This window comes from Pogoniulus pusillus, chromosome 25 (assembly GCF_015220805.1).
Source record: "Pogoniulus pusillus isolate bPogPus1 chromosome 25, bPogPus1.pri, whole genome shotgun sequence".
NCBI lineage: Eukaryota > Metazoa > Chordata > Aves > Piciformes > Lybiidae > Pogoniulus > Pogoniulus pusillus.
In genome coordinates this window covers 2131492-2272244 of record NC_087288.1, presented here as the reverse complement: position 1 = coordinate 2272244, position 140753 = coordinate 2131492, and the positions used below count along the sequence as shown (strand labels likewise).

The 140753-nt window shown below is 51.3% G+C and overlaps 2 protein-coding genes and 1 long non-coding RNA gene across 5 annotated transcripts; 1 reads left to right on the top strand and 2 right to left on the bottom strand.

Moving 5' to 3' along the window:
• The first annotated feature begins 51793 nt into the window (after nucleotides 1-51793).
• On the top strand, nucleotides 51794-71840 carry B3GAT2 (beta-1,3-glucuronyltransferase 2). Its single transcript, XM_064164167.1, has 4 exons — nucleotides 51794-53157; nucleotides 67605-67749; nucleotides 71292-71440; nucleotides 71521-71840. Exons 1-4 carry the CDS (start codon nucleotides 52606-52608, stop codon nucleotides 71605-71607), a joined length of 933 nt encoding a protein of 310 aa, XP_064020237.1. The 5' UTR covers nucleotides 51794-52605; the 3' UTR covers nucleotides 71608-71840.
• Nucleotides 56162-71296, bottom strand: LOC135186489 (uncharacterized). 2 transcript variants are annotated; one of them, XR_010306979.1, is made up of 4 exons: nucleotides 71117-71296; nucleotides 68697-68769; nucleotides 61709-61763; nucleotides 56162-56305 (listed from the first exon to the last, which is right to left on the bottom strand). It is a non-coding gene; the product is annotated as an uncharacterized LOC135186489 (long non-coding RNA). The 2 variants fall into 2 exon arrangements; XR_010306978.1 differs by lacking the exon at nucleotides 56162-56305 and having other exon boundaries at nucleotides 61637-61763.
• Nucleotides 71841-72734: 894 nt separating the features above from the next.
• SMAP1 (small ArfGAP 1) lies at nucleotides 72735-139523 on the bottom strand. 2 transcript variants are annotated; one of them, XM_064164159.1, is made up of 11 exons: nucleotides 139246-139523; nucleotides 110349-110482; nucleotides 109523-109608; nucleotides 107325-107400; nucleotides 97321-97398; nucleotides 95643-95723; nucleotides 87813-87897; nucleotides 82312-82439; nucleotides 79752-79929; nucleotides 77655-77983; nucleotides 72735-73806 (listed from the first exon to the last, which is right to left on the bottom strand). In XM_064164159.1, exons 1-11 carry the CDS (start codon nucleotides 139361-139363, stop codon nucleotides 73669-73671), a joined length of 1431 nt encoding a protein of 476 aa, XP_064020229.1. In that variant the 5' UTR covers nucleotides 139364-139523; the 3' UTR covers nucleotides 72735-73668. The 2 variants fall into 2 exon arrangements, with proteins under 2 accessions (XP_064020229.1, XP_064020230.1); XM_064164160.1 differs by lacking the exon at nucleotides 97321-97398 and having other exon boundaries at nucleotides 139246-139522.
• Nucleotides 139524-140753: the final 1230 nt, after the last annotated feature.

Here is a 140753-nt window from a genome sequence, read left to right as displayed (position 1 = left end):
AACACCCAGTATTTAGCAATAACAGATCTGCATCAGCAAGCAAGTGCAGCCAGGATGTATCTGTGCCTCTTTTTCTTTTACTTCTGAAAAGAAAAAAAAAGAAAAAACAACATTAAAAAATAATTATTAGTGGTGCAGGGGAAAAAAAAAGCCAAAATCTTGTTCATGAATATAGAAAAGGCAAAGCTACTACAGTGCTGTCTACAGAGTCACAGAAGATTGTGATGCTCCAACAACTGCATTTGCCCTGCTAAGGATCATTTGAAATCAATGTCCTCAGGAGGCCACAGAATGGAAGGGGTTGGAAGGGACCTCTGGAAATCCTCCAGCCCAGCCCCTCCCCGGCTAAGGCAGCTATGCAGAGATCAGGTTGCATGGGAATGCCACTCAAAAGGTCCCAGCTGCCTCCTTAGCTCAGCCTGGGAAACGTTGCCTGCCTGCTGCCTCCAAGTCACTCTTGTCACTCCCATCAAGACAAGCTGTGAGTGCCTTGTCCTCTCCAGATCACCAGACAGACATCCTGCATGCTCTCAGTCAGAGGGTAAAGCCACCTCTAGGTTGGTGGCTTCCTCCTCACCATCTCTTCCAGCTGAGGTGCAGCACTGCTCAGTCTCAACACAATCACAGAATTAATCAGGCTGTAAAAGACCTCGAGGACCACTGAGTCCAGCCTAGCACCCAGCCCTGCCCAACCAACCAGACCATGGCACTAAGTGCCCCAGCCAGGCTTGGCTGCAACACCTCCAGCCACACAGACTCCACCACCTCCCTGGGCAGCCCATTCCAGTGCCAATCACTCTCTCTGCCAACAACTTCATAACAACATCCAGCCTAGACCTGCCCTGGCACAACTTGAGGCTGTGTCCCCTTCTTCTGGTGCTGGCTGCCTGGCAGCAGAGCCCAACCCCACCTGGCTACAGCCTCCCTGCAGGCAGCTGCAGGCAGCAATGAGCTCTGCCCTGAGCCTCCTCTGCTGCAGGCTGCACCTCCCCAGCTCCCTCAGCCTCTCCTCACAGGGCTGTGCTCCAGGCCCCTCCCCAGCCTTGCTGCCCTTCTCCAAACACCTTCCAGCACCTCAACATCTCTCTGCAATGGAGGAGCCCAGAGCTGGACACAGCACTGCAGGGGTGGCCTGAGCAGTGCTGAGCACAGGGGCACAAGAACCTCCCTTGTCCTGCTGCCCACACTGCTCCTGAGCCAGCCCAGGATGCCATTGGCTCTGCTGCCCACCTGGGCACAGCTGCCTCATCTTCCACCTGCTCTCTGCCAGCACCCCCAGGTCCCTCTCTGCCTGGCTGCTCTCAGCCACTCTGCCCCCAGCCTGCAGTGCTGCTTGGGGCTGTTGTGGCCAAAGTGCAGAACCCTGCCCTTGGCCTTGTTAAAAACTCCTGGCGTTGGGTAAGGTCTATTAGAAGTCCTCCTTCATGCTAAGTAGACTTGAAAACTCCAGCCTCAGCAAGGAGGCTTCCTGGCAGGATTATTTCACGTGATGCACGCTTGGTTTGCCCCTAAGCTGACATGTAATTTGTTAAGATGTGGTACACAAAGAACTGAAAGTGGAAACTGGGAAGCATCCATCCACTTCCATTTGCTTTCTTTAAAAGAAAAGCTAAATCAGGAAGGTTAACTCAGAAGGTAATAGAATGGAGAAGGAGGGGACTCGTGCTACAAGGAGTCCCTTCAAATATTCCTTTTCATTTTTGGTGAGATGAAGTTTGAAATTAGATTCAGATTGCAAATTATAGCTTTGGATGGGGTCTCTGTTGGCAGCATAGAAATACTTAAGATTCCTGAGGATGAAGCAATTTTGCTTCCTATAATTGACTGGGAAAAGCCCTTCTTTCCCACTGGTAGATTAATAAGTCTGCAACTTGAACTATGCCTTTGCTCCTTGACTTGGTCACCAGCAGGGAGTTATTAAACTAAAGCACATCACTGAGGAGATGGTGGCATAAGAATCATGGAATCAGGCAGGGTTGGAAGGGGCCACAAGGAGCAGCCAGCTCCAACCCCCCTGCCATGCCCAGGGACACCCTACCCTAGAGCAGGCTGCACACAGCCTCAGCCAGCCTGGCCTCAAACACCTCCAGCCATGGGGCCTCAACCACCTCCCTGGGCAACCCATTCCAGCCTCTCACCACTCTCCTGCTCAACAACTTCCTCCTCACCTCCAGCCTCACTCTCCCCACCTCCACCTTTGCTCCATTCCCCCCACTCCTGCCACTCCCTGACAGCCTCAAAAGTCCCTCCCCAGCTTTTTTGTAGCCCCCTTCAGATCCTGGCAGGCCACAAGAAGGTCACCTGGGAGCCTCCTCTGCTCCAGCCTGCACAGCCCCAACTCCTTCAGTCTGTGCTCTTAATAGATTCATGATTCTCCTATCTTTCTCTTCCAGCTATCAAGTAAGGGGGAATCCACTGCTGCCCTGGGGAGATGATTCTAGGCTCTAACTGTTCCCATGGGAAAACATTTTCTTCCTGTTGTTATTGTATTTCTTGGAGGGGCAAGGGGGGAAGGCTGCCTGGTCCTACAGGCAGATGCTAGCAAGCACCATTTGGGGCCAGAGCTTCCACTGAGTTGGAGTTAGGGGGGTGATGGAGTCAGCATCTCTGGAGGTGTTTGTCTGAGGTGGGGACAGAAACAAATGAGTTAAGAAATTCTCCCAATAGAATAATGGGAAAAGATTTTAAATAATAATCATAATAATTGGGGAATCTTCCCAAAAATGTGAGAAATGACTGGAGAAGCTTGGAGCCTGGTTCAGCAAAACCAAAAGAAGGACAAGTATTAGGCTGTGGTCCTGACTTCTGCTGATGCCAAAGCATTTTCTGGGTTTAATAATTCACAATTAGCTCTGGCTGATAATGGGATTGTGTCACTGCAGAGAAGAATGAGGAATAATTGTGCAAGGAAGCAAGGGCCAGATGTGCTTGCAGCATACAAACAGACCTTGCAAGTGATCACATCTTACCATCTTAACAATGCCTATTGCTGAGCAGAGCCCAGACTGGGGCTGGGAACTGGGACAAAAGGCTCAGAAGGAAGTTCCAGTGAGACCCAGGACTGATCCTCAACAAAACAAGCTTAGATTGGTCTAAAAAGTACTGAAATCTTCTCTGATATGAAGCCCCAGAATGAGATTAGGTCTTTGACAGTCAAGACTCATTGAATGGTTGAGTTGGAAGGGACCTTAAAATCATCCAGTTCCAACCTCTCTGCCGTGTCCTGTTCAATATGTTTATTGATGATCTGGAGCAGGCTGATCATCCAGCCTCTCCAGATCCCTCTGGATGGATCCCTGCCCTCTAACAAGTCAAGACAGCTTGGTGTCATCTGCAAACCTGCTGAGGGTGCACTCAATTCCTCTGTCCACATCACTGACAAAGATGTTCCACAGCACTGGTGAAAATCCATCCCTTAATCCAAATGAGCCTGTGCAGAACTGCTGCAGGAATTAGGGATCCCAGGCAGCAGCAGCCAGCAGCAGCCTCACCATCACCTATGGAGTTTGCTGCCCAAAGAGATGCTTATTGTGGAAAAAAATCTGATAGCTTCTTCAGGCCCCCAAGGGAAAGAAATGAGAGGTATGAGATGAGAGGCATTTTGCTGCAAGCAGCTCAGGAAAGCCTCTTCAAGGCTGGTACAGACAACAACACTTATATATATATATATATAACTCAGTCCACTGCTGCTGGCTACCCTGCTGCCAAGCAGAAGCAAAGGAGAATTTGGAAGCAGGACTTTAGGAGAGATAACAACATCATTTTACAGAGCCTCTAAAAGCATGGCAGAAAGCACAACACTGTGTGTTAAAAGTTGGAGAAGACTGAGCTCTGATGAGTCACAGATTGGTTTGGATTGGGTTGGAAAAGAGCTCTAAGATCACAGAATCAGGCAGAGCTGGAAGGGACCACAAGGATCAGCCAGTTCCAACCCCCCTGCCATGGGCAGGGACACCTCACACCAGATCAGGCTGGTCACAGCTTCATCCAGCCTGGCCTTAAACACCTCCAGGCATGAGGCTTCCACCTCCTCTCTGGGCAACTCCTTCCAGGCTCTCACCACCCTCATGCTGAACAACTTCTTAACATCCAGCCTGAATCTACCCATTTCTGGCTTGGTTCCATTCCCCCCAGCCCTATCACAACCTGACAGCCTAAAAAGTCCCTAGTCCAGCCACTACCTAACTCTACCAAGACTCAACCATGTCCCTCAGCACCACATCTCTGCCTCTTTGAAGCACCTCCAGGGATGGGGATTCAGCCACCTCCCCTGGGAAACTATTCCAGTGCTTGAGAACCCTTTCAGTGAAGAAGTTTCTTCTAATACCCAAACTGAACTTCCCCTGGTGCAACCTGGGGCCAGTTCATAGAATCACAGAATCAAGCAGGTTGGCAGAGAGCTCCAAGCTCAGCCAGCCCAACCTAGCAGCCAGCCCTGCCCAACCAACCAGACCATGGCACTAAGTGCCCCAGCCAGGCTTGGCTTCAACACCTCCAGCCACAGAGACTCCACCACCTCCCTGGGCAGCCCATTCCAGTGCCAATCACTCTCTCTGACAACAACTTCCCTCTTGTCCTGCCAGTTGTGACTTGTGTGAAGAGATTGACTCCCACCTGGCTCCAATCTCCTTTCAGGGAGCTGAAAAGAGCAATGAGGTCTCCCCTCAGCCTCCTTTTCTCCAGACTGAACATCCCCAGCCCCCTCAGCTGCCCCTCACCAGCCCTGCTCTCCATTGCAATGGCAATACACCAACTTTCCCTTTTTAATAAGGCAGTGAAAGGCACTCAGCCAGCACAGGATGAAAGCACTTCTCCAGGCTTAATGCTCTAGCAGAGGATAAGCCTTATGGTGGCTGACAAAAGAACAACCTCAGGAGCAGCATCCCCTCCAGCCCACCCCTCCTTTGGACTCCCAGCCCTTCAGCTGACAGCAGGAAAGATGCTCTTGAGGTGCTGCTGGATGTTCTTCCTCCTATGGAAGTGGAACTGTGAATATTCAAGGCCTCTTTGCTTATTAAAATCTGCTTCTCATGGCTTTTTTCCCCCTTCTTTTCCTTTTTTTTTGTTTTTGATTGCTTATAAATTACTTCTCTCTGTGCTAATCAGTTTGTCCTACTCTATTTACATCTACTTTGCCTCCTCTCCTTTGGATATGCCACTGCTCCTCAGCCTGCCAGGAGGAAGGCATGAAAGAGAGCTGAAACTGAGCACGCTGAAACCAAGCCTGTCACAGCAGCTCCATGCAGTGCTACAGGAATGGGCCAGAGTGGCTGGAAAGCTGCCCAGGAGAGAAAGACTTTGGGGTGTTCCTCAGCAGCTGAACAGACAGAAACCACTCTGTGTCCAGGTGCTCATGAAGGTCACAGAACCACAGAATTGAGCAGGTTGGAAAAGACCTCTGGGACCATCGAGTGCAACCTAGCACCTAACCCCTCTAGTGAGCTACCTAACCCCTCTAGTGAGCTACCTAACCCTTCTAGTGAGCTACCTAACCCCTCTAGTGAGCTACCTAACCCCTCTAGTGAGCTACCTAACCCTTCTAGTGAGCTACCTAACCCCTCTAGTGAGCTACCTAACCCTTCTAGTGAGCTACCTAACCCTTCTAGTGAGCTACCTGACCCTTCTAGTGAGCTGCCTAACCCTCCTAGTGAGCTACCTAACCCTTCTAGTGAGCTACCTAACCCTTCTAGTGAGCTACCTAACCCTTCTAGTGAGCTACCTAACCCTCCTAGTGAGCTACCTAACCCTTCTAGTGAGCTACCTGACCCTTCTAGTGAGCTGCCTAACCCTCCTAGTGAGCTACCTAACCCTTCTAGTGAGCTACCTAACCCTTCTAGTGAGCTACCTAACCCTTCTAGTGAGCTACCTAACCCTCCTAGTGAGCTACCTAACCCCTCTAGTGAGCTACCTAACCCTTCTAGTGAGCTACCTAACCCTTCTAGTGAGCTACCTGACCCTTCTAGTGAGCTGCCTAACCCTCCTAGTGAGCTACCTAACCCTTCTAGTGAGCTACCTAACCCTTCTAGTGAGCTACCTAACCCTTCTAGTGAGCTACCTAACCCTCCTAGTGAGCTACCTCACCCTTCTAGTGAGCTACCTAACCCCTCTAGTGAGCTACCTAACCCCTCTAGTGAGCTACCTAACCCTTCTAGTGAGCTACCTAACCCCTCTAGTGAGCTACCTAACCCTTCTAGTGAGCTACCTCACCCCTCTAGTGAGCTACCTCACCCCTCTAGTGAGCTGCCTCACCCCTCTAGTGAGCTACCTAACCCTTCTAGTGAGCTACCTAACCCCTCTAGTGAGCTACCTAACCCTCCTAGTGAGCTACCTAACCCTCCTAGTGAGCTACCTAACCCCTCTAGTGAGCTACCTAACCCTCCTAGTGAGCTACCTAACCCCTCTAGTGAGCTACCTAACCCCTCTAGTGAGCTACCTCACCCCTCTAGTGAGCTACCTCACCCTTCTAGTGAGCTACCTAACCCTTCTAGTGAGCTACCTAACCCCTCTAGTGAGCTACCTCACCCTTCTAGTGAGCTACCTCACCCTTCTAGTGAGCTACCTAACCCCTCTAGTGAGCTACCTCACCCTTCTAGTGAGCTACCTCACCCTTCTAGTGAGCTACCTCACCCTTCTAGTGAGCTACCTCACCCCTCTAGTGAGCTACCTAACCCCTCTAGTGAGCTGCCTCACCCTTCTAGTGAGCTGCCTCACCCTTCTAGTGAGCTGCCTAACCCCTCTAGTGAGCTACCTAACCCTTCTAGTGAGCTACCTAACCCCTCTAGTGAGCTACCTAACCCCTCTAGTGAGCTACCTAACCCCTCTAGTGAGCTACCTAACCCTCCTAGTGAGCTACCTAACCCCTCTAGTGAGCTACCTAACCCTCCTAGTGAGCTACCTAACCCTCCTAGTGAGCTACCTAACCCCTCTAGTGAGCTACCTAACCCTCCTAGTGAGCTACCTAACCCCTCTAGTGAGCTACCTAACCCCTCTAGTGAGCTACCTAACCCCTCTAGTGAGCTACCTCACCCCTCTAGTGAGCTACCTCACCCTTCTAGTGAGCTACCTCACCCTTCTAGTGAGCTACCTAACCCCTCTAGTGAGCTACCTAACCCTCCTAGTGAGCTACCTAACCCCTCTAGTGAGCTACCTAACCCCTCTAGTGAGCTACCTAACCCTTCTAGTGAGCTACCTAACCCCTCTAGTGAGCTACCTAACCCCTCTAGTGAGCTACCTAACCCTTCTAGTGAGCTACCTCACCCCTCTAGTGAGCTGCCTCACCCCTCTAGTGAGCTACCTCACCCTTCTAGTGAGCTACCTAACCCCTCTAGTGAGCTGCCTCACCCCTCTAGTGAGCTACCTCACCCTTCTAGTGAGCTGCCTCACCCTTCTAGTGAGCTGCCTAACCCTTCTAGTGAGCTGCCTAACCCCTCTAGTGAGCTACCTAACCCTTCTAGTGAGCTACCTAACCCCTCTAGTGAGCTACCTAACCCCTCTAGTGAGCTACCTAACCCCTCTAGTGAGCTACCTAACCCTTCTAGTGAGCTAAACCCTGGCACTGCGTGCCCCAGCCAGGCTTGGCTTCAACACCTCCAGCCACACAGACTCCACCACCTCCCTGGGCAGCCCATTCCAATGCCAATCACTCTCTCTGACAGGAACTTCCTAACAACATCCAGCCTAGACCTGCCCTGGCACAACTTGAGACTCTGTCCCCTTGTTCTGTTGCTGGGTGCCTGGCAGCAGAGCCCAACCCCACCTGGCTACAGCCTCCCTGCAGGCAGCTGCAGGCAGCAATGAGCTCTGCCCTGAGCCTCCTCTGCTGCAGGCTGCACACCCCCAGCTCCCTCAGCCTCTCCCCACAGGGCTCTGCTCCAGGCCCCTCCCCAGCCTTGCTGCCCTTCTCCAAACACCTTCCAGCACCTCAACATCTCTCTTCAATTCAGGAGCCCAGAACTGGACACAGCACTGCAGGGGTGGCCTGAGCAGTGCTGAGCACAGGGGCAAAAGAACCTCCCTTGTCCTCAGGCTCAACAGGGCTGTGGGCAGCCTGATCTGGTCGAGGATGTCCCTTCTGACTGCAGAGAGGGTTGGACTGGATGCCCTCTGGAAGTGCCTTCTCACCTAGACCATTCTGTCATTCTATGATCCGATGACTCCCAGTATGAGCACCAAGATGCTACCTCAAGTCACAGAAGGCATTGGGTTGGAAGACACCTTTGGAGGTCATCTAGTCCAAACCCCCTGCAGTAAGCAGGGACATCCCCAACTGGATCAGCTTGCTCAACCCTGCATCAAACCTGACCTTAAATGTCTCCAGGAGTGGACTCATCCCTTTTTGCTGCAGCCTCATCTGTGTTTCACCTTCAGGCCAGCTCTTTTGGGTACCCAGAGCAGACCTCTGCAGATCCCAACCCCAGACTGAGCTGCAGCAGGCAGCTCTCAGGAGCTGAGCTGGGTTTCCTGAAGGCTTACTGAGGCAGAGTGCACTGCAGATACAGTTTAGCTCTATTTACTCACAGCCCTGATCTTCAGAAGAAAACAAGCCAGAAGGCATTTGAGGCAATTCTCCTTGAAGCAAATCCCCACTTCCCAGGGGTCAGCTTTGCTTTAGGGACCCATGCAAATCAGCCCCTCTGGCAGAGAGCAAACTCTTTTGCTGCTCCTGCAGTTCCCCCTTGCCTCTGAGCTGATTCTGCATAAAACCATCAAGCAGCTTGGAACCTGTGGGCTTAAGAACAATAACTTGGAGGCTGTGTTTAACATAGGGAGTGTGTGATGCCTAACATCAGCATGTATTTATTCATGAGCCCTCTAATAACTGAGGAAGGATGGTTTAGCATAATGCTCAGAGAGAGAAAAATAAACACTCTTTGTACTTCTGCCCTGTTTTGCTTGCTTGGGTATCTCGATGGAGCTAATGACTGCAGTTTGGGCCCCCCCCTTTTATTTTCCCTGTGGCTAATCACAGAAAATCCTTTCTTTGATAGTATTGTGCTGTGACAGAAGGATGGGAATTAGGGCTGTGCACTAGAGTGGTTTTAAAGTGCCCCTGCCAGAGCAGGAGGGAAATGTGGTGGCACTGACGCCAGGGAGTGGCAGTTGGGCTTGGCAAGGGGAGTTAGAGAACCTTAGAATGATTGGGTTGGAAGTGACTTCCAAAGATCCTCCAGGCCAGGCCCCTCTGCAGTCAGCAGGAGCATCCTCAACTAGATCAGGTTGCCCAGAGCCCTGTCAAGTCTCACTTTGAATACGTCCAGGGATGAGACCTCAACCACCTGCCTGCAGCAGAGGAGGCTCAGGGCAGAGCTCATTGCTGTCTGCAGCTGCCTGCAGGGAGGCTGTAGCCAGGTGGGGTTGGGCTCTGCTGCCAGGCAGCCAGCACCAGAAGAAGGGGACACAGCCTCAAGCTGTGCCAGGGGAGGTCTAGGCTGGATGTTGTTATGAAGTTCCTGGCAGAGAGAGTGATTGGCATTGGAATGGGCTGCCCAGGGAGGTGGTGGAGTCTCTGTGGCTGGAGGTGTTGCAGCCAAGCCTGGCTGGGGCACTTAGTGCCATGGTCTGGTTGCTTGGCCAGGGCTGGGTGCTAGGTTGGGCTGGATGAGCTTGGAGGTCTCTGCCAACCTGGTTGACTCTATGATTCTATGGCTGTCCTGGGAAGACAAATGGTTGATCCTTCAGCTCTTGTTCTGTAGACACAGAGAAGATGCCCTTTGGAAGAAATGTCCATCCAAGTCACTGGCTTGATGTCACCAGCTTCCTGCAGGGCCAACTCACTCACAGTAAACTGTATGCAGAGGACATCTGCCCACATCACATTTCACAGTGGAAAAAAAACACCCATGATGGTAAAGGAAACTTCAGCTCTTGAAGCACCACCTAAGTGAGGAGAGCAAGGGAAACATCCTTCAATTACTGCTGCATTATGCAGGAATTATTATGCAGCAAATAACTGAAGAATTACCTGTGGCAGTGCCTTGCTAAAAGCCTGGGGAAGTGCAGTAATTTCATGTAAAGTTCTATTAAAAGTCAATCCAAATTCAATTTAGTGTGGCTCTCCTTCTCAGCACAACTCCAGTGGGGTTCTTCCCTGGCAGATAAAGCCCTAATCTCTTGTTATCAAGTTATTCTTTGGGGTTAATTCCATCCTATCTGCCACATCACCTGGACTCTGCTTCCTGCAAGTTCTGCTCCCTCAGTGCTCATTTTGTTGGCTGTGCTGTGGCAATACCAATGACACAGTAAGCCTCCTGCAACAGATATGCCTCCTGTTCACCTGTGCCTCCCTCTCCATGGCTGTGTTTCATATCTCTTTTCTTTCTCTTACTGTTCAGCACAGACAGAGACCTGCTGGGAAAAGGCCAGTGGAGAGCCACGAGGATGACTGGGGGGAATTGAGCATCTCCCCTGAGAGGAGAGACTGAGAGCCCTGGAGCTGTTTAGGCTGGAGAAGAGAGGGCTGAGAGGGAATCTGAGCAATGACTGTAAATATCTGAGGGGTGGGTGTCAAGCATCTGGGGCCAAGCTCTTCTGGGTGGTCAGCAGCAATAAGCCAAGGAGCAATGGATACAAACTGGAACAGAGAAGGTTTCACCTCAATGCAAGGGGAAACTTCTTTACAGTGAGGGTGACTTTATCCTGCTCTCCTCAGACCCCACCTGCAGTTCTGTCTCCTCAGACCTGTCTGCAGTTCTGGAGCCCCCAACACAAGCAGGACATGGAACTGTTGAGCCAGTCCAGAGGAGGCCACCAAGATGCTGAGAGGGCTGCAGCAGCTCTGCTGTGAGGACAGGCTGAGAGAGTTGGGGCTCTGCAGCCTGGAGAAGAGAAGGCTTTGAGGAGACCTTGGAGTGGCCTTCCAGGATCTGAAGGGGGCTACAGGATGGCTGGGGAGGGACTACTGACAAGGTCTTGTGATGCCAGGATGAGGAGGAATGGGTTTGAAGTGGCAGAGGGGAGACTGAAACTGGATGCTAGGAAGAAGTTGTTTGCAGTGAGGGTGGTGAGACACTGGCACAGGTTGCCCAGGGAGGCTGTGGAGCACAGAAGCACAGAATGTGACCAGAGATCTTTGTCATGGCTAACACTTGAAATTCCCATGGTGGGGGTGTGTGGTGTGGGATTCAGCAGGTACCTTCAGCTCTGATGCCACATTCCATCCAGCCCTGCCAGGGTAGGAGGGGTGGGATTCAGCAGGTACCTTCAGCTCTGATGCCACATTCCATCCAGCCCTGCCAGGGTAGGAGGGGTGGGATTCAGCAGGTACTTTCAGCTCTGATGCCACATTCCATCCAGCCCTGCCAGGGTAGGAGGGGTGGGATTCAGCAGGTACCTTCAGCTCTGATGCCACATTCCATCCAGCCCCCAGCCCTGCCACATTAAAAATGAGGGGAAATAAAAAGACCCCAAACAATTCCTTATCTTTCTGTGATAATACAAGAAGGGAAAAGGAGGAGGTTGGGATGCCTGGAGAGCATTGAAAGAGGTGTTTGTCTTCCCAAGTGATAGCAAGGACTTAGTCACCATGGCTGTTGCCTCCAAGCAGATAAAGCAGGTCCCCTGCCTCAGGCAGCCTGCAAACTAAATAAGGCAAGACAAATAGTGTGTGTGATAAAAACAGGGGACAAAAGTTCAGGGGAGGGGATTGATGTGTGGAGACAGCTGATAAGGAGAAGAGTGGAAAGGAAAATGATTAAAGATTGCTGGTTGGGATCCTTTCAAAGACAGGGAGAGGCTCAGCATTGCACAGTCTATGGTAATAGCTGCAGGACTTGGTTGCATTCATACTTTGAATCACAGAACCAAGCAGGTTGGCAGAGAGCTCCAAGCTCATCCAGTCCAACCTAGCACCCAGCCCTGGCCAACCAACCAGACCATGGCACTAAGTGCCCCAGCCAGGCTTGGCTGCAACACCTCCAGCCACACAGACTCCACCACCTCCCTGGGCAGCCCATTCCAATGCCAATCACTCTCTCTGCCAGGAACTTCCTAACAACATCCAGCCTAGACCTTGAGGCTGTGTCCCCTTGTTCTGGTGCTGGCTGCCTGGCAGCAGAGCCCAACCCCACCTGGCTACAGCCTCCCTTCAGGCAGCTGCAGACAGCAATGAGCTCTGCCCTGAGCCTCCTCTGCTGCAGTTACCAAGGAGCAGAGCCCAACCCCCACCTCACTGCACCCTCTCTTCAGGCAGCTGTAGAGAGCAATGAGGTCTCCCCTCAGCCTCCAGACTAAGCAACCCCAGCTCCCTCAGCTGCTGCTCACCAGCCCTGTTCTCCAGACCCTTCCCCAGCTTTGTTGCCCTTCTCTGGACCCCTTACACTTGCAGGAAGCTGGTGTAGGGTCCATCAGGGACAGTGTGCACCTGAACCCCTTTCTGCCTGCTCCTGAGGTGACCTGAGCCAGAAAGGATGCCACTCATTCACCTTATGTTCTTCCTCTGGAAAGGGATGCTGTGCTGCCTGTAACAACCCCCCTAGGGGGCAGAGGCAGCTGGGGGAGGTCCAGCACTCATAGCTGGTGGCAAAGCACAGCAGCTTGCAGAAGGTGCCAGTCAGATTGCCTCAGCTCTCTGCTGCCAAGCAGCCAAGCAGCAGCCCACCCTTCACCAGCTTCAAAGCCAAACTTGGCCTGCCATTGCAGAGGAGTCTGCTCCCATGAGTTTCATCAGAGGGCTCCACTGCACCAGCAGAACCTGATGCTGTGATTTCAGGCTTTGCTTTATTATTCATATTAAGCTTCTTTCTGTGACTTGCTGCAGGCAGCACAAGCAAAAGCACAGCTACTTGGATATGCATCCTCAGGACATCAGCTCCAAGTCAGAAGGGTTCTCCAGTGACTCAGAGCTCCTTAAATGTCTCAGATGAAGCAAAATTATAGAATCATAGAATCAGGCAGGGTTGGAAGGGACCACAAGGAGCAGCCAGTTCCAACCCTCTGCCACACCCAGGGACACCTCACACTACATCAGGCTGCACACAGCCTCATCCAGCCTGGCCTCAAACACCTCCAGCCATGGGGCTTCCACCACCTCCCTGGGCAACCCATTCCAGCCTCTCACCACTCTCCTGCTCAACAACTTCCTCCTCACCTCCAGCCTCACTCTCCCCACCTCCACCTTTGCTCCATTCCCCCACTCCTGCCACTCCCTCACAGCCTCAAAAGTCCCTCCCCAGGTTTTTTTGTAGCCCCCTTCAGATCCTGACAGGCCACAAGAAGGTCACCTGGGAGCCTCCTCTGCTCCAGCCTGCACAGCCCCAACTCTTTCAGTCTGTGCTCACAGCAGAGCTGCTGCAGCCTCTGAGCATCCTCCTGGCCCTGCTCTGGACACTCTCCAGCATCTCCACATCCCTCTTGTCCCAGGGGCTCCAGAGCTGGATGCAGGACTCCAGGTGGGGTCTCAGCAGAGCAGGGCAGAGCAGGGCAGAGCAGGACAGAGCAGAGCAGGGCAAGGCAGGGCAAGGCAGAACAGGGCAGAGCACAGCAGAGCAGGGCAGGGCAGAGAAGAGCAGGGCAGGGCAGAGCAGAGGGGGAGAATCAGGTCCCTGACCCTGCTGGCCACACTTCTGCTGCTGCAGCCCAGGCTCTGCTTGGCTTTCTGGGCTGCAAGTGCCAGGTGTGGCCTCAGCAGAGAGGAGTAGAGGGAGATAATTTGAATATATTTATAGATATAATATACATATATAAAAAATAAATATAATAGATATAATATTTATATATGCAGAATGTAGATAAAACTATACATATTTTATAGTAAAATCATATATCAAATATATATATAAATGTTTTTGATATCTATAAACAGAGAAGCAAAATGAAACCTGCCATTAAAATAACATCCCAAGCACAGGAGAAACAAAAAAATGAAACTTGCCTTTAAGTTGGCTATTCAGAAACAAAGAGGAAAGGAGGATGTAAACCCCACCAAGCCATGCATAATTCAAGAAACATTGTCTGAAAGTGCACATTTCAATTTTAAAAGGAGGTCTAATTATGAAAGCCACAGGGAGGAGGGGAGGAAAGAGATGATGTCAAAGGCTGGTGTTTGATTAGGGCTGCTTAAGAGAGGTAGAGGCTAATATTGATGTTGAGATTCTCTCCATGCATAGCTGGATTAGGAATCTGTTTTGCAGCAGTTTTATTATGTGGGCAGCAGGACAAGGGAGGTTCTTCTGCCCCTGTGCTCAGCACTGCTCAGGCCACACCTGCAGTGCTGTGTCCAGTTCTGGGCTCCTCAGTTCAAGAGAGATGTTGAGGTGCTGGAAGGTGTTTGGAGCAGGGCAGCAAGACTGGGAAGGGGCCTGGAGCACAGCCCTGTGAGGAGAGGCTGAGGGAGCTGGGGGTGTGCAGCCTGCAGCAGAGGAGGCTCAGGGCAGAGCTCATTGCTGTCTGCAGCTGCCTGCAGGGAGGCTGTAGCCAGGTGGGGTTGGGCTCTGCTGCCAGGCAGCCAGGGACAGAAGAAGGGGACACAGCCTCAAGCTGTGGCAGGGCAGGTCTAGGCTGGATGTTGTTAGGAAGTTGTTTGCAGTGAGGGTGGTGAGACACTGGCACAGGTTGCCCAGGGAAGTTGTGGAGCACAGAAGCACAGAGTGTGACCAAAGATCCCATTCTGTGCTTCTGTGCTCCACAACCACCCTGGAGGTGCTCAGGACCAGGTTAGATGAGGCCCTGAGTGACCTGTTCTAGTGGGAGGTGTCTCTGCCTATGGCAGGGGCTTGGAATTAGCTGAGCTTTGAGATCCCTTCCACCCTAAACCATTCCTATGATTTTAAGCTGTCCAACCAAAACCAGACCTTACAATCCCCTTTGCAATCTCCATTTTTGGCTCTACCATTTCAGTGCTGAAGCATCCACCTCTTCTTTTGGTGAGGTGATTAGATGATAAACTCAAATCTCATTGAGAAGTGATAGAGTGATGAAGATTTTCAATAGCTCATTTGCAGTCTGGGGTGAGGGGAACCTTTCCATGAATCTGAGATAAGAAATTATTGGGTTAAGGATTCTGTCTGAAGGGAGAGCATTCATAGAATTCACAGCTATGTAGCTCCTCTTTCTCCCCTGGCTTTTTATCCCCAGATGCAGAGAAAACACAGTTTTGATTCCAGAGCATGCTCTGCATTCAGATAATAATGGAGTGTAAGATAATAACAGGGCACAAGCTGTGGGTGAAGCATAATCCCAGCTCTTCTCCACTTCTGGCACTTTCCATGCATCCCCAAATTAATGACTGCAGGAGACAGCAAAGAAACTCTTCCTGGCAGTTAGCTGTGGCACTGCTACCACATGGACATGAGGCTCTTGAACCTCAATCCATTTCTCAGCCACATCCAATTGAGGACCTTGCCTTGCACCCTGTTCAAGACAAGCCTGGCTGAGGCACTCAGTGCCATGGTCTAGTTGGCTGGACAGGGCTGGGTGATAGGTTGGGACTGGATGAGCCTGGAGGTCTCTTCTGACCTGGTTGGTTCTGTGAGTCTATGTTTCTATGGCTCTATGATCCTTCCCCTCTGCTTGGCAGATGTGGTGAGGCCACATCTCAAGCGTTGTGTCCAGTTCTGGGCTGCCCAGTGGAGGAGACATGGACATACCAAAGAGAATCCAGCAAATTAACAGACTGGAGCTTCTCTGGTACGAGGAAGGGCTGAGGAAGCTGAGGCTACTCAGCCTGGAGAAGAGAAGGCTCAGGAGAGACCTTATCAATGCAGGCAGGATGCAAAGAGGGCAGGGGCAGGCTCTGCTCGGTGTGTCCAGTGAGACAACAGGCACAAACACAGGAGATGCCACATGAACCTTAGCTGTGAGGGTGACCAATCCCTGGCACAGCTTGCCCAGGTTGGTTGTAGAGTCTCCATCCTTGTGCAATACTCAAAAGCCATTTGGACATCCTCCTGGGCCACCAGCTTTAAAGCTGGAGTAGAAGGCTGGATCAGATGAGCTCCAGAGGTTCCTTCCCACTGTGTTTCTGTGAGCCTTCAGCCCCCCCATGAACTGAACTATTCTGCAGGCTGTGTCTGGTGTGAGTCAGGTACATATTGGACAGCAGGAAGAAGTTCTTTACTATGGGGGTGGTGGAACACAAACACATTGTCCAGGGAAGTGGTCAAGTCCCCATTGCTGGAGGTATTCAAAGTCAGGCTTGAAGAGGCTCTGAACAACCTGATCTAGCTCAAAAAAAGACTGGATGAGGCACTTAGTGCCAGGGACAGAGTGCTAGGTTGGACTGGATGAGCTTGGAGGTCTCCCCCAGCCTGGTTGATTCTGTGATCCTATCAGTCTATGATAATTGGGGATATCTCTGCTTGCTGCAGGGGAGTTGGACTGGATGAGCTTGGAGGTCTCTCCCAGCCTGGTTGATTCTGTGATTCTATCAGTCTATGATAATTGGGGATATCTCTGCTTGCTGCAGGGGGGTTGGACTGGATGAGCTTGGAGGTCTCTCCCAGCCTGGTTGATTCTGTGATCCTATCAGTCTATGATAATTGGGGATATCTCTGCTTGCTGCAGGGGAGTTGGACTGGATGAGCTTGGAGGTCTCTCCCAGCCTGGTTGATTCTGTGATTCTATCAGTCTATGATAATTGGGGATATCTCTGCTTGCTGCAGGGGGGTTGGACTGGATGAGCTTGGAGGTCTCTCCCAGCCTGGTTGATTCTGTGATTCTATCAGTCTATGACAGTTGGGGGTATCTCTGCTTACTGCAGGGGGGTTGGACTGGATGAGCTTGGAGGTCTCTCCCAGCCTGGTTGATTCTGTGATCCTATCAGTCGATGACAGTTGGGGATATCTCTGCTTGCTGCAGAGGGGTTGGACTAAATGATCTCTAAAGGACACTTCTATGACTCTATGACCCCATCATCTGATTGCCATTACTTGGTTACTTTGCATTCTTTTCACACTTCCATCTTTAAAGCTTTTACCACTTTCCCAAGCAACCTGTTGAGCAGACTTCAGGCTGCTGGCAAATTCATCTAAGAGAAAATATCACCAGTGCCAGATGGCTTTAAAGCAGCTTTGTTTCCTCACCAAGGCTAAGCTAAATCCTGTCCCTCTGGGCTCTAAAGCAGTGCAGGGAATGCCCTGTCAACAATGATCACCCTCTGATATTTTCCCTCTTATTTTCCAGGGATTTTTCTTTTGTGTTAGAGCTTCCCTTGCCAGGTCAATATTGCTGCCTTCTCTCTGGCTGCCCACAGCTTCTCTTAGAGACACAGAAACCCTCACAAAAGGTACCCAGGTAGCCACTTCCAGCAGCATTTGCTCTGCACGCTCCTTTGATTCGGATCAGGCAGCAGAGACCTAGCAGCAGAGATTGCTGTTAGCTGAGCTGCCTTCTCCTCATCACCATGTCAGAGTCCTCTGAAGTGTGGCAGAGTGGTTACATGCCTGCAGCTTGATGCAGAGATGCCTGAGACATCTAACCCAGCGTGCAGCAGAGGCTGGCAAAGTGCACAAACCACAGCAGTTTGTGTTCTGCAGGGCTGCCTTTTTCTATTAGGCTGAAAACCTTTGGCTGAATTAAAAGTGTTTCCTCATCTCCTCTTCTCTGCTGTGCTTGATTTATGGATTAGGGGGAAGGAAGGGGGAAAAAAGCAGCACAGCTGTGTTCTGACACATACCCCTCCTCATAGACTGGATAACTCAGAGGGGTTTCATGTTGGGCCCAGTCCTGTTCAATATCTTTGTTGATGATCTGGATAAGGGGACTGAGTCCTCCATCAGTAAGTTTGCAGATGACACCAAGATAGGAGCAGTTGTGGAGCTGTGGGAGGATAGGAGAGCCCTGCAGAGGGACCTGGCCAGGCTGCATGGGTGGGCAGAGGCCAAGGGGATGAGACTGAACAAGGCCAAGGGCAGGTTCTGCACTTTGGCCACAACAACCCCAAGCAGCACTACAGGCTGGGCACAAGTGGCTGAGAGCAGCGAGGCAGAAAAGAACCTGGGAGTGCTGGCAGAGAGGACCTGAAGCTGAGGCAGCAGTGCCCAGGTGGGCAGCAGAGCCAATGGCATCCTGGGCTGGCTCAGGAGCAGTGTGGGCAGCAGGACAAGGGAGGTTCTTCTGCCCACCCCTGTGCTCAGCACTGCTCAGGCCACCCCTGCAGTGCTGTGTCCAGTTCTGGGCTCCTCAATTGCAGAGAGATGTTGAGAGGTGTTTGGAGCAGGGCAGCAAGGCTGGGGAGGGGCCTGGAGCAGAGCCCTGTGAGGAGAGGCTGAGGGAGCTGGGGGTGATCTGCAGTGCTTCTGCAGTTGCTAACTCCAAAGGTAGCCTTCTGCAGTGCTTCTGAGCAAACCTTTCCTGGTGCTTTCTTACACAGGCCATTTAGCTTGTTTCCTCTTGCAAATTATTCATGAACAAGCCTTGCTCTTAAAAATATGGTGGCTTTGTTGTTCCAGAAGAGGTTTACAAACAGATTTCAGTCTCTGGGGTTCTCAATTTAGGATATTCTCTGTTCAGTTTTCATCCAGAGCTCTCCATAATTTCAATTCCCTGACCAGAGCAGAAAATCAGCCTGTCAGCCAGCTTCCTATAAAACAAACATATGTGCTACTTAGATTCTTTTCCCCCACCTTCTTCTGCTTCCCTTTCACATTTCCCTATCTCATTTCACTTGCAGCAGCTTTTCCCCCTACCTCTCTTTTTACATACTCTTTTCTATCCTTTTGCTCCTTTCTTGTTCCATCCTCCCTCAGCCTCACATCCAGCACTTTCTTGACTCTCAACACAAGTTTAGGAAAGGAAAAACAAACAAGCAAAGAAAAAAAAATGTTTTCTACAAGGTTTCAGATGAATTTTCCAAGCTTCTTCGAGCCTCTTTTCAGAGGAGAGAAGATTTCCCAAGTCAAGCACCTTTTCTCTGGAGGCTGCCATGAGAGCAGAGCCACTAAGAACATCCAGCAAGCAGCAGAGAGCAGTTTCAGCTCCAGCAGGGCTGCACAGAGATGTGGCTTCGTTTAAAGACTGAGATAAACCTCTGCCAGCTGCTGAAATCAGCATACATAGAGTCATAGGATAGCTTGAGTTGGAAGGGACTTTAAAGATCATTGGAGGGGACCTTAGACACCATCCAGTTCATGCCACCTGCCATGGGCAGGGACAACTTCCACTAGATCAGGTTGTTCAAAGCCTCATCCAGCCTGGTCTTAAATGTTCCTAGGGATGAGGAGTCCACAACTTCTATGTGGGCAATCCCTTCCAGGGTATCACCATCCTCATAGTAAAGAATTTCTTCCTAAAGGCCAATCTAAATCTACCCTGCTCTGGTTTTAAAACCATTGCCCCTTGTCCTATCACAGAATCACTACAACATCCAGGCTGGCAAAGCCCCTCAGGATCACCAAGTCCAACCTACAACCCTACTCTACAAGATTCACCTTCAACCACAGCCCTAAGCACCACAGCCAAACCATCCTTAAACACTCCACCACCTTCCCTGGGCAGCTCAGTCCAGTCCCTGACCACTCTCTCCAGGAAAAGCTTTTTCCTAACATCCAGTCAAAATAAATCACCACAGAGCCTTCTAGGAGGTCCCTCCCCAGCTTTCCTGCAGGCTCTCTTCAGGTAATGGAAGTCTGCTCTAAGGTCTCCCTGGAGCCTTCTCCAGGCTGAGCAGCCCCAACTCTCTCAGCCTGTCTTCACAGGAGAGGTTCTGCAGCCTTTTGATCAGTTTCCTGGCCCTCCTTTTATGCCCTCTCCAACAGATCCATGTCCTTCTTGTGTTAGAGGCTCCAGAGCTGGACAGAGCACTCTGTGTGGGGTCTCACCGACTCACAGATTTAGATTGCATCAGGTTGGAAGGGTCCTTCAGAGGAAGAGAGAAAGTTCTTCCCAGAGAGAGTGATTGGCATTGGAATGGGCTGCCCAGGAAGGTGGTGGAGTCACTGTGGCTGGAGGTGCTGCAGCCAAGCCTGGCTGGGGCACTTAGTGCCATGGTCTGGTTGCTTGGGCAGGGCTGGGTGCTAGGTTGGGCTGGCTGAGCTTGGAGCTCTCTGCCAACCTGCTTGATTCTATGATTCTATGATCTTGTCCAACCACCCTGCAGGCAGCAGGGACACCTCCAGCTAGATCAGGCTGTTCAGGGCCACCTCACCAGAGCAGAGCAGTCCAACAGCTGCCTTGACCTTCTGGCCATGCATCTTTAGTGGCTAGACCATGAAAAGCAGTCAGTACTTGTGGTCAGCACATGACAATTCTCCTGCCAAGAGCTCAAACACACTAAGGAAAATACTCAGGCAGTTTCCTGATGCCACCAGCTTGTTGATGGGAGTTTGTCAGACTGAAAGGGGTCCTGCTGAGCACCTCAACCCCCCCCCCTCCCCACCACCACAGTGTGACAGTAATGATTCTGGTGAACAATCCTTTCCATCTGTCCAGCTAATGCAGCTGAAGTCAATAAGCAGCACCGCCTGAGTGGCAGGCAATAATTTCTTAAGGCATCTATGCCCTGGGAAAAGCAGGCTGTGATCAGCTTTGCTTTTGGATCAATTAACAGCACTCAGACAAGCAGAACTCAAATTATTTTGAGCCCCCCAGTGAACTTGTCTAGTCATTAGGCAGTCTGTGGTGCTGCTCCACGCCAGCAGCTGGTCCTTTTATCATATTTACTTTTACAAATGACTGTTAGCATCCTGCAACTTTAGCTTTATGGCTCTTTGGGAAGCTGCCCAAGGTTTGATTTTTAAGGACTCTGTGTGCAGCTTAATCTACTTCAAGGGAGAGGATTGAAGGCTCTGAATGAGTTGGGAGTTGCAGCAGGAGATGTTTTAACAGCTATTTGCAAGTGATAAAAGTAGGATGTAAACTCCCCCCACGCAGGCTCCATTCCCAGCCACTGACTTTCAGGAATCAGGGAATGCCTGACAGCTGCTCCCATTTAAACAGCCTGAGATCCTCCAAATGGCCTGCAGAAACCAGTCCCCGAGGCCAAACAACCTTTTCATTGTGCACACTTCCATTGCCTCCATGCTGTTACTGTCAGCTGCTTAAGCTGCAGCGTTTCTGCTCCCCTCACAGAGCCACACAGGTTGGAAGAGACCTCTAGGATCATCGAGTCCAACCTATCACCTAACTGACCCATGGCAGGCACCAAGTGCCTCATGCAGCCTCCTCTTAAACACCTCCAGGGATGGGGACTCCACCACCTCCCCGGGCAGCCCATTCCAATGCCAATCACTCTTTCCATGAAGAGTTTCTTCCTAACATCCAGCCTGAACCTGTCCTGGTGAGGTTTGAGGCTGTGTCCTCCTGCTCTGTGTCCTCCTTGCTTCCCCAGGTGCCCCTGCAGCTTTCACACCCCAGCAGAAGACAATCATCGTGGTTGACAGCAGACAACAAAGCATCATAGAACCATAGAATGGTTTAGGTTGGAAGGGATCTGAAAGATCATCCAGTTGCAATCCCCTGCCATAGGCAAGGAAAGAAACTGCACTGCCCTGCGTGTGCTCTATCATCCCTCAGTGATGTCTCTGAATCTACGATTCTATGGTTCTATGACTCTATGACTCCACAATTCTGTGGTTCTGTGACTCTAGGGTTCTATGAGTCTATGACTCTATGCTCCTATGAATTCTATCACGCTATGCCATGGCACTCTGGGATGTGATCCTCCCCCTCTGCTCTGCACTGGTGAGAAACCCCCTGGAGTACTGCATCCAGTTCTGGAGCCTCTGTGACAAGAAGGCTATGGATGTACTGGAAGGTGTCCAGAGGAGGGCCATGAGGATCAGCAGAGGGCTGCAGCAACTCTGCTGTGAGGAGAGACTGAGGGAGTTGGGGCTGTTCGGTCTGGAGAGGAGAAGACTCTGAGGTGACATTCTTGTGGCCTTTCAGTATCTGAAGTGGGCTACAAGAGAGCTGTAGAGGGACTTTTTAGGCTGTCAGGGGGTGATAGGAGTGGGGGGAATGAACCAAGCTAGAAATGGATAGCTTCAGACTGGGGGTTAGGAAGAAGTTGTTCAGCATGAGGGTGGTGAGAGCCTGAAAGGGGTTGCCAAGGAAGGTGCTGGAAGCCTTCTCCCTGGAGGTGTTTAAGGGCAGGCTCTAGACAGCCTGATCTGGTGTGAAGTGTCTCTGCCCATGTCAGGGGGATTAGAATTGGATGCTCCTTGTGGTCCCTTCCAACCCTGTCTGATTCTATCACTCTATAACGCTATGACTCCAATGGCCATGGTGGTGTCAGGTTGATGGTTGGACTGGATGATCTTGGAGGTCTCTTCCAACCTGGTTGATTCTATTCTATTCTTTTGTATCCTGTTCTCTTCTGTTCTGTTCTATTCTATTAAGTCTCTTGCTGCTCTTTGTGGCTCTGCCACCAATTCAAAAGGGGTTTTCAAGGCTCTGGCTCACATCTTTTAGTGCTGCTTCTTGTAATGGCCAGCACTATGGGAATCAAAGCCTGCATTACATCAATAGATGGTACCTGTCACTTTGTTAAGATGCTTTTTTATGGCAGGATGTTTAGCTTGTCAAAGATGTATTCCTCCTGCTGTAACCCCTCCACGTTCCTCCTTTCCGCTTAGGATGCGGCAGGCTTTAAAGCGAAGGGCAAAGCAGCTGAAAACAAGAGGAACTCTTTCCACCTCCACCCAGCCAGCCCCATTCCTTTGCAGGCAGTGAGGAATTAAAACCCAGGGCTCTGTGGATGAATTGCTGTCAGAATCATTTGATAAGCAGGATCCCAGCAGAAGCTTTTCTAACAGCATTAATAAAGATGTGCCAGCAGTGAGCTCCCTGCCTGCCGCATACCAATAACACCAGTTAGAGTTAGTGTCTTCAGGTAATAAATCACAGCTTTGGGAGGAGACCAAAATGTTACTACAGCTGCTTGCTCTCCACACCTCCCCTGGGTTCAGTAACAGAAGGGTTTGCTTTGGAAATGAAGGTGCTCAGAAGAATAAGGCTGAGATGGAATCTTCCCAGCAATGATCAGTAACTAAAGGGTCATGAGCATAAGGTTAGGCTCTTATCAGCGGTGCCCGGCAACAGGACAGGCAGCAATGGGGACAAAATGGAACACAGGAGGCTTCACTTGAACTTGCATCTGGAAAAGTGTGGCCAGCAGGGCTAGGGAGGTTCTTCTCCCTCTCTACTCTGCCCTAGTCAGACCACAGCTGCAATACTGTGTCCAGTTTTGAGCTCCCCGGTTCAAGAGAGACAGGGACCTGCTGGAGAGAGTCCAGCAGAGAGCTATGAGGATGACTGGGGGACCTGAGCATCTCCCCTTCAAAGGGAGACTGAGAGCCCTGGGGTTGTTTATTCTGGAGAAGAGAAGGCTCAGAGGGGGCCTGATCAGTGGGTGTCAAGTGCCTGGGGCCAAGCTCATTTTGGTGGTCAGCAGCAATAAGCCAAGGAGCAATGGATACAAACTGGAACAGAGAAGGTTTCAGCTCAACAGGAGGAGAAACTTCTTTACAGTGAGGGTGACAAAGCCCTGGAGCAGGCTGCCCAGAGAGGCAGTGGAGTCTCCTTCTCTGGAGACTTTCAAACCACACCTGGATGCATCCCTGTGTGACCTGCCCCAGGGGATCCTGCCTTGGCAGGAGGGTTGGACTTGATCTCTGGAGGTCCCTTCCAACCTCTAAGGTTCAGTGATTTTGCGATGTGAGGAAAAGCTTCTTTACTGTGAGGGTAGCAGAACACTGGAAGAGGCTGCCCAGAGAGGCTGTGGAGTCTACTTCTTTAGTGACATTCAAAACCCACCTGGACACTTCCCTGTGCAACCTGCTCTAGCAGGGCTGTTGGACTGGCTGATCTCCAGAGCTCCCTTCCAACCCCTTCCGTCTCTGCCTGTGGTGACTACACCTCCTGTGGTGTTGGTAGTCACTTGGAAGTGATGAAACCTCATCCCTCTGTACTTGGGTGCCTCTTTCTGATGTCTTCACTAAACACCAGGACAGGTTCTGTTAGCCACCATCAGCACTGCAGTCTAGGGCTGGAGGGATCCTAGAATCATTAAGGTTGGAAAAGACCTCTAAGATCATCAAGTCCAACTAGCAGCTGAACACCACCATGTCCTGAAGTGCCATGTGTACATGAGTTCTTTAGGTCCTCCAGGGATGGTGACTCCACCACCTTCCTGGGCAGCCTGTTCCAAAGCCTGACTGCTCTTGCAGGAAAGAATTTTCCTAGTCCTTCAATGAAATCTCCTCTGATGAAACTTGGGACCATTTCCTCTCATTCTATCCCTAAGCTACATGGGAGAAGAGACCAACACCCTTCTTGCCTCAACCTCTTTTCAGGGAGCTGTGGACAGTGAGAAGGTCTCCCCTCAGCCTCCTCTTCTCCAGACTAAACAACCCCAGGTCCCTCAGCCACTCTTCATAAGATTTGTTCTCCAGACCTTTCACTGAGGTGCTCTGGGGGTCCAAAGCAGAGAAGATGCTCTGCAGTACCTTTACTTAAGGACAGGCAGAAGAAAGGGTGTCTGGTGCACAGCACGACCTGTCCATCACTGCACCTCTCAAAACACAGGAATCATGGCAGGCTAAAGTGACTCTGCAACATGTGAGGTCTTTGATCATCCCCTCCCTCTGCAGCAGCAGCTCCAAGCCACACAGCTCAGTGCTAATCAACTTCAGACTGGACACAAGGAGGAAGTTCTTCAGCATGAGAGTGGTGAGAGGCTGGAATGGGTTGCCCAGGGAGGTGGTTGAGGCCCCATCCCTGGAGGTGTTTAAGGCCAGGCTGGATGTGTCTCTGAGAAGCCTGCTCTAGTGTGAGGTGTCCCTGCCCATGTCGGGGGGGTTGGAACTGGCTGCTCCTTGTGGTCCTTTCCAACCCTGACTGATTTAGGATTCTAAGGCTGCCAAAGGAGCCTTCTCTAGGCTGGGGAGCTCCAGCAGTGAGGAAGAGGAGGAGTTTCCCGAGCTGAATCTCTTGCCCAGCTCCAGGATAATTTCCCTGGGCTTGTTCTGAGGCGTTTGAAACTCCAGGATGCTTGGCACAGCTCCACAAACACCTCACTTGCTACCTGCAGCAGGGGAGAGAGGTGCCAGACTAATGCAGCGCAGGAGGAGGGCTGCTTGTCTCAGAGGGATAAACAGCAGCTAGGCTGTGAACAAACCAGAGGAAAGCAATTTTGTTTCCCCTCCAATTCCCACAGCAAGCACAGCTCTAATGAAAGGAGACCAGGATGGCTGAGGTTTAAGCAATTATAGCAGCCTGGACCTGGTGTTACAGACAGCAGTATTGGCTCCCCTGGGACATGAGAGTTTCTGGCTCTTCCTAGCTTTAAGAAGCACCAGTTGGAGGAAGAGAGGACTGGAAAGGAGCTCCTGAGACTTTGGTACCAGTCATCTGCCCCATGCACTGATCACACCCTTGCTTTTGCTGACCCAACTTTAACAGGTTCAGCACCTGGAGAGGAACAACACCATGCACCAGTGCAGGTTAGGGGTTGACCTGCAGAAAAGCAGCTCCATGGAGAAAAGACCTTGGAGTCTGGTGGGCAATAGCTATCCATGGGACAGCAATGTCTCCTTGTGGCCAAGAGGGCCAATGGGATCCTGGGGGGGGGCATTAAGAAGAGTGTGACCAGCAGGGCTAGGGAGGATCTCCTGCCACTCTACTCTGCCCTGGTGAGACCACATCTGGAGTATTGTGTCCAGTTCTGGGCTCTCTGGTTCAAGTGGGACAGGGATAGAACTCGAGAGAGCCCAGTGGAGGGCCCCAAGGATGATGAAGGGACTGGAACATCTGATGAGAAACATCAGACCACATTCTGTGGTTCTGGGCTCCACAACCTCCCTGGAGGTGTTCAAGGCCAGCAAACTGCTCTAGTGGGAGGTGTCCCTGCCTATGTCAGGGGGTTGGAACTGGCTGAGCTTTGAGGTCCCTTCCAACCTAAACCATTCTATAAGCCCCTCAGGCTGCGGTGCAGACGCAAGGGCTGCTTGTGTGGAGGGTCCAACCACAGCTACTCTGCAGCTGCCCCAGCTGCATTTGTGGCCCTTAATACCTTCAAAGTGATGCTCCTGCTACTTGTAGCCAGGTTATTGACTTTGATAGAGGCATTTTTTTGCTCCACCTGAGCCCACTGCTTTTAACCCAATTACTCACACGTCGCTAACTTGACTGCAGCAGTGGTTTTGCTGTGAATATTCAAGTGCTTCACTTCAGGGGTTTGTCAACAACTACCATCTGAAGGCAATTTCAAAGCCTCAAGCAACTGCTTAATAGAGTTGTTGGATGCTCACCAGTTCATAAGACCCTGCCTCAGTTGTCTCCTATCTCTTATGCAGAACAAAATCTCCTAATTAAGGAGATGAAAGAAAAGAATTAACATACCACCTAAGGGACTGAACATAGATATTATTAAACATTAAAACCCACCCCCACCAAAAAAAAAATAATGAAAAAGCCCTGCCCAGCTCAAAAAAAAAAGGGATTAAAAATGAGCTAAGGAGGGGAGCAGACCTTCATTACACTGCAACAGGGAAATGAGAGTTGGAGCAGACCTATTGCTGCGATTAATGCTACAGAGATGAGCTGAAAGTAAGGTAGAAGGTTGCTGAAGCAGCTGGGTGTGCTCCTGAAGTGCCTCACTCCACGTGAGAAAGGGCTTCTTGTGACAGAGAGTGAACTCTGCCCTCAAGCTCCAATTCAAGTGGAGATTAGAAAGGTCACTCCTCACAGTGAGGGTGATGAGACACTGGAATAGGTTGCTCAGGAAGGCTGTGGGTGTCCTCTCGCTGGAGGCGTTCGAGGCCAAGTTGGACAAAGTCTTGAGTGCCTTGGGCTAGTGGAAGGTGTGCCTAAGCCCATGGCTGTGGGGTTGGAACTAAATGTTCTTTAAGGTCCTTTCCAATCCAAGACATTCTGTGATGCAGTGATTCTATGGTTCTGTGATGCAGTGATTCTATGGTTCTGTGATGCAGTGATTCTATGGTTCTGTGATGCAGTGATTCTATGGTTCTGTGATGCAGTGATTCTATGGTTCTGTGATGCAGTGATTCTATGGTTCTGTGATGCAGTGATTCTATGGTTCTGTGATGCAGTGATTCTATGGGCTGCCCAGGGAGGTGGTGGAGTCACCATCCCTGGAGGTGTCGAAGCCAAGCCTGGATGAGGCACTTAATGCCATGGTCTGGTTGTCTGGATAGGGCTGGGTGCAAGGTTGGGCTGGATGAGCTTGGAGGTCTCTTCCAACCTGCTTGATTCTATGATTCTATATGATTCTGTGATTTCTAACTTCTTCTCAATCAAGAAGGAGGCTTTTGACCATGCCAAGAGAGTTGTTCTTTGGTGGCCAACAGTCACATTAGGAACATGCTCTTGCAAACAGTAAATCAAACTCAAACACAGCAAGGGAGGTAGCTTTCACCTCACTGTTAACAGCAGAGTCAGAACCAGAGAGTTAGTCCATGCTAGACAGGACTCACATGGTCACAAGTGTGAGAGTGGAGATCTTAAGCTTGAGCAAAAGAGAAGACTGGAGCATGAAATTGAGAGCATGTGGGACTGACTTGACTCCTCTGTGCAGCCTTGGAGTGAATTGTGAAGGAAAACTAATTAAGCATGTGATGATGGATGGAAGATTAATGCAACATACCTGTCAGATGAGCCTAGCAGCTTCCTTGGGAGCTACAATTGATATTTCTAATTATTCTTATTACACATGACTGAGACCAGAACCTCATTTCTCTAGACACCTGTGGAACAACTGCTGCACAGCCACACAGGACGTGGTTTTGTTTGGAGAAGAGGGAATAGAAGCCCTGTAGCATGAGCCACAAAGGCAGTCTCAGACAGGATTTGTGACCCAGTGTGTTGTAGGGCTACAAGATGCAAGAAGCCTTTCTGGACCTGTACATGATGAGGGAACTGAGGTTGTTTAGTCTTCAGAGGAGGAGGCTGAGGGGAGACCTCAACACTCTGCAACCAACAACAGAGCAAGGGGACAGTCTCAAACTCTGCCAGGGGAGGTCTAGGCTGGATGTTGTTAGGAAGTTGTTGGCAGAGAGAGTGATTGGCATTGGAATGGGCTGCCCAGGGAGGTGCTGGAGTCTGTGTGGCTGGAGGTGTTGAAGCCAAGCCTGGCTGGGGCACTTAGTGCCATGGTCTGGTTGGTTGGGCAGGGCTGGGTGCTAGGTTGGGCTGGATGAGCTTGGAGCTCTCTGCCAACCTGCTTGATTCTACGATTTAGTGATAAGACAGGTCCAGCTTGTGATGTTTGGGTGACCACACAAAACCCAACTTCAGATGAACACAAGCCACAGAATCACAGAGTGTCAGGGGCTGGAAGGGACCTCCAAAGCTCATCCAGCCCAACCCCCCTGCCAAAGCAGGACCACCCAGAGCAGATCACACAGCAACACACCTAGGTGGGCTCTGAATATCTCCAGAGAAGGATACTCCACAACCTACCCTGGGCAGCCCATTCTAGCCCACTGCAAACATCAAGTGGACCCCAAGTCCACTGCAAACATCCACAAATCAGTTAACTAATTAAAATACATCCCAGGAAGAAATCCTTTGCCAAGGGCTTTTTTTATGAGGCTTTTAAATCTGCTCTCTTTAAGTTTCATTCCTTCCTGCTTGAATATATATAAATAAATGATCAGCACATCAATTATTCCTGCCTGTTTTGCAGCCAAAACGTGAACTATCTCTGGCAAAGCACCCTTGGTTTATTAATTCCTGCCTGCTGTCTGAAAGAGAATTATATAAATAATAGCAGCTGTGCTGGTTATTTAACAAGCATTTCGAAGAAAAACCTGCAGGTCATCACGCAGCAGAATGCTGGAGAGGTAAAAGAAGCCTTAAACCACACTCTGCTGCAAGGAGAACCAGAGCCTTCCTCACAGTAAATGGTGAGAAATAATTAGAATCATAGAATCAAGCAGGTTGGAAGAGACCTCCAAGCTCAGCCAGTCCAACCTAGCACCCAGCCCTGGCCAAGCAACCAGACCATGGCACTAAGTGCCTCATCCAGTCCAACCTAGCACCCAGCCCTGGCCAAACAACCAGACCATGGCACTAAGTGCCTCATCCAGTCCAACCTAGCACCCAGCCCTGGCCAAGCAACCAGACCATGGCACTAAGTGCCTCATCCAGTCCAACCTAGCACCCAGCCCTGGCCAAACAACCAGACCATGGCATTAAGTGCCTCATCCAGCCCAACCTAGCACCCAGCCCTGGCCAAGCAACCAGACCATGGCATTAAGTGCCTCATCCAGTCCAACCTAGCACCCAGCCCTGGCCAAACAACCAGACCATGGCATTAAGTGCCCCATCCAGCCCAACCTAGCACCCAGCCCTGGCCAAGCAACCAGACCATGGCACTAAGTGCCCCAGCCAGGCTTGGCTTCAACACCTCCAGCCACACAGACTCCACCACCTCCCTGGGCAGCCCATTCCAATGCCAATCACTCTCTCTGACAACAATTTCCAGCCTAGACACTGATCAGATCCTCTCTCAGCCTTCTCCAGAATAAACAGCCCAAGGGCTCTCAGTCTCTCTCCATAGGGGAGATGCTCTGGTCCCAAAATCATCCTTGTGGCTCTCTGCTGCACTCTCTCCAGCAGGTCCCTGTCTCTCTTAAACTGGGGAGCCCAAAACTGGGCACAGTATTGCAGCTGTGGTCTCAGCAGGGCAGAGGAGAGGGGGAGAAGAACCTCCCTAGCCCTGCTGGCCACACTTTTCCTGCTACACCTCAGGATACCATTGCCCTTCTTGGCAACAAGGGCACATTGGTGTGCCCTGGAGAAGAGAAAGGCTTCAATTCATTCATACTGAAAGCATTCTTTGTGCCTTGGAATTGTGAACACAGGATGTTAAAAAGCTAAATAAACCCCCCCAAACCCTTAAGTCCTCAGAAGTGCTGTGATGCTGCAATGGTAATCCTCCAGGAATAAATCCCAAATGTCAGCTTTAAAAAGCTGAACACAGCCCATAAGCAGAAGAGCAGGAGGGCTTCAGGAAGAGAGGTGAAGAAGTTGCATTGCAGCTTTGCAAATACCCTCTCAGCTTTTGCTGGTTTGTTTGGACTTTGCATTTTGCATCTTTCCAAGGACAGAAGAAGCTGGTGAGAAGTTGCTCAGTTCCACTTGGTCCAGGCTATGAAATCAGGGATGTGGTATTTAAGAGGGCACTCAAATGAGGTTGTTTTCTATTCTTCAACTGTTCCTTTTTCCCCTTGAAGAACTACAGAGCACTACAGCCATATAAAGATCTTCTCACATCTGAAACCATCCTGCTGCTTATTCTTCATAGAATGACTGAGGTTATCCCTGCCTATGACAGGGGGTTGGAAGTAGATGATCTTTGAGATCCATTCTATGATTCTATTCTATGGAATGCATCTTAGAGAGCAGGGACACCTCACCACTCAACCAGACTGTCCAAGGCCACATCCAACCTGGCCTTGAACATCCTCAGGGAGGAGGCATCCACAATCACCCTGGGCAGACTAGGAATGATGAAGAGAGACTAAGGAGGTAAAGGGAGGTGAAATGCCTTAGAGCAGGTGAAAAAGCAGTGCCCCTGCTGGGACTTGTAATGACAGGACAAGGGGTAATGGGTTTAAACTGGCAGAGGGGAGGCTTAGACTAGATGTTAGGAGGAAGTTCTTTACAGTGAGGGTGGGGAGACACTGGCACAGGTTGCCCAGGGAGGTTGTGGAGCACAGAAGCACCCAATGTGATCACATTCTGTGCTTCTGTGCTCCACAAGCTCCCTGGAGGTGTTCAAGGCCAGGTTGGATGAGGCCTTGAGCAACCTGTTCTAGTGGGAGGTGTCCCTGCCTATGATTCTATGACTTAACCACTCCTCAGAGTATACTTAGGGTCACGTTGGGCACTTTACCAGAGTGCCAGCAGCAGTATGGGTGGTGTGCAGCATGAGAGCATCCATGGTGAGCTATGATGACTGGGGGAGTTGAACATCTCTCTCCTGAGCAAAGCCTGAGAGCCCTGGGGCTGTTTAGTCTGGGGAAGAGAAAGCTGAGAGGGGATCTGATCAGTGTCACAGAATGTCAGAATCACAGAATTAACCAGGTTGGAGAAGACCTCTAAGATCACTGAGTCCAACCTAACTCTTCTAACTAACTAAACTATGGCACTGAGTGCCTCATTCAGCCTCCAAATATCTGAGGGGTGGGTGTCAAGAGCAAGGTGCCAGACTCTCTTCAGTGGTGCTCAGTCATGAGACAAGGAACAGCAGGTACAAGCTGGAACACAGGAGGCTCCACCTCAACAGGAGGAGAAACTTCTTTACTGTGAGGGCGGTGGAGCACTGTCCAGAGAGGTTGTGAAGTCTCCTTCTCTGGAGACACTCAGTCTCTACCTGCACCTGTTCCTGTGTGACCAGGATAATTCTAGCCTCAAGGAGACATTTACCCCCACCCTGTTGCTTATGATGGTTATGTGGTGTTGGGATGGAACTCTGATGGTCCTTTCCAACCTGCTGCAATCTATGAGCCTGTGATTGTCTCAGCAGTAAGTAAATGAATTTGTGATTCCTCAGGACAGCTGAGAGAGCTTTGCTGCTGTCAGTCTGCTGCTGGACCATGACTGAAGAACAACCACGAGCTGAGCAGTCAGAGAAATGCACTGAAATGCAGAGCAACAGTGACAATGTGCATATTGAAAAGGCATCTAAAAAGGACCCAATGCAACCTTCATCTTCTGCTGGACAGCTAAAAACTCATTGTGTAGTCAGGGCATCTTCTGCATCATGAAACCACTCTTTTTCAAACTAAAAATGTTGAAGGAATCAAAGAATCATAGAATCAAACAGGTTGGAAACCCCTCCCCAGCCTTGCTGCCCTTCTCCAAACACCTTCCAGCACCTCAACAGCTCTCTGCAATTCAGGAGCCCAGAACTGGACACAGCACTCAAGGGGTAGCCTGAGCAGTGCTGAGCACAGGGGCAGAAGAACCTCCCTTGTCCTGCTGGCCACACTGCTCCTGAGCCAGCCCACATGTTCCAGAGATTAGGAGCTGCTCTATTTGATCAGCGACCGCAAAAGACCTCCTATCTCCCACCACGGATCGACCCTCTCCTTTGGGCCAGAGGTGCTCCTGGTGGCACTGCACAGTTCACTGCCTGCCAGCTGCAACAGCTGACTTATTGCTCTATGGAAATAGCTGCTGGAAAATCGATGGTTCCCTGCTGATTCATAACTGATTTTCCACTGCCCAACATCATGCTGCCTTAGCCCTGCTGTGGCAGGTGGCATAGGTCACACAGAACCACACAATGTTAGAGGTTGGAAGGGACCTCCAGAGATCCCAGTATCACCAAGGTTGGAAGAGACCTCATAGATCACCAAGTCCAACCCTTTACCACAGAGCTCAAGGCCAGACCATGGCACCAAGTGCCACGTCCAGTCCTGCCTTGAACAGCTCCAGGGACGGCGACTCCACCACCTCCCCGGGCAGCCCATTCCAGTGTCCAATGACTCTCTCAGGGAAGAACTTTCTCCTCACCTCCAGCCTAAATCTCCCCTGGCACAGCCTGAGGCTGTGTCCTCTCGTTCTGGTGCTGGCCACCTGAGAGAAGAGAGCAACCTCCTCCTGGCCACAACCACCCCTCAGGTAGTTGCAGACAGCAATAAGGTCTGCCCTGAGCCTCCTCTTCTCCAGGCTAACCAATCCCAGCTCCCTCAGCCTCTCCTCGTAGGGCTGTGCTCAAGGCCTCTCCCCAGCCTCGTCGCCCTTCTCTGGACACGCTCAAGCATCTCAATGTCCCTCCTAAACTGGGGGGCCCAGAACTGAACACAGCACTCAAGGTGTGGTCTAACCAGTACAGGGGCAGAATGACCTCCCTGCTCCTGCTGGCCACACCATTCCTGATGCAGGCCAGGATGCCACTGGCTCTTTTGGCCACCTGGGCACACCAACCTCCCTGCTAAGCAGGATCTCCTAAGGTAGTTCACACAGCAATGCATCCAGGTGGGGTTTGAAAGTCTCCTCTCCTGGTGAGACAACTCCACAACCTCTCTGGGCAGCCTGCTCCAGGGCTCTGTCACCCTCACTGTAAAGAAGTTTCTCCTCCTGTTGAGGTGAAACCTTCTCTGTTCCAGTTTGTATCCATTGCTCCTTGGCTTATTGCTGCTGACCACCAAAAGCAGCTTGGCCCCAGCCACTTGGCACCCAAACCTCCCCACACACAGCTGTAGTTCCACTTTTGATGTGGAGGATCTCAGGCCAGATCTCAAAACTTCTCCTTTTCATCTGGGTTTTGGGGTTTTTGGTTGGTTGTTGTTGTTGTGTGTGTTTGTTTGGGGTTTATTTCCCTTCATTCCACCAAATCCTTCCAGTGGCAATGCAATGGCATGAAACAGAGGAAGTGTACATCTTGCAAGTGCTCACCATGGTAGCTCAGGAAGTTCTCACCTCCTCTGGAGTGCTGGCCAAGGTAGACCTAAGGAGGTCATTCTAAGGAGGACCATTGATCATCACAGACTCGATGGTGCAAAGCTGCCTTGGTGAGGCCTCCACTGGAATATTGTGTCTGGATGTGGGCTCCCCAGTTCAAAGGGGAGAGGGAACTGCTGGAGAGGACTACAAAGATGCTGAGGGGATTGGAGCATCTCTCTTACAAGAAGCAGCTGAGAGCCCTGAGGCTGTTTAGACTGGAGAGAGGAGATCTGATCAATACCAATCAGTATCTAAAGGCTGAGTGTTGAGAGGATGGTACCGGCCTCTTTTCAGCGGTGTCAAATGATAGGACAAGAGGCAGTGGACACAAACTAGAAGACAGAAGGCTTCACTTGAACTTAAGGACCAACTTCTTCCCTGTGAGGTTTGGCAGAGCACTGGACCAGGATGCTCAAGGAAGCTGTGGAGTCTCCTTCTCTGCAGACTTTCAACCCCCCACCTGGCCGCGTCCCTGTGCAACCTGCGTTAGGTGACCCTGCTCTAACAGGGGTGCGGGACTCGGCGAGGTCCCTTCCAATCGCTGCCATTTGTGACTCTGCGACCCCTCCGCGGCAGCGCAGGCGGCGGGCAGCTGCCGAGCGCTCCGGCCCGCGGCTGTCCGCCAGGTGGCGCTGCAGGCTGCCCGCGGTGCTGCCCGCGGCCGGAGCGCGGGGAGGCAGCTGCGAGGTGCGCAGGGAGCCCTGGGCTGGGTCCTGGGCAAGCACCAACGGCAACCTCCCTGCTGCGCAGCACGGGCAGCTCTGCGCCAGCCGCGCACAGTGGTGGGCGCTGGAAGGGACCTCTGGAGGTGGTCGATGCTGCCCTGCTAGAGCAGGATCACCCAGAGTGAATCACGACGGAAGCCGTCCAGGCGGGTTTGGGACGCTTCCAGAGATGGAGACTGCACAACGAGCTGTCTGGGCAGCCTGCTCCAGTACCCTCACAGGGAGGAAGGGCTTACCTTTATGTGGAACTGCCTGTGTTTGGGTTTGTGTCCATTGCCCCCTGTCCTATCACTCACAAGATCTCAGCCCCCTCTCCTTGTCTCCCACATAGAATCAGTCAGGGATGGAAGGGACCACAAGGAGCAGCCAGTTCCAAACCTCCTGCCATGCCCAGGGACACCCTACCCTAGAGCAGGCTGCACACAGCCTCAGCCAGCCTGGCCTCAACCACCTCCAGCCATGAGGCCTCAACCACCACTTAGACCCATAGAATCAAGCAGGCTGCAAAAGACCTCCAAGCTCAGCCAGCCCAACCTAGCACCCAGCCATGGCCAAACAACCAGACCATGGCACTAAGTGTCCCAGCCAGGCTTGGCTGCAACATCTCCAGCCACACAGACTCCACCACCTCCCTGGGCAGCTCATTCCAATGCCAATCACTCTCTCTGCCAACAACTTCCTCCTAACATCCAGCCTAGACCTGCCCTGGCACAGCTTGAGATTGTGTCCCCTTCTTCTGTTGCTGCTTGCCTGGCAGAAGAGCCCAACCCCACCTGGCTACAGCCTCCCTTTCAGGTACCTGTAGAGAGCAGTGATGCTTGATTCTATGATTCTATGATCCAGGCCAGGATGCTCTTGGCCTACTTGGCCAGCTGAGCAGGTTGGTGGCCCATGCTCAGACAGCTGTCACCCACTGGAGCACCTAAATTCATTTGCCTCTTCTTTCATTCAGTGAGAGCAGAGGTGCAGCTCCCGAGGGAGGCTGCTGCTCCACGTTGGATGCCAGGTAGGAGACCTGATCGACTCCACCCCAGCTCTACCTGGGCATAACTTCATCCTCCACCGCCCTTTGGTGGATACACACATCTGATTTATGTCAGCGTTAACAAAACATATCCCGGGCCACCCCGCTCAGACATTCCTGCTTCTGCAGGCAGAAATTCCCTTTGTTCCCTTTCAATACGCCCTTATTAACAGCTAAAAAGGGGAGCTGAAAGGCAATAAACGCATCTGCATTTCCAAGCATGGCTGAGGCTTGCTCGCCTTAAAATTACTTACATGTGGCAACTACTTGCCTGAGTCATTAGCTCCCCTTTTACAGAGACTGCCCCCATTATTTCTATGCTTTGTCCTTGCTGCTTGCTTTAAATGGTCCCTGGTTTTTTTACCATGTCAGAGAGCACGAGGTGCTGTACCCCGTTAAGGATTACTAATACATGGACACAGTGGGAAAGAGCCAAAAATAAGAGGAGGAGATTAAACCAGAAAGAAATGCGTACTAAAAACATTGCAGAGTACTTAACAGGGAGAGAGGAGCGGGGGAAGAAAAGAAAACAAACCCTGCTGCTCAGAAGAAAGTAATCTGGGAAAGGAGACTATTAGACAGCACAAGAAAGTAATCTGGGAAAGGAGACTAGCAGGAAGCAAATGCACAGGAGCGAGGGGGAAGCACAATTAAACCAGCGGAGGGAAACAACAGCGAGCAGTAGCAGTGAGGTTAATCATAAACCCCACTCATGAAAGCGTGAAGCGTGGAAGGGGAAGTCACACTGCCAGTCACCACCCCTGTCTTCGGGAGCTCATCGGAGGCAGAGCGCTGCCGCTTCTCCCCCCGTTCAAACGCGGGTGGGCAGGAGCAGGACCCGAGGGGCAAGGGGCAGCTGGAGCCAGGCTGGCCCCGGGTGGGCGCAGGGCAGGGCTGCTGCTGCCGCCGCAGACGCGGGTGCGATGCGCTCCTTAGCTGCTTTACGCTCTCGCTGGGCGTGCGCATCACAAGCGCGGCTGATGCTTCACCGCCGCTCCCTTCCAGCTCCTTCTGCCTCGCCTCCCCTGCAGTTTTAAGCCCCACGTTTCAATTTCATAACAGGGCAATCTGTAGCAAAGTCTCTCCTCTGCTTGGCTCATCCTGGCTTCGCCGGCGCTCGCCTCTTTTTGCACTGCCTGTCCCTCCGAACCCTCTCGCAGAACCACAGAACGTTAGGAGTTGGGAAGGGACCTCCAGGGATCATTGAGTCCAACCCCCCCTGTGCCAAGCAGGATCACACAAGGCAGGTCAGACAGGAATGCACCCAGGTGGGTTTCGAAAGTCTCCAGAGAAGGAGATTTAACAGCCCCCTTGGGAAGCCTGTTCCAGGGCTCCAGCAGCCTCACAGTAACAAAGAGTCTTTTCATGCTGAGTTGGAGCCTCCTGTGTTCCAGCTTAGAATCATGGAGTCTAGCAGGCTGGAAGAGAGCTCCAAGCTCACCCAGCCCAACGTAGCACCCAGCCCTGCCCAACCAACCAGATCATGGCACTAAGTGCCCCAGCCAGGCTTGGCTGCAACACCTCCAGGCACACAGACTCCACCACCTCCCTGGGCAGCCCATTCCAGTGCCAACCACTCTTTCTGCCAACAACAGCTCTGCTGTGAGCACAGACTGAAAGAGTTGGGGCTGTGCAGGCTGGAGCAGAGGAGGCTCCCAGGTGACCTTCTTGTGGCCTGCCAGGATCTGAAGGGGACTACAAAAAAGCTGGGGAGGGACTTTTTAGGCTGTCAGGGAGTGCCAGGACTGGGAGAATGGAGCAAAGGTGGAGGTGGGGAGAGTCAGCCTGGATGTGAGGAGGAAGTTGTTGAGCAGGAGAGTGGTGAGAGGCTGGAATGGGTTGCCCAGGGAGGTGGTTGAGGCCCCATGGCTGGAGGTGTTTGAGGCCAGGCTGGATGAGGCTGTGTGCAGCCTGCTCTAGGGTAGGGTGTCCCTGGGCATGGCAGGGGGTTGGGACTGGCTGCTCCTTGTGGCCCCTTCCATCCCTGACTGATTCTATGAACCCACTGCCATTGGTTCTGCGTGCTGCCAGGTTGTGATGTGCCAGGAGATGGGGATGTAAAAAGCTTGGAGAAAGCAGGAGCTTAGTGGTGGGGAAGAAATGGACTAGGAATGGGGGCTGTGCACTGTCTGCACAGCTGTTTGCTTTTTTCCCCAGTAAAAAAAGGCTACGACAGCAAAAACAATAAAACCCAAACAGCAGCCACACACAAGAAAAAAAAACCCCAACACATTTACCAAAACACTGCAGGTTAGCTTTTGATTAAACCTGAAAGCTTTGTCAATACAATTTGCTGAGACTGGGGAGACCTTTAAATAATTAGAACAACTTTTCTGCATCTCATTTGCAAAGTGCAAGGGTTGCCAAAATAGATGTTGCCTCCTCGCCTTCCTCCCTGGGTATATAATAAGCACACGCTCCAATATGCATGCAGAGCGTACAAGCCTTAGCTGTAATTCTCCAACTAGTAAATCTCAAGATAAGGAGCCTGCTGCAAGATTACACCCTTGTATTTTGGGGTTTTTTTTGTTTGGTTTATTCCTGTCAGGAAAAAATTGTTGTGATGGTGCCAAATTAAAAGTCGCCTCAAAACCGGTTTAAGTGTGAGCGTTCAGCACTCAGGCAGGCTTGCAAAGACACAGCTGGGGCTGGATGCACCATCCCCAGTGGCCTGCAGAGCTCTGTTAAAACCTTGCTCGATGCTGGGAAAACTGCCTCTGTCTTAAGTGGGAGATTCTGCCTTCCTGGGAGCTTTCTAGATGCAGGAACCTACTGCCTCAGTGTTTGTTTACCTGACATTACTGCCTCTCTGTTTCTTTACCATTCTCTTCTCTACTTTCACATGGCAAATACTCTGGAAGAGGGTTCCTATCTATCTATCCATCATCCTTCTATCCATCCAATCATCCACCCTTCTATGCATCCATCTAGGCATGCATCCATCCATCTATCCATCCATTCTTCTGTCCATGCTTCCATCCCACTTTCTATCATTCCAGCCAGACAGCCTACATCTATCCATCCATCCCTCCATCCCTCTACCCATGCAACCATCCATCCTTCTATGCATACATCTATCTATCCATCCATTCTTCTGTCCATCTTTCCATCCCTCTTTCTGTCATTCCATCCATCCAGCCTTCATCTATCTATCCAAACATCCCTCCATCCCTCTATCCATCCAACCATCCATCCTTCTATGCATCCATCTATCCATCCATCCATTCTTCTGTCCATCTTTCCATCCCTCTTTCTATCATTCCAGCCAGCCAGCCTTCATCTATCTATCCATCCAACAATCCATCCATCTATCTATCCATCCATATATCTATCATCCCTCTATCCATCCAACCATCCATCCTTCTATGCATCCATCTATCCATCCATTCTTCTGTCCATCCTTCCATCGCTCTATCATTCCAGCCAGCCTTCATCCATCTATCTATCCCTCTATCCATCCAACCATCCATCCTTCTATCCATACATCTATGCAGACATCCATCTATCTATCTATTCATCTCTCCATCCATCCTTCTATCCATCCATCTATGTAGGCATCCATCTATCCACCTATCTATCCATCTGTCCATCCATCCTTCTATCCATCCATCTACATCTATATATGTACACCACTGAATACAAAATGATGTATGGTATATTGTATCTCATATATGTATGTATGGTATATTATATCAGAACTGTTGGAGCAGGTCCAGAGGAGGCCACGAGGATTATCAAAGGGCTGCAGCACCTCCCCTGTGGGCACAGCCTGAGAGAGTTGCTTTCTGGTTTTCATCCATCCCAGCTGGGTTTGGGATGAAGGTAACCACAGAATAGTTTGGGCTAGAAGGGACCTCTGAGGATCATTGAGACCAAGCCCCCGTGCCAAAGCAGGGTCCCCTAGGGAAGATCACACAAAAATGCATCCAGACAGGTCTAGAAAGCCTCCAGAGGAGGAGACTCCACAGCCTCTCTGGGCAGCCTGGCACAGGCTGCAACTGGTGCATCTCCAAGGCAGTGAAGGTGGCATCTTTGTCACAGAGATGACAGGCAGTGCAAAAAGGGCCACACTAGAGCAACACCAACCACAAACTCTCCTGCTGGGAGTGTTACTTGAAACTGTCCCTTTTTCTTCTTCCTTTGTCTTGAGCAGCCTAGAGCAGAGAGTGGGACAGCTGGGCTGGGTCAGCACCCTGCTGGCCTGCACCCCTCGCCAATATGTCTTCAGACTACTGCTGCCTTCCCATCTGCTCCTGGTGCTTCCTGCCACTCTGAACTCCTCCCTAGACCCTAGCAGTGGTCACGACACCGTGAGGACACCCCTCACACATTACCCTGGTGCTCAGCTTGCAGATTCAGCTCCTGATTAGCAGGGCTCAATGATGCTGAGCAGCTGCCTGCCTGCTGCTGACCTAATACACTGCTCCTTCCCTCTTCACACAATCACAGACTTAGCCAGGCTGGCAGAGCCTCTCAGCATCACCAGAGCTAGCCAGGCTGGCAGAGCCCCTCAGCATCACCAGAGCTAGCCAGGCTGGCAGAGCCCCTCAGCATCACCAGAGCTAGCCAGGCTGGCAGAGCCTCTCAGCATCACCAGAGCTAGCCAGGCTGGCAGAGCCTCTCAGCATCACCAGAGCTAGCCAGGCTGGCAGAGCCCCTCAGCATCTCCAGACTTAACCAGGCTGGCAGAGCCCCTCTGCATCACCAGACTTAACCAGGCTGGCAGAGCCCCTCAGCTTCACCAGACTTAACCAGGCTGGCAGAGCCCCTCAGCATCTCCAGACCTAACCAGGCTGGCAGAGCCCCTCTGCATCTCCAGACCTAACCAGGCTGGCAGAGCCCCTCAGCATCACCAGACCTAGCCAGGCTGGCAGAGCCCCTCAGCATCTCCAGACCTAGCCAGGCTGGCAGAGCCCCTCAGCATCACCAGACCTAACCAGGCTGGCAGAGCCCCTCAGCTTCACCAGACTTAACCAGGCTGGCAGAGCCCCTCAGCTTCACCAGACCTAACCAGGCTGGCAGAGCCCCTCAGCTTCACCAAGCCCAACCTAGACCCCTACTCAATGAGATTCACCTTAGCCCTAAGCATCACATCCAAACCACCCTTAAACACAGCCAGGCTGGGTGATTCCACCACCTCCCTGGGCAGCTCATTCCATTCCCTGACCACTCTCTCTGGGAAAAAACTTCTTCCAAATGCCCAGTCTAAACCTCCCCAGGCTCAGCTTGAGGCCATTCCCCCTTGTTCTGGCTCCAGTTACCTGTGAGCAGAGCCCAGCAGCAGCCGCTCCACAATGTCCCTTCAGGTAGCTGTAGACAGCAATGAGGTCTGCCCTCAGCCTCCTCTTCCTCACACTAACCATCCCCAGCTCCCTCGGTTGCTATCAAGCAGGTTGGCGAAGACCTTTGGGGCTGAGCCCAACCTATCACCTAACACCTTCTAATTAACTAACCCATGGTACTAAGTGCCTCATGCAGCCTCCTCTTAAACACCTCCAGGGATGGGGACTCCACCACCTCCCTGGGCAGCCCATTCCAATGCCAATCACTCCTGCTGTGAAGAACTTCTTCCTAACATCCAGCCTGCCCTGGCTCAGTTTGAGACTGACCTTTCCAGAGTTCCTTTCTCTGTGTTGTTCCAGCACAATGCCCCTGGAGCCTTGCAGCTGCTCAAAGCTGCTCGGTGCTGAAGAGCCAACGAAAGAAAGAGTTTGCAGCTGCAGTCTGAACATGGCCCAGGCTGGGAACAACTGAGGTGTGCTGCTAGGAACAGACTCCCCACCTGGAGTACTGCCTCCAGTTCTGCAGCCCCCGTTACAAGGGGGATATGGAGGTGCTGGAAGGTGTCCAGAGAAGGCCCACGAGGATGAGCAGAGGGCTGGAGCTGCTCTGCTGTGAGGAGAGACTGAGGGAGTTGGGGCTGGTCAGAAGGCTCTGAGGTGACCTTCTTGTGGCTTTTCAGTATCTAAAGTGGGCTGCAAGAAAGCTGGGGGGGGACTTTTTAGGCTGTCAGGGAGTGTCAGGACTGGGGGGAACAGAACAAAGCTGGAGATGGAGAGATTCAGCCTGGATGTTAGGAGGAAGTTGTTGAGCATGAGGGTGGGGAGAGCCTGGAAATGTGTGGCTATGGCCCCTGGGGGCATGGTTTAGTGGCCACGGAGGGGTTAGGTCAGCAGTTGGCCTCGATGACCTTGAGGAGCTTTTCCAACTGAAACAATTCTGTGATTCTATGAGCTGTGTAGGAAAGATTAAGCCACAAGGAAAGACACTGCACCTTCCAGTCTGTCTTGGCCCTGCCCTTTGATGTTCACCTCATCCTATTGAAAGCAGAGAAGCTTTCTGAAACCCCTTCTTCATTCCCTGCAAGCAATGGGCCACAAGTCACCATCTTTCTCCTCCTTGCTAGCTTCTGAGTTTGAAACCCTGTGGTAAGCTGTCACCCTGAAAGATGAGCAGCAAGATCCCCCACAGGCTCCTTGCTGAAGGTGTGATAAACAAGCAGCACATTTCCCACCGGCAGCTGGGGTGAAATACAGCAGCAGAGACACCTCCCTCACGCTGCTGGGAGGCTCCTACACTCCATTCTCTGCTGATTTGCCTTTGTGCTTGCAGGTGATGCATGAGTGCAGGAGAAGGTGGGAGTAAGGCAGTGGTCAGAATGCTGGCAGGGCAGGGATGGGAGAGGTGTTGCAGTACCCTGTGAGGTAGGAGGAAATTGCTGCATAGATCAAACCCAGAAGAGCTGGTGAGGGCCCAGAGGAGCTGGACAGCAGAGCCTGGCTTTCCCAAGGTGAGCAGACATAGCTAAGCAGCTGTGGCTCAGGCAGAGGTTAGGGGCTCAGAATGGCATCATACCTTAGCAGGGAGAGGGATGGGAGGAAAGGGCCCTTCTTCATCTCAAGAGATATCAGAAGGAGAAAAGTCATTTTGGTTGGAAAAGACCTCCAAGATGATGGAGTCCAACCACTGCCTGACTCTACCAAATCTGCTGCCAAACCGTGTCCCTCAGCACAACATCTCTGCCTCTTTGGAACACCACCAGGGCTGAGGATTCAGCCAGCTGCCCAAGAGGAGAGGCTGCTCCACTCTTTGAGAGCTCTCTCAGTGAAAAGGTTTTTTCTCATACCCAATCTAAAGCTCCCCTGCTGCAACTCGAGGCCAGACACTCTCATCCTATCATTTGTCACTAGGGAGCAGAGCCCACCCCCCACCTGGCTCCAACCTCCTTTCCAGGAGCTGTAGAGAGCACTGAGCTCTGCTCTCAGCCTCCTCTTCCCCACACTGCACACCCCCAGCTCCCTCAGCTGCTCCTCTCCAGCCCTGTTCTCCAGCTTTGCTGCCCTTCTCTGGACTTGCTCCAGCATCTCAATGCCTTTTCTTGTAAGAAGGGCCCCAAAGTGGAATGACTGAAGGCTGAAGACTCAGTTTGATTCCCAAGAGTTCTTTCCCAAGGACAATTTGCTCCTTTGGTAATCAGGATGTGGCCAAGCTAAGTGATTTTCTCTAAGTCATTGTGGGCATTTCTTTCTCAGACCATGCCCATGGCAAATTAGGTGCAATTGGGCTGCAAGGCTCCCTTGTGTCCTGCTTCATCTGCTGGGCGTTGGTATGCTCCTCATCAACGCTGGCAAGCTGCACTCCTGATGGCTTTGTTAGCCCGAGCTGAACACAAGGAGTGGTGATGCAAACAGCTCAGGCTCCAACTCACCACCCTCAAGCACTCTGCTTTCTCAGCTTCTTTAAGGTAAAGGCTGGGCACAGGAACACAGAATCATAGAATCAGCCAGGTTGGAAGAGACCTCCAAGCTCATCCAGTCCAACCTAGCACTCAGCCCTATCCAGTCAACCAGACCATGGCACCAAGTGCCTCATCCAGTTTAACAATGAGGGCTGGGTTGAAGCACCATCCTGCGTTAGGGGTGGGCCACCCACGCTGTGCTGGGGCTTGCATATAGCACTCTAAGCCCCCTTCTACTACCTGAAAGCTGGGGAGGGACTTTTTACAAGGGCTTGTAGGGACAGGAAGAGAGGGAATGGATTGAAGCTGGAGGAGGGCAGATTTAGGCTGGAGAACAGGAAGAAATTCTTTCTAGTGAGGGTGGTGAGATACTGGAATAGGTAGAGCCCAGGGAGGTGGTGGATGCCTCCTGCCTGGAGGTGTTGAAGGTCAGGTTGGGTGAGACCTTGATCTACCTGGGACACCTCCAGGGTTGGAACTGGATGATCTTTAAGGTCCTTTTCCACCCAAACCATTCTATGATGACTGTGACTTTAGATAGCAGCTGATCAGTGTCTAGGCTGGATGTTAGGAGGAAGTTGTTGGCAGAGAGAGTGATTGGCATTGGAATGGGCTGCCCAGGGAGGTGGTGGAGTCTGTGTGGCTGGAGGTGTTGAAGCCAAGCCTGGCTGGGGCACTTAGTGCCATGGTCTGGTTGATTGGCCAGGGCTGGGTGCTAGGCTGGGCTGGCTGAGCTTGGAGCTCTCTGCCAACCTGGATGATTCTGATTGATTCTGTGAGCAGTGTAAAAGCATGGGAGGTTCCTTTATGATTTCAAGAGGAAACTAAACAGATCCTTTTGCTCCAAGGACAAAAAAAACCCCAAAAAATCAACTCAAATCTCTTCCAAAATATCCCAACATGGGGAAAGAAAACATTTTCTTTGTGAGGAGTAACTGCAGGGAGTAGCCTTGAGCTGTTCCTCTGCTGAGGGCATTTCAGCTAGGTGCAGTTGGAGACCCAAAGCAAAGCTTGGATGCCTGAGCACAGCTCTGCCTGGGCTTTATTTACTGTACCATGCTATTAGAAGATGTCACCTTAGAAGCTTGCCTGCCCTATGCTGAGTCATTGGTGCTGCAACAACATTACCTCATTAATATAACATCACATTACAAGCAAAAACATGGAACACAAACCACCCAGCTCTCTTTGTATCAGGACCAAGGGTGGAGCAGCCCTTTGCAGCCTTTCCAACGTGCTTTTAGTTTTTAATACCCTGGGACTGCTCAAAAGATAAGCAAACTGCCTCTGGGGCTTCTGATGGATGAGCTGTAGGAATACAAGGGAGGGGTGGACAGATGGAGCAAGGGGGAGCCTCTGAAGAGGTGGGTTTGAAAGAAGAGTGAAGGTGAACAGGTTGAACTGCAAATCAAGTGCATGAAGAGACCTAGCAGGAAAAAGGTCTTTGTTGCAAGACCTGGCACAGGCTGCCCAGGGAGGTGGTGGAGTCACCATCCCTGCAGGTATTCAAGAAACCTGTGGCCATGGCACTTTGGGATGTAATTTAATGGCCATGGTGGTGTTGACAGCTTGGACTTGATGATCTCAGAGGTCTTTTCCTACAGGCAAAAAACAACCTCTACGATTCTATGATTCAAGGTTCAACAGGACAGGCTTAAGCTTAGCAGTTCTTCAATGCATGAGTTTGCATTTCCAATGATACTCCTACCATAGAATTGGTTTGGGTGGATGAGAACTCTTAGACCACTCAGTCCAACCACTGACCCAACCCCACCATGGCCACTAAACTGTGTCCTGGCCACATGATTCTTGCACACCTCCAGGGATGGGGACTCCACCACCTCCCTGGGCAGCCTGTGCCAATCCCTGACCACTCTTGCCCTAAAGAATTCTTTCCTGATCCCCAACCTAACCCTCCCCTGGCACAGTTTCAGGCTATTTCCTCTTGCCTTATCACTTGTTCTTAGGCAGAAGAGTCCAGCCCCCACCTCACTCCAACCTCCCTTCAGGGAGCTACAGAGAGCAATGAGGTCTCCCCTCAGCCTCCTCTTCTCCATGATAACCAACCCCAGTTCTCTCAGCTGCTCCTCCCCAGCCCTGTTCTCCAGACCCTTCCCCAGCTTTGTTGCCCTTCTCTGGACCCACTCCAGCCTGTCAAAGTCCTTCTTGTAATGAGGGGCTCATGTCACACCTGCTCCCCCCCCACTCAGTGGCATTATCACAGCTCTGGGAAGCAGGTATTGACACTTTGCTGATACCAAGTGCCTGTGACCACAAAGTCCAAATGGGCATTTTCCAGTCCTTTCCAGGATTCTGTGGCTGGTTGCTATAGTGATAAACAAGTTGGCTTATTAGGAAAAGGAACAAAGCAGCAGAGAGAATGATTTGGGACTGGCCAGCATGCAGAGGGAGCCAGGCAGCCTCGTTCTTCATTGTCAGCTCAGGCAGCTGGCTTCTTGGGTTTGGAACAGCACAGACCCCCCCTGCCCATTATTTTAGCAAGCCCAGCCCAGTCTGCACTGCCTCTCTCCACATGCAGCATCCTGCAAGCAAGTGCCAGGCCCTCATTTCTGAGCTGGGTGGTTAAATTTCTTGGGGGCTTCCACAACTGGGGAGCACAGGAAAATGTGGTCTCTTAGCAGCACTGCCAGGTGGCCTGATGAGGCTGAAATAGATCTAAAGGGGCAGAAGAGGACAGCAGAAATGATGGGCTGTGCTGCACCCTGTGCTGTCACTTCTTCCTCCCCCTCCTTCTTCACCCTTTGCTGATGCCAAGACACCTCTCTGCAGACACTGAGGGTGCTGACCCGTGCCTGTCAGCTGGCAGAAGGCCTCCTTCTCTGCAGGATGCCTTTAAGCACTGCTCCCTTGAGCCCTCACTAACATAACAAACCTGCTCTCACTTGAATCCCTGGGTACACAGCAACTGCACCAAGCTCAGACTTGTGCCCTGCCGTTTGCAGCAGGCAGAGGATATTCTTTGACACCCCGTGTGAAATGCAGCCCCAATGCACCTTTTTTTGGGGGGAGGGGACCAATCACACATTTTGTTTGACCCAGCAATGCCCAGAGGTATAAATTCAAACACCAGAAGCTCCACTGCAGGTCTTTCATGTAGGCAGGCCACCAGCCTTTTGTCTGCTATCACCTGAGTCACCCACTGCCTGCTTTTAGCCCACCAGAGAAACCAGGCTGCTGAGACACTCTCTCATGCCAGGGCTGCTTCAGTCATTACTGCTGCTGAAAGCAACCCATGAAACAGCCCAAAGAAAGGACCCATCCTTGGGGCTGCCCAGGGAGGTGGTGGAGTCCCCATGCCTGGAGGTGTTGAAGCAAACCCTGGCTGGGGCACTCGGTGCCATGGTCTGGTCGATTGGACAGGGCTGGGTGCTAGGTTGGGTTGGATGAGCTTGGAGGTGTCTTCTAACCTGGTTGATCCCATGATCCCTTCAATTATGGCCCTGGGAAATAGGAACTATTTCTCTGCAGTGTTTTACCCACTAGTTAAAAGAGCCAATAGCACATTTTTATGTGTTTACCCAACTGGGTTTTGCTTCTGCTTCCCACAGGGCTGCAATAGTTCCATCAGCTGCAGGGCAATAGATTTTAACAGCTTTGTTTCAAATGCTGTCTGTGGCTCTGACCAGCTTTCTAGCAGCTGAACTGTAACGTTTGTACCCAGCTAAAGCAAACCCTAGCCTGCAGAAACTGAAGGGAGATTCAAATCAGGCCCTCCTAGCATCATCAAGGCTAGAATACACCTCTGAGACCAGCAGGTTCAGCCTTCTGCCAAACACCTCCACAATCTCTAAACCACATCCTCAAGTGCCATGTCCACACATTTCTGGAACACCTCCAGGGCTGGGGACTCCACCACCTCCCTGAGCAGCCTCTTCCAATCCCTGACCACTCTGGCAGCAAAGAAATGGTTCCTATTATCCAATCTAAAGCTCCCCTGGTGCAGCTTGAGGCTGCTAATTCTTGTCTCATCTACCTGGGAGAAGAGGCCAACACCAGCCTCACTCCAGCCTCCTTTCAGGTAGCTGTAGAGAGCAATGAGGTCTCCTCTCAGCCCCCTCTTCTTCAGGCTATGCAATCCCAGCTCCTTCAGCCTCTCTTCGTGAAACCTGCTCTCCAAACCCCTCACCAGCTCCATTCCTTTCTCTGTACCCACACAAATGGAGCAAGCAAAACGTTTGGCTAGCTTATTTGTCCCCCCTGTCCCTAGGCATGTCCAGCTGAGAGGTTGGTGGGGTGGGCAGGCAGCAGAAGCCTCTAGACCTGATGTGACCTCAAGTGGTGAGAGAGAGAAAAAGAAGTGAATTGTTTCAGAGAAAGTGGAGCAGCACATCCAGGACCAAGCTGCAGCACCTCCCCTGCCATGCCCATCCCTTTCTACAGGCACTGGAAGGGCTGAAGGCAACAAAGCAAGCAGGGCACAGATCTGCTGCTAGAGTCACAACCAAGAGTGTGCTCCAACTGAAAAGAAACAAAGCCTCTGCGGGCCTGGGAAGCTCCCAGGGATGAGATTTCTTTGGTATGCATACACTGGCACATGCACACACTGCTCTCTAGAACCAGTCAGGGTTGGAAGGCACCACAAGGAGCAGCCAGTTCCAACCCCCCTGCCATGCCCAGGGACACCCTACCCTAGAGCAGGCTGCACACAGCCTCAGCCAGCCTGGCCTCAAACACCTCCAGCCATGGGGCCTCAACCACCTCCCTGGGCAACCCATTCCAGCCTCTCACCACTCTCCTGCTCAACAACTTCCTCCTCACACCCAGTCAAGCATGCTCCTGCCAGAGCCAAGCATCCTCTGCTGGGAAGAGCCCTGAGCAGCTGCATGAGAGGTAGGTCTGAGGTTTGCTGTTGGGTTTTATTTTCCCTTCCAAAAAACAAATGAAAAATTGGGTGTCAAGTCCTGACACATCTCTGACAAAAGCCTTTGGAGAAGGGGGGCAGCAATCAGCAATACCATAATAGATGAGCCAAGCCATAAACTACTGCAAACAAACCATTTTTGGAGCAGATCCTGGAAGAGAAATGCCTGCCCACACACTCTGATAGGGCCCAGAGTATGCACTCTGCTGCATAGTGTGTGTGAAACCATAGGAACAGCCTGAGTCACACAGCGATTGGTACCATCCATCACAAGCTAGAAACTCCTCCTTTGTTTCAGAGTTGCACCTGGGGCCTCAAATCAAATGTGACAATTCTTAGAGCAAGCAGTGCCAAGGTGTTGGGCAGAAAAAAGCTCTCTCTGCAGACAGCTTGGCCCTACAAGCAGAGTGGTTCTTGGACTTGGGGCCCTCCAGTTTTGAGAAGGAAGAAGATTTTGCTTTGCTCATCAGCAAACAAGAGTTGAATGAAGAACACTCAGCTTTCTGGATTGCCTTCATCACTTTCTAGCTTTGCTTCCCAGGTAATCTAGAGCTACAGCTAACAGAAAATGCTGCTGCGTGATGTGATGCCACACCTGATGTAGCTGACTCAGGACCTTCCAAGTCAATTCTGGGGCCTGTGAAAACAAGTCAGAACACTTCTGAGCTCAAAATGCAGCTGTTGCCACTTCACTGAATCACAGTTTCACAACATGGCAGGGGCTGGAAGGGACCTCTGGAGGTCATCTAGTCCAACCTCCCTGCTAAGACAGAGTAAAGCACAGAGGGACACATCCAAGTGGGTTTTGAACGCCTCCAGAGGAGGAGACTCCACAGCCTCTCTGGGCAGCCTGCTCCAGGGCTCTGCCACCCTCAGAATGAAGAAGTTTTTCCTTATATATACACAGAACCTCCTGTCTTTGAGTTTGTGTCTGTTGCCCCTTGTCCTGTCCCTGGGTGCCACTGAGAAGATTCTGGCTCCATCCTATTGAAACTTGCCTTCAGCTATTGATGAGATCTCCTCTCCCTTTGGTCTCCTCCAGGATAACAGCCCCAGCTCTCTCAGCCTTTCCTCACAAGGTAGATGATCCAATCATCTCAGCATCTCAGTGGCTCTCTGATGGATTCTCTCACAGATGTCAGGGGTTGGAAGGGACCCAAAGAGATCATCCAGTCCAACCCCCCTGCCACAGCAGGACCATACAATCTAGCTCAGGGCACACAGGAACACATCCAGACAGGCCTGGAAAGGCTCCACACAAGGAGACAGCACAACTTCTCTGGGCAGCCTGTGCCAGGGCTCTGGGACCCTTCCAGTCAACAAGCTGCCCCTAGTGTTGAGCTGGAACCTGCTGTGCTGCAGCTTCCATCCATTGCTGCTTGTCCTGTCCCAGGGAGCAGTGAGCAGAGCCTGTCCCCGCACCCCTGACCCCCAGCCCTCAGATGTTTACAAACACTGATTGAATCCCCTCTCAGCCTTCTCTTCTCCAGACTAAGCAGCCCCAGGGCCCTCAGCCTCTCCTCATCAGGCAGTGCTCCAGCCCCCTCATCACCTTTGTAGCCCTCCACTGGACTCTCTCCAGCAGATCCCTGTCCCTCTTCAGCTGGGGGAGCCCAAAACTGAACTCCAGAACTCTCCAGTACCTAATTGTCTTTTTTCCAACTGGGGAGCCCAGAACTGGACCCAGGACTCCAGAAGAAGACTCACTAGGGCAGAGTAGAGGAGAAGGAGAACCTCCTTCAACCTGCTGGCCACACTCTTTTTAATGCAGCCCAGGAGACCTTTTGCCTGGCTGGCCACAAGGGCAGATTGCTGTCCCATGGATAACTTATTGCCCATCAGGGACTCCAAGGTCTTGTATCACTAAGCTGCAGACCTTGTGCACAGCAGAAGCAGTAAATGCTCTGTTGGCAGGAGTGTAGGAGCATGTAGCTACCAGGAACTCCATTAAGGAGACAGAAGAACACCAAATAGTTCTTTAGGATACCTCCCTGGTGCTCACAGGATATTAGGGGTTGCAAGGGACCCAAGGAGACCATTGAGTCCAACCTCCCTACCAGAGCAGGACCATAAAATCTAGCACAGATCACACAGCAACACATCCAGACAGGCCTTGAAAGGCTCCAGGGAAGGAGACTCCACAACCTCTCTGGGCAGCCTGTGCCAGGGCTCTGGGACCCTTTCAGTTAAGAAGTTGCCCCTTGTGTTGAGCTGGAACCTGCTGTGCTGCAGGTCACATTGCAGCTTGGTGCTCTTAGCTTATGTGCTCCTTCCTAAAGCACAGCAGCTACACTTAGCTGTTCTTATTGTTACCTTCCTTAAGGTCATAAAGCCATAAATGCTGAAGCATTCTCCTCAGCCCAAGCTCTGAATATGACACCCAAGCACACTAAAGATGGTATTTTTGAATGAAAAAATAATGCAATGATAAAATTAATCATTTTTTATGTGGTAATGGTCTTTAGCTGTAAAGATTATCAATTCAACACATCCATGATGACCTGTGGCCTTCCAGTATCTGAAGGGGGCCTACAAAAAAGCTGGGGAGGGACTTTTTAGGCTCTCACAGAGTGACAGGACTGGGGGGAATGGAGCAAAGCTGGAGATGGGTAAGATCAGACTGGATGTGAGGAGGAAGTTGTTGAGCATGAGAGTGGTGAGAGGCTGGAATGGGTTGCCCAGGGAGGTGGTTGAGGCCCCATGGCTGGAAGTGTTTAAAGCCAGTCTGGATGAGGCTGTGTGCAGCCTGATAAAGGGTAGGGTGTCCCTGGCCACGGCAAGTGGGTTGGAACTGGCTGCTCCTTGTGGTCCCTTCCAACCCTGACTGATTCTGTGATTCTACCCTCAGAGGTCCCTTTCAGCCCCTACCATCCTGCGATTTGCCCCCCTCAGCTTCCAGATTCTGCCTCAGCAGCTTTTCAAGGTCCTGAAACGGTTGTCACCCAACCTCTAGAAGTGACTGCCTTTAAATTAACTTTTCCAAACGGCCACTGACACTTCCAAAAGAAGAACAAGCAACAGCCTTCCGAGCGTGCGGCTTTGATGCATTTGTCTGCACTATTTGAACCAATTACCTCCGTAAATAGGAGCGTACTGCAAACGAGAAAGCAATGATACCCTCAGTCACCAGGCAGAGACAGCGTTTAGATGATTGTCCTCCAGATAAACCGCCTCAGCACAAAACAGGCAACTGTAATTTCATGTCCGAGGTGCTCTTGATGTATTGAGCCGTTTATGCTCGCTGCGTTCCCCCGCGTTATTGCATTAATCATCACACCCCAACCCTTCCGCTCCTCCGCTAAGGACGCTGCCTGGAATGAGCTCCCCGCTACACAAAGGTTGCCTCGGTTAGAGGTTCAGCGCCTGGGCATGTGTCACCCGCACTTCCACACGGATTTCGGCTTACGTTACATCACCCGAACGTCCTTTCTGGTTGTGGGAGCCCTCTGGGAGGATACGTCCTTTGGAATAACAGATTGATTGCGGATAGAGATATGAATGATAGATAGGCGCAGTGCCCGCGCTGAGCTGCGGCGCTTCTGCACATGCAAACGGGAAGGGCGCACGGTAAGAAGGAAGGAAAGGAGAAAGGAAACCACCAGAGAGGCTGCCGCGAAAACCTGACTGATTCCTTTAACCACTTCCTACCAAAAGAGTCCATGTACCAGCGACCGAATCGCCCAGCGCTTGGCTCTGACAGCCGCTGGCGTAGTGAGCCACACAAGGGGAAACGTTTTCAGATCAGAGGATCGGGAGGAATCCAGGAATTTGCGAACCCTAATGCTGTGCCTCCGCGGGTTTTTAACGCAACTGACTCTTGAGTTTCAAAAGCAGAATTCAAGCTCTAAGTGTTTTAAGTTTTGACAGCAGGCCGTGTTGAAAACCGCATCGGGAACTTCCCCGGTAGCAAAGGGCTCGCAGCAGGTCTCCCGATGGCGCATTTCGGGTGTGTGTGTGGGCACCTGAGGGCTGCCTCTTTCTCCAGATAAAGGCAGGTGCATCGCTGCGAAATGCTCGCACACAAACGCTAGCTAAAGAGGAGCCTCTCTGCAGGGAAGCGGCAGGAGAACGCGAGGAAGGCAGTGCAGAGAGACGGGATCCGCACCGCGGGCCCCCTGCCTTCGTCCTGGGGCGGGGACGGGGGGCGGGAGGGCGACAGCGACTGGCGGACACCGAGGGAAAGCGAGGGAAGCGCACAGAACGGCCTCCTTGTCTACAACTTCTGCAGCGCTCCAAAGAGAAACACATTTCTCCGCTTAAAAACCCGAAAACAACGAAAGCTGAAGCGAGCAACTGCCCGCCGCTACGACGGGTGAGGACTCGGCTGCGAGCACCTCCCTACCCCCGGAGCCCAACTCGGCCCGTCGGGCGGCCAGTGCTGCCCGGGGGAAAGCATCCTGAGCGCCACCCGGCCCCGACACGGGCACCCCGGGGGCACCGAGCGCCGGAGCCCGCTCCCGCGACTCCCGGGGGCGGCAGCAGGAGCGGGGCGGGGCGGCAGCATTCCTCCCCCCAAGGGGGACCCTCCCTCCCGCCTCCTCGCCCGCCTTCCCCTCCCCGCCTCCGTACACCGCCAGAGCCGCCCGGGGAAGCGGAGGAGAAGCAGCGTCTCCCCAGAGCCCCCCGCCGAGCCTCAGCCGCGACGGCGCGGCGGTCCCCAGCCCGGCGATGAGGGTGAAGGAGGAGGAAGCGCGGCCGCTCACGGAGTAGAGACGCGGCGGCAGCGGGGCCAGATACCTGCCCCGCCGGGCTGCCGCAGGGCACCGCAGGGCACGGCGGGGCGCCCCGACCCGCCCGGCCCGCCAACGCCGGGGGCAGCCCCGCCGCCCTTCGCGGCCATGCGCTGAGCACCGCGGCGCCCGTCCATGGGGCGGCGCTGAGGGGCACGATGAAGTCCCTGCTCTTCAGCCGCTTCTTGCTGCTGCTGCCCTGGGTGCTCATCGTCATCATTGTGCTGGACATCGACAGCAGCCGGGCGCCGCTACCCGCCCTGGCCCCCCGCGGCGGCGGCGGCAGCAGCGGCGGGTCCCGTCCGGCGGCGGGGCGGCCGCCCCCTGAGCGGCGGGGTCCCGAGGCGGCGCTGCCCACTATCTATGCCATCACGCCCACCTACAGCCGCCCGGTGCAGAAGGCCGAGCTCACCCGCCTGGCCAACACCTTCCGGCAGGTGGCGCGGCTCCACTGGATCCTGGTGGAGGACGCGGCGGCGCGCAGCGAGCTGGTGAGCCGCTTCGTGGCGGCCGCCGGCCTGCCCTGCACCCACCTGCACGTCCCCACGCCCCGCCGCTACAAGCGGCCGGGGCTGCCCCGAGCTACCGAGCAGCGCAACGCCGGCCTGGCGTGGCTGCGGCAAAGGCACCAGCACCTGCCGCCCCCACAGCCCGGGGTGCTCTTCTTCGCCGACGACGACAACACCTACAGTCTGGAGCTCTTCCAGGAGGTGCGTACGGGGCCGGGGCGAGGGGGACGCGCGGCCGCGACGCTGCACCGCCGGCCTCGCCTGTCCCGCAGGCGCTTGCCGCTCCTCACCTTTTCTCCCTTCGGGGGCCTGTCGTTTTCCACTTCTCTTCCTCTCGGGCTTCCGCCGCCTCCCGTCTCTCCTCGCCTTCCTTCAGGCGCTCGTCTGCGGCTTCCAACTTCTCTGCCCCGCAGGCGCCTGCCTTTAGACGCCTCTCCGCAGGCGCGCGCAGCACCTGCCCCTCGAGCCCCTGCCGCCCCCCGCGCCCCCGCCCCGGCACCTGCCGCCCCCTGCCGCCCCCCGCGCCCCGGCACCTGCCGCCCCCTGCCGCCCCCCCCGCCCCGGCACCTGCCGCCCCCCGCGCCCCGGCACCTGCCGCTTCCAGCTCCTCTGCCCCGCGGGCGCCTGCCTGTTGTTACCTCTCCGCAGGTGCGCGCATCATCTGCCCCTCGAGCACCTACCGTTACCCCCTCGCCTCCCCTCCTGCTCCTTAGGCGCCTGCCGTTCCCGCCCTCGCTTCCCCTGGGGCGCCCGTCCCGTCTGCTCCTTAGGCGCCGGCCGTTCCCCACCTCGCTTCCCTTGGGGCGCCCGTCCCGTCTGCTCCTTAGGCGCCTGCCGTTCCCGCCCTCGCTTCCCCTGGGGCGCCCGTCCCGTCTGCTCCTTAGGCGCCGGCCGTTCCCCACCTCGCTTCCCTTGGGGCGCCCGTCCCGTCTGCTCCTTAGGCGCCTGCCGTTCCCCCCCTCGCTTCCCTTGGGGCGCCTGTCCCGTCTGCTCCTTAGGCACCTGCCGTTCCCCCCCTCGCTTCCCTTGGGGCGCCCGTCCCGTCTGCTCCTTAGGCGCCTGCCGTTCCCAACTTCGCTTCCCTTGGGGCGCCCGTCTCATCCGCTCCTTAGGCACCTGCCGTTCTCCCCCTCGCTTCCCTTGGGGCGCCCGTCTCATCTGCTCCTTAGGCACCTGCCGTTCTCCCCCTCGCTTCCCTTGGGGCGCCCGTCTCATCTGCTCCTTAGGCGCCGGCCGTTCCCCACCTCGCCTCTCCTCGGGCGCCAGTCTCACCTCCTCTCCACCGGCGCCCTCCGTTCCTGCCTTGCATTTGCCGTTCCCCTCAGGCCCCGTCCGATTTGCAGCGTGCTCGGAGCCCCTCACCCCCAATCCGGACAGAGATGAGCCAGGGGTGTTGCCGGGCTCAGACACCTTGCAACGCCTCCACGCAGCTGCCTCTTTGTAACCGCTCCTCTCCTAATTAAGTTCTATCCCAGCCCTTCCGCATTACCCCTAACTTTTTACAGCTGTTTTCTCACTTCCCTGCCGAGCGAGGCAGGTTTGTTTAAGGGTTCCTGTGTTTTTGTTAAAGCTGGGATGAAAAACGCTCTTTGATGTTCATTTCTCCTCGGGCTGCATCCCTCTCTGCAGGGCACCAACCGTTTTTTCTCTTGGCACAAATGAATTCATCCACCGCCGGCTCCTTCGCGTGGAGCTGCCCAGGCTTTCTGAGGCCTTTCACTCAGCAGAATGGTTTGTGTAACCACTAAACGTCCTTCCAGGAGCCTCCTTTGTGAAGGGACCTGGGTTTGTCTTTATGGCAGCCCCTTGGTGAAGGGCTTTGCTCCCGTTCGGTGGGAACTGGCAAGCTCTTGGCGGGGACAGGATATCCAGCTTGCATGGCAGGAAGAAGGGATGTTTAAGTGGACATAAAACAGCAGAGGAGTGATCTTGTGCATCTTCCCTGACTGCTAGAAGAGTAACCTCGACAGGAAAACAAGGCAGGGAAATTGAAAAGTAGGTTGGCAGCAGATAGAGAACTTGCAGGGTGCCAGAGGACTTGCAGGATGCCAGGCAAACTGCAATCCCTGTCTTCTGCTGGTGGACAGTGTTGTCTCCAGCGGTGTGCAGCCCTGTTCTGCAGGTTGGAAGCACTCTGCTTCCTCTCCTGCTTTGCAGTCAGGAGGTTAAACATCAACACAATGCACAGAAGGCAAATGGCAGCCTGGGCTGCATCCAAAGCAGGGTGGCAGCAGATTGAGTGAGGGGATTCTGCCACTTTGCTCTGGGGAGACCTCACCTGGAGTGCTGCTTCCAGTTCTGGAGTCCCCAGCACAAGAGAGACATGGATCTGCTGGAGTGGGTCCAGAGGAGAGCCACAAAAAAGATCAGGGGGTTGGAGCACCTCTGCCAGGAGAACAGGCTGAGGGAGCTGGGGGTGTTCAGCCTCGAGAAGGCTCCAAAGGGGACCTAAAAGCAGCCTGCCAGTAGCTGAGGTGGGCTACAGAAAGGCTGCAGAGGGACTGTTTGCAGAGGCCTGCAGTGATAGGATGTGCAGCAATGGCTTCAAACCAGAGAAGGGTAGGTATAGATTGGATGTTAGGAACAAGTTCTGCACTGTGAGGGTAATGAACACTGGAACAGGTTGTCCTAGGAGGTGGTTGAGGTCCCAACCCTGGAGGTATTCAAGCTGAGGCTGGACAGGGCTCTGAGCGACATGATCTAGTTGAGGATGACCCTGCTGACTGCAGGGGGGGTTGATCTGGATGAGCTTTGTAAGGTCCTTTCCAACCCAGAGCATTCTGTGGTTCTGTGAACTGTAAAGCACACGAAATTCCCTGGAGCAAGTTACGTTAGCGACGCTTGGGCTCCTTTGTGTTTAGCTCTGTAATACATCCCTTCCCATTCCCAGCATGTGGGCAGGAGCTGGTTCCCAGTTCCACAGGGCTGCCCTACTTCCTTTTGCCCGTTTGGCATTCAGCAGAGAAGCTGCTAATTTGGAGACCTTTGCCTGGAGGCTAAACCTTTTGTTGTAATTGATTTTGTTAGAATCTCCTGGCTGTGCTCAGTGCATTCTAATGTGCAGTGATTCCACTTACTGTGAGCTTAGATGTGATGGGAGTGCCCACCTCTCTTCAGGGACAGATAAAACTATTCAATCCTGGAGAGTCTGTAAATTGTTAGAGAAAAGAAGATTTTTGCCTCAATGAGTAGGGTGGGGCAGAAGATGTATTACTGTCTTTTTTTTTATAAGTCATTTATATTTTACTACCTATTGGCAGCCCTGAGTGGGACACAGCTACTGAAAGGGTGTCCAGCCAGGTTTATTCTTTCATCATTTCTTGTAGCAGTCTTCTAATTGCTGAGAATGCTAGAAGGAAAAAAAGTACAAATTGCCTCTCTAATCAGCTAGGAAATGGAGAAAAGCAAGAGAAGAAATCTGTCTGAAGGGTTAGCCTTGCACACTGCAAGCAGGAGGAGCAGTCTTCCCTTTCCTGTGGCAAGCTCAGACACACAGCTCTCATAGAATCAAGCAGGTTGGAAGAGAGCTCCAAGCTCATGCAGCCCAACCTAGCACCCAGCCCTGGCCAGTCAACCAGACCATGGCAGTAAGTGCCCCAGCCAGGCTTGGCTTCAACACCTCCAGCCACACAGACTCCACCACCTGCCTGGGCAGCCCATTCCAGTGCCAATCACTCTCTCTGACAACAGCTTCCTCCTAACATCCAGCCTAGACCTACCCTGGCACAGGTTGAGACTGTGTCTCCTTGTTCTATTGCTGCTTGCCTGGCAGCAGAGCCCAACCCCACCTGGCTACAACTTCCCTGCAGGCAGCTGCAGACAGCAATGAGCTCTGCCCTGAGCCTCCTCTGCTGCAGGCTGCATACCCCCAGCTCCCTCAGCCTCTCCTCATAGCTCCCAAAGCTTTGTCCTTCAGTGTTCAGCTGCTGGGGAGGAAATGCTTGCCGTGTTCACAGGTGCTTGAATGAGTTTTCCCAGTGCAAGGTGGTGTTTGGAGAGCTCTGTTAGAGGAGCTTTGGCTTCAGTTAGCACTGCAAGTTCCCATGGCTGTGTTCTGAAGCCACTGGCAGGCTGCGTGCGAGGTCTCCGTCAGTGCCCAGTCGACCTGGCAAAGTCAAGGGAAGTCCCTTGGCAGGCTTTGCCAAGGGGATGTGCCTTTGTGAGTGGGAGCTTGCTTTTGCAGAGTGCCAGCAGCTTTGTTCTCAGTCAAGACACTGCTCGAGGGCAAGCTTTGAGGTGTTGGGTTGTTGTTTTTTTCCTTTTAAAAACAATTCTCTGTCTTTACAGACTCAGGCTTGACAGCTTGGTAGTAGTAAATCCTGATCTCTCCTTCAGGAATTGATTGATTGGGGAGGCTAGGCCATACTCTTCATCTCCAAGCACGAAGAGAGCAGCTTCCAAACGTGGCTGTGCAGATGAAATCTGGTTCCTGTCAGGAAAGTGATTGTAACAGTACCTGAAAAGGGAGGATTTTTCTGTTTGCTGCCCTGCCAGGAACAATTCTACAGCCCTGCAGTTGTGTAATCCCAAATGAGGTCTGATAAACTGCACTCTGCTCACTGGGGAGGGTAGTGTAAATGTAGAGGGATGAGACAGGAGCTCTGAGTTCTGGTCCTACCACCATCCCATGCTGCCTGGCTGACCCTCAGCATGTCACTGATGCAGGTCCTGGGACATAAACACACACCTTGAGTGCTGTGTCCAGTTCTGGGCCTCTCAGTTTAAGAAAGATGTTGAGGTGCTTGGAAGGTGTTTGGAGAAGGGCAGCAAGGCTGGGGAGGGGCCTGGAGCACAGCCCTGTGAGGAGAGGCTGAGGGAGCTGGGGGGGTGCAGCCTGCAGCAGAGGAGGCTCAGGGCAGAGCTCATTGCTGCCTGCAGGGAGGCTGTAGCCAGGTGGGGTTGGGCTCTACTGCCAGGCAACCAGGGACAGAACAAGGGGACACAGCCTCAAGCTGTGCCAGGGCAGGTCCAGGCTGGATGTTAGGAAAAAGTTCTACATGGAAAGAGTGATTGGCATTGGAATGGGCTGCCCAGGGAGGTGGTGGAGTCGCCATCCCTGGAGGTGTTTAAGGGCACTTAGTGCCATGGGTTAGTTCATTAGAAGGGTTAGTTTGGACTGGATGATCCTAGAGGTCTTTTCTGACCCGGTTAATTCTGTGATTCAGTGACACAGGTCCCAGACTGCCAGCAGCAAGGTCTGCTGGCAGCTCCTGCAAGCAGCCGTGTGCATTTGCTGCCCTATGAAACGGGAGGGCTCTCTTCTTTGGCTCCCTGAGGCAAAGCTGGTAGCAGTTAAGAGCTGAGTGGGGTGGGAACCAAAGCTAGTTAGGACAGTGCAAGCACTGGTGCTGGGGATGCATTTTAATCCGAGGTTGAAAAAGCCTTACTAGAGGGAGGAAAGCATGGTAGGGAGCTGCACACCGCTGGAAGATTGTGTTTAAGGCAGCTCCTTTGCTGTGGGTTTCCCCAGTGCCCTTCCAAAAGACAGAGCCTTTTTAACAAAGCAGAGCCAGCAAAGGCTTTGCTGTCAGTGCAGGTGTGCAGACTGTAAGGGCAGGATCAGAAGGAAGCCTGGCTCTGACATGAAATGCCATGGGATGCTTCTGAGGGGGAAATTCTGATCTCTTCAGTTTAGCACTTGGAGCAGTGAGTACCTCATAGTTTGTATGGAGCAAGCTGGGCCAAACAGACCTGGGCAAAAGGTGTTTTGTGGGAGCTGGGGTGGGGGAAAGCTAGCCAGCTTACAGCAGTGTGTGGCTGGAAAATGTCACCATCTGCAGTAGCTCTGGAAGCCTCTGGTGCCTTCCACTATCTGAAGGGGGCATACAAGAAAGCTGGGGAGGGACTTTTTAGGCTGTCAGGTAGTGATAGGATTGCAGGGAATGGAGCAAGCTGGAAATGGGGAGATTCAGACTGGATGTTAGGAAGAAGTTGTTCAGTATGAGGGTGGTGAGAGCCTGGAAGGGGCTGCCCAGGGAAGTGGTAGAAGCCTCATCCCTGAAAGTTTTTAAGGCCAGGCTGGATGTGGTTGTGAGCAGCCTGCTCTAGTGTGAGGTGTCCCTGCCCATGGCAGGGGGCTTGGAACTGGCTGCTCTTTGAGATCCCTTCCAACCCTGACAATTCTGTGTAATTTCCTGGTTTGGGATCCAGACCTCAAAAAAGAATTGCTGGGTTTTTTTGTGCTCAGGTATGATCTGTTCACGTGGAGGTGTGCATCTGCATCTCTCCACCCAAAACAACAGCCTGCTCCCTGAAAATAAATCAGGCTGCACTGATAACTAAGCCACTGAAAAGCCTGAAACTCCCAACTACTGCATTTGATAATGCTTTACAGATGTTTCCAGATGAATCATCCCAACTTCTGTGTTTGGGGTTTTATTTTACTACAGGCTGTTCTTTTCAGAGTGATTCTTGTCACAGTTTCTCTTGTGTTTTTGCTTCATCTCATTCCTGAATGCAAGTTATTGTAGTATTGTGACTTGATGCCTAGCAACTGCCAATGGCATCTTTGCTAGAGTTGCAGAAAGAAAATAGCCTGGGATAAATCTGGCATCCCATCTTCACAGAGAGCCTAACCATTGGGAACCAAAGGTGGACCTGGCAAAGTTCTGCTTCCCTTAGCTCCTCACACTGTTCATGTGCTTCATTTTCTCTGCTCTTTCTGCATTTCAAGCAGCTGGACAAAGGGCACAGCTCCCCCCTGGGTCCATGTATCATATGTGTGTGTTCAAGTTGGAGGAACTGAGAGAGAATGGCCTCAAGTTGTGCCAGGGGAGATTTAGGTTGGATATTAGAAGGAAGCTTCTTCACTGGAAGGGCTCTCAAAAGACTGGAACAGGTTCCTCAGGGAGGTGGTTGAATCACAGAATTAAGCAGGTTGGAAAAGACTTCTAAGGTCATCGACTCCAACCTATCACCTAACCCTTCTAATTAGGTCTCACCACTCTCTCACCATGAGAGTGGTGAGAGGCTGGAATGGGTTGCCCAGGGTGGTGGTTGAGGCCCCATGGCTGGAGGTGTTTGAGGCCAGGCTGGCTGAGGCTGTGTGCAGCCTGCTCTAGGGTAGGGTGTCCCTGGGCATGGCAGGGGGTTGGAACTGGCTGCTCCTTGTGGTCCCTTCCAACCCTGACTGGTTCTATAATTCTATTCTAATTAAAACTCCTCATCCCTGGAGGATTTTAAGAGAGGCAGAGATGTGGTGCTGAGGGATGTGATTTAGCAGCAGCTTTGGCAGAGTTAGAGAGTGGTTAGACTTAATAATCATAAAGGTCTTTCCCAACCAGTTCTTTGATACTGAGAATTAGTGTTGGAGGTCCACTCAGCTGTTGCTTATGCAGCCTGCCCGGAAACCTTGGAGGGTGAGGGTTGAGCTGTATAAAGGAGTACAAAGAACAGAATCATAGAATCAAGCAGGTTGGAAGAGGCCCTCAAGCTCATCCAGTCCAACATAGCACCCAGCCCTATTCAGTCAACCAGAACATGGCATTAAGTGCCTCATCCAGGCCTCTCCAGGGATGGCAACTCCACCACCAACCTGGGCAGCCCATTCCAATGGCAAATCAGAAGTAAAAGGTGAGGGGTTAGCTGCATAAAGGAGTACAAAGAACAGAAGTAAAGGCCTTCTATGTGTGAGAAGTGACCTTGCATTCAGAAATGCACTGATCTGTAGAGATTGCTGTCTAGGTTCTATCTGTCACTTGTATTTTGCTCATGCACTTCAACTGTGAAATATGTACAGTGAAAATCCTCCTATGTAGGCCAGGGATCTGCCACCCTTAGCCCTCTGCTCACTGCTGTGGCAGGGTTTGCTTGCTGCCTACAGCATGCACATGCTGCTTTCTCGCCTGAGTGCGTGGTGGGCATTTGCAGGCTGAATCTTTAGAGTATCCTACTCTGAAAGGTGTGGTTGAGAGAGGTTCTCCTGCCCCTCTATTCTGCCCTGCTGAGGCTGCATCTAGAGTGCTGTATCCAGTTCTGCCCCCTCCCAGTTCAAGAGGGGCATGGAACTGCTTGAGAGAGTCCAGCACAGAGCCACAAAGCTGCTGAAGGGAATGGAACAGCTCTGTTAGGAGGAGAGCCTGAGGGAGCTGGGGCTGTGCTGCTGGGAGAAGAGGAGACTGAGGTGACCTCATCAATGGTTATCAATATGTAAAGGTGAGTGCCAGGAGGCTGCAGCCAGGCTCTGCTGGGTGATGCCCAGTGACAGGACAAAAGGCATTGGGTAGAAATTGAGGCATAGGAAGTTTCATTTAAACCAGCAACAGAAGAAGGGGACAGAGTCTCAAGCTGTGCCAGGGGTGATCTAGGCTGGATGTTAGGAGGAAGTTGTTGTCAGAGAGAGTGATTGGCATTGGAATGGGCTGCCCAGGGAGGTGGTGGAGTCTGTGTGGCTGGAGGTGTTGAAGCCAAGCCTGGCTGGGGCACTTAGTGCCATGGTCTGGTTGGTTGGCCAGGGCTGGGTGTTAGGTTGGGCTGGCTGAGCTTGGAGCTCTCTTCCAACCTGCTCGGTTCTACGATTCTATGAAGACTACAGCACAGTCTGTAAATGCACACTGACATTCCCCTTGCACATGGACATGTCATACCTATGCCAGAGAGACTGGATTTGAAGAGACTGGTAGAGAAATAGCTTGAAAATGAGAGGAAGCAGTGCAGTGACCACAGAAAAAAAAGCTGTTGGAAACAGATTTATCCAAGTGAGTGGCTCTGGGTTCCAAAGTACCAAGCGCGTTAGCAGCAATCTTTTTCTTACCACTGCTGCTGTTACTGCAATCACCAATGGTCAGCAGCTTCCCAGTGAACATAGCCTAGTAGAAAAAAAAACATGAAATAGGAAGAGAAAAAGAATTAGTAAAGAGAAAGACAAAACCCAAAGAGGAACAGCAAAATGTTTTGGAAGTCTTCCTGCTCCAGAGAAATTGGCTCCTAACTGCCGCGGTTAAATTTAGTGCAGTTTTCTCCTTGTAGGGGAGGCAATATTGACATTTGTGCCCAGGGCTGCTGCTGTAATTTGGAAGCATTAATCATTGCATCTGATCTGGGACACGCTGCTTGGGAGGAAGGGGAAGGAATCTCTCCTGCCTCTGCAGTGCAGACCGAGCGCGAGTCGGGCGGGGAGGCTGGAGGCAGACGCTTGCAAGAAAGCTCTCCGATAGCGAGGCTGTGAAGCGCTAAATCGGGTCCCAGGGAGGGCTGCAGAGCAGGCTTAGATCAATGGTTGGCAAATTTGCTAATCTGTAGGCCCTTTGTACAAGTGTTGCCACGGGGACACAGCCTTTACAGTCAGTTTACCAACTGCAGACTCGCTGCTGGAAGTTACCACCCCCTGCGCATAGCCGGCTCTGAACCACAGAGCCCAGCAGCAGAGATTTCTAGCACAGAACTGCCCAGGCTGGAAAACACCTCTAGGATCATGCAGTACAACCTAACCCTGCCAGTTAACTAACCCATGGCACTGAGTGTCTCATCCAGCCTCCTCTTGAACACCTCCAGGGATGGGGACTCCACCACCTCCCCAGGCAGCCCATTCCAATGCCAATCACTCCTTCTATGTAGAACTTCCTAACATCCAGCCTAGACCTGCCCTGGCACAGGTTGAGGCTGTGCCCTCTTATTCTGTGCCTGGCAGCAGAGCCCAACCCCACCTGGCTACAGCCTCCCTGCAGGCAGCTGCAGACAGCAATGAGCTCTGCCCTGAGCCTCCTCTGCTGCAGGCTGCACACCCCCAGCTCCCTCAGCCTCTCCTCACAGGGCTGTGCTCCAGGCCCCTCCCCAGCCTTGCTGCCCTTCTCCAAACACCTTCCAGCACCTCAACATCTCTCTTGAATTGAGTGTCCCAGAACTGGACAGAGCACTCAAGGGGTGGCCTCACCAGCCTGGCAGCCACTGCAGGACGTTGTGGCCATGCTTCCTTCTGTCATTTGCCTTCATTCCCCTTGGGCTTTGCTGTTGTGGTGCTGCATTGGCATCTTCCCTCCCCATCAGTCTGGTGCCCCCCGTGAAGCAGCTTTTCATGAGTGACTGAGGAGCTGCTATTTTTGGCCAGGCTTTGTTGTTGTCTTTCTTTCCCTGCTCCACTGCATTTTCTGTTCTCACTTACTGCTCTTCAGTGGTCCCTCTGTTGCTGCTGTGTTTACTCAGCTGCCCATCCCCTCATGCCATTTCTTTGGTCAGTTGTTACTCCTCTCTCCTGTCATTTCCTTGCCCACTCCTCAATTATGCCCAGCCTCATTCTGGGTCTGTGACTCAGCCTTTTCTCATCTTCACCTATCCAGTGCATCATCACTCTCCTCTAATGCCTAAAACCCCTTTTCAAACCATCACAATTAAGTAAGAGGACGTCAGACTGGTGGAGCTGCGTCCAGAGAAGGGCCATGCAGATGATCAGGGAGCTGGAGCACCTCCCCTATGGGGACAGGCTGAGAGAGTTGGAGCTGTTCAGCCTGGGGAAGAGAAGGCTCCAGGGAGACCTTAGAGCAGCCTTCCAGTACAAGAAAGCTGGGGAGGGACTTTCTACAAGGGCTTGTAGTGATGGGGTGAGAGGGAGTGGACTGAGGCTGAAAGAGGGTAAATTTACACTGGATATTAGAAGAAATATTTTCAAGTGAAGGTGGTGAGACACTGGAACAGGTTGTCCAGGGAAGCTGTGGGTCCTCTCTCACTGGAGGTGTTCAAGGCCAGCTTGGACAAGGCCTTGAGTGACCTGGTTTAAGGGAAGGTGTCCCTGCCTTAAGGATGGAGGTGTTGGAACTAGGTGGTCTTTAAGGTCCCTTCCAACCCAAATCATTCTATGAATCTGTGCCAAAAGTACTTCCAGAGGGAGAGTCATTCCCCTTCAGACAGCTGTCTAAGCCAGGCAGGAGGAATCACATCAGTAGATTCCTATCTCTCATCAGCCACAGGAGTCTAAGTAGGGTTGAGCAGGTGCCCAACTTAGAATCAATCAGGTTGGAAGAGACCTCCAAGCTCATTCAGTCCAGCCTAGCACCCAGCCCTGGCCAATCAACCAGACCATGGCACTAAGTGCCTCATCCAGCCCAACCTAGCACCCAGCCTTGTCCAAGCAACCAGACCATGGCACTAAGTGCCCCAGCCAGGCTTGGCTGCAACACCTCCAGCCACAGAGACTCCACCACCTCCCTGGGCAGCCCATTCCAATGCCAACCACTCTTGTCCAGGGAGTTCAGTGTAAGTAAGAAAAACACAACTGCTGTAAGCCACTAGTGCTGAAAATGCTGAGCATGAAGGCAGCATCTGCTACCCCTCATAAAACTCTTTAGAATTAACATGGTTTTGAATCACTTTTTTTGGTGCCCCATTGATTAGCAGCAACAAACTCCAGCTGCAGGATGGCCTTTTAATCCAAATAATAGCTTTCTCCCCATCATACATTAATAAAGCCTTAACATAGCAGTGTGTTAACTGCAGTAATGCTATTCTCAGTAGCTTAAAAGAAATATTCCTCCTTTCATCTGCCTGGCATATCCTGGGGCTGTGAGGTATTTCAGAATTAGCATAAATACCAGGCTAGATCTGCACTCTCCCTTTGTACTTAGAGGGATTGCTGTAGTCTTGACACCTGCTTATTTCATCCTCCAGAAATGCAGCCTGTGAGAATAAGGTAAGGGAAGGAGAGAATAAAGAGCTCTGCAAAGGTTTGCTTAGGTCCTTTTGATGTGTGGTGGCTTTGCTGACTTTATTTCTCTACACCGAGAGGGACCCAGGGCTGTAATTAAACCTCCTGGTTGTGGTTTTGAGTTGGCTCCAGTGAGGTCAGGGAGATACTTTTCATTCGAAAGACTTTCCCTACACATTGGTAAAATATTAGAATCATAGAAACAGCCAGGTTGGAAGAGACTTCCAAGCTCAGTCCAACCTAGCACCCAGCCATGGCCAATCAACCAGACCATGGCACTAAGTGCCCCAGCCAGGCTTGGCTTCAACACCTCCAGCTACACAGACTCCACCACCTCCCTGGGCAGCCCATTCCAATGCCAATCACTCTCTCTGTCAACAACTTCCTAACAACATCCAGCCTAGACCTGCCCTGGCACAGCTTGAGGCTGCGTCCCCTTCTTCTGTTGCTGGCTGCCTGGCAGCAGAGCCCAACCCCACCTGGCTACAGCCTCCCTGCAGGCAGCTGCAGGCAGCAACGAGCTCTGCCCTGAGCCTCCTCTGCTGCAGGCTGCACCCCCCCAGCTCCCTCAGCCTCTCCTCACAGGGCTGTGCTCCAGGCCCCTCCCCAGCCTTGCTGCCCTTCTCCAAACAAACTTCCAGCACCTCAACATCTCTCTTGAATTGAGTGGCCCAGAACTGGACACAGCACTGCAGGGGTGGCCTGAGCAGTGCTGAGCACAGGGGCAGAAGAACCTCCCTTGTCCTGCTGCCCACACTGCTCCTGAGCCAGCCCAGGATGCCATTGGCTCTGCTGCCCTCCTGGGCACACTGCTGCCTCCTCTTCAGCTCTTCTCTCCCAGCACCCCCAGGTATTAATGTACATCAATTTGGTTCTGCTAGCAGGAATGCTGTGACTGCTGTTGACCCAGTTCAGAAGTCAGGTGTGAGCTGGCTCACACTGCAGTGCAGCTCTGAGACACCTCTGCTTGTCTTGTGGCATCTTATCCTTGCCACGGGGGCAGGCAGTTGGGAGAGGGTAGTTAAATGCAGTACAGCAGTCACTGGTTCTGTGGCCTCTAGGAGGTAGTAATGATCACTGCCAAGGTGTTAGTGGGCATCTGTGCCTATCCTGGCTTGGATTAAAAATGCTCTGCCCACCAGGGGCAGGGAGGTGATTGTCCCCTTGGACTCAGCTCTGGTGAGGCCACAGCTACTCTCTACCCCACCCCCAGGTATTGATCTAAATCCTCACCATGAGCATCCCCTGTGTGGCCAGTTGCATCCCTACCTCCTTCCTGTACAGCAGGGACTGCTGCTGCTGCTGAGTGAGAAGCTCTGACCTGCTGCAGCAGTTTTTAGAGCAGAAGTAAATGTTGCTAAATACCTGTAAAGAGGCACCAAGAATAAGAGGGAGGGCAGGTGCCTGCCTTTCTTCTGTTTTACAGGCTGGGGTTTTGGATGTGCATTTCCTTCCTTCCCCCTGGGAAAGTTATCCCCAGAACCTGCTAATGTTCCTAGCTCAGGGTGGTGAAGCAGATTGATGTGAGGGCTTCTTGTTTTTCCTGGTGTGTCTTCTGGGAGCCCAGATGATGTGCATGACAAAATCTTTCACCTTGGCAGAGAGGGAGAGGGAAGGATTTAATATTTAACCAAGGTTGCCTCTTACTTCTAACACCTATTGATAGGGGACTGCAGTTGCAGATCTGTAAAACTCTGTTTGCTTTTGCCAAGAGGAGTGCTCGGAAGGAGGAAAGGCTAAGCTCAGCCTGAGCTACAACAGAGGACAAGAGACTGCTTTAAAAATCACTCATAGAGCAGTAGTGGGTGGAAGTGACTTCTACAGATGGCATCATAGAAGCAGGCAGGGTTGGAAGGGAGCACAAGGAGCAGCCAGTTCCAACCCCCCTGCCATGCCCAGGGACACCCTATCCTAGAGCAGGCTGCACACAGCCTCAGCCAGCCTGGCCTCAAACACCTCCAGCCATGGGGCCTCAACCACCTCCCTGGGCAACCCCTGCCAGGCTCTCACCACTCTCCTGTTCAACAACTTCCTCCTCACCTCCAGCCTCACTCTCCCCACCTCCACCTTTGCTCCATTCCCCCCACTCCTGCCACTCCCTGACAGCCTCAAAAGTCCCTCCCCAGCTTTTTTGGAGCCCCCTTCAGATCCTGGAAGGCCACAAGAAGGTCCCCTGGGAGCCTCCTCTGCTCCAGCCTGCACAGCCCCAACTCTTTCAGGCTGTGCTCACAGCAGAGCTGCTGCAGCCTCTAAACATCCTCCTGGCCCTGCTCTGGACACTCTCCAGCATCTCCACATCCCTCTTGTCCCAGGGGCTCCAGAGCTGGATGCAGGACTCCAGGTGGGGTCTCAGCAGAGCACAGCAGAGGAGGAGAATCACCTCCCTGGCCCTGCTGGCCACACTTCTGCTGCTGCAGCCCAGGCTCTGCTTGGCTCTCTGGGCTGCAAGTGCACACTGCTGGCTCCTGTGGAGCTTCTCATCCACCAGCACCCCCAAGTCCCTCTGCTCAGGGCTGCTCTCCAGCCACTCACTGCCCAGCCTTGCATTGCCCCGACCCAGCTGCAGGACCTTGCACTTGTTCTTGTTGAACTTCCTGAGCTTGGCTTGTGCCCACCTCTGCAGCCTGTCCAGGTCCCTCTGGATGCCAAAGCAGGATCCCATAGGGCAGGTCCTGGAGCTGAGCAAGGCCTTTGACACTGTCCTGCATCACATCCTGGTCTCCAGGCTGGTGACACATGGGTTGGATGGGTGCACCACTGGATGGATACAGAACTGGCCCGATGGCCGCACCCAAGGAGCGGCTGCCAATGGCTCCATGGCCAAGTGGAGCCAGGGCCAATCCTCTGCACTTACACAAAGGATTTAAAGGCAGTCTTAAGTGAGCCAGGCTCTGAGAAGGTGGAGCTCTTTTGCTGAGTGCCTTTGTGGCTGCAGCTCCAGGGAGGTGCCTTCCAAGCAGAAGCCCCTGTGGCTGCGTGTCCGTCCCCGCGTGACGCTGTGCTCCTCTTGCAGATGCGCACCACCCGCAAGGTGTCGGTCTGGCCGGTGGGGCTGGTGGGAGGCCGCCGCTACGAGCGGCCACTCGTGGAGGATGGCAAGGTGGTGGGCTGGTACACTGGCTGGAGAGCTGACAGGCCCTTTGCTATTGACATGGCAGGTAAGCCGTGGGCCAGCTTCCCCTCGCAGCGGTGGGGCACCGTGCTCTGCTGCTTGGAGTATCTCGCTGGGAGACACTGCCTTCTAGGCTGGGCAAAGGGGAGAGTGGTGATGTGCCCTGCTGGCCAGCAAGGCCAGGGGGATCCTGGGCTGTAGTAGGAGTGTGCCCAGCAGATCAAGGGGGGTTCTTCTCCCCCTCTACTCTGACCTGCTGAGACCTCATCTTGAATACTGTGTTCAGTTTTGGGCTCCCCAGTTGAAGAGGGACAGAGATCTGCTGGAGAGGGTCCAGTGGAGGGCTACAAAGGTGATAAGGGGACTGGAGCACTGCCTGAGGAGGAGAAGCTTAGGGCCCTGGGACTGCTTAGAAGGGAAAACTTAGAGGGGATTTGATAAATGTTTGTAAGTATCTGAGGGCTGCCAGGAGTGGGAGACAAGCTCTGCTCACTGCTCCCTGGGATAGGACAAGGAGCAATGGGTGTAAGTTGCAGCAAAAGAGGTTCTGCCTCAACACAAGGGGCAACTTCTTTACTGGAAGGGTCCCAGAGCCCTGGCACAGGCTGCCCAGAGAGGTTGTGGAGTCTCCTTCCCTAGGCAGGGACACCTCTCACTAGAACAGGTTGCTCAAGGCCTCATCCAACCTGGCCTTGAACACCTCCAGGGAGGTTGTGGAGCACAAGCAAGATCATCCAGTCCAACCTATCCCCCAGCCCTATCCAGTCAACCAGACCATGGCACTAAGTGCCTCATCCAGGCTTTTCCTGAACACCTCCAGGAATCTCCAGAGGCCTTTTCTGTAGCTGGGAAGAGACCTCCAAACTGCCATTCTTCTGCCTGGCACTGCCTGCCTAAACCCAGCAGCTGCAGCAGAGAACAGCTGGATCCCAGCACTGCTGCTGCAGGGGTTTAACTGCACAGAGTGAGGACAGCCTAGAGGCAAAGTCTTACCTGGAAGTCTTCTGCTCACCAGAGCACTCCGAGAGGTGTGGAGAATCCTTTTCCATTTAGACACTGATTTTATCTAGGACAGGACATAAAGTTATGTTTGCAGTGAGGGTGGTGAGACACTGGCACAGGTTGCCCAGGGAGGTTGTGGGGCACAGAAGCACCCAATGTGATCTTTGATCACATTGGGTGCTTCTGTGCCCCACAACCTCCCTGGAGGTGTTCAAGGCCAGGCTGGATGAGGCCTTGAGCAACCTGGGCTAGGGTGAGGTATCTCTTTAAATGTCCCTTCCAACCTCAACCATTCTGTGACTCTGTTTTCTCCAACCATGCCACTGAACTGGGAGCTATTTCCATCCAACCTCCAGGCCTCAGGGCAGTGTCTAAATAGTTGTTTAAAACATGACATTAAAATAATAATCAACTTTCTGGTGTCTTCCTCTGCTTGCTAAGACAGAACTGGTTTCTTTGTGCCATGATGTAGTAATTGCTGTGTATTTTTTCTCTTCAAAAGGCTTCTATAACAGCAGGTTCCAGCTCAACACAAGGGGGAACTTCCTGAGTGGAAGGGTCCCAGAGCACTGGCACAGGCTGCCCAGAGAGGTTGTGGAGTCTCCTTCTCTGGAGCCTTTCAAGGCCTGTCTGGATGCTGTGTTCTGTGCTAGATTGTGTGGTCCTGCTCTGCAGGGGGGGTTGGACTTGATGATCTCCTTGGGTCCCTTCCAACCCCTAATATCCTGTGATAAAAGCCACAACTATAGATGAGGGAAAATAGAGCAGTGAGATCATTCCAGTCAAGAAGAGCAAGTGTGGATCTGTTGGTAGGTAGGAGAGCCCAGCAGAGGGACCTGACCAGGCTGGATGGGTGGGCAGAGGCCAAGGGGATGAGATTGAACAAGGCCAAGGGCAGAGTTCTACACTTTGGCCACAACAACCCCAAGCAGCACTACAGGCTGGGGCCAGAGTGGCTGAGAGCAGCCAGGCAGAGAGGGAGCTGGGAGTGCTGGGAGAGAGGAGCTGAAGAGGAGGCAGCAGTGCCCAGGTGGGCAGCAGAGCCAATGGCATCCTGGGCTGGCTCAGGAGCAGTGTGGGCAGCAGGACAAGGGAGGTTCTTGTGCCCCTGTGCTCAGCACTGCTCAGACCACCCCTGCAGTGCTGTGTCCAGTTCTGGGCTCCTGAATTGCAGAGAGCTGTTGAGGTGCTGGAAGGTGTTTGGAGAAGGGCAGCAAGGCTGGGGAGGGGCCTGGAGCAGAGCCCTGTGAGGAGAGGCTGAGGGAGCTGGGGGTGTGCAGCCTGCAGCAGAGGAGGCTCAGGGCAGAGCTCATTGCTGTCTGCAGCTGCCTGCAGGGAGGCTGTAGCCAGGTGGGGTTGGGCTCTGCTGCCAGGCAGCCAGCACCAGAAGGGGACACAGTCTCAAGCTGTGCCAGGGGAGTTCTAGGCTGGATGTTGTTAGGAAGTTGTTGGCAGAGAGAGTGATTGGCATTGGAATGGGATTGGCTGGAATGGGACACCTTCCAGCACCTCAGCATCTCTCTTGACTGGAGGAGCCCAGAACTGGACACAGCACTCAGGGGGTGGCCTGAGCAGTGCTGAGCACAGGGGCAGAAGGACATCTCTTGTCCAGATACAGGCTGTCCTGCACACCACTCTTAATGGCAACCATTCCCAAGTGGAATCATGGAATGGTTGGAAGTGACCTCTCAAGGTCCTCCAAGTCCAACCCTCTGCAGACAGCAGGGACTTCTGCAACTAGGGCAGGTTGCTCAAAGCCCCAAACAACTTGACCCGAGATGGTACCCAGGGGATGGGACATTTACCACCTCTCTGGGCAACCTGGGCCAGGGTCTCACCACCTTCTTTCTTTGCTGTCTAAATTTCCCTCTTTTATTTCAAACCCATCAGCCCTAGTCCTGTCAATGACTTTTGGGTGTGTAAGGCAGAACATCAGTATGACTTCTCTCTCAACAGTGATGTTACAACTCACTGAAGACCACAGCAATTACCTCCAAGTGATGCCTTTTAACCTGCTTTTCTGATTCTTACCTTTAAATCTAGTATCAATTGGGTACATTTTGTCCTCTGTCAAATGATTTTGTTCATTCACAGATAAAAGGAGGGACAATTGGAGATCCTGGCAATACCTGACTCTTCAGGCAAAAAGACAGGCTGCCCAGGGAGGAGAAGAGGAGCTGAGGAGGGAGATCTTGCCAATGCTTACATATATCTAAGGGGTGGGTGTCAGGAAGGTGGGGCCAGACCCTTCTCAGTGGTCCCCAGTGGCAGGACAAGAAGCAATGGGCATAAAGTTGAAGATAGGAAGTTCCACCTGAACACAAAGAGGATTTTCTTTACTTTGAAGGTGGCAGAGCAGGCTGCCCAGAGAGGTGGTGGAGCCTCCTTCTCTGGAGACTTCCAAAGCCTACCTGGATGCATTCCTGTGTGGCCTGCGCTGGGTGATCCTGCTTTGGTAGAGAAGTTGGACTCGATGATCTCCAGAGGTCCTTTCCAACCCCTGCCATTCTGTCATTTCTAGATTTAAGTTGGACAAACCCAGAAAGCCAACAGGCTTAACATTTTCTCCCCTTCCCTCTCCCCAAGGATTTGCTGTGAGTCTTCAAGTGATTCTGTCACATCCCAAAGCCGTCTTCAAGCGTCGTGGTTCTCAACCAGGAATGCAAGAGTCTGACTTTCTGAAACAGATAACAACAGTGGAGGAGCTGGAGCCAAAAGCCAACAACTGCACCAAGGTAGAGCTTTCAGAGTCACTCAGGTGTTTGGTGTGGCCTCTGCAGGTGGTGCCTGTACTAACAGCAGTGTGGTTTTGTAGGTCCTTGTGTGGCACACGCGGACAGAGAAAGTCAATCTGGCTAATGAGCCAAAATACCACCTGGACACAGTCAACATTGAGGTATGAGCTGGAGGCACAGTCACACAGGAAGCACAACTGGATGTGTCAGGAGGTGTTTGGATTCAGCCAGTTAATAGTCTGCTTGTGAGTGAGACCTCTGAATGGTCAACTGATGGGACTCCTGTGGAAACAAAAGGGAAGTTGTCAGATGCTCTGAAAAGCAAATCCAGGGGGGGTGCTTTGTCCTAACTCGTTTGCATGCAATTGTGAACTCTCAATAAACTGACACTCACCTTTCAGGCTGTTTCCACACAGTCAAATCCAACCAAGAGCAATGTTGCTGTCTGCAGAATCATCCTTTGTGAGCATACTTCGTGTATCCATCCAGCTTCATGGGGTCATTGCAGACTGCTTTTACATCACCAGCTGGGGACCTAAGGACAGCAGGAGCAAGTTCTTCACAGTGACAGTGGTGAAATACTGAACAGGCTGCCCAGAGATGTGCCCAGGGATCCCTGGAGACATCTAAGATCAGACCTCATGTGGCCCTGGGCAGCCTGCTCTAATTAGAGGTGTCCCTGCTGCCTGCAGGTGATTTGGACAAGATGACCTTTGAAGGGTCCCTTCCAGCCCAATGCAAACTATCTATGACCTGAACACCTGCATAAATGGATCCTCCAAACTGAACAGGGTTTCCCTTCATTTAAAGTAGAATCCTTCCAGAAAGAGCAGTCAGAGAGGTCCTGAAGAAATGGGAGTCAAATAGGTCCTGAAGGAGAAGCAGTCAAACAGGTCCTGAAGAAATGGGAGTCACACAGGTCCAGAAGGAGGAGCAGTCAAATAGGTCCAGTCAAATAGGTCCTGAAGGAGAAGCAGTCAAATAGGTCCTGAAGAAATGGGAGTCAAATAGGTCCTGAAGGAGAAGCAGTCAAACAGGTCCTGAAGAAATGGGAGTCAAACAGGTCCAGAAGGAGGAGCAGTCAAATAGGTCCTGAAGAAATGGGAGTCAAATAGGTCCAGAAGAAGGAGCAGTCAAGCAGGTCCAGTCAAATAGGTCCTGAAGTAATGGGAGTCAAACAGGTCCAGAAGGAGGAGCAGTCAAATAGGTCCTGAAGAAACGGGAGTCAAACAGGTCCAGAAGGAGGAGCAGCCAAATAGGGCATCCAAGGATGAAATAAAAGCCCCCACAAGCGTTTCTGGATTGATCCTTTTAATATAGGGAAATAACATTTTATCATTACGAGGCACCATAAAATGTAAACACAATCACTGTCATAAACCTGGACCTCTCTGCCAGGGGGGATCAGGCTGTCCACAGGGAGCTGCTGCCTTGGCTGCACACTCTGCTGCTCCTCCTCAGCACCGGCACCGCGTCCGCGCCTCCTGAGCCAGGCTGGGTGCTTGTCGCAGCCAACTCCCCGGGGGATCCAGGCCTCGTTTGGAAATGGAATAAACTCTTTGATTAGTCAGAATGCCAGCAACATCCAGGTTTATCTTCCTTCCAGTAACCACATTCCCTGTTATGCACACCATAAGAACATCACAGTGAAATGGAGGATGGAACGAAAATGGGTTTGGCTACACTAGAGAACATTGCTCAGTGATAACATTTACATTCTATTGATATATGATTAAACATCTGTTCATACAGTACCTTCTACAGGGTAATGTGGGAGGGGGGTGGTGGGGGGAGAGGTGGGGAGCAGGGTTTGTACTTGTTGGTTTTTGGTTTTGGATATTCCTAACATGATAGCTACATCCCTTATATGCGAACATTGGCTCTAGAATTTGGAAGGAGAGGGGGAGGGAAATAAAAAACAACCCAAAAATCATCAGGATGTGGTTAAGCAGCTTCTTAAATAGATGAAATCGTGAGGACTGAATGCAAAGGCTGCCAGGGATGTCTCGATGGGTTCTTGATCTGCTTTGTCACTACACCAAACTGAAATCAACAGAGACCACGACACGGTCAGTCAGTTATATCCTTAATCTGAACAGCTTGGGGGGGCAGGGGGGGAGGGGGGAGAAAAGAGTTTGTACAGGGAGAGGGGACAGCAAAAGTAAAACTTCTCGGAGCGAGGAATGTCAGGGTGGCCCTCCTGGGGGGTGAGGCTTCTATTGCAACTTTCATTTCCACAGTTGTGTGCTGAGAGTCTGACCAGAGGAGCTTCCAGTCCAGCCTGCTGCTGTGCTGGGGGGGGGCTGGCCAAAGCCCATGGCGGTGCTGGAGGTGCCGAGGTTCATCCCAGCCATCTGCTGATTCATCTGTGGAGCACACACATAGCCCAGTCAGCCCAGGCAGCACTGCTGCTGCAGCACCATGCTGCTGGCCACCAGGCACTGCTGCCTCCTCGGCCTGGCAGCCTGCTTCAAGGAGCTTTCCTCACACTTCACAGAATGGTCAGGCTTGGAAGGGAGCTCAGGGCTCAGCCAGTTCCAACCCCCCTGCTGTGGGCAGGGACACCTCACACCAGATAGGCTTGCCCAGAGCCACATCCAGCCTGGACCAGGCTCACAGGATGTCAAGGGTTGGAAGGGACCCAAAGAGATCATCCAGTCCAACTCTCCTGCCACAGCAGGACCACACAATCTAGCTCAGGGCACACAGCAACACAGCCAGACAGGGCTGGAAAGGCTCCAGAGAAGGAGACTGCACAACCTCTCTGGGCAGCCTGTGCCAGGGCTCTGGGACCCTTCCAGTCAACAAGTTCTCCCTTGTGTTGAGCTGGAACCTGCTGTGCTGCAGCTTCCATCCATTGCTCCTTGATCTATCCCAGGGAGCAGTGAGCAGAGCCTGTCCCCTCTCTCCTGGCCCCCAACCCTCTGAGATTTATAAACACTGATTAAATCCCCTCTCAGTCTTCTCTTCTCCAGACTAAGCAGCCCCAGGTCCCTCAGCCTCTCCTCACCAGGCAGTGCTCAGTCCCCTCATCATCCTCACAGCCCTCTGCAGGACCCTCTCCAGCAGATCCCTGTCCCTCTTCAACTGGGGAGCCCAAAACTGAAGGCAGTACTCAAGATGAGGATGAGGCTTAGTGCTTCTTACTGCACAGAAATCAGTCAATGACAGAACTGTTTCAGTTGGACAAGAGCTCTAAGGTCACCAAGTGCAATCATCAACCCAGCACCACCATGGCCACTAAACTATGTCCTAAAGTGCCACGGCCACACATTTCTTAAACACCTCCAAAGGCTCCACTGCCTCTCTGGGCAGCCTGTGCCAATCCCTGACCACTCTTGCAGCAAAGAAGTTTGTGCTAATGTCCAACCTAAACCTCCTCTGGTGCAACTTGAGGCCATTTCCTCTCACTCTCATCACTTGATACTAGGGAGCAGAGCCCAATCCCCACCTCACTGCAACCTCCTCTCAGGGAGCTGTAGAGAGCAATGAGGTCCCCCCTTAGCTTCCTCTTCTCCAGATTAACCCCCCCCCAGCTCCCTCAGCTGCTCCTCCCCAGCCCTGTTCTCCAGACCCTTCACCAGCTTCATTGCCCTCCTCTTGACCTGCTCCAGCCCCTCAATGTCCTTGCAGTGAGGGGCCCAAAACGGAGCCCAGTACTCCAGTGTTCAAGAACTCTTTCAGGGAAGAATTCTCCTCTACTACCCAATCTAAATGTTGGCCAAGCAATATTGGACCCAAGCTAGAGAGTAAAATTCAGAGCTGATCTAAACACAAGTGAGCAATCCTCAGCTGTGCAGTCAAACTGAAACAGGAGGGGGAAAAATTAACACAAAGTTAATTAGGAACAAGTGTCTCAGGGTGAAACAATGTCTGCTGCCCTGGGTGTCTGCAAACCCAACCTGGCACTGAAGGTGAACATGACAGCAGGAGAGGAACAAGCTTTACCCAGCTGTCCATCTCTTCTGGAGTAGAAGTGTTGAGTAGATGTGGGGAAATGGCCTCAAGTGGCATCAGGGCAGGTTTAGGTTGGATATGAGACAGAAAGTCTTGACCAAAAGGGTTCTCAAAGCCTGGCACAGGCTGTCCAGTGAGGTGGCTGAATCCCCTCCATCCCTGGAGGCCTTTCAGAGAGGCAGGGATGTGGTGCTGAAGGACATGGTTTAGCACCAGCCTTGACTGAGTTAGAGAATGGTTGGATTCAACCATCTTCTAGGTCTTCTCCGCCCAAAACCACTCTGAGATCCCATGCTTCTCCACACACAACACTAAGCAAACTGCTAAGCAAAGCAAGCTTCTTGCTTCCCCTTCAAGGGGAGTCAGCTCACAGCTCCCCTGCCACGTGTGGAATGCAGCACTGCTGACATCTGATGTGCAAGGAGTAAGGTGACACTGCAAAGCTTGTTCTATCAGCCAGCCTCTGACAGCTCTTTGATAAGCAGTGTGATTTTCATTTCAAAGCTCACCTGGGTCTTTTGCAAGTCAGATACCCAGAAAGAGCCCATTAGCAAGACAGCCACAGACGTTTCTGGGGGTTGAAATCCTCACCTTCTAAGAACTGCTCTTGGAAGCAGAGCACCAGGCCTGCACCTCCAAAGAGGGGCCTGTTTTAGCCATCTAAGCAATGCTGCTTACCTTCAGAGACGTTCACAGCACAGGGCTGAGCACGGCAGTCAGCATGAGGGTGCTGAGACACTGGAACAGGTTGCCCAGGGAGGTGGCAGAAGCCCCATGCCTGGAAGTTGTTAAGGCCAGGCTGAACATGGCACTCAGCAGCCTGTTCTACTGTGAGGTGTCCCTGCCTGTGGCAAGGGGACTGGAGCTGGATGATCCTTGTGGTCTCTTCCAGCCCTGACAATTCTCTGATTCTATAATGTAAGCTGAGCTGAAGAAGCCACTGAGCTTCAGCCCCTGGGTTAGTGCACTGAGCAGTGTGGAACCATCACATTCTTCCAGTTCAAGCAGGATAAGGAAGAAACAAATAGTTGTCACCAGCCACACCAAGCTCCCAAGGTTTGGTTTTGTGTCCTCCCTCCCAGTAACATCTCCAATACCTGACTTCAAGAGGTTTCACTGGACATTACTGACAGTTGGTTGAATATGAACCAGGTGGCCAAGAAGGCCACCAGCATGCTGGCCTGGATCAGGAACAGGATGGCCAGCAGGACAAGAGTGGTGATTGTCCCTCTGTGCTCAGCACTGGTGAGGCCACAACTTCAGTGCTGCATTCAGTTTTGGGAGCACTGACTCCAAGACAGGCATCCAGGTGCTGGAGTGAGTCTAGAGAAGAGCAACAAACTGGTGAAGGGTCTGAGAGAACAGGGCTGGTGAGGAGCAGCTGAGGGAACTGGGGGTGTTGTCTGGAGAGAAGGAGGCTGAGGGGAGACCTCACTGCTCTCTATGGCTCCCTGAAAGGAGGCTGGAGTGAGTGGGCTCTTCTCCCTAGTGATAGGACAAGAAGAAAAGTCCCTCGAGCTGCACCAGGTTGAGGTGGAGTATTAAACTTTTTGACTGAAAGGGTTCTCCAAGACTGGCACAGGCTGCCCAGGGAGGTGGATGAATCCCTGGAAGTGTTTCAGAGGCAGGGATGTGGTGCTGAGGGACATGGTTCAGCACCAACCTTGGCAAAGAATGTTTGGACTGAACCATCTCAGAGGTGGTTTCCAACTGAACAGATTCAGTGATTCCCTGGTGAAGCACAAACCCCACCCCAGGTGTGCACTGCCACTCTTAGAAAGCCTTCAAATCGTAGTTAAGAAACTGAAGAACAGGATGGAAGTGCCAGGGGGAAGGATGAGCTGAGGCTGAGCAAGTGCCTAGAGGAGACTGCTGAAGGCTGCGAGCCAAAGCAGCAACTGTCCGTGGCAACTCTCGGGCACCAAAAGGCTGCTTCATTCCAACACTCTTTCCATGTGTTAGGCTGGAACTGCAGCCAGGCTGGCTGTGCCCTGGCCAGCTTCAGGTGCCAGGCTGAGAGCAGCAGCAGAAGTGGAGAGCCGAGTTTAGCCTACCCTGGCAAAACTGCTTCTCTGGTGCTAATGTAGTTATCCTGAGCTCCATCCTGCACTGGGCTGGAGCTGGTCCTCTGAGCTGTTCCCAGCCCAGCAGCCTGTCCCTTGGCTACATCCCATCTCCTCCTGCAGCCAGCCATAGTGTGACCTGAGAGGCAACACCTCCTGTGAAGCCCCCTTGCCCGGGGAGGCCAAGTCCTTACCTGAGGGAGGTTCCATTGAGCTTGCTGGGTTTGCTGCAGTCCGTACTTGCTCTGTGGTGTCACCATCTGTCCCACCAGCCCACTCTGAGGTCCAACCACATTTTGAGGAAGTCCCATCACACCAGTTTGTGCAGTGCCAGTAAATCCATTAGGCATTCCCATTGCTCCCATCATGCCTGTGCTCTGTCCCATGACTGGCATGGATTGTCCCATCATGTTGCCCATCATCCCGGTTGCTGCGGGCACAGGAACTCCCATGGCTGGAAAGCCTTGAAAATGAGTTGATGGTTGTGTGGTAAATGGCATAGAAGATGACCCCATGAACATACCTGTAGCAGAGAAGGCAGGATTTCAGCTTGGTGGTTTTCTGCCCTGAGCCCACAGAGCAGAAGTGCACCCAGATAACTGTCAAGGCTGACTCTGTCCCCTCGCACGTCGGCACCGGTAGGTTATGGTAGAAGCTAAGAGCTGCTTAAAAGCTCTCAGAGGAAAGGGACTCAGTACCAGAGAACTGCCCAACAGTTTGGAGAAACCCTGTGGTGAGCTGGCAGGTTGAGGGAGGTGATTCTGCTCCTCTGCTTTGTGAGAACCCCCCTGGAGTACTGCATCCAGTTCTGGTGTCCCCAGCACAAGAAGGATGTGGAGCTGTTGGAGTGGGTCCAGAGGAGGATCATAAAGGTGGTCAGTGGGCTGCAGAACCTCCCCCATGGGGACAGGCTGGGAGAGTTGAGGCTGTTCAGCCAGGGAGACTTTGTAGCAGCCTTCCAGTAGCTGAAGAAGGTCTACAAGAAAGCTGGGGAGGGACTTTCTTTAAGGGTGTGTGGTGCTAAGAGAAGGGCAATGGCTTTACACTGGAGCAGGAGGGCTTTAGAGTGGAAATTAAGAGGAAGTCCTTTACTGTGGAGGATGGTGGAACACCGGAACAGGCTGCCAAGGGAGGGTGTGGACACCTCATCCCTGAAAGACCAGGCTGGATGAGGCTCTGAGCAACCTGGTCTGGTGGGAGGTGTCCCTGACCACGGCAGGGGGGCTGGAACTGGATGATCTTTCAGCTCCCTTCCAACCCAAACCATTCTCTGACTAACGAGAACCTTCTCGTGGCTGTGCTGGAGGTCTCTTCCCACCATCACAGCTCACATCAAGGTAGAGCAGCTCTGCTGTCATGCTGGCAGAGGCAGCAGGGCTCACAAGGTGAGTGTTAGAGTCATAGAATCAGTCAGGGTTGGAAGGGATCACAAGGATCAGCCAGTTCCAACCCCCTGCAATGCCCAGGGACACCTCACACTAGATCAGGCTGTCTAGAGCCTCATCCAGCCTGGCCTTAAACACCTCCAGGGATTAGGTTCCCACCAGCTTCCTGGGAAACCTGTTCCAGGCTCTCATAATTCTCATGCTGAACAACTTCTACCTAACATTCACTCTGAATCTACCCATTTCTAGCTTTGTTCCATTCCCCCTGCCCTATCAGTACCTGACAGCTTAAAAAGTGCCCTCACAGCTTTCTTGTAGCCCCCTTCAGATACTGGAAGGCCACAAGAAGGTCACCTGGGAGCCTTCTCCTCTCCAGACTGAACAGCCTCAACTCCCTCAGTCTCTCCTCACAGCAGAGCTGCTGCAGTCCTCTCAGCATCCTCCTGGCCCTGCTCTGGACACTCTTCAGCATCTCCACAGCCCTCTTGTCCCAGGGGCTCCAGAGCTGGATGCAGTACTCCAGGTGGGGTCTCAGCAGAGTGGAGCAGAGGGGGAGAATCCCCTCCCAGGCCCTGCTGGCCACACTGCTGCTGCTGCAGCCCAGGCTCTGCTTGGCTCTCTGGGCTGCAAGTGCACACTGCTGGCTCCTGTTGAGCTTCTCCTCCAGCAGCACCCCCAAGTCCCTCTGCTCAAGGCTGCTCTCCAGCCACTCACTGCCCAGCCTGGAGTTGTGCTTGGCATTGCCCTGACCCAGCTGTAGGACATTGCACTTGGTCTTGTTGAACTTGATGAGGTTGGCTTGTGCCCACCTCTGCAGCCTGCCCAGGTGGCTGTGGATGGCATCTGTGCCCTGCAGTGGGCTGCCCTGGCTGAGCTGAGTGCCCGGCGGGCGCGGCAGGGACTCACCGGGCGTGCCCTGCTGCGGCAGCGCTCCTGTGCCGTACAGCGACAGGATGGAGTCTTTGGAGAGCTGCTTCTTGGCAGACTCCTCCGACTTGGGGCTTTGCTCGGTGAACAGGTCCAGGTCCCCAGACGCCGCAGACAAAGGGGCAGCTGCTGCTGCTGCTGCTGTGGTGGAGGCGCTCTGGAGAAGAAAAGGTCACTTACAGACATGGAGGCAATCAGGAACTGAAGGAAAAAAGCAACACAGAGGACGCAGGAGGAATAGCTGGAGGTCACCAAACACCCACCACTAAAAGCCCAACCAGCTGCAGGGTGTTACATCTACAGATGATTTGTTCCTGTGGCCAAAGGTCTAGGGAGGTGCTCCTCTCCCTCTGCTCTGCCCTGGGGGTACCACACCTGGGATACTGTGTGCAGTGTTGGGCTCCACAATTCAAGAGAGGAAGGGATCTGCTGGAGACAGTCCAATGGAGGGCTACAAGGATGACAAAGGGGCTGGAGCATCTGTCTGCTGAGGAAAGGCTGAGAGCTCTGGGGCTGGTTTGTCTGGAGAAGAGAAGGCTGAGAGGGGATCTGATCAGTGTCTGAGAGGTGGGTGTCAGGGTGAAGGTGCCAGGCTCTGTTTGGTGGTGCCCAGTGATAGGACAAGGAACAATAGGTAGAAACTGGAACACAGGAGGTTCCACCTCAACACAAGCAGACTTCTTTACTGTGAGGGTGCTGGAGCCCTGGAGCAGGCTGCCCAGAGATGTTGTGGAGCCTCTTTCTCTGAAGACTTTCCAAGCCCACCTGGATGCAGTCCTGTGTGACCTGCCCTGGGTGACCCTGCTTTGGCAGGGGGGTTGGAGTTGACGATCTGCACAAGTCCCTTCCAACCTCTAACACTCTGTGACTCCCATTGCTCCAGCACCTTTCACCAGTGAGCAGCATAAATAATAAGCTGCAGTTAGATGATGGAAGACAATTAGGAAATCATTAAGGAGATTACAGCCCACATCTCACTAATCCTCTCCTGGGTGGTGAGGACCAGAGCAGAGTTGAAACAGAAGACAGAAATGCTTTGAGATAAACTGCTGCAACTCAGAGCAGCACTGCTGGAAAAGAGGCTGAAGTAAACCTTCAGCTGAGCAGCTTCAAGCAGCAACGTTCCTAAAATACTTTGTTCATCACTGGCTGAAAACCTTCAAGGTAATTTAAGTCCCTGAGGGAAATGAAACCCTACTGCAGTCTGCAACTGGGAAAATAGGCTCAGGCTGTCAGGTTCTGGCTGCTCTTGCACCAAAGTGTTTGGTAGAGGGGTGAAAGGCAGGTGTGGCTCAGTGCTGCTCACACATGCACAGATTCTAGCTCTGAGTTTACTCACTCTGCACCCAAACTGGATGTATTAAAGCCTCCAGGAAGCTGGAACTGGGATGCTGCTTTTCACAGCTGGCTCTGCACCTCGTTTCTGCCATAAGGTGGTAGGATAGCAAACAAGAAGCACTCAGGTAGTGTCCTCTCTGCTACTTCCAACAGAGACTTCCAGAGGAGAGAAGAGGAATCCAGACTCACATTTTTCTGTGTATTTCAGCTAACACAGTCAAAGCCAAATGCAGCTCTACAGCTCATTTCCCTCATCATTCTGAGGTAGCTTAGGGCAGGGTGGCAAGCTTGCTCTAGCTGGAGTTTTATGGTCAGAAAGAGGAGCCCTCCCCAGCCTGCTGCACAAACTGAGCCCTGAGCAACAAGTGAGGCAAGGGAGAATAAAGTATAAAGAATCAAGATTATAATCAAACGTGGACATGCTTTGAGGTGAGCACAACATTATCCTGTCCATTCAGAATTCCTTTCCAGCACCTTCCCTTTCATTTTATCTCTTATGGAAAGTACTGGACAAAGAGAGACAAGGACAAGCCACAGTCCCCTCATCATCCTCAAGGAGTCACATGGAGAAGACAAGGGGTAATGGGGACAAGTTACTGCCTGGGAGATCCCCATTGGACTCCAGGAGAAAATGTTTCCCCATGAGAACAGTGAGACACTGGAATCATCTCCCAAGAGCAGCAGTGGATTCCCCTGCACTGGACAATTTCAAGACTCAGGGGTGCTGGGGCAGCTCATTTCAACTCCACTATCACCTAGAAAGGTTGGCCCAGATGAGCCTTGGGGTCCCTTCCAACCTGTCAGTCTGTGATGCTGTCTTAAGCATGACTTAAAGCCCAGTAAGCTGAGAACAGACAACAAAAACACATTCAATAGCATCTGATAAGGCACAAGACAAAGAAGAACACCACTGTGGTCTCTGGAGGTCCCTTCCACCTCTAGAGTTCTGTGATTCTGTGACTACCATCAGCAGGGTAAGAGAGGCTCTAATGTAGCTGGGCACCCAGCAGGACCCAAAGGCAGACCAGATTACCTGCTGATTCTGTATGGAAGCTTGGAGAGGTGACAAAGGGACAGCTACAGTCTCCAGCCAGCAGAGCAGAGAAGCCTGCTTCACTTCTGCGTGAGGAACAATTCCCTGCAGGAAAACGTGTCCCTGCCTGCATGTATTTGCTCACCTGTGTCAGGGAATAGCTCTTACCTGAGCAGGAGGTGCAGCAGCTGCTGGTAAAGGGTTAGAGATCATTGGACCAAAGATGTCCAGGTCATCGCTGAGCGCTGTGACGGCAGCAGTGCCTCCGTTGGGGACAGAGGCTTCGGCTGGGCCATCTCCAAGAGAACACAAGAGAATCACACTGGCACTCAGCCCTGGGCATGTTTTGAACAGCAGCAGGGGGAAGAGAGCTGCCTGTTCCCTCCTAGCCCATCCCCAGCAAAGCTCTAGGCAGTTTCTGAGCTAAGGCATTACCCACTCTTGCACCTGGGAAAGGACAACCCCATGGCCAGGACAGGCTGGGGGCTGTCTGTTGGGGAGCAGCTCCAAGGAAAAGGACCTGAGGGCTCTGGTGAACAACAGGATGCCCATGAGCCTGCAGTGTACCCCTGGGGCCAAGGAGGTCAAGGGCATCCTAGAGTGTCTTGGAAGGGCTGTGGTTAGCAGGTCAAGAGATGCTCTCCTGCCACTCTACTCTGCCCTGCTGAGGCCACATCTGGAATGCTGGGTCCAGTTCTGGGCCCCTCAGGTCAAGAAGGACCACAGAGAACTGCTTGGAAGAGCCACAGAGCTGCTGCAGGCAGTGGAACATCTCCTGTGAGCACAGGCTGAGGAATCTGGGGCAGAGAAGCCTGTGGGCTGCTCTCATTGCTGCAGGGCAGTGGCAGGAGGGCAGAGCCAGGCTCTGCTCAGGCATGGCCAAGGGCAGGACAAGCAGCAGTGGGGGCAAGCTGGAGCAGAGGAGGTCCTGTGAGGGTGGCAGAGCCCTGGAGCAGGCTCCCCAGGGAGGTTGTGGACTCTCCTCCCCTGGAAGCTTTCAAAAGCATCCTGGATGCCTTCCTGTGTGCCCTGCCCTGTGTGACCCTGCTCTGGCAGGGGGGTTGGACTGGATGATCTTGTGAGGTCCCCTCCAAGCCCTCCCAGTCTGTGATTCTGTGAGAAGACAGAAGGCTACTGTGCTTCAGAAAAACAAACCAAAAACCAACCCAAACCCCAACCCAAGCAACCCCAAAGAGGAAAACCCTTCAAGCCTTCCCCAAGGACAGCCACACCAACACGGCAGTGCACAGCTCCTTCTTCAAGTGTCCTTTTCAAGCACAGCAACGTTTTGGGTGAGAATTTTAAGAGAGAGCTTACTGAGAAGGCCCAAACTTGGCAGGCATCTATCAGACAAAACCCTCTGATCTGCCTCCCTGCATATAAATTGGTATTTCAGGATTCATAAAGTTATTCCTGATGTGCCAATTTACTCGAGGGAGCAGAGCTGAGCCTTGCATTAGGAGAGCAGTCTACCCCTCCCCCTTCTGCTGAAGTACCTGGCACTGGCTTTATTCTCTAGCCCCACAGGAGCCCCCCTGCCAGGCACACTGGGCTCATTATCCATCAGAACCTTCAGCTCTTGCACTGCACAGAGCTAACATTAGAATCAGGGAATTGTTTGGGTTGGAAAAGCCCTTTAAGATCACCCAACCATTGTCTAACTACCAAGTCTGGTTCTATGCCATGTCCCTCAGCACCACATCTCTGCCTCTCTGAAACACCTCCAGGCACTGGGATGCAGCCACCTCCCTGGGCGGCCTGTACAAGGCTTGAAGAACCTTTTCTGTCAAGAAATTTCTTTAATACCCAACTTAAACTTCCCTTGGTGCAACTTGAGGCCATTTCCTCTCATTCACTGCTCTCTACAACCACCTGAAGGGAGGCTGTAGCCAGGTGGGGTTGGGCTCTTCTGCCAAGCAAGCAGCAAGAGAAGAAGGGGACACAGCCTCAAGTTGTGGCAGGGGAGGTCTAGACTGGATGTTAGGAGGAAGTTCCTGGCAGAGAGAGTGATTGGCATTGGAATGGGCTGCCCAGGGAGGTGGTGGAGTCTCTGTGGCTGGAGGTGTTGCAGCCAAGCCTGGCTGGGGCACTTGGTGCCATGGTCTGGTTGACTGGCCAGGGCTGGGTGCTAGGTTGGACTGGATGAGCTCAGAGCTCTCTTCCAACCTGCTCGATTCCACGATGTGATTCCATGACTCTGCCTCCTGTTCCTAGGGAGAAGAGCCAACACCCACCTGGCTCCCACCTCCTTTCAGGAAACTGTCTCCCCTCGGCCTCCTTTCCCCAGACTCAACACCCCCAGTGCCCTCAGCTGCTCCTCACCAGACCCTTCACCAGCTTCCTTGTCCTTCTCTTGACCTGCTCCAGCACCTCAATGCCTTGCTTGTAGTGAGAGCCCCAAAACTGAACCCACTACTCAAGGTGTGGCCTCACCAGTGCTGAGTATAGAGGGACAATCCCTTCTCTGGTCCTTCTGGCCACACTGTTTTTGATCCAGTCCAGGATGCTGGTGGCCTTCTTGGCCACCTGAGCACACTGCTGGGTCATGTTCAGGCAGCTGTCAACCAGCCCCCCTAGGTCCTTTTCTGCTGGGCAGCTTCCAGCCACTCTGCAGTATGAAATGTAACATTTCCTGGGGTTGTGACCCAAATGCAGGACCCAACACTTGGCCTCGTTGAACCTCCTACCCCACTGTCCTTGGCCCAGCCAGCCAGCCTGGACCAAAGATAGTGGCAGTTTAAGTAATAAGCTTCTTTTGAGGCTATTCTACTGAGAGGCAGCTCCACAAAAACCTCTCCCCCAAGATTCACTGCTTCAGATCTATTTAGGAATGTGCTGTGCATAATTTCCAGGCACAAGGATTGCCTGGCATTAATAATTGAACCTTCTCATTTCCTCACTGAGGCAGCACATGTACTGAACACTCTCTCTCCCTTTCTCATGTTCCAAACAGCTTCAGTGTCCCCTGAATGTGAAAAAATAAACCCCAAACCAACCCAACCCCCCAAGTTTCAAGACATCAGAGTGAACAGTGGAGTGCAGTCATTTACTAAAACAAGCCTTACAATGTCCACAAGGGAGCAGATCTGCAAGAAGCCAGCACCAGCATTTGTCAAGTGTTTAACATGCTGCTGATCAATCAATACCACAGCACCCCAGGTCGTTGCTGGCTGGCTCCTGCAAGAGGCTGATTTGTGGATACCTTTCACCTCTGAATGCATTTTGCACCAAAATAGGCATTTCCCTGGCTGCAGCAGCGCAGAAACCACTGCACAACTGCTCTTTCCAGCACTCTACCAGCAGCATTAACAGATAACAGAATGACAGAACCACAGAATCAAGCAGGCTGCAAAAGACCTCCAAGCTCAGCCAGCCCAACCTAGCACCCAGCCCTGCCCAACCAACCAGACCATGGCACTAAGTGCTCCATTCAGGCTTGGCTTCAACACCTCCAGCCACACAGACTCCACCACCTCCCTGGGCAGCCCATTCCAGTGCCAATCACTCTCTCTGCCAGCAACTTCCTCCTCACATCCAGCCTAGACCTGCCCTGGCACAGCTTGAGACTGTGTCCTCTTCTTCTGGTGCTGGCTGCCTGGCAGCAGAGCCCAACCCCATCTGGCTACAGCCTCCCTGCAGGCAGCTGCAGACAGCAATGAGCCCTGCCCTGAGCCTCCTCTGCTGCAGGCTGCACCCCCCCAGCTCCCTCAGCCTCTCCTCATAGGGTTTGTGTTCCAGGCCCCTCACCAGCTTCGTTGCCCTTCTCCAAACACCTTCCAGCACCTCAACATCTCTCTGCAATGGAGGAGCCCAGAACTGGACACAGTACTCCAGGGGTGGCCTGAGCAGTGCTGAGCACAGGGGCACAAGAACCTCCCTTGTCCTGCTGCCCACACTGCTCCTGAGGTCTTCTCCAATGATTCTATGCTAGATGGAGCTGAAGTGATCTCTCTTTCAGTGCTACCTGAAGCAGCCTGCTGCAGGCAGTAATTAAAAGGCAGCTCTGTCAATGAAGCAGGCAGTGCTGCTCTCGTTAGCACACCCAGCGCTGCGAGCTGATCGGGCTGCCTTTCCATTTGTTATTCAAAAGATCTTTAAAGCACTCCCTCCTCTAAAATGATGGGGTGGGAACATCCAAATCATCAACTCTGCCCTCTGCATAGCTCTCTGAAGAAGCACAGCTGTTCAACACCAATTACAAAGCTCTTTCTCTTGCGTATCACATCCAAAGTTAGCCTGTGAAATCCGACTGCATTATGGAACCAGAGAACTGTCAGGGTTGGAAGGGACCTCAAGGATCATCAGTTCCAACCCCTCTGCCATGGGTAGGGACACTTCTCACTAGATCAGGTTGCTCAGAGCCACATCCAGCCTGCCCTTAAAAACTTCCAGGGATGAGGCTTCCACCACTTCCCTGGGTAACCTGTGCCAGTGTCTTACCACTTTCATGCTGAAGAACTTCTTCCTAAGGTCTAATCTAAATCTCCCCTCCTCTAGCTTGGATCCATTCCTTCCAGCCCCATCACTACCCAACATCCTATAAAGTCCCTCCCCAGCTTTCCTGCAGGCCCCCTTCAGATACTGGAAGGCCATAATAAGGTCTCCTTGGAGCCTTCTCTTCTCGAGATTGCATAACTCCAACAGCCTCAGCCTGTCCTCATAGGAGAGGAGCTCCAGCCTGCTGATCATCCTCATGGCCCTTCTCACATCATGAAACTTATGGTGTCTAGCAACAGCACAACAGGAAATGGTTTCAAACTGAAGGAGAGCAGGGTTAGACTGGATTTTAGGAAGAAGTTCTTCAGTGGGAGGGTGGTGAGACTCTGCAACAGGTTTCCCAGGGAGGCTGTGGATGCCTCCTCCCTGGAGATCATAGAATCATAGAATCAAGCAGGTTGGAAGAGACCTCCAAGATCATCCAGCCCAACCTAGCATCCAGCTCTGGCCAATCAACCAGACCATGGCACCAAGTGCCTCATCCAGTCCAACCTAGCACCCAGCCCTGGCCAATCAACCAGACCATGGCACTAAGAGCCTCAGTCAGTCTTTTCTTGAACACCTATGTTCAAGAATGATGTTCAAGGCCAGGCTGGATAAGGCCTTGAGCAGCTGAGTCTAGCTGAGAGGTGTCCCTGCCCACGGCAGGGGTGTTGGAGTGGATGATCTCTGAGGTCCCTCCCAACCTAAGCCCTTCTATGGTTCTCTCACTGTCCCAAGCCTGCTGCTAAGTGGTGACAGTCAGTCCCCAGCACTGCCATGCTCAGTGCATCAGTTGTTCCAGGGAAGCAGTCAGGCAGCTTCCTGTTCTTTTAACTCATACAGGACCTTCATGATCTGAAGCACTCCACAGATACACAATTGAGATGACCTCAGCATTGTCATTACCGTGAACATCGAAGCACCACAATCCACAAAGCCTTTTGAAGCTCACTTTGATAGCTTCCCCTTCCCACAGGAGCTCATTATTCTCCTTAGCAAAACACAAGCACTGACACAACCACATCCCCGAAGCATTTGCCTTTATAGCTTCAAATCCACAGGCTCAGCCTTATGGTTTTCAAATTCCTCCCCGAACTACGTGGGAGCACAGAGTGAAAACCAAAGTGTGGCCATTAAAAAGCCAAGTACCCGTGGGTTGATTCAAAAGGAAGGAATTGTGTACTGCTTACCAAGTCCTAAAAGGTCAATTGTGGGTTCTGATGACTTTTTGGGACTTGCTTTAGCTTCTGATTGCTGCTCCTCTTTCTTCTGCGGCTTTAGAAGGAAAAAACACAAAACAAACACAGGTAACCTTTCTGAGGAGAGAGTGCTTCAAAGTCCTCGTAAAGATGCTGCTCCAGTAACAGAAGTGAAACAAATAAAGCTCTTTTCTGCGTTTGCTTATCATAATGCATCTGATTTGTAATGAAATAAGCTGCAGTTATGGTTGTAAGGCATGTGGCATAATGACTCTGAAACATTCTCCTTCTATCTTCACTGCTGGAAAACAAATCTGACTTCCAGGATAGCTTAAAAAGAAGCTGAGATCTTCAACTGAACCACTGCACATCACACACTAGGCAAGGACCTGCCCATAATTTGATTTCTCCACTAATTTCAGCCCCCCAAACCACAGAGTTCTGCAGCACTTAAGAGAAAAACCTTCAAGCTGTTAAAAGCTTCAGGTGAAAGATTAGCAGCAGGCTGATGACATTATTTAACCTGCCTGAAAAGAGCACCTGCAGAGCTTTCAGACTTCACAGATGGACACCATCTCTGTTCCTGATCTTTGCTTTTGCAGACCTGAAGGCAAATGACACAAAACACCTACAGGATGGCTGAGGGCTCATGCTCAGCCAGTGTGAGTCCTGCCTGACCAACCTGATCGCCTTTTATGATCAGATTCCTGCCTGGCAGGCTGTGGATGGAGTTTACCTGGACTGCAGCAAAGCCTTTGACACTGTCTACCACAAGCAGCTCCTGGCACAGCTGGCAGCTCATGGTTTGGACAGATTCACTCTGATATGGGTCAGGAACTGGCTGGAGGGCAGGCCCAGAGAGCGGTGGTGAATGGTGCCACATCCAGCTGGCAGCTGTCACTACTCGAGTGCCCCAGGGATCAGTGCTGGGCACAGTCCTGTTCAATATCTTTATTGATGACCTGGACCAGAGGATTGAGTCCTCTATCAGTAAGTTTGCAGATGACACCAAGCTAGGAGCGGCTGTGGAGCTGTTGGAGGGTAGGAGAGCCCTGCAGAGGGACCTGGCCAGGCTGCATGGGTGGGCAGAGACCAAGGGGATGAGACTGAACAAGGCCAAGGGCAGGGGTCTGCACTTTGGCCACAACAACCCCAAGCAGCACTACAGGCTGGGGCCAGAGTGGCTGAGAGCAGCCAGGCAGAGAGGGAGCTGGGGGTGCTGGGAGAGAGGAGCTGAGGATGAGGCAGCAGTGCCCAGGTGGGCAGCAGAGCCAATGGCATCCTGGGCTGGCTCAGGAGCAGTGTGGGCAGCAGGACAAGGGAGGTTCTTTTGCCCCTGTGCTCAGCACTGCTCAGCACTCAGCACCACCTCCCTAGGCAACCCCTTTCAGGCTCTCACTACCCTCATGCTGAACAACTTCTTCCTAACATCCAGTCTGAATCTATCCACTTCTATCTTTGCTCCATTTTCCCCAGCTCTATCACTACCTAACAGCCTCAGAAGTCCCTACCCAGCTTTCTTGTAGCCCCCTTCAGATACTGGAAGGCCACAAGGAGGTCACCTGGGAGCCTTCTCTTCTTCAGACTGAACAACCCCAACTGCCTCAGCCTGTCCCCATAGCAAAGGTGCTCCACTTCTCTGATCACCTTTGTGGCTCTCCTCTGGATTAGCTCCATCAGGACCATGTCCTGTCCTAAGTTACTACTGCAAGCAGCTCTCCTCCTCTGAAGCAAGACATCAGTCATTGCCAGGACAGCTGCCCAGGGCAGTTGCCTGCTCCTGTTTTCCTGCCTTGCTATTACACATCAAAACTCCTTCTCTGCACATCCTCCTCACTGTTCTGTTTCAGTGAAGCACTGAGAGGAGCCTGGAATTCAGGGTTTCACACACATCTGACTACCCATGCATTTCTTATTTCTATCCCCTACCTTAACTACAAGAAGCATTATGAAGGCTTTAGGAAGATCCATCAAATCATTCAGTGAAAAGCACTTTTTGTCTTACTTAAATGCAATTTCCAGTTTACTCAGTTGAGCTCAGAGATGCTTCTATGGTTACAGAACAAGTCTTCCTTGGCTCTTGTTAGGCAGGAATTGTATGCTTTGTGCATCAAGTAATTGGATTCCTTCCCTCTTCATTACCTGCTTGCAATAAAACTTGCAAGACAGCATAAACACTTGAGAGTTTCCACATGAGAAAGTAATGGTACTAATTTACTCTGAGCTTGCAATAGGTTTGTAGATACCATTTCTCCAAACAGCTCATAGACTTCTGCTGCAACAGCTTCATCTGGATCTGTTTCAAGCATTACAGCCCAGAAGGCCTGGGGTGCACCCAATGCAGTGTGGCCAGCAGACAGAGAGGGGATTCTGCCACTCTGCTCTGCTCAGACCTCACCTGCAGGGCTGTGTCCAGCTCTGGAGCCCTCAACACAGGAAGGACATGGACCTGATGGAGTAGGTCCAGAGGAGGCCAAAGAGATGCTGCAAGGGCTGGAGCACCTCTGCTATGAGAACAGGCTGAGGGAGCTGGGGGTGTGCAGCCTGGAGAAGAGAAGGCTCCAGGGAGACCTCAGAGCTGCCTTCGAGTACCTGAAGGGATCCTGCAGGAAGGCTGCAGAGAGACTTTGCATAAGGCTGTCTAGAGACAGGGCAAGGGGGAATGGTTTCAAGCTGAGGCAGTTCAGGGTTAGACTGGATGTCAGGAGGAAGTTCTTCACTACCAGGGTGGTCAGACTCTGGAACAAGTTGCCCAGGGAGGCTGTGGCTACCTCCTCCCTGGGGGTGTTCAAGGCTAGCCTGGATGAGGCCTCGAGCAGCCAAGTCTATTTTAGAGGTGTCTCTGCCCATGGTGGGGAGGTTGCAGTATATGACCTCTGAGTTCTCTCCCAACTTAAGCCATTCTATGATTCTAGCTCATGGAACTTGGTTAGCTAAACCAGAAGCATCCTGCTGCTGATCCAATAAAATCTATTTATAACAGAAAGAATCTCTAGGAAGAAATCATTCTGGAGTAGAAAACTCAGAGAGATCCCTCCCAAAGCTGCAGCTGATCCAGTGCCCCATGACAGCAGCTAGAGATTAGATTAGGCTGGAAGCATTTTGAAGGCATCTCAGTTTGCAAGCTCTGTAATGCAGTAACTATGGCTTGCAGTTTCACAAGCTGTTTTAAACATTTGCAGGTTTAGAACCACAATCTGTGGTTATTGTGGTGATTATGGTTATATGAACTCAGCTCAGATATTTCTACTCTGTTTCTATTGAGCTCATTAGCCTGGGCTAGACTGTGATAATGTAGCTGAATTAATTCCAGCTCCTTGTTGAACTGTTTTCTTGTACAGCTGCCCTTCTGGAAACCTTTTGAGTCACACATCACACAGCATCAGTGTACCCACGTAGAACTAAAAGGTCTCCTGCCCTTGAGGAGAGGTTGATGGAGCTGGGGGTGTTCAGCCTGGAAAAGAGAAGGCTCTGAAGAGACCTAATAGACCTGAAGGGGGTACAAGAAGGATGCAGAGGGACTGTTTGCTAAGGCTTGCAGGGACAGGATGAGGGGCAATGGTTTGAAATTAGAGGAGATTTGGATTGGATGTAAAGATCATCCAGCTCCAACTCTCCTGCCACGGGCAGAGACACCTCCCACTAGCCCAGCTTACTCAAGACCTCATCTATCTTGGCTTTGAATTCCTCCAGGGAGAGGTCACCACAACCTCTCTGGGTGACCTGTTCCAGTGTCTCACCACTCTCACAGTAAAGAATTTCTTCCCTACATCCAGTCACCAGGGCATAAGGTGAAGTTTACCACAAGCAAGCAGGAGAACCCTGCTAATTCCATCTGCTAATGGAAAACCCAGGACAGGCTTAAGTTTTGACCCTGAACTGAGCAGACTGAAAACCTCCAACTGAAAACCCAGGACAGGCTTAGGTTTTGACCCTGAACTGAGCAAACTGAAAACCTTCAACTGAAAACCCAGGACAGGCTTAAGTTTTGACCCTGAACTGAGCAGATTGAAAACCTCCAACTGAAAACCCAGGACAGGCTTAAGTTTTGACCCTGAACTGAGCAAAAACAGAACTGAGGAGCAAGTTAAACCAAGCAACCTTCTGATCACAAATAGTTGGGTGAGTTAAGAAGTCACTTTCACCAAAGCAGCCCAAACCCCAAGCTTCTTCTCACAGTTTTAAGGCTCTATTTTAGAAGTACATAGAAATATTGTTCTGCTGCAGAGCAGACTCGAGAGGATCAAGCTGAAAGAGAGAACATGCACTGGGCTGAGATAAAAACCACAATACCCTTGCTGGAGTTTAACTAAAAGGACAAGCAATCTTCCTCTTCCCATCTGACAGAAGGGGAAAAAAAAGGCTTTTCTTTCAATTGCTTCCACTCCAATATCTATTTCTTTGTTTACAGCTCCCAGTGTGTAATAAGAGCCAGGCCAGATTCATTTCATGAAGTCAGACTATTTTTCAAGGTAATCCTCCAACATAAGGCTCCTTTGTTACCTGCTAAAGGAATGAACTGCAGAGTTTTGGGACAGCTCTCCCCTTTAATTTGCCTCTTCCCAGATTAACATTAAAAGCAACCCAAGAAGCCCAAATAATCTGATCTCTTCCCTCAGCCTGAAAAGGTATGGTGAGAAATCTAAAACCAGGCTGGGGCAGGTCCATGAAATGCAGACTCAGACAACAAGAAGCCTTAAACCCCTTCACCTTCTGTGGGAGTAGAAAGCAGGCAAACAGGTTGCCTTGTGTCTTATCAAGGGCTCCTAAATCCTGACTTCTTACCACATTTTATCTACTTAAGTCTGAATATTTTGAAAACAAGGACTGGGAGGATAAATAAGGATACAGATTCAACCAGAGGACAGTTTTCCTGTTCCTGGGATAAATACCTGATTGCTCATCTGGAAGAAAGGACATTTGTATTTTATATCAAAATGCAAAGGAAAAAGAATGACAAATGAAACCACTCTGAAAAGAAAATAATGTGAACAAGTCCAGGAAAACCTGTGGAGAAGTGTCCAGGTGATTCCAGACAGAGAGCAGCAGCTGACATCAAAAAGCATTTGTGTTGGAAAGGACTTCCAAAGCTCAGCCAGTCCAAGCCCCTCTGCAGTCAGCAGGGACATCCTTCACTAGATCAGGCTGCCCAGAGCCCTCTCCAGCTTCACCTTGAATATCTCCAGGGGTGGAACCTCAACCACCTCCCTGGGCAACCTGCTGCAGTGTTCCACTAGCCTCATGGTGCAAAGCCTCTTCCTAACATCCAATCCCAATCTCCTCCTCTCTCGTTTCCAGTCATTGTCTCTCATCCTGTCCCTGCAGGCCTTTGTAAACAGTCCCTCTGCAGCCTGCTTGTAGTCCCCTTCAGCTACTGGCAGGCAGCAGCTCTCCCTGAAGCCTTCTCTTCTCCAGGCTCGACACCCCCAGCTCCCTCAGCCTGTCCTCATAGCAGAGGTGCTCCAACCCCCTGAGCATTTCTGGACACTCTCCATCAGGTCCATGTCCCCATGAGGGAGGTTCTCCTGCCCTCTGACCATCTCCATAGCCCTCCTCTGAACCCACTCCAGCAGCTCCATGTCCCCTTTATGCTGTGGTCTTTGAGAACCCTTTCAGTGAAGAAGTTTCTTCTAATATGCAGCCTACAGCTTCCTTGGATCAAGCATATGACTAGATTTGTACAACTCCACTAGCCAGCACTTTAAACATTGTTACTGCCACCCATGAATACACTTTCACCTCTTCCAACATGGCTATGGACATCCTTTCCCAGCAGCTCTGTGAAGCTACACAGAACAATCCCTTCCCACTAGCTCTGTGAAGCTACAAAGTTTGCTTCTGTGCTAACTTCATCCAAAACTACTTCTCCAATTCCAGAAAGGAAAAATGAAGAGATATTTGCATTAAGCAGGGATTTATTCCCCCCCCTCCCCTCCAAGTGTGCAGATATTTTTGTATCTTCTTTCATTAAGCAAAGCAAACACATTTTATTGGAAAACTTAACTGGGAATACAACTGCAATCACAAAGTATGAACACACCACATGCTTCCTAATTGTAACATAGCACTGCTGGGGAACCAACTGACAGATGGAGACTGATGTATGCTGCAGCCTACACTGCAGATCAGCAGACACTGATGGACTGACATCAGCTGAGAAAGGACAGCTGTCTTAGAAGGAATGCTTGCAATTTATACCTAAACTACCCATTCCATTTCTGTTTAAGCTTAGCTCTCTACAGCAGCACACACTGAGTTGTGCCTACCTTGCCAAGGCTGCTCCTTCTGCTTTCCTGGAGCTGCAGAAAGAAGCTCCTTCACTGCTTTCTCTGCCAGGCTGTGTTCTTTAGGTTCAAAGAATGGCTTGGATTGGAAGGGACCTTAAAGAGCATCCAGTTCAACTCCCCTGCCATGGGCAGGGACACCTCCCAGCAGCCCAGATTGCTCAAGGCCTCATCCAACCTGGCCTTGAACACAGCTGTCTTAGAAGGAATGGTTGCAATTTATACCTAAACTACCCATTCCATTTCTGTTTAAGCTTAGCTGTCTACAGCAGCACACACTGAGTTGTGCCTACCTTGCCAAGGCTGCTCCTTCTGCTTTCCTGGAGCTGCAGAAAGAAGCTCCTTTACTGCTTTCTCTGCCAGGCTGTGTTCTTTAGGTTCACAGAATGGCTTGGCCTAAAGAGCATCCAATTCCAACTCCCCTGCCATGGGCAGGGACACCTCTCAACAGCCCAGGCTGCTTAAAGCCTCACCCAACCCGGCCTTGAACATGCCCAGGGAGGGAGCATCCACAGCCTCCCTGGGCAACCTGTGCCAGCGTCTCCCCACCCTCACTGGAAAGAATTTCTTCCTCATCTCCAGTCTAAATCTGCCCTCTTCAAGCTTCAATCCTTTCCCTCTCATGCTATCACTACAGGCCCTTGTAAAAAGTCCCTCCTCAGCTTTCTTGTAGCCCCCTTCAGGTACTGGTAGGCTGCTCTAAGGTCTCCCTGGAGCCTTCTCCAGGCTGAATAGCTCCACCTCTCTACGCCTGTCCCCATAGGGGAGGTTCTCCAGCCCTCTGATCATCTTTGTGGCCTCCTCTGGATCTGCTCCAGCTATTCCATGTCCCTCTTATGCTGGGGACACAAGAACCGGAGGCAGTGCTGCAGGTGAGGTCTCAGCAGAGCAGAGGGGTAGAATTCCCTCCCTGTGCTGCTGCTCTCCCCTGCTTTGGGCTACCAGTGACCAGTGCTGGCTCACGTTTAACTTTCCATCAAGGGACACCCTCAAGTCCTTCTCCTCCAGACTGCTCTCTAGCTGGATACTTTCCAGTTACCTAGACTAGATTTACTACTTCAGTTCTGCAAAACAGACACTTTGGTTTAAGAAGGATTCATTTGTGAAGGCACCATGAAGTGCTCTATAAAACTGCAAATCTGTGCAAGAACAGCATCTTAACAACCTTAATTAAATCACAGCTTAAATCTTAACTCAAAATCATAGAATCACTCAGGGTTGGAAGGGACCACAAGGATCAGCCAGTTCCAACCCCCCTGCCATGGGCAGGGACACCCTACCCTAGAGCAGGCTGGCCAGAGCCCCATCCAGCCTGGCCTTAAACACCTCCCTGGGCAACCCCTTCTATGGTCTTCACTTCCTTCTTCACTCCAAACATTCTCCTCATAGCGTGGTCCTCTGCAAGGAGCAGCACAGGGATTGGTGTGGATTAGTGGTCATACACACACATCAGTGGACACACAGACACCCAAAACCCCCTCATTTTTGACCTATCTGCTGAAAGCTCTTTAAGTAGCTGCAGAAAATCTCTTCTTACCTTTTCAGCTGCTAACTGCTTTGAGGGCTTTTCTGATTCTCTCTCCTTCTTCTTCTCTTCTTTCTTTTTTTCTTTTTCCTTCTGCAAAAACAACACCAACAACAACCACTAAAAGAAGGCATTTTGGCAGTACTCAACAACACTGCATCTGAATGTCCACAGTCTTGGAGGATAGAAACAGAGAGATTCAGTTGCAGCCTTTCGAGTCGGCTTCTATCTGCTCTGCTTCCAGAAGTGACTCATTTGTGTTCAAATGGCATAGCTAAAAATACTTCAATTCTGACAATTCTCACAAACTGAGCTACTACAACTTTCAGAACTCAACAGGTTCTAACATAGTACTATGAAATACACTGCTCAGGCTGAGAATTCAGAAAGCTCTCAAGTGTACTACTACTAAAACCATTGGAACTTTGGGGAATTCAAGATGTTTACTACTCCATTCCACCTGCTCATCTGCTTTTGCATAGGCAGAAGGGTAAAAAGAAGGAGGGTTGCTTCTCCTAAGCTAAGCAGATCTAAAAGACAAGAAGAGTGGGTCCAGAGAGGTCTGGTGAGACCTTACCTGGAGTGTTGCATCCAGCTCTGCAGCCCTCAACACAGGAAGGACATGGACCTGATGGAGTGGGTCCAGAGAAGTGGCACAAAAATGATCAGGGGGTTGGAGCACCTCTGCTACGAGGACAGGCTGAGAGAGCTGGCAGTGTTCAGCATGGAGAAGAGAAGGCTCCAGGGACACCTAATAGCAGCCTGCCAGTAGCTGAAGTGGGCTCCAAGCAGGCTGCAGAGGGACTGTTTACAAATGCCTGCAGGGACAGGATGAGGGCAATGGCTGCAAACTAGAGCAGATCTGGACTGGATGTTAGGAACAAGTTCAGCACCACGAGGGTGGTGGAGCACTGCAACAGCTTGCCCAAGGAGGTGGTCAAGGCCTCATTCCTGGAGGTATTCAAGGTCAGGCTCTGAGCCCTATCAAACCTCACCTTGAATATCTCCAGTGATGAAAGCTCAACTACTCTCCCTGGACAGCCTGTTCCAGTGTTCCACCACTCTCACGGTAAAGAACTTGTTCCTAAAATCCAACCTAAATCTCCTCTCATATCAAGCCACTGCCCCTCCTTCTCCAGGCTGAACACCCCCAGCACCCTCAGCCTGTCCTCGTAGCAGAGGTTCTCCAGCCCCCTGACCATTCTTGTGGCCCTGCTCTGGACCCACTCCATCAGGTCCATGCCCTTCCTGTATTGAGGGCTGCAGAGCTGGATGCAGCACTCCAGGTGAGGTCTCACAGAGCAGAGTGGGGGATCACCTCTCAATTCTCTATCTCCAAGAACACTGAATGGACAATTTAATTCTCAAACAAGCAAGGCACATAAAAAGCTCACACCAAAAACTACTCCTGAGGACAACCAAACTGAGGAGACAGGACAACAGCATTCATGGCCAATGAAATGGTGTTTCCACATGTTAGTGACACTGAACCAGAGCAGAACACATGGAGGTTAGCAATCACATGTGCTTGGTCCTGCTCATTTATCTAGCCCAGAAAGCCAGGAGAGAAGTCTCTGAAGTGCCTGAAGGATCCCCAGCAATCCAGCTTCTCTGGTGAGCTCCATCAAGTGACAGAAATGGAAACAGCTGTGCAAAGCAGTAACCTGAGTTAGCCCTGAACACAAAATACCTCTGCTTTGCTCTTCTCAGCAGCAGCTTGCAGAGAAGGAGAGGATGCCAGAGGCTGAGCAGCATCAGAAGAGGAGATCTGTACAACACAAGAGGAAAGAAAGGAGAAAGAAAATAAGCCAGAAGAGCAGGGCAGGGAGGGAGCAGAAAGGGCTCACAGACATGATTTCCATTTGTCTTTCAATCATCTCAACGGTGGGAGAGAAAAACCAGAGAAGAAACAAAAAGAGGAGACAAAGTCTTTATTTTCAGTTTGGTTTTAATCAGTGTGATTTTTTCAATGCAAGCTGTCAGGTAGCACTGAGTGACTTCTGATGAAACTCACTAGGACAGAACAGAAGAAAATGAACCTCAGCTAAGATCATATCACAGGCCTAAGAAAAATAATTAGGTTTCATCCATTGTGCAGTTTTATCCAGAGTGACTACTGAAATATTAATGTCCTGAAGCATGAAGGCAATACTGTCCCAGAGGAGGTAGGGGGGGAGGGGGAAGGGAATAGCTTTGTTCTTGTTCACTCTAATAGAATGTTTTTATGAAGAGGAATGCAAATCAACTCTGAAGTTATACATTAATTAAAGTTCTAATTAACTCTTCCCTAAGAGCACTACGAATGAGTAAAGAGCTTAGAGTTAACATGAAACCATATTCCAGCAGTAGGATGCCAGACTTTCCAGACAGGTGATACCTCTCTTTCCCAGGAATCAGGCTCAAAAACTGCTATTGGCACCTCCACACTCCCAGAACTACCCAAAAGGCAGAAGTTATACAGAGAATCATAGAATCAGGCAGGGTTGGAAGGGACCACAAGGAGCAGCCAGTTCCAACCCTCCTGCTATGGGCAGGGACACCTCACACTAGAGCAGGCTGCACACAGCCTCATCCAGCCTGGCCTTAAACACCTCCAGGGATGAGGCCTCCACCACCTCCCTGGGCAACCCCTTCCAGGCTCTCACCACTCTCATGCTAAACAACTAAAAGAAGAGTTAAATTTAACCCAATTTTCACCTCCAGAATTAGGGATCAGAAGCCTCATTTTTTATTTCACTGATTAGAAAGCCTCAGGTTCTTAGAAGAGTTAAATTTTAACCCAATTTTTACCTCTAGAATGACAAACTGGAAGCCTCACTTTTTAATCTGCTATTCTGAAATCCTCAGGTTATTAGAACAGTTAGAGATACATCTGCTGCAAGGAAGCAATCCCTCAGATTGTGGTTGCTATAGGAACCCAGGGATCCTGTTTATTCTGATTCCACTCCATTGGAACCAAATCAAGATGTCAGAATGAAACTGGTTAGGTCCCTGCATATATTAAACTAAGAGCTCCAACATCATCTTCCTTGCTAAGATTTCAGTTAAGTGCAAATAGGTGAGATTGGGATAATGGAACATCTTGGGTATGCTTGCAGCTTTCTAAGCATAGAATCAAGCAGGTTGGAAGAGACCTCCAAGATCATCCAGTCCAACCTAGCACCCAGCCCTATCCAATCAACCAGACCATGGCACTAAGTGCCCCAGCCAGCCTTGGCTTCAACACCTCCAGCCACACAGACTCCACCACCTCCCTGGGCAGCCCATTCCAATGCCAATCACTCTCTCTGTGAAGAACTTCCTCCTAACATCCAGCCTAGACCTGCCCTGGCACAACTTGAGACTGTGTCCCCTTGTTCTATTGCTGGTTACCTGGGAGAAGAGGCCACCCCCCACCTGGCTACAGACAGACCATTAGCTAAGGGTCTGTGAGGTACTGGACAGGTGAAATGCCAGTAAGGAGCAGCGGCTGACAAGTTGTGTGCTGCCGGTTTGTATTTCCAGTAAACCTTTGTTCTCAAAACTGCTGCAGTGATGAAGTGGCTCATAAAGCTGCTCTCAAAAAGAGATTCATTAGCCTGTCAATAAATGGCAAACGAGAAAGCAACTGCTCAGTGACCTACTTCTCCATTTGTGGTCAGGAGTGGGAGTGCCGAAGTCAAGACTAACTCCCTGGATCAAACCACTCACCCGCCCGTGACAGGTACCCACATCCAGCTCTCCTGCCCTAAGTGCTGCACTCAGGCCTGGGGAAACTGCCTTTAATTAGCTGAAAGCCACAAATGCACTTGAAATATTTATGGCAGACCCCTGGACGCCCCTCACCATGGCCAAGCTGCCTTTTAATAATCATTTTCAAAGTGTTCTGAAGGAGACTGAGATCACTGAAAAGCAGCACCGTGTAATCCTAGCTCGAAGTAACATCTTGGGAGGGGTTAGGTGGTACTTATCAGCCTTTGTTTATTTACATATACATTGTATAGATCTTCTTTAGTTGAATAAATATCTTATAGATGCTGATTGATATATAAATAAATAATAGCAATATGTCAGACACATTACTTAAGACTTATTTCTATAAGCTCGATCAGGAAAGGAAAAATCTACTCCACGCTTGAGTCCCAAGACCCAAAATCCTGTTGTTTCAGTAGAAAAAAAAGATGAAAAAAAGGATAGAGTAGAAAAATAGGATAGAAAAAAGGATAGAGTAGGAAAAAAAGATGGAGAAGAACAAGGGATGGAGAAGAACAAGGGATGGAGAAGAACAAGGGATGGAGAAGAACAAGGGATGGAGAAGAACAAGGGATGGAGAAGAACAAGGGATGGAGAAGAACAAGGGATGGAGAAGAACAAGGGATGGAGAAGAACAAGGGATGGAGAAGAACAAGGGATGGAGAAGAACAAGGGATGGAGAAGAACAAGGGATGGAGAAGAACAAGGGATGGAGAAGAACAAGGGATGGAGAAGAACAAGGGATGGAGAAGAACAAGGGATGGAGAAGAACAAGGGATGGAGAAGAACAAGGGATGGAGAAGAACAAGGGATGGAGAAGAACAAGGGATGGAGAAGAACAAGGGATGGAGAAGAACAAGGGATGGAGAAGAACAAGGGATGGAGAAGAACAAGGGATGGAGAAGAACAAGGGATGGAGAAGAACAAGGGATGGAGAAGAACAAGGGATGGAGAAGAACAAGGGATGGAGAAGAACAAGGGATGGAGAAGAACAAGGGATGGAGAAGAACAAGGGATGGAGAAGAACAAGGGATGGAGAAGAACAAGGGATGGAGAAGAACAAGGGATGGAGAAGAACAAGGGATGGAGAAGAACAAGGGATGGAGAAGAACAAGGGATGGAGAAGAACAAGGGATGGAGAAGAACAAGGGATGGAGAAGAACAAGGGATGGAGAAGAACAAGGGATGGAGAAGAACAAGGGATGGAGAAGAACAAGGGATGGAGAAGAACAAGGGATGGAGAAGAACAAGGGATGGAGAAGAACAAGGGATGGAGAAGAACAAGGGATGGAGAAGAACAAGGGATGGAGAAGAACAAGGGATGGAGAAGAACAAGGGATGGAGAAGAACAAGGGATGGAGAAGAACAAGGGATGGAGAAGAACAAGGGATGGAGAAGAACAAGGGATGGAGAAGAACATGGGATGGAGAAGAACATGGGATGGAGAAGAACAAAGCATAAATCTGGTTTGCAAGAATCCCTGATTCCACAGCAATAACTGTCTGCTGTGATCACTGCTCTAATTTGTCAGGTTGAGTCCATTTGTTGTGTTACAATAAGAGAAAAAAGCTAAAGAATGAGTTTCAAGAAAACCTGGCCCATAGTGACAGCAATTAGCAGGTCTGGGGAGCAGACAGCAGGAAAGGCAGAAAATATCTTTCTTTAACTCAAACTCAATGAAAAAAGACATTTGAAGAAGCAGCTGCCAAGAGTCAGACTCAGCTCCACAACCACTAAAGGCAGGGGAGCAAAATCTCACCCACATCTGACAGCATGGGCAAAGCAACCTGAAGTTTGACATCAAAATCCAAGCAGCTGCCTCCAGTCACCTTCCAGAAGCCAACTAAGGAAGCTTTCACTATGCTGTTTCAGGGTCCCCAATACAAGGGAGACAAAGATCTGCTGGAGAGACTTCAATGGAAGCTATGAGGATGATGAAGGGACTTAAGCATCAATGCTATGAAAAGAAACTGAGAGCCCAGGGACTGGTTAGTCTGGAGAGAAGGCTGAGAGGGATCTGATCAATGTCTGAGGAGTGGGTGTCAGGTTGAAGGAGCCAGGCTCTGTTTGGTGGTGCCCAGTGCTAGGACAAGGACCAACAACTGGAACACAGAAGGCTCCACCTCAACATGAGGAGAAACTTCTTTACAGTGAGGGTGACAGAACCCTGGAGCAGGCTGCCCAGAGAGGCTGTGTGGAGTCTCCTTCTCTGGAGACATTCAAACCCCACCTGGATGTGTTCCTGTGTGACCTACCCTAAGTGGGCAGAGGGTTGAATTGGATGATCTCTAGAGGTTCCTTCCAACTCCTCTGGGCTTCTAAGAGCTACTAAAGTAACACATCAGCACTATGCTCTGGGCAGCTGCCAACCAGGATGTCCTGGCTCACTGGGGCTTTAAAGTAGCAGATAAAGCTGACAGCAAGCCCTGCAACCAGCCATACGTGCTGCTACAAAAAAAAGAAGAAACTTGGAGTGCTTGTGTGTGTTTCTGGTAATTAACATCTGAATATTTCATTCTGGCTTTTCATTTAAGAGCAGTTGGGTCTTTCCAATAAGAAGCAAACTGAGAATTGCCTAAAAGAGGGAACGAAACCAAGGAGCTGTTTCAGTTTTCACATTTACAGTCACACCCACAGAACTTTGATCATGTTTCAGACCCAAAGACTGGTAGTCATTTCACTTCTAGCAATTCTTGAGTCCCTTCCCATTGTTTGTGCTTTGGGACTCCTTTTAAGAAAGCTGACAAAGTAAACCCAACCATTTGGCATGATGAAATTCAATACTGCAGATGTGCACCATGAATCCAGCTCCCTGTCCCTTTTACATGGCAGTGTGCTACCTGCCCTCATTTGCAGATGACACCAAGCCAGGAGCAGCTGTGGAGCTGTTGGAGGGTAGGAGAGCCCTGCAGAGGGACCTGGCCAGGCTGCATGGGTGGGCAGAGGCCAAGGGGATGAGACTGAACAAGGCCAAGGGCAGGGTTCTGCACTTTGGCCACAACAACCCCAAGCAGCACTACAGGCTGGGGCCAGAGTGGCTGAGAGCAGCCAGGCAGAGAGGGAGCTGGGGGTGCTGGGAGAGAGGAGCTGCAGAGGAGGCAGCAGTGCCCAGGTGGGCAGCAGAGCCAATGGCATCCTGGGCTGGCTCAGGAGCAGTGTGGGCAGCAGGACAAGGGAGGTTCTTGTGCCTACCCGTGCTCAGAACTGCTCAGCACACAGCACCACCTCCCTAGGCAACCCCTTTCAGGCTCTCACTACCCTCGTGCTGAACAACTTCTTCCTAACATCCAGTCTGAATCTATTCTAGTTTGAAGCTGTTGCCCCTTGTCCTATCACTGCAGGCCTTACAGAATGGTTTAGGTTGGAAGGGACCTCAAAGCTCATCCAGTTTCAACCCCTGTCACAGGCAGGGACACCTGCCTAGTGCAGGTTGCCCAGGGCCCTGTTGAGCCTCACCTTGAATATCTCCAAGGATGGAACCTCAATCACCTCCCTGGGCAATCTGTTGCAGTGTTCCAGCACCCTCATGGTGCAGAACTTGTTCCTAACATTCAATTTAAATCTGCTCTCCTCTAATTTTCAGACATTGTCCCTTGTCCTGTCCCTGCAGGCATATGCAAACAGTCCCTCTGCAGCCTGCTTGGAGCCCCCTTCAGCTACTATCAGGCTGCTGTTAGGTCTCCCTGGAGCCTTCTCTTCCCCAGGCCGAACACCCCCAGCTCCCTCAGCCTGTCCTCATAGCAGAGCTGCTCCAATCTCCTGATCATTTTTGCAGCCCTCCTCTGGACCCACTCTATCAGGCTCATGTCCTTCCTGTGCTGAGAGCAGCTCCAGAGCTGGACACAGCACTCCAGAGCTGGACACAGCACTCCAGGTGAGTGCTCCAGCAGAACAGAGAGGCAGAACCACCTCTCTTAACCTGTCAACCACACATCCTTTGATGCAGCCCAGGACACCACTGGCTTTCTGGGCTGCAGGTACACACTCTTGGCTCGTGTCCAGCTTCTCACCCACCAGCACCCCTAAAACCTTTTCTGCAGGGCTGCTCTCAACCTCATCACCCCCCAGCCTGGATTAACATCAAAGGTTACCTTGACATAAGCACGGGCCACAGGTCAATGCACTAAACTAAGTTTCAGACAACTGATTTGCAGTTGCACAAAAATCCTGCTCTTGGTGTTGTCATTCAGCCTTTTCTAAAAGAGGATCCAAGGTAAAGTGACAGAAGCCTTTATTAAGCTTCCATTTAAATATGAGATTTAGGATGCTATCACTCAGAAGATTCAAGAGCTTCAAAAAGGAGACTGTTACCAAGTCACAGCAACCTTCCCTCAGGAAATCAGCAGCCGAATCAAATGCAAAGGTGCCCTCGAGTGGCCATGTTATATGCACACAACATATGGGGAAGCAACCTCAAGGAAGAGCTCATTTACAGAATCACACAACTGTAGGGGTTAAAAGGAACCTCCACAAATCAAGTCCAATGCCCTTGCCAAAGCAGGATCACTCAGGGCAGGTCACACAGGAATGCATCCAGGTGGGTTTTGGAAGTCCCCAGAGAAGGAGACTCCACAGCCTCTCTGGGCAGCCTGCTCCAGGGCTCTGGCACCCTCCCTGTAAAGAAGTTTCTCCTCATGTTGAGGTGGACCCTCCTGTGCTCCAGCTTGTACTTATTGTTCCTTGTCCTGTCACTGGGTACCACCAAACAGAGCCTGGCACCTTCACCCTGACACTCACCCCTCAGATATTGATAGACACTGATCAGATCCCTCCCAGCCTTCTGCTCTCCAGACTGAACAGCCCCAGTGCCCTTTGTGTTTGTTCACAGCAGAGATGTTCGAGTCCTTTAGTCAACCTCACAGCTCTCTGTTGGACTCTCTCCAGCAGGTCCCTGTACCTCTTGAACTGGGGAGCCCAAAACTGGACACAGTATTGCAGCTGTGATCTCCCCAGGGCAGAGTAGAGGGGGAGGAGACTCTCCTTAGCCCTGCTGGCCACACTTCTCTTGCTGCACCCCAGCAGGCTTTCAGTTCAGCTTCTCAGTGTTTCTCCCTATTTCAGCAGACTTGATTTCATGAATGCTTACCTCCAACAACTGCCAGCAACACTAGAATGACTATTTGATTTTAAAGCAGCAGAAACTGCAGGCTGCTTTCAGATGCCTCCAAGCACACAAGCAATTGCCTGCCATTTCTCAAAGACCTATTCTCAAAAACACTGCAAAAAGAAGAAGATCAATTTGCTATTAAGACTATTTACCCACAAACTTCTCCAGAATACTTCAGACTACCTGGAACTGAATCCAGGTGTGGGTTCTTCAATTCAAGACAGATGTTGAGGTGCTGGAAGGTGTTTGGAAAAGGGCAGCAAGGCTGGGGAGGGGCCTGGAGCACAGCCCTGTGAGGAGAGGCTGAGGGAGCTGGGGGTGTGCAGCCTGCAGCAGAAGAGGCTCAGGGCAGAGCTCACTGCTGCCTGCAGCTGCCTGCAGCTGCCTGCAGGGAGGCTGTAGCCAGGTGGGGTTGGGCTCTGCTGCCAGGCAAGCAGCAACAGAAGAAGGGGACAGGGTCTCAAGCTGTGCCAGGGGAGGCCTAGGATGGATGTTGGGAGGAAAGTGTTGTCAGAGAGAGTGATTGGCATTGGAATGGGCTGCCCAGGGAGGTGGTGGAGTCTCTGTGGCTGGAGGTGTTGAAGCCAAGCCTGGCTGGGGCACTTAGTGCCATGGTGATACTGTGATGGTCTGGTTGATTGGCCAGGGCTGGGTGCTAGGTTGGACTGGCTGAGCTTGGAGCTCTCTTCCAACCTGCTTGATTCTATGAAAGGCTCCTTAAAAAGTTACTGAAATAAATTCAGAGCTGATGTGAATGCTTTGGTCAGGCCTCAGGTTTTCCCTGTTACTCTGCTGCTTAATTTGTTCCTTTATTACTCCAATGTATTTCATTTCCTTAAGTTAGATCAGAAGTAAGTGCAGTTTAATGGCATTTGAGCTCCTGGGAGAACACAAAGCTGCACTTGTGCAGGAGGAAACCAGCTCCTTCACAAGCTGTGCTACAGTTTTTCTTGTTCATTAAATTGTAACTTAAAATATTAAAGCACAGAGCTAATGATCTCTCTCTTCAGTCATTAAGGCAGACTTCAGCTGTGTCAAGCCCTCCCTCTGATCATGTCTCATCAAAGCAGAACTTCCCTGTCTGGGATCTCAGGAAGAACCTGAAGAATAGGAAACTTGTGTGGTGGGTGCTTGGACAAACTCTTGTGAGCATCATAGAATCCAGCAGGTTGGAAGAGAGCTCCAAGCTCAGCCAGCACAACCTAACATCCAGCCCTGGCCAATCAACCAGACCATGGCACTAAGTGCCCCAGCCAGGCTTGGCTTCAATACCTCCAGCCACACAGACTCCACCACCTCCCTGGGCAGCCCATTCCAATGCTAATCACTCTCTCTGACAACAACTTCCTCCTAACATCCAGCCTAGGCCTGCCCTGGCACAGCTTAAGACTGTGTCCCGTTTTTCTGTTACCCTCTGTTCCTACAGGGTAAAAATGTAGGCAGCAGATAAAATCCTGCAGACTGAGCCTGAGGAGGGCACATTTACATAGGAGATGAGAGAGAAATTCTTTGCAGTGAGGGTGGTGAGACACTGGCACAGGTTGCCCAGGGAGGCTGTGGATGTTCCCTCCTTGGAGGAGTTCAAGGCCAGGTTGGATGAGTCCCTCAGCAACTTGGGCTACTGAAGGTGTCCCTGCCCATGGCAGGGGGCTGGAACTGGGTGATCTTTGAGATCCTTTCCAACCCTGACAATCCTGTGATGCTAGGTACTATCAACCTCCTCTTCCCACAGCCAGTTTATTCATCTCAAGTTGCCTATGTGACACATTTTTGTGTGGCAAAGGCATTATGGATTGAATCATCTCCTTCAAGAAAACTTCCTGGGAAATGTGCCATCACAGTCTCTGAAATTCACATCACATTTTCTCCAGCTTCCTAACTTTATGCTTCTTAAATTATACACACAGAAAATACAGACCTTCAGCAAACTTCAGAGTTACAGGAAACCTCTGCTCCATGCATAATTCACACCCTGCCTTAAATAGATTTTGTTTACTATTCTCTAAACACTGTCAGGACATGATCATAAATTCCCACTCTGTGCTGTGGGAAAGGATGTGTCAGTGCAGCACTGCTCAGACTGAAAGGATCTGCATCAGAGCCTTCTAATGCCTCATTCATTGGGAAAGTGGGAACTGTTGGTTCTGTATCACTGCTAAGCACCACAGAATTAGAGAATCAGCCAGTTCCAACCCCCCTGCCATGCCCAGGGACACCCTACCCTAGAACAGGCTGCACACAGCCTCAGTCAGCCTGGCCTCAAACACCTCCAGCCATGGGGCCTCAACCACCTCCCTGGGCAACCCATTCCAGCCTCTCACCACTCTCATGCTCAACAACTTCCTCCTCACCTCCACTCTGACTCTCCCAACCTCCAACTTTGTTCCATTCTTCCCAGTCCTGGCACTCCTTGACAGCCTAAAAAGTCCCTCCCCAGCTTTTTTGTAGGCCCCCCTTCAGATCCTGGAAGGTCACCTGCCATGATCTAGTTGACTGGATAGGGCTGGGTGCTAGGTTGGACTGGATGAGCTTGGAGGTCTCTTCCAACCTGCTTGATTCTATTCTATTCTACTCTATTCTATTCTCTTCTACAAGTGGGGCAAAGACACCTTCCAGAAGCGTTTGCCATGGCACAGCACAGACACCCTACACTCAGCAGCTCACAAGGCTATTACTCAGCAAAGTACTCTGCTAACAAGTGCTTGGTGCTTCCTAGAGATAATATTTAGCTCTGCATAAAAGAAGTTTGCCTGTGAAAGACATTTCAACAGGCACAGAGATAGCTTTTTACAGTTCTCTTATGTAGCTCCCAAAAAGGCCAAGTGACAGAACCCTTGGTGAAACTGTTTACTTACATTGAAGGCATTAATTGCATTCTTATCATAATACTTCTTCTTCTCATACTTATCCCTGATGAAAAATTCCACAGCTCTTGAAGAAGCTGTATTAAGGAAAAGAGGCATTCAGAAAGACAGCAACATTTAAAACAGCTGAGGAGTCATTCCACAACTGCAGCAGATTCTGGCTCCACCTCATTCTGTAGTTTTAAAGTAACAAACTGCTTTAGACAGAGTATTTTCTATTGCAGTGCCAAAACCAAAACCTCTTTTCTTTTTTTTCCCTCCAGAGAATGAATCATTTGACACTTAATAAAACAAGATAAGAAGCATACAGTAGAAGGAATTCAGTGTTTCACAGTCAGGATACTCACACTTGGTATTTAGAAGTCACCTGGCTCTAGCACTGCAAATATCTGAACAAAGGCACTCATAGAAAGTAAATAATTAAGAGTTTAAGCATCATAACTTGGAAAGAAAATAATTTCTCTTCAGATAAAAGGTGAAATGTTCCTCTCTGTTCTCTGACTGCCACAAACCAATTCATGCATCAAAAGATGATCACAGAATGGTTTGGGTTGGAAGGGACCTCCAAGGGCCACTGAGTGCAACTCTCCCTGCACTCAGCAGGGACATCTTCTACTAGATCAGGTTTCCCAGAGCCCTGTCAAGCCTCACCTTCAGTATCTTTAGAGATGGGTCCTGAACCACCTTCCCTGGGCTAAAAAAAAGGAGTTCTCTGAGCTCACTAACTGCTCCAAGAGTCTCCCATCACAGTAAACATCTCTGTGGAGGGCAAAGAAAACTCCAACACTAGTGAGAAAAAGATATTCAGCAATGTGATTGTCCATTCAAAAAATCCAAGTTGCAGCTGTGGAAGCTCAGACTCATTGCATCTTAAAACCTCCACAGCAACTCAATGGTAGGGGTTGGGAGGGACCTCTGGAGAACATCTAATCCAAGCTGAGAGAGAGCAGGGTTAGACTGGGTCTCAGGAGGACGTTCTTCAGTATGAGGGTGGTGAGACACTGGAACAGGTTGCCCAGGAAAGCTGTGGATGTCCCTTCCCTGGAGGTGTTCAAGGCCAGGTTTGATGGGGCCTTGAGCGACCTGGGCTAGTGGGAGGTGTCCCTACCCATGGCAGGGGGTTTGGAATTAGATGATCTTTAAGCTTACTTCCAGCCAAGCCATTCAATAAACCATTCTACAAGAAGGGCCTCAGGGACCTGCATGAAAGAGTCCAGGACAGAGCCCCAGAGCTGCTGCAGGCAGTGGAACATCTCCTGTGAGCACAGGCTGAGGGAGCTGGGGCTGGGAGCAGAGGAGCCTGAGGGCTGCCCTCAGTGTTGTGCTAAAGATGTGCAGGGCTGGAGCCAGGCTCTGCTCAGGGATGTCCAAGGACAGGACAAGGGGCAGTGGGGACCAGCTGGAGCAGAGGAGGTTCCACATGAACAGAAGGAGAAAATGCTTCACTGTAAGGGTGGCACAGCCCTGGAACAGGCTGCCCAGAGAGGTTGTGAAGACTCCTCTGGAGACATTCAAAACCTGCCTGGATGTGTTCCTGTGTGATCTGCCCTGGGTGATCCTGCTCTGGCGTGGGCTTGGACTGCATGAGGTCCTTTCCAACCCCTAACACTCTGTGAGTCTGTGAATCTATGACCCAACACCTCAACCCCAGCAGTGGCTGGCAGGGAGGTTTGGTTTCTTTAGCTATTCCCATGCTAATCAGCTGTTCTCACACACTTGCAGAATGTAGACACTTCAAAACATTACAGAACACTTCATCTAGAGGAAGAAATTCATACTTGACTTGAGTAGGACACAATGGCTTATTTTAGTTTACCACTCAGCTTATTATTTCCTGTTCAAACGCTTCTAACTTCAGCTGGCAGTTACTCCAGATAAAAATGGAATATTCAAGAGCTCTCTAGTTTCACTCCAACTTCCTACACACAGGGAATTTATGAATTCACCACTCCTGAAAGCAAGAAAATAAATGAGGCTCGCCAAAGCTCACTCCAAAGGAGATTTGCTCTATGTGAAGCAGTTTAAACCCCTTCTGAACCACTCACAACTTCCACCGTTGTTACTTACCCAACAATACTGATGAGATAAATAAGGTGAGTTACCAAATGTAGCAGTGCCTTCAAAGAGCCCTAACACCTAAATTGCACTGAAAGTCATTTCCAACATGAAAGCCAAAGCAAAAAGGATACTGATCTGTTTGAGGTCTTCGGAAGTTCTCTGGTAGATTAGCTTCATAGAGTAGTCTTGCTTTAGTATTTCCCATTTCCTGCATGCACTGAGGAAAAGCAGAGAACAGTTAGCTCCTATCCATCAGCACTTCCAATTCCCAGACAGTCAGAGTGCTACTCAGTGCCATGGTCTAGTTGACTGGCTAGGGCTGGGGGATAGGTTGGACTGGATGATCTTGGAGGTCTCTTCCAACCTGGTTGATTCTATGGAGAAATGGTACTGCAAGATTTTAACTCGGAGACCTCTCTGCTGTCACACCCTGGGAGGTGCTCCCATGTCGCAGGTGCACGATTGGCTAGACAAAAGCCCACACCACAGGCACTGGTTAGAGTGTGAACTCATTGATCTAGTGCAAGATAAGCTTTCATCTCTCAGGATGGTTCTTCAGACCAGGAGGAGCAGGAGTGGCAGCAGAAAGAAGCTTCAGACCCAAGCACACCTGGAGAATTCAGTACTTGGTACACCACAACAGAACACAACTAAGGATCAGGCAGATGTGTGACCACTGCCTTGCTGAAAAGGCTTTCAGCACACCTACAGACCTGACAACCAAGAGGCTTTCAGAGTCCCTGTGGCAGGGCACATCTAAAACAACAGAGCAAAGATAAACCAGATTGTGAAGGGAGTTTTTCAGCACTTAAACTCACTGGAGCAGAACAGTAACACAAGTATTTTCCACCCAAAGTAGCTGCTGAAGGTGGAGTATCAAGGTGAACTGAAATCCTTTCATAAAGCCTCTTGGAACCAACCCCCCCTTACAAGAAAAGATCTTTTAAGATATTTTACCTGTATTTGCTCTGGTGTCCACTGGTCCAAGTTGACAGACTTGACCCTTGATATGTGGACTCCCAGATTTCGATGTATGCCAGCACATCTGATGCAGATAAACACTCCGGTGTTCCACGAGGCCCATCTGGGACCTAAGGGCAATGGGAAAGGAGATTGGCAAAATTCCATCCACTGGCAAGATTTTCCTGGGCATAATTCTACAATGGCAACAGAAATAAGCAACTCTGCAAGTAAAGGAGCAATGGGTGTAAGTTGCAGCACAGGAGGTTTCAGCTTAACACAAGGGGGGGCTTCTTGTCTGTAAGGGTCCCAGAGCTATTGATGAGATCTCCTCTCCCTTTGGTCTCCTCCAGGCTAAACAGCCCCAGCTCTCTCAGCCTTTCCTCACAAGGTAGATGATCCAATCATCTCAGCATCTTAGTGGCTCTCTGCTGGATTCTCTCACAGGCTCACAGGATGCCAGGGGTTGGAAGGAACCCAAAGAGATCATCCAGTCCAACCCCCCTACCACAGCAGGACCATACAATCTAGCACAGGTCACAGAGGAACACATCCAGACAGACCTGGAAAGGATCCAGAGAAGGAGACTCCACAATCTCTCTGGGCAGCCTGTGCCAGGGCTCTGGGACCCCTTCAGTCAAGAAGTTCCCCCTTGTGTTGAGCTGGATCAACTGTGCTGCAACTTACACCTGTTGCACCTTGTCCTATCCCGATGAGCAGAGCCTGTCCCCCTTAAACTGAACACAGTACTCAAGATGAGACACTCAAGGTGAATCTCGAAGGGATTCCAGGCAGCCTGACCTAACTGGAGATACCTCTGCTGACTGCAGGGCATCTTGGACAAGACGACCTTGAGGGTCCTTCCACCCCAATGCATTCTGTAATTCTATGAAATGAAACATATTTAGGATGGTTTATTCCATCTCTTTACACCACCACTGTTAAAGGCTCTGTGTTAAAGTCCATTTAGTATTGACTCTGAGGAGTTCAGAGATTAAATAATTAGTCATCAAAAGCAGGAAGACACAATTAAGAGTTGGAAAACATTCATTATCTTCTGCCTTTGTACAACAGATGCACATCTGGACCACTTATGCAACTGCAGCAGGTTGCCTTTCAGTATTAATACATGGAACAAACTCTCTCCTGGGGGCTCTTCCTCCTGATCTTTAGGTTAGGATTGTGTTGGGTTGACCCCAGCCAAACACCCTGTGCTAGTTTGAGCCTAGCTGGGATATTTCAGTGCGAAGAATTTGATTAGATTTGGCTGTGAAAAGCCAAACCATCAGACACCCAGAGAGCTGCTTGCTCTCATCTCCTGCAGGAGAGGAAGGAAAGGAAAAAAGGGGTGAAGAGCTGCAGGCTGAGATCACAACAGTTTTAGTAAGGGATGCAAAGACTGCACACAAGCAAAATAACAACAACTCAACCCAACAAAATCATCAATCAACCCCCACAGAAACAAACAAAACCCAAACCCAAAGATGCCAGCAAATCCAAATGAAAGCCACAAAAGAAAACCAAAGGATTCCTTCACTACTTCCCACCAGCAGGCAGGTGCTCAGCCACCTCCCAGCAAGCTGAGCATCAGGACACCCACCACTCAGTTTGCAAGGCACCACCACAACCAGCTTCTGCCCCTGACAAGGCTTTGTGTGCCAAGCAGCTTCTCCAGCTTCTGCCCCTGACAAGGCTTTGTGTGCCAAGCAGCTTCTCCAGCTTCTGCCCCTGACAAGGCTTTGTGTGCCAAGCAGCTTCTCCGGTTTCTCCCCAAAACTAGACCCTGGGGATGTGCCTTCCAAAGAGAGAAGCCAACTTTGATCAGCTTACTACAGGACAAGAGGTGTACATAGATTTAGAGAATGGTTTGACTTGGAAGGGACCTTACAGATCATCCAGTTCTGACTCCCTGCAACGGGCAGGGACACCTCTCACTAACCCAGGGTGCTGAGGGACTAATCCAGCCTGACCTGCAGCACCTCCAGGGAGGGAACATCCACAGCCTCCCTGGGCAACCTCTGCCAGTGTCTCACCACCCTCACTCTCAAGAATTTCTTTCTCATCTCCAGCCTAAATCTGCCCTCCTCAGGCTTCAATCTGCAGGATTTTATCTGCTGCCAACATTTGATGCTCACAAGAGTTTGTCCAAGCACCCACCACACAAGTTTCCTATTCTTCAGGTTCTTCCTGAGATCCCAGACAGGGAAGTTCTGCTTTGATGAGACAAGATCAGAGGGAGGGCTTGACACAGCTGAAGTCTGCCTTAATGACTGAACAGAGAGATCATTAGCTCTGTGCTTTAATATTTTAAGTTACAATTTAATGAACAAGAAAAACTGTAGCACAGCTTGTGAAGGAGCTGGTTTCCTCCTGCACAAGTGCAGCTTTGTGTTCTCCCAGGAGCTCAAATGCCATTAAACTGCACTTACTTCTGATCTAACTTAAGGAAATGAAATACATTGGAGTAATAAAGGAACAAATTAAGCAGCAGAGTAACAGGGAAAACCTGAGGCCTGACCAAAGCATTCACATCAGCTCTGAATTTATTTCAGCCAATATGCAATACTCAACACTTCAAATGAAAATGGGTTTAATTAATACAAATCCATTACAGCCACAATTAAGCAGCAGGCTAAAGAAGTCAGAAAATAACATTTTCAGCGTGGGCACCAAATGAATTGTGCTTGACTTAACCAAACAGACAGCTAGAGCTTAGTCTTAGTCCTTAGTTTTGTGTACACAGGAAACATTTAGCTCCTGATATATTCACAGCTGCCAGGTGGCTTCACACTAATTCATTTGGCTGTTACTGGGCCTGGCTGGGATGGAGTTAACTTAGAATCATAGAACCAAGCAGGTTGGAAGAGAGCTCCAAGCTCAGCCAGCCCAACTAAGCACCCAGCCCTGCCCAACCAACCAGACCATGGCACTAAGTGCCCCAGCCAGGCTTGGCTGCAACACCTCCAGCCACACAGACTCCACCACCTCCCTGGGCAGCCCATTCCAATGCCAATCACTCTCTCTGACAGGAACTTCCTAACAACATCCAGCCTAGACCTCCCCTGCCACAACTGCAGACTGTATCCCCTTATTCTGGGGCTGGCTGCCTGGCAGCAGAGCCCAACCCCACCTGGCTACAGCCTCCCTGCAGGCAGCTGCAGACAGCAATGAGCTCTGCCCTGAGCCTCCTCTGCTGCAGGCTGCACATCCCCAGCTCCCTCAGCCTCTCCTCACAGGGCTGTGCTCCAGACCCCTCCCCAGCCTTGCTGCCGTTCTCCAAACACCTTCCAGCACCAAAACATCTCTCTTGAATTGAAGCCCAGAATTTCCTTCACAGCTGCCCATATACAGCTGTGCTCTGAATCTGTGAGTGCTGGTATCAGTGCTGGTATCATCAATGCTTTGCCTAAGGCTGGGCACTGCTTGCACAGTCAGAATTTTATGGAGCGCTCTTGAGTTTTATTTCACATCAGCAGAGGCACAGTCCTGTACCAGGTACAAAGCCTGCAGGATCTGTGGGGCAGCAATGGGCCCATGTGGCCAAGAAGGCCAGTGCTATGCTGGGGTGCATTAAGAGGAGTGTGGCCAGCAGGTTTAAGGAGGTCCTCTGCCTCTCCTCTGCCCTGGTGAGGTCATACCTGGAGTACTGTGTCCAGTCCAGCTCTGGGCTCCCCAGTTTGAGAGAGACTGGGAATACTAGAAAGAGTCCAGCAGAAAGCTACCTGGAGCATCTCTCTTATGCTGTGAGGCAGAGAGGTTGACAGCCATGGGGATCTTTAGCCTGGAAAGAGAAGACTGAGGATGGATCTGATCAATGCTGATCGACAGCCAAAGGGTGGAGGTCAAGAGGATAGGGCTGGGCTGTTTTCAGTGCTGCCCAGGGACAGGACCAGGGGCAGTGGGCACTAAGTAGAAGACAGGAGGCTTCACTTGAAGACAGGGAAAACTTCTGTCCTGTGAGAGCACTGAAGCATTGGATCAAGACTGCCCAGGGAGGTTATGGAGTCTCCTTCTCCAGAGCCTTTCAAAACTTACTCAGACACATTCCCGTGCCACTTGCTCTGGATGACCTTGCTTTAGCAGGGGGACTGGACTAGCTGAGCTGCAGAGACCCTGTGCAACTCCTACCATTCTAGGATTCTGCTCAGGCAAAAAAAGACTTTTATCTGCATGACAAAACCCATGGAAGCCTGCCTTGAACCCAGGCAGTCAATAGTGTTGAACACTGCTTTAGCTCTCTGCTTAATCATTCTGCATAGAAATCATCTAAGTGCTTCAAAACTCCATCCTCTACTCAGCTTCTACTTGTAGCAAGATATTAGTCAGTTTATATACTGCCAGGTGAGACTGGGCAGGAGCACCTCCCACACAAAGGAGATGGAGATCAGAGCAAAGCAAAAAGAGGCAAAAGGAAACAAAAGTACTGGGATATGACAGACCTGGGAGATGGCCACAAAGGAGCAAGTGTAAGATTACTGCAGATACGACTGCAAAGTAGGAGAATGATGATGATTGCTTCCCTTATCAGAGTAATTCAGCATTTCCTTCCTTCCTGCCTTCCATCAGACCACTGCCATCTGTTCAGCTGGCTGGAACTGCAGGTTAATACCCAAACACTTGTTTGGCTGCAGCACAGGTGCTGCTCACTCCTACTAAAGAGCTCAATTACAGGCAGCAAAGAGAGGCCAGGAACCGGGTAAAAGGAACAAGCAGGCAGCCTCTCAGTGTTGTGTTTGCTGTCAAAGGGAGGAGGAGTGGCTGCTTTACATCCCTAACTACTTCTGAGCCCTTCACACCACATGCATAAAACTACTCAGCCAGGAGATCAGTAAGTTTGTCAAGAGTGAGTTTTAAAAAGGTTTGGAGAGAGACTGTTTGCAAAGGCAAACAGAAGAGAAGGCTCTGAGATCATCTTATAGTGGCCTCTCAGTATCTGAAGGGGGCTACAGGAGGGCTGGGGAGGGACTATTGACAAGGTCTTGTAATGACAGGATGAGGAGGAATGGGTTTGAAGTGGCAGAGGGGAGATTGAAACTGGATGTTAGGAAGAAGTTGTTTGCAGTGAGGGTGGTGAGACACTGGCACAGGTTGCCCAGGGAGGCTGTGGAGCACAGAAGCACAGAAGGTGATCAAAAATCACATTGGGTGCTTCTGTGCTCCACAGCCTCCCTGGAGGTGTTCAAGGCCAGGCTGGATGAGTGGCCTTGAGTGACCTGGTCTAGTGGGAGGCAGCCCTGCCTATGGCAGGGAGTTGGAACTGGATGATCTTTGAGGTCCCTTCTAACCTAAACCACTCTACAATTCTGTAAGGTCTGCAGTGACAGGACAAGAGGCAATAGCTTCAAACTAGAGTAGATTCAGACTGGATGTTAGGAACAGGCTCTTAACCATGAGGGCAGTGGAACAGGTTGCCTGGAGAGGTGTTTGAGGCCCCAACCCTGGAGATATTTAAAGTGAGGCTCAACAGGTCTCTGGGCAACCTGATCTAGTTGAAGATGTCCCTGCTGACTGCAGAGGGATGACCTTCAGAGGTTGCTTCCAACCCAGACCATCCTGTCAGTCTATGATCCCTCTCTACCCCTGCAGTTGCCACTCAGCAGCTCTGCGAGGAAGCCAAGTGTTAATACCTAGCAAAGCACAAACTCCTCTGCATCACAGTGCAGTCTGCAGCAAACTCCACTTTTCACTTCAGCCTGCATTCATCTCACCCAGCTGCTCCCTGCCTGCCCTTTGCTCACCCAGCCAGAGGCAGTTGACGTCTCCGCCGCCTCTCCCGGTCCTGCCGCAGGTTGCCGCTATGTGTCAGGCGCCTGGCGCCACCTCGTGGAGCACAGCAGTAACTGCAGGCACATCTCCGCCTCCTGAGCGGCGCCGAGGGACTGCAGCCACTTCCGCAGCAACTAACACTTTGTGGGCCAAGTCTCGCTGGTTGCACCAGCGCAAGCGTGCCCGTGCAGTGCTCGCTCTCCCTGCCTGACCTCCCCAAGCAACAGGGACTCTAGAGGCGTTATGGCCAAGATTTCATCAGAGAATCAGGCAGGGTTGGAAGGGACCACAAGGATCAGCCAGTTCCAAACTCCCTGCAATGGGCAGGGACACTTCATACTACATCAGGCTGGTCAGAGCCTCAACCAGCCTGGCCTTAAACATCTCCAGGGATGGGGCTTCTACAACTTTCCCAGGCAACCCTTTCCAGGGTCTCACCATCCTCACGGTGAGACTTCTTCCTAACATAGAGTCATAGAATGGTTTAGGTTGGAAAGGACCTCGAGGATCATAGAATCAATCACAGAATCAAACAGGTTGGAAGACAGCTCCAAGCTCATCCAGCCCAACCTAGCACCCAGCCCTGTCCAGTCAACCAGCCCATGGCACTAAGTGCCCCAGCCAGCCTCTGCCTGGTCACCTCCAGGGATGGTGACTCCACCACCACTCTGGGCAGCCCATTCCAATGGCAAATCACACCTCTCACTAGAATAGGTTGCTCAAAGCCTCATCCAACCTGGCCTTGAACCTTCTTCCTAAAATCCAATGGGGAATGGCTGAGAGCAGCCCTGAGGAAAAGGACCTGGGGGTCTGGGGTGATGAAAAGCTCAACAGGAGCCTGCAGTGTGAGCGCAGCCCAGACAGCAACCCTGTGCTGGGCTGCAGCAAGAGCAGTGTGGGCAGCAGGGTAAGGGAGGGGATTCTGCCCCTTGGCTCTGCTCTCCCCAGACCCCACCTGCAGTCCTGGGTGCAGTTCTGGAGCCCCCAACACAAGCAGGACATGGAAGTGTTGGAGTCAGTCCAGAGGAGGCCACCAAGATGCTCAGAGGGCTGCAGCAGCTCTGCTATGAAGACAGGCTGAGAGAGTTGGGGGTCTGCAGCCTGGAGAAGAGAAGGCTTCCAGGAGACCTTGGAGTGGCCTTCCAGGATTTGGAGGGGGCTACAGGAGGGCTGGGGACTATTGACAAGTTCTTGTAATGACAGGATGAGGAGGAATGGGTTTGAACTGGCAGAGGGGAGACTGAGAGTGGATGTTAGGAAGAAGTTCTTTGCAGTGAGGGTGGTGAGACCCTGGCACAGGCTGCCCAGGGAGGTTGTGGCTGCTCCCTCCTTCGAGGTGTTCGAGGCCAGGCTGGATGTGGCCTTGGGGGACCTGTTCTAGTGGGAGGTGTCCCTGCCTATGGCAGAGGGTTAGAACTGGATGATCTTTGAGGTCCCTTCAAACCTAAACCACTCTGTGATCCTATGTCCCTGCTCACTGCAGAGGAGTTGGACTAGATGACCTCTGGAGGTCCCTTCAGACCCAAACCATTCCATGATTCTAAGTAGTACAAAACAGCCTCTCTTCTAGTGGCACCCAGGGAAGAGCAAAAGAACCAGGCAGAATTGACTCCCAGGATTCTCTCCTCAGAAGACAACACACTAGAGGCAGGGATTAAGTCAATGTGATTCAAAACCACTCAAAATAGATCAAATTCCCATCATCCATTTTCAGTCTTCTCAAGCTGCTTCAAAGACCATCTCTTACTTAACTTCATTGCAAGCTGCTTCATTCTCCCCCCAAAAGACAGAACCACTGCCACCATCTCCAATGAATTTTAATTCACAGACTTCTACTTGTGCTGAGCTGGAACCTCCTGTGCTGCAGCTTCCATCCACTGCTGCTTGTCCTATCCCAGGGAGCAGTGAGCAGAGCCTGTCCCCCCCTCCTGACCCCCAGCCCTCAGATGTTTATAAACATTGATTCAATCCCCTCTCAGTCTTCTCTTCTCCAGACTAAACAGACCCAGGTCTCTCAGCCTCTCCTCATTAGGCAGTGCTCCAGTCCCCTCATCGTCCTCATAACCCTCTGCAGGACTCTCTCCAGCAGATCTCTGTCCCTCTTCAACTGGGGAGCCCAAAACTGAAGGCAGTACTCAAGATGAGGTCTCAGCAGGGCAGAGTAGAGGGGTGGAGAACCTCCCTTGATCTGCTGGACTCACTCTTCCTAATACACCCCAGGATCCCATTGGCCTTCTTGGCCACCAGAGCACATTGCTGTGCCATGGATGTTCTCCACCAGCACTCCCAGGTCCCTCTCCTTGAAGCTGCTCTCCAGCAGTCACCTCCCGGCCTGTACTGCTGCAGTTTGTTATTGCTCCCCAGGTGCAGCACTCTGCACTTGTCCTTGTTGAACCCCATTTGGCTCCTCTGTGCCCAGTTCTGTCTGTCCAGCTCTTTCTGGATGGCCACACAGCCTGCAGCTCTATCAGCCAAACCTCCCAGTTTGGTGTCAGCAGCAAACCTGCTGAGCAGCCTCTGTCTGTCTGTGGCTTCATCAGTATCATTGATGAAGATACTGAACAGTCACTCAGAGCACATGAGACACTGCCACAGCTCTCCTTCCAGCCTGCTACAGCAAAGCCTCTGGGATGACAAGTCAGTGCCCTGAGAAATGTCAGAGGTGCCAACCCTGGCACGTTCAATAAGCTTCCCAGCAACTGAATTTCAGTTTGGCTAAGGAGCAGTGCTCTAATTTTATCCTGCCTGGGAAAGGCTGCTTGTGTCAGAGGGCAGGCTGCAAGAAGAAGGGGTGCAAGCTCTCACTTCATATTCCCTTTATTACAGCTTCAGGAGGAGGAGGCTTCTAGAGCTGCTCTTGATTGCAATTCCTCCCCTCGCCAGCAAGGAACCGTTCAAAAGCTTCCTGGTTGAAGTGTACCATTTACATTGCTTTTCTGTGCAGAAACAGAAGGCAAATGGGGGAACAGAGAGCTCTTACAAGCTGTTTGCACAAGTTGATAGCTCAGCATCAAGTCAAAGCTTCATTGATAAGAAAGCAAGCAAAAAGAAAGAAGTGTAAATCTATGCTGCTCTGCTGGGATGTGGAAAGACTCCAGGCTGCAGAGCCAGGAACAGGATAAAAGTCACATAGAAAGTACCTGCTGAAAGTAAAGAAATAGATAGATAAATAAATAAACTCTTCAATCAGCAACTGAAGTTCTACCTTTGACAGTGCCAAAAAAAGCCTCACAACTGAGATTTGTTTCCAAGATGGGTTTGTAACAAAGCCTGCCTGCCATAAACAAGCATGAAAGGTAACCTTCCTCTGACAGAGCTTCCCTTTATCAGCACAACTCAAACACAACTGAAGCAGAGACCAACTCAGTAAACACTTTGCAAACTACACCACCTCTGTGCAGCCCTCAGGGACTCTGCAGATGCTCTCCCTTGTACATTCTGTATTACAAAGCAGGCAAATACACCTCCACGACCTCTTCCACATGAACTTGTGTTTGAAAAAGAGAAAACAAAGATCCAAGTCTGTACCTAAGAAGCAGAGTGCCAAATTCAGGCTCTGGACTGTAGACATACACTGAAACCATCAGTGCAAAGACTTGTATGGGTCCAGCAGGTCTAGGAGGTTCTCCTCCCTCTCTACTCTGTCCTGCTGATACCACACCTGGGATACTGTGTCCAGTTTTGGGCTGCCCAATTCAAGAGAAACAGGGACCTGCTGGATAGAGTCCAAGAGAGAGCTACAAGGATGATCTGGGGCCTTGAATTCCTATCTCCTATCAAGAAAGGCTGAGAGCCCAGGGGCTGTTTAGTCTTGAGAAAAGGCTGAGAGGGGATCTGGTCAAAGCCTATCAATAGCTGAGGGGTGGGTGTCAGGATGAAGGTGTCAGGCTCTGTTTGGTGGTGCCCTGTGACAGGACATGGAACAATAGGAACAAGCTGGAACACAGGAGGGTCCACCTCAACATGAGGTTGCCCAGAGAGGCTGTGGTGTCTCCTTCTCTGGAAACACTTAACACCCACATGGATGTGTTCCTGTGTGACCTGCCCAAGGTGATCCTGCTCTGGCAGGGGGTTGGACTGCATGAGCTTTCAAGGTCCTTTCCAACCCCCAACACTCTGTGATTTGCTCCACGTTATTCTTCCAAAGCAAATGTGACCTTCTGCAGCCACAAGGAGAGAAATTGGGGCTGTAAAATTGTTTTACTCAAAACATCATCTTCCTCAGAAGCCAGGAAGAGAAAAACTGGATACAACTCTGAAGTACTCAGCTGCATTTTGTCTGGACTACAGAACTGTGAGTGCTCAGAGTGGAATTAAGGCTGCTTGAGAAGTGTCAACTCTCAACATGTACTCCCTAAACTTTGCAGGAGCCTCTGGCACTTGACCTTCAAGGTGTTGGATTTCTTCAGGTCTCATTTATGACCAAACATTGAACTGAATCTTTTTGCTGTAGAAGCTTTTTTTTGGGGGGATGATCTCTGGATGTCCCTTCCAGCCCCTACCACTCTGTGTTTTGTGCTGGGATGTTTCCTTTCCTCACAGCAGCTCATCTGGCTCTGTGGTTTGGATCTGCAGAGATCTACTTGCTTATTTTCCTCACCTCCTCTGCGAGTTAAATCAGACCAAGCATGTTTTTGTGCTCCTCTTGCCTACAAGGAGTGTCTCTGCCCACCCTCAAACACCAAGAGGCTGCAGCTCTCTGCCCACTCTCAAACACCAACACACTGCAGTTCTCAGCCCTAAGGACAGCCTGCCCTGCAACTCCACTCTTGGATGGTCCTCAAGTTTTACTGTAACATTAATCATCTTCTCAACAGCACTTGCTGTGGACCTCAGAGTACCAAGAAAAGAGCAGAGGAAAGAGCAGGCTGAAGAGGATAGACAGAATCAAGCCTTTCCCCCACTTTAAACTCCAGGGGCATCACATAAATCCTTCTCACAAAGGCCAGGCTAGCTACACCCCAACACTGCACACTTCCAAAGGCTCAGGAAACTGTTCAGCCCTTGGGATGCTTCAATACCCATCCCCATAGCTGGGTTTGGGCTTAGCCACAAAACCCAGGGTGAGATGCTGGATACTTGCTCTTTAAAAGCTACAGCTGCTCTATTTCCTGACAAGAAATAAAAGCCCTCTAAAATAACTGAGGTGTGAGTGCACTTCCTGAGGTTATTTAGGATACCTTGATGCTCCCATCAGGTCAGGTTGCTCAGGGCTTTATTCAGTTGTCTTGAACATCTCTGTGGTATGTTCTAAACCTCTGAAGTATGAAAAGAGGCTGCAGTGGGGTGGGACTTGGTCTGTTCTCCCAAGAAGCAAGTGACAGAAGCAGAGGAAACAGCCTCAGGTTGCACCAGATGAGGTTTAGGTTGGACACCAGCAACAACCTCTTTGTGGACAGGGTTGTCAAGCCCTGCACTGGCTCCTAACCCTAACTCTCATCCCTGGAGTGACTCAAAAGCTACAGATGTGGTACTAAGGGACATGGTTTAGTGGTGACCTGGCAGTGCTGGGTTAATGGTTGGACTCAATCACCTTAAAGGTCTCTTCCAACCACAACTATTCCATACTACCACCTCCCTGTGCAAAGCATGGCTCAATATCTGACCACTGCATGCTTCAAACAAACAAACTTATTTACACTGACTCAGAAGGCATCATGCCACACAAGGCTCTGCATGTTTCTGAAGGCATCTTCTTGCTTCCTAGAGCTACAGGAGTCTCCTGTGAGATGACACTGAATTAAACAGAACTCAAATTGCCAGAGTGAAGCTTTCCAGCGTGACTGACAACCAACACTCACACACTCTGCACCACTTCAGCAGCTACACACAACTGGGAAAGGAAGAAACACATTGGGGTAGTGCTCTTGACAGCTGTTTTACAAGACAAAGTTGCTCTTCCCTGGATGAGGAACAAGTGCCTGGCACACCTGAAGGCTGTGCTGCCATTCAGCCAGACCTGGACATGCTGGAGAGCTGGGCAGGGAGGAAACTGAATGAAATCCAACAATGCTAAATGTAGAGTTTTGCATGTGGGAAAGCACCTCATGGACCAGTGGAGGCTAGGGGCTGATCTGCTGGGAGAGGAGCAGAGAGAAAATGGACCTGGGGGTCCTGGGGGACAACATGAGCCTGCAATGTGCCCTTGGGGCCAAGGCCAATAGCATCCTGGAGTGAATTAGAAGGGCAGCAATGAGTAGGTTAAGAGAGGCTCTCCTGCCATTTTACTCTGCCCTGCTAAGGCCACATATGGAATGTTGTGTCCAGTTCTGGGCCTCTCTGGTCAAGAAGGGCTTGAGGAAACTGCTTGTCATGGTCCAGCCCAGGGCTGCAAAGCTGCTGCAGGCAGTGGAACATCTCCTGTGAGCTCAGGCTGAGGGAGCTGGGGCTGGGAGCTTGGAGCAGAAGAGACTGAGGGCTGCCCTCAGTGCTGTGTTAAAGATGTGCAGGGCAGTGCCAGGAGGACAGAGCCAGGCTCTGCTCAGGGATGGCCAAGGACAGGACAAGGGGTACTGGGGGCAAGCTGGAGCGCAAAAGGTTCCATAGGAACAAAAGGGAATACTTTTTACTGTGAGGGTGCTGGAGCCCTGGAGCAGGCTGCCCAGAGAGGCTGTGGAGTCTCCTTCTCTGGAGACACTTAACACCCACCTGGATGTGTTCCTGTGTGACCTGCCCAAGGTAATCCTGCTCTGGCAGGGGGTTGGACTGCATGAGCTTTCAAGGTCCTTTCCAACCCCCAACACTCTGTGATTTGTTCCACGTTATTCTTCCAAAGTAAATGTGACCTTCTGCAGCCACAAGGAGAGAAATTGGGGCTGTAAAATTGTTTTACTCAAAACATCATCTTCCTCAGAAGCCAGGAAGAGAAAAACTGGACACAGCTCTGAAGTACTCAGCTGCATTTTGTCTGGACTACAGAACTGTGAGTGCTCAGAGTGGAATTAAGGCTGCTTGAGAAGTGTCAACTCTCAACATGTACTCCCTAAACTTTGCAGGAGCCTCTGGCACTTGACCTTCAAGGTGTTGGATTTCTTCAGGTCTCGTTTATGACCAAACACTGGACTGAATCTTTTTGCTGTAGAAGTTTTGGTGAGTTGTTTTTTTCTTGCTGTAGAAACACTTCTTTTGGAGTAACCTTTTAAAAGAGGAATTCCATGAAGATCCAGGGAAACTCCATGGAAAGTGCAGTCAGTAAGACAAGTGTGAAGGGGAATTTAGCAAGCAGGCTCTCCAAGAAGTGATGCTCCGAGCTGCAGAACACCCAGAGAAGTGAAATTGAAGCTTGACAAACTTTACTAAGGGGGATGAAAAGTTACTTTCTACTTAGAGCACACAAGAAAGCCTCAGCAGTTGTGGTGGTTAACCTTGGCTGGCTGCCACATGCTCACCAAGGAGAGGCTAAGAGGAACAAACCTCCTGGGTCAAGATAAAGACAATTTCATGAAGAAAAGCAAAAGAACACAAAAGGTTTATTCTCTCCTCCATATCAGAGCAGGCAATGTCCTCTTCTTGGGAGGCAGGGCCTCAGCAGGCTGAGTGGTTGCTCTGGAACACAAACACCTTGGCAACAAGTGCCCTTCTTGCTCCTCTCCCTCTTAGCTCCTACTGCTGAGCATAGCTTCATACACCATGGAATATCCCTTTGGACTGTTTGGATCTACTGTCCTGGCTCTATCTTCTCCTAACCTCTTTTTCACCTCTAGCCTAGTGTCCTTTGGGAGAGACAGAAGAAGAACTTTTCAACACAGCAATTAAGGTGGCAAACAGAGAACACAGTACCTACTAGTTAGTGAACTTGGGAATACAGGAGAACATTTGCAAGTATCTGTAGGGCTCTGCTGCAGAAGATAAGCTTTGGAGTATACAGAAAGAGGGAAAGTTCCTGTGTTCAGGATTAAATTTGTCCTACAGAGGAATAAAACATTAGGACACATGTAGGCCAAGCAACCTTAGACACATTTGTGTTGTTTATCCTGTCCATATCTGGACTACCAAGCCTTGAGCTTACTTCTTGCTCCTCTCCCTCTTAGCTCCTACTGCTGAGCGTAGCTTCATACACCATGGAATATCCCTTTGGACCACTTGGATCTACTGTCCTGGCTCTATCTTCTCCTAACCACTTGTTCACCTCTAGCCCAGTGTCCTTTGGGTGAGACAGCCTTGATGCTGTGTGAGCCAAAACACTGCTGTGTTACCAGCACCTTCCTATCAAGCCCAGCACAAGGGCTGCTGTGGGGGAAGTTCAAGTTAACTGCACTCCAGCCAGATCCCATCCAGCAGTTCAGGATGTTTAAAGGTGACATTAGCCTGCCCAACTGACACCTGCACTGAAAACCAAGACCAAACAGCCTACACTTAGGGTGGTGGGGGCATGCTTCTTTGGTGTGATCACTGCTTAGGAGGGGAGCCCAAGTGCACAGGCACATTAAGAAAGATGGGGACAGACTCTTTAGAAGAGTCTGTTGCAACAGGAGAAGGGGTGATGGTTTTGAACTAAAAGAGTGCAGAATCAAACTGGATTTAAAGAAGGAATTTTCTTTATGCTGATGGTGATAAAACATTGGTACAGGCTGCCCAGAGAGGTGGGAGAGTCCTCTCAACATTCAAGCCCATGTTGGAAGGGGCTGTGAGCAACCTGATCTAGTTGAATGCTGCTTGCATTAGATAAGATGACCTTTAAAAGGTCCTTTCCAACCCAACTTTCCTCTATGATTTCTGCAGATGTGGAGGGTGAATATTAAGTATTGCAACTGCCACGTTTAAAGACAGGGATGCTTTTGCCATCACCTACAGCTAACAGGCAACTCAACAGATATCCCCTAGGGATACCCTACAGGGGAAAAAAACAGTCCCTGCACTGAAAATTTCCTTAGTGACACACTGGTTGCCTCCAGAAACTGCTGTGAATGACAGATTGCAATCCCAAAGACTTGAGCAGACATTACAGAGCTGATTTCAGTATTTGTCAGTCCCACTTGTGACAGACTGGCATGTTTTGAACCCCCTGCAAGCTCAGAATCACTAAGGTTGGAAAAGCCCTCTAAGATCATCAAGTCCAACCTTCCACACAACACCTCCATGACCCCAGTAGTAAGCTACACACAACTACTGCCTACTAATGAAGTCCTATGCTCTGGAGCTTCACCCAGCCTCACTCAAGCACTTTGGTAAAAGTGTCTTACAGATTCTTGTTTGCTCCTTGAAGAAGATGTTTCCCCATGGGAACAGTGAGAGATTGGAATCATCTCCCAAAGAGAGAAATGGACACCTCTATGTTGGTCAGTTCTAAGACTCAGCTTTGGAAGGTGCTCATTTCAACTACTGTCATAGAACCAACCAGGTTGGAGGAGACCTCCAAGCTCAGCCAGCCCAACCTAGCCCTGCCCAACCAACCAGACCATGGCACTAAGTGCCCCAGCCAGGCTTGGCTTCAACACCTCCAGCCACACAGACTCCACCACCTCCCTGGGCAGCCCATTCCAATGCCAATCACGCTCTCTGCCAGGAACTTCCTCCTAACATCCAGCCTAGACCTCCTCTGGCACAGCTTGAGGCTGTGTCCCCTTGTTCTGTCCCTGGGTGCCTGGCAGCAGAGCCCAACCCCACCTGGCTACAGCCTCCCTTCAGGCCTGAGCCTCCTCTGCTGCAGGCTGCACACCCCCAGCTCCCTCGGCCTCTCCAGCCTTGCTGCCCTTCTCTGGACACTTTCCAGCACCTCAACATCTCTCTTGAATTGAGGAGCCCAGAATTGGACTTGAAGGTGTTTAGAAAACTTGGTCCAGGTGACCTTTGGGGTCCCTTCCAGCCTGGCAATCTATGATTGTGTTCAGAGCAGACAGCATCCAAGAAAAGCATGGCAATCAATAGCCAAACATGGAACATGCCATTCCTCTTGTCTCCCATGCAAGAGAGACAGCTCCCCACTCCTCACCAACATTCCCACACTCTCACACAAAATCAGAGCCCAGCAGAGCTTTAGAACTGCTCTTTCACCAAATCACAGCTGCAAAGTTAGTTGCTTGGCAACACTGCCTCCGAGTACCACACACTGCTGTTCCCAGCTCCTCTCTGACAGAGACTGAGCTACAGTCTCCATCTCCTTTTCCTCCGTGGTCTACTGGAAGCAAACAGCTTTCCTCATGAGAGGAGGTAACTGACAACCCAGTTTTACTGAGACAGACACTACACTGCCCTGCAGAGTTCTCACTTCTCCCATAAAACTTGGCACCACCTCCATAAGCTGCAAAATTAGTGCTCTCTATACCCACACCTACCACAGATCCACAGCACTGAGGTGTTCTCTGAATGTCCAACTCCTTCCTTCTTTGGGTGGTGATCCCAGAACACAAAAGCATCAAGCACTAGAACAGGTTGCCTGAGTAGGTGGCTGGGGCCTCATCCCTGGAGATATTCAAAGTGAGGCTGGATAGGGCTGTGTGCAACCTGATCTAGTTGAGGGTGTCCCTGCTGACTGCAAAGGGAGTTGGACTGTATGACTTTCAGTGGTCCCTTCCAACTCAGGCCACAGGAGCCCAGATCTATTAGCAAGTATTCTGGATAAAGAAAGCCAGAACTCGAAGGGACAGGGACATTCTGAGAGCAACAAGGACGATTAGGAGACTTCAACATCTCTGCTATGAAGAAAGCTGGAGAGATCTGGAGCTGTTTAGTCTGGACAAGGCTGAGAGGGGATCAGATCAACGTCTATAAATGCCTGAGGGGTAGGTGTCAAGATGCCAGGCTCTGTTTGGTGGTGCCCAGTGACAGGCCAAGGAAGAACACAAGCTGGAACATAGAAGGCTCCACCTCAACATGAGGAGAAACTTCTTTACTGTGAGGGTGGCAGAGCCCTGGAGCAGGCTGCCCAGAGAGGCTGTGAAGCCTCCTCCTCAGGTTTTCAGAACTCACTTGGATGCATTCCTGAGTGCTCTGCCCTAGGTGATCCTGCTTCAGCAGGGAGGCTGGACATCAGGATCCTTCAAGGTGCCTTCCAACCTCTAACATTGTGTGACTCTCCAGACTGGGTCGATTATGAAGGGCTTGGCATGAGAGGCTCCAGCTCTAAGTAACTTCTCTCAGCTCTAAGCATCTTCTCACAGCTGTAGGAGGCAGTGTAACCTGTCAAGGTTTTCCTCCCGCTGCACTTCAACAGCATTTCAGTCAAAAGACACCAGCAACCTTTTTAGCTAACCCCTCAATTCCCACTTGCTTCAAATGGTCAAGTTTGGTCCTTCTTAATTCAGGATGCACAAACCACAGGGAGATTTCTGTATCAGCTACTGCAAGAAAAGTCAAGGCTCCCACTCTCTATTTACTGCTGTTCATTCACTTTCCTTTCTCCCATATGACCTCAACTTTAAGCAAATAATCTACCTTTTATCTACATAGGCAGATGTTTGTGTTGGCAAACTAAAACCCAGCGTGGGGCAATGGGACTCCATTCCAGCTCCTATGTGGTACAGCAGCTGAATTAGATCTGAATTAGCTAAGACCCCTGGAGATCAGCTAGTCCAAACCTCTCCTGCTCAGAGCAAACTGTGGCAGCTTGATTAGTCCTCTTCCTAGTCAGGGTTTGAGTATCTCAGGGGATGGAGACTCAACAGCCTCTCTGGGTAACCTGCTCCAATATTCAACATCTAGAGGTAAAAAAAAAAAGTTTATTCTTATATTTTGGTGATTTTTTGTGTGTGTTTAGAATCATAGAATCAGTCAGGGTTGGAAGGGACCACAAGAAGCAGTCAGTTCCAACCCCCCTGCCATGCCCAGGGACACCCTACCCTAGAGCAGGCTGCACACAGCCTCAGCCAGCCTGGCCTTAAACACCTCCAGCCATGGGGCCTCAACCATCTCCCTGGGCAACTCATTCCAGCCTCTCACCACTCTCCTGCTCAACAACTTCCTCCTCACATCCAGGCTGACTCTCCCCACCTCCAGCTTTGTTCCATTCCCCCCCACTCCGGCCACTCCCTCACACCCTCAAAAGTCCCTCCCCAGCTTTTTTGTAGCTCCCTTCAGATCCTGGCAGGCCACAAGAAGGTCACCTGGGAGCCTCCTCTGCTCCAGCCTGCACAGCCCCAACTCTCTCAGTCTATGCTCACAGCAGAGCTGCTGCAGCCTCTCAGCATCCTCCTGGCCCTGCTCTGGACACTCTGTGTTCCTTGCCTCTAGTTTCTACCATTGCACACCACAGACAGGGCTGCCTCAGTCACTTTTGCTCCCTCTCACCAGGTGTTTATTCACAGCAACTAAGGTCTCCCCAACAGACTTCTCTCCTCCAGGCTAAACAATCACAGCTCTCTCACATCCTCTCTTTCTAGGTCAGACACACCAACCTCTTCATTTTACTGCTCCTTTGCTGGACTGGCTCCAGCCTGCCCATGTTTCTCCTGTACTGTGGAGCCCAGAACTAGACAGTACTACAGATGCAGCCTCACCAGTGCTGAGGACAGAAGGACCACCTGCCCCTAGCCACTCAAGAGTGCTCTTCCTGAAATCCAGTCCAAGATTCACAGAATGGGTTGGGGTTGGAAGGGACCTTAAAGACCACCTAGTTCCAACCCTCCTGTCATGGATACACACTGATCAAGGTCTCATCCAAGCTGGCTGTGGATGCTCATGACCTGTTCCAATGCCTCACCACCCTCACTAAAGAATTTCTTCCTCATCTCCAGTCTAAGCCTCCCCCTCATCAAGCTTCAATTCATTCCCCCTCATCCTACCACCACAAGCCCTTGTTAAAAAAGTAATTCCTGACTTCCTTGCAGGTCCCTTTCAGGTGCTTGAAGGCTGCCATGAGGTCTCCTTCATAGATGTTTGTCTTCTTGCTGACAAGGGTGCATTAGTAGCTCATGACTAGTTTGCAATCAACAAGCTCCCCAGCATCTCTTCTGCACCTACCCTCCCACCTCTCCTCAGGGGCAGTGCTTTGCAAACTCCCTTCAATGAACTTCATGAAGTTTCTGCTGTCCCACATCTCCAGCCTGTCAGATTGTCTGCTCCAAGCAGCAGAACATGCATTTGGTGTATCAACCACTCCTCCCAGCTCTGCAGCACTTGGAGCTTGCCAAGGGTGTAGTCTGTCCTATCACACAGGTCATTAATGAAGTGATTAAAGGGAGCTGGCCTCGGTATACACCCCTGAGGTATGTCATTAGTGCCTGGCCTCCAGTTCAACTTGAAGCTGCTGATCAGAGCTCCGAGTGTGGCATTTCAGCCCTCCTGAATTCACCTCGGTGCCTCTTTATGCAGTCACATCACTGAGGATGCTGCGTGACAGAGCTTCAGAAGCCTCACTGGAGTTCCAGTGACAGATACCCACAGCTCTCACCCACCAAACAAGACACCTGGCTTGGCCACTGCAGAAGGCTATCAGGTTGGTCAGGCAAGAGAGTCCCTTTGCAAATCCACACCATTCCCACTCATCTTCTCCTTCAAGTATTTTCAGGGTCATTTACTTTGTCACCTTCCCAGGGGCTGAGGAGAAGCAGACTGGCCTGAGGTTCCCCAGATGTTCCTTCTAGCTCTTTTCTGAGATAGGAATGACATTTCCTTTCTTCCAGCCTTCAAGACTCTCCCCCAGCCACCACAACCTTACAGTTACTGTTGTCCAGCTCTGTATGCAGAGTGCATCTCACCGGAGTCCCACAGGCTTGTGCAGTTTCTCTAAGCACTCCCAAACATCATCCTCCTCTGCTACTGAGAGTAAGCCCTCCTTGCTCTAGGCTGTCTTTACTAACAAAGACCAAAGTGCAGAAGGGATGGAACTCCTCAGCCTTTTCCATGTCTCTTATCAGCAGGTCTCCTGCTCCATTTAGCAGCAGGTCCACATTTCCTGCAGTCTTCTTTTTGCTGCTGTTGTTCATTAAAAGCCCTTCTCATTGCCAGCTGCACATCCCCAGCCAGATTCAACTCCACCTGAATGCTGTCTTTCCTACCTAAATGCATCCCTGCGTGCTTGGACAGTGTCTGCAAGCTCCCCACAGGTCACCTGTCTGTTTTCACCTCCTATATGCTTCCTTTTCATATCTAAATCCATCAGGAGCTCCTTGTTCACAGTAGCTGTGCTTTGGCAGGATGCTCACCAGGATGTGTCACATTTCAGCTGAAAGGAGTGACACTTGGGGAGGGAAAAAAAATCATCAACCAGCTGTCCCAGACCTCTCTATTCTCTAGAACCATCTCCAAAATGATTCCTCCAAGCAGACCCCTGAATAGACCAAAGTCTTCCCTCCTGAAGATATGGGTGTGATTGTATTCTACTTTGTTCCTGCCTCTTCACACCCTAAACTCTTCCATCTCAGTCAGTGCAGCCAAAACTACTTTTAACCTTCACATTCTCTGTATGCCATTCCTTATTTTAAGTAAAACACCCACCAAAAGGTCCAGGAGCATCTTCCTTTATCCTCACCCACCTGTGTGGTTATCAATGCACACCAGAAGCTTCTTAGATTGACTGTTCTCTGTTGTGCTGCCAATCACTCTCTCTGCCAGCAACTTCTTTCTATACCTCTCCTGGCACAACTGGAGACTGTGTCCCCTTGTTCTGTTGCTGGTTGCTGGCAGAAGAGACCAACCCCACCTGGGTACAGACGCAGACAAAGCTTCAGAAGTTCCTAAGGTAAAGCTGAATCACACTCAGATGAACCTCGGTGAGCCAGTCTGGGGCCACGTCACACCTGAGCCAAAACTAACCACTGCTTGCTCCCTGAGTGAGGGCTGATAATCGACTCTTTGAAGTCCTGCAGGAAGCAAGAATTAAAGAGGGAGCCACTCCTCCAGGAAGAAGTACCTCCCTAAAGGTCTGCCTATCACAGGCTTAGATCTAATGGCTTCCTCTGTGCTGTTGATAAGGACTTCCTAAAGCTGTAGCACAGCAGCAACTTCTTTACCTGCTCAGACCAGAGAGGGCAGATTTACAAGACAGCATCAGTTTCAGTTCTGCAAAAGGAGGTTAAAAGAACAAAGCAAAGATCAACAGCTGTTACCAACAGCATCCTGTGGCAGAACCTCAGCTTGGGTACCATTAGGAAGCACAGCCCAAGAGAACAAAGGTGTGCTGCATTTCAGCAGGCAAGAGTATGGTCTCAGCAATACCAACAACCTCCTTTCAGAACTATCTCACCTTTATGGTCCACACAAAGGAAACAGCTTAGATTGTCAAGGCCTTTAATTCTGAATGTAGGGAAAGCAAACTAAGGGCATCAGGATTTCTGCATCCCACAATTCACCTCAGAGAGCTTTAAAAAGCTATAACCTTATAAAGAAGTCCCACAGATGTTTTTATGAGTAGTGAAACTAAAAAACTAAGTTAAAGGGATCTCCAGAGGTCACCTAGACCCAGCCCCCTGTCAGTGCAATGCTAACTTCAAAGCTACACTCTGCCCCTTTGAGGCTCATCCAATTAACTCTGGTGAAGTCCTGGAGAGTGGAGACTGCACTGCACCCACAACCAACCATTTAAGGGCTTTGGTGAAAAGCCTTCAGGCTGTGCACACCAATTTGACAGCAAGAACCTGTATTTGCAAACCAACCTGTTCAGTTACAGCTTCAACGGACTTCCTGTGACTGATTTCAGAGTGGGTTTCTGCAAGAGTCAGGAGATGGAAAACAAATCCCTTCCTTACAGGCAAGTAAAAACACCACTGGAGTCACCCAACACTGCAACACCCTGCCCAATTCAAAGTTTCAAGCTAAGCTTCCACACTCCTCCCAGCAAGAGAGGTTGTCTACTGAAGAGCTCTTTCCTGGGTTGAGACCACCAGCTGTAGCTCTCAGGAGCTGCGACAACAACTCCTAATGAAGTTGCAGTCTCATGCTGCAACCAGTGTCAGCAACAGGTAAAGTTTTATTTAGGAGCAAGGAATCAGGAAAAAAAGCCTTGGTGATAGAGTCAGGAGAGACTCAAAGGAGTTTCTGGTTCCTTAAGGTCTTTGAAGGAGCCAGAAGAAAAATAGCTTCAGTCCCAGATGACCATGAAGATTTCCAGTGATACAGGTCCTTACTGCTGGTAGAAGTTAAGACACTCTTAAAGACAATCACAGAAATCTTTGGGTTGAAAAAGACCCTTAGGAGCATGAAGTCCAACCATTACCTAACTCCAGCAAGCCTGTTGCTAAACCATGTCCCTCAGCTCTACATCTCTGAAGCACCTCCAGGGATGGGGATTCAACCACTCAAGCATTCAGACAGCACAGACCAAGTCATTAGTCAGATGCAGCAATGACTAAGGGCTGCAAAGTACCACTGTAAATATTGACAACTATTGCCACTAATGCTATCAGCAATTTTCACTCTGCTCCAAAGAGCAACAGTGGCAGTGTGAGTCTCCAAAATAGGGCTTTCCCCTCACTACAAGAAAGACACTGAGGGGCTGGAGCAGGTCCAGGGAAGGGCAACAAAGCTGGGGAAGGGTCTGGAGAACAGGGCCAGGGAGGAGCACCTGAGGGAACTGGGGGTGGTTAGTGTGGAGAGGAAACTGAGGGGAGACCTCATAGCTCTCAACAGCTCCCTGAAAGGAGGTTGGAGGGAGGTGGAGGTTGGTCTCTTCTCCCATGTAACTAATGATAGGAGAGGAAGTGACCTTCAGTTGCACCAGAGGAGGTTTCGATTGGATATCAGAAGAAACTCCTTCACTGGAAGTGTGGTCAGGCATTGGAACAGGCTGCTCAGGGAAGTGGGGGAGTCATCACCCCTTGAGGTGTTCAAACAAACACGCAGACATGGCACTCAGGGCCATGGTTCAGCAGCCACAGTGGTGTTATGCTGATGGATGGACTTGATGATCTTAGAGGTCTTCTTCAACCTTAATGGTTTTACGATGGAGGTAAGGGATTATTTAACCAAGCCTCAAGCACTAGCAGGCATGATGCAAGCAAACATTACAAACACCACAGCACAGAACTCCTCCCTGATCCAGAAATGGGCTACCTTTTCTGAAGGCCCAAGACACCTGCAGCTGTCTGCAGAGAGACCTGCAAGCTTCCAGGTACGTTGCTTTAGCTGTTAGAGCCAAGCAAATCCTCCAGCACCGACAACTGGAGCAATTGCCTTCTTGACAGGGAGATTAATTGACAAGGAGACTTCAGTAGTCAACCCATTTGTCCCAAAGTCAACATCCAAACCCAATCCAAATGCAATTTCAAACATCCCTAGGAGCAGAAATCTGAGACTTATGGCCCACATCTGCAGAGAGGGGCTCATTAGACTGAAATTGATTGCCCTCAGCCTGTTCTGCAGGCCTGCTTGCTGGAGGCCAGTCACAGATCCACACAAAGAACAGCAGGAATTGGAAGGCACCTTGAAAGACCAACGAGTCCTAGAGCAGGTCACACAGGAAGGCAGACAGGTTCTGAATGACTCCAGAGAAGGAGACTCCACAGCCTCTCTGGGGAGTCTGTTCCAGCAGTCCTTTAGTACTGCTAAATATCTTGTCCCCTCCTAAAGAAAAAGTTTCTCCTTCTGTATTTCATCACACTCCACACCATGAGGGTGGTGAGATTCAGGAAGGGGTTGCCCAGGGAGGTGGTGGAGGCCTCATCCCTGGAGGTGTTTAAGGCCAGACTGGATGAGGCTCTAGACAGCCTGATCTAGTGTGAGATGTCCCTGCCCATGGCAGGGGAGTCGGAACTAGATCCTTGTAGTCCCTTCCAGCCCTGACTGACTGATTCTATGATTCTTCCAATTCCAAGTACTCAACTCAACACTAGCACCCAAATAATTCCAGCCTTGCTGCCAAGCAGTAACACAACCCTAGGAGGCTTCTAACTCCTTATAACTAAGCACTAAAGCACACAGAAACAGTAAACCACAGCTCCTACAGTCAAGAGGTCACTGCCTGAAGTTAACAGGTTTTGATTTTGGCTCCTTTTGACAGATCTCTAGGAGGTGTTAGAAGCAAGGAGATTAAAATACCAGCATTGGAACAACAAAAATGTATTTGGGCTCCCTCTACAGCAAAAGGAGAAAGGTCACATGCCTTACACCAGCTTGCAGAACAGTCCACACACAGACAATCACTTTGCTTGAAGAAGACCTCTAAGATCACCGAGCCCAACCATCAGCCTAAGACCACCACAGCCATTAAACCACGTCCTCATGTGCCATGTCCAAGCGTTTCTTGAACACCTCCAGGGGTGGTGGCAGATGGACAGACCTGTAGCTATTTCCTTCTCCTAAAGCCTTGCAACTCCTGCTAGCTTTATCTAGCAGCACAACGGCTTTTCAGATGCTTACCTCGTTCAAAACCTCAGGATCACTGAGAGTTACTGCCAACGTGACAAACATTAGTAGTGTAACTACTTCCAGTAGCGTAACAGCAGGAAGACATCTGCTGCCTTGTGTAGCTGGCTCCTCAGCTGGGGATGTGAAGAGCAGTCAGCATGCTGACAGGCTCTGCCTTGTCAAATGTCATCCCAACCTCCCTGCTTGCCCAGTACTCTCAGTGATTGCAAAGACTGCTGCAGAACCTTTGATTTTGAGGCTTCTCCCTCACAGAGGTGTCACCTAGCCTGACAGCTGCAAGACTCAGAGTTTGAAAGTGACATATGGCCAGTACAGCAGGGCCCTACGGCAGGTAGCTCCCAGCACAGTGCTGGGCAGACTCTCAACAGCTATTTTAACAGTTAAGAGAGTTAACAGAATAAAACAGTTAACAAAATAAAAAGCAATTCCAGAAACCCTATTACAAGAGGGCTATGGATGTGCTGGAAGGTGTCCAGAGAAGGGCCACGAGGATGAGCAGAGGCTGGAGCTGCTCTCCTATGAGGAGAGACTGAGGGAGTTGGAGGTGTTCAGTCTGGAGAGAAGAAAGCTCCCAGGTGGCCTTATTGTGACCTTTCAGTCTCTTAAGGGGGCTACAAGAAAGCTGGGAAGGGACTTCTTAGGCTGTCAGGTAGTGATAGGATTGGGGAGAATGGAACCAAGCCTGAAATGGGTAGATTCAGATTGGATGGTTAGGAAGAAGTTGTTCAGCATGAGGGTGGCAAGAGCCTGGAAGGGGCTGCCCAGGGAGGAGGTGGAAGCCTCATCCCCGGAGGTGTTTAATGCCAGGCTGGATGAGGCTCTGAGCAGCCTGATCTAAGGTAGGGTGTCCCCACCCATTGCAGGGGGGTTGGAACTGGCTGATCCCTGTGGTCCCTTCCAACTCTGACTGATTCTATAAACCACTGCCAGAGTCAGCAGTCCTAATTATGGCTTAATGCTTACTCTGGCAGATGTGTCCTCAGCTGTATTCTCCACCTTCCAAAAGACTTGCACAACAAAGCTCTCTGATGTATCTGCAGACCTTACACTTGAAAAAGTAGGCCAGAAACAAAAGGATGGGCTTGCTCTTGATACCAGACCCCTGCAAACAACAGCAAGATTATTTTGAGGAAGACCAAGGTGAAGCTTTTTTTAATCCTTCCACAGAGCTTGCATGTGCTAAAACAGGAAAGATGCATGCTTGAAACTTCCTCCCAAGCAATGCAGCTGGTGGTCCAAGACTGAGAGCAAGCAGAAGTAATTTGGTAATTTAGGAATTAATCAGCAGCAGGACAGCAGGAAGTTCTGTTTGATGAAAGAAGCAAAAGCAAAGAAGCCTTCATGACATGAAGGAAAAGTTCAACAGTAGCTAAACATGAGCCAGCAGTGTGCTCAAGTGGCCAAGAAGAACAACAGCACACTGGTCTGGATCAGGAAGAGTGTGACAAGCAGGCCCAGGGAAGTGATTGTCACCCTGTACTCATCGCTGGTGAGCTCACAGCTGGAGCACTGTGTTCAGTTTTGGGCCTCTCGCTACAAGAAAGGCATTGAGGTGCTGGAGAGGGTTCAGAGAAGGGCTCAATCCTGGTGAAGGGTCTGGAGAACAGAGTTGGTCAGGAGCAGCTGAGGGAACTTGGGGTGTTTAGTCTGGACAAAAAGGAGGCTGAGGGGAAGCCTTCTGGCTCTCTACAACCCCTTGATAGGAGTGGCTTTCTGCACTGCAAGCTTACACTGACTGCTCATGTCCAGCTTCTCCCCTACCAGCATCCTCAAGTCCCTTTCTGCAGGGCTGCTCTCTATCACCTCATTCCCATACATCTCAGTACTGTCCACACAACTCTCCTTCCTAGAAGGAAACTCCCTAAACTTAATGAAATAAAATGATCCAACATCCATATATGACCATCTCCCAGTCAAATGCCTTTGAAACAGCTGAAATTGAAGTTTCAACCCACACTTTCTCTTCCAATTACAAAAGGAGACCTCAGAGTGGCCTTCCAGTATCTGAAGGGGACCTACAGGAAGGCCGAGGAGGGACTACTGACAAGGTCTTGTAACGACAAGACAAGAGGTAAAGAGTTTAAACTGGAAGAGGGGAAGATTTAAAGCAGATGTTAGGAAGAAGTTGTTTGCAGTGAGGGTGGTGAGACCCTGGCACAGGTTGCCAAGGGAGGTTGTGGAGCAAGAAGCACAGAATGTGATTCAAGATCACATTCTGTTCGTCTGTGCTCCACAACCTTGCTGGAGGTGTTCAGGACTAGGTTGGATGAGGCCTTAAGCAACCTGTTCTAGATGGAGGTGTCCCTGCCTATTGCAAGAGGTTGGAATGGATGATCCTTGAGGTCCCTTCCAACCCAAACCATTCTATGACTCTAAGAAAACCACTGAACAACAACCACAGCAAAAGGCAGAGGGCAGTGCCAAGCTGGTATGACACAAGATTTGAATTGCCAGGCAGGATGAAGCAAGCACAACTAAACTTGAAGGGAGAAAGAATTAAAAGAGCCCAAACAACTCCCTCCAAACTGTAAGCTCACAGTGCCTCACACAGTATTCCCATGGCAGCTTTCCTGGGGGACAGGGTGAAAACAAGCCATGCCTTTGGCATAGAGAGAGACAGCAGGGCAGGAGGCTGAGCAAAAGAGAAAAGATTTCAGAAGTGCACTTAAGATTCCTGTGAGGCACCTAAGCAAAATAACTTACTAGCTGAATTGTAGGTGCTTGCAGAAGGCAACCTGGTCACGAGATTGGTAGATCCCCTAGAACGTGGACAGGAAGAAGGAAACAAACAACAAAACCCTCAAATCAACCAAACAAAAAACCCCAAAACCCCAAACTACAAACTCAAGCTACAGCAAGGCTTGAACATAGGAAAGAAAAGCTCTTGTGTAAAGAGAGCAGTATGAAGAGTGCATAAAAATACTCAGTAACACAAACACAAAAAGAAGGAAGCTCAAAGTGTCAACACTAGCAAACTGAAGTAGACAAAGGAACAAACCCACCAGGAACTATAGGCTTAAAAATGATGCTTTGACCAGGATATGGTCAAAGGAGGAACTCAGAAGACATGACAGAAATGAGCTGGTGAATTCCAGACTCTGCTTCTGAGCAATCCAGCCCCGAGGCCTATGCAATTCCAACAGCAAGCAATTCAGAGCAGCACTCAGCATGGAAACATCAAGTGCCAATAATGAGCAAAATGAGCACACGTGATTTCTTCCAGAAAACCACCAGTCACAACCAGTCTTTTCACACAGCACCAGCAATCTGGGGGCAAGAACTGCTGTGCTAGAAAATGATGAAGAAGAGTTAGCGCAAAATATAAAGATCTGTTATGTTTGCTGTCATCTAGATGATAGGCTTAGAAGTTATACACAAGGAAAACAGAGTCTTGATGCTGATTATCATAGGGTCAAGTAGGTTGGAAGAGACCTCCAAGCCAGGCCAACTTAGCACCCAGCCCATGGCATTAAGTGCCTCAGCCAGGCTTGGCTTCAACACCTCCAGGGACAGCAACTCCACCACCTCCCTGGGCAGCCCATTCCAATGCCAATCACTCTCTCTGACAACAACTTCCTCCTCACATCCAGCCTAGACTTGCCCTGGCACAATATGAGACTGTGTCTTCTTCTTCTGTTGCTGGTTGATTCCAACAGAATGGTCTCCCTATTTCACCATGAAGTCTTCTTAGAATCATAGAATCAACCAGGTTGAAGAGACCTCCAAACTCATGCAGCCCAACTTATCACCCAGCCCTATCCAATCAACCAGACCATAGCACTAAGTGCCTCGTCCAGGCTTTGGTTGAACACCTCCAGGGATGGCAACTCCACCACCTCCCTGGGCAGCCCATTATGTCAAAGAGCAGCACTGCACAAGACACTGCAGGGTGATAGAAGCAGCAGATGGGGCTTGGAAAGGCAAACCACAAAACCAGTGCCATTTCTGGTTGCTCACCATGCCTGACCTCCAGCAGAAGTGGAGGAGGGCTGAATAAGGCAGCTCTGGAGCCAGTCATACAGTGTGTACACCTGGGTGTTAGCCAGCAAGTACCACGTCTGAAACAATAACTTACTGTACAGTCATCTTATTTAGGCTAACATCTTAATGAACCCACTCAAGATGAAAGAGGGACATGCATTTCCAAGCCACAGAACCCAAGGCAAACGCAAACACAAAGACAGATCTGCTTTTGTGTAGGATAAAACTGTCAAAGACAGGTTAGGGCAGATTAGAGTCAGATTTGACAGCAACAGACCCTTGAAAATGCCATTCGCTACGATCTGTGACACATCTAAGCAGCAACAGACACCCAGACTGAAAGAGCCGGGTGTGTTTGCACGGCAGAGACAAGATTGAAGGGCATTGTTTCGGACACTCGGCGTTCAGCTGCTCCGGCGCCTAACCGCAGCCCCGTCCGGCGCTTCCCCGAAGGCCCTGAGCCCGAGCCATGGCTGGCAGCGCAGGGAGGGGACGAGGCAGCGAAACTTCAGGCAAGGGCTAGGCCACGCACTGCATAAAGCCTCGGCCGGGGCATGCCTCACTCCGGGAGAAGGCAGCTGCCGCTGGGCTGGACGCAGAGGCGGAAACGGCTTCACAACGAAAGGGAAGGTTATCAGCCTTCACCGCCGCTCTCCCCAAGCAGCGCAGGTTCCTGCCGCCGCCGCCCCTCCTGGCCCCGTTTCGGGAGGGGACCGGCGCCCGCCGCCGCCGCCGCCCCTGCGGACGTGGAGCGGGGCGGAGCCCTGCCCCGGGCCTCGCTGCTGGTTTCCAGCCCCGAGAGGGGGCCCTGCCGTAACTGAACACACACACACAGCAAGCTCCCTCCGGCAGCACCGCACCTGTGCCGGCCCGGCCGCTCCCCCCTCCCCCGGCCGCCCCTCCGTACCCTTGGCCTCGCAGTCCGCGCAGTACTTGTTGTCCTCCTCCCGCAGAAGCTTGGCCAGGATGGCCTGGTGCTGCTCGTTCTGCTTCTGAGCCTTCTCCCGGCAGGAGCGGGTGGCCATGGCGGCGGTGGCGGCGGCGGGCGGCTCCGCGGAGGCGCTGAGGGAGCTGGGCCGGGGCGGGCTCGGCGGCGCACGGGCCGGGACGGGTCGCGCCGCTGCTGCCTGGCGCAGCCTCGGGAACCAGCGGCAGCCAGCGCCGGCTTCCTCAACCGGAACTACTTGCGGCCGCAGACGCATCCGCCCCTCACCTCCCGCCCCGCTCCTCCGTCCCCGCTCGCACCGCGCACGCCCACCCCTGCCGCGGGAGCCCTGCGCCTGGGTGTGCGGAGGCATGAAAAGTAGTCCTCCGGCGCCTCTTGGCGCGCTGACAGGTCGGGCTTTTTCCGAAGAGTGGCGGTGAGGCTCTACCTTGGCGTGGCTTTGGGAGGGCACAGAGCAATGCCCCAGGGTAGGGGTCACCTGAGGAGAGCAGGATCTATCTCCTTCTGCGCTGCCCTGGTGAGGCCTCATTTGGAGTACCGGGTCCAGTTCGGACAAGGAATTACTGGAGAGCCACAGTGGGCAAGTGTCAGGAGGATGGAGCCAGATTCTTCTTAGTGGTGTCCGTGGAGCAATGGACACAAACTGGAACCCAGGAGGATCCATACAAACGTTAGGGGGAAATCCTTCACTTCGAGGGTGACAGCACTGGAGCAGGCTGCTCAAGGAGGTTGTGAAGTCTCCTTCCCTGCAGGCATTCCAAGCCTGCCTGGACGTGCTCCCGTGTGGCTTAGTCTGGGTGACCCTGCTCTAGCAGGCAGCCGGACTGGATGCTCTCCAGCGCTGCCCTCAAGCCCTGCCATCCGTGCCCCACGCGGTGCCCGTCCGCCGGCAGTGCCGTGCCTTGCGGGCAGTGCCGTGCCCCACGCGGTGCCCGTCCGCCGGCAGTGCCGTGCCTTGCGGGCAGTGCCGTGCCTTGCGGGCAGTGCCCGTGGCTCCGCTGCCGCGGCACCCTGCGCGGGCAGGGCCGCGGGGCCGCCCCGACGCACCCCCCAGCGGAGCTGGCCGTGAGCCGAGGGCAGCGCCCAGGTGCTGGGCAGCGATCCCGGGAGCAGCGGGGTCGTTCTTCCCGGCCCTGCTGGGGGCTTCGGGGCCGTGCTTGGAGCCCCGCAGGCTCGCTGTGAGCGCCGGTGCCGCTGCGCTCGGGTCTGCGGCGTCCAAGCCGCCCCTTCTTGGCGCACCCTGCCGGGGAAGCCCAGAACAAGGTGGCGGTAGGGGCAGCTGCCCTTCCCTGTGGTTGCCTGGACGCGGCACTCTGTCCACGGGAAGGTGGACTGGCATCTTCTGCTTAAAGGGCTTGTTTTGCCTTTGGATTACGGCGACAACCCACTGGTGGTAAACACCTCCAAACACGCAGCCGCTCAGACAGTGCTGCTTGGTATTGGGCAGTCCTGCGTCCTTAGGGCAGGCA

Excerpts from the sequence above, each read along its gene's own strand:
- B3GAT2 (XM_064164167.1), top strand. The coding sequence starts at position 52,606 with ATGAAGTCCCTGCTCTTCAGCCGCTTCTTGCTGCTGCTGCCCTGGGTG. Across the intron at positions 67,750-71,291 it reads CTTTGCTATTGACATGGCAG|GATTTGCTGTGAGTCTTCAA; the intron begins GTAAGCCGTGGG and ends CCTCTCCCCAAG. Across the intron at positions 71,441-71,520 it reads AAGCCAACAACTGCACCAAG|GTCCTTGTGTGGCACACGCG; the intron begins GTAGAGCTTTCA and ends GTGGTTTTGTAG.
- SMAP1 (XM_064164159.1), bottom strand. The coding sequence starts at position 139,363 with ATGGCCACCCGCTCCTGCCGGGAGAAGGCTCAGAAGCAGAACGAGCAG. Across the intron at positions 109,609-110,348 it reads GGACACCAGAGCAAATACAG|TGCATGCAGGAAATGGGAAA; the intron begins GTAAAATATCTT and ends GCTTTTCCTCAG. Across the intron at positions 87,898-95,642 it reads AGCAGTTAGCAGCTGAAAAG|CCGCAGAAGAAAGAGGAGCA; the intron begins GTAAGAAGAGAT and ends TTCCTTCTAAAG.